General features: G+C 45.2%; 6 protein-coding genes and 1 long non-coding RNA gene across 12 annotated transcripts in view; 4 read left to right on the forward strand and 3 right to left on the reverse strand.

Moving 5' to 3' along the window:
- Positions 1-10768: 10768 nt before the first annotated feature.
- On the reverse strand, positions 10769-19064 carry mlycd (malonyl-CoA decarboxylase). The gene is made up of 5 exons (XM_029153755.3): positions 18428-19064; positions 14966-15078; positions 14638-14794; positions 14302-14454; positions 10769-12063 (listed from the first exon to the last, which is right to left on the reverse strand). The coding sequence occupies exons 1-5, from the start codon at positions 18971-18973 to the stop codon at positions 11518-11520; spliced, it is 1515 nt and encodes a 504-aa protein (XP_029009588.1). The 5' UTR covers positions 18974-19064; the 3' UTR covers positions 10769-11517.
- Positions 17267-47403, forward strand: zgc:173742 (DNA topoisomerase I, mitochondrial). Of its 2 annotated transcripts, none has more exons than XM_029153754.3 (20): positions 17267-17285; positions 22026-22154; positions 23425-23473; positions 24075-24121; positions 26800-26913; positions 27061-27148; positions 27284-27411; positions 27582-27697; positions 29157-29278; positions 30968-31090; positions 31193-31380; positions 31708-31852; positions 32844-32987; positions 33482-33667; positions 40231-40299; positions 44492-44606; positions 45312-45439; positions 45547-45644; positions 46099-46248; positions 47022-47403. In XM_029153754.3, the coding sequence occupies exons 2-20, from the start codon at positions 22039-22041 to the stop codon at positions 47122-47124; spliced, it is 2229 nt and encodes a 742-aa protein (XP_029009587.1). In that variant the 5' UTR covers positions 17267-17285; positions 22026-22038; the 3' UTR covers positions 47125-47403. The 2 variants fall into 2 exon arrangements, with proteins under 2 accessions (XP_029009587.1, XP_029009585.1); XM_029153752.3 differs by lacking the exon at positions 17267-17285 and adding an exon at positions 21618-21773.
- A 102-nt stretch (positions 47404-47505) lies between these two features.
- hsbp1b (heat shock factor binding protein 1b) lies at positions 47506-49649 on the reverse strand. The gene is made up of 4 exons (XM_029153756.3): positions 49456-49649; positions 48499-48565; positions 48207-48333; positions 47506-48098 (listed from the first exon to the last, which is right to left on the reverse strand). Exons 1-3 carry the CDS (start codon positions 49498-49500, stop codon positions 48212-48214), a joined length of 234 nt encoding a protein of 77 aa, XP_029009589.1. The 5' UTR covers positions 49501-49649; the 3' UTR covers positions 47506-48098; positions 48207-48211.
- Positions 49650-49848: 199 nt separating this feature from the next.
- si:dkey-246g23.2 (solute carrier family 66 member 2) lies at positions 49849-91429 on the forward strand. Its single transcript, XM_029154429.3, has 5 exons — positions 49849-50043; positions 52091-52344; positions 52467-52600; positions 74759-74975; positions 88872-91429. Exons 2-5 carry the CDS (start codon positions 52136-52138, stop codon positions 89044-89046), a joined length of 735 nt encoding a protein of 244 aa, XP_029010262.1. The 5' UTR covers positions 49849-50043; positions 52091-52135; the 3' UTR covers positions 89047-91429.
- A 17127-nt stretch (positions 91430-108556) lies between these two features.
- kcng4a (potassium voltage-gated channel, subfamily G, member 4a) lies at positions 108557-122342 on the forward strand. Its single transcript, XM_029153619.3, has 4 exons — positions 108557-109071; positions 110306-110731; positions 110815-111456; positions 120700-122342. The coding sequence occupies exons 2-4, from the start codon at positions 110624-110626 to the stop codon at positions 121579-121581; spliced, it is 1632 nt and encodes a 543-aa protein (XP_029009452.1). The 5' UTR covers positions 108557-109071; positions 110306-110623; the 3' UTR covers positions 121582-122342.
- Positions 122343-135983: 13641 nt separating this feature from the next.
- Positions 135984-142790, forward strand: si:dkey-246g23.4 (uncharacterized protein LOC559426 homolog). The gene is made up of 6 exons (XM_029153613.3): positions 135984-136409; positions 138947-139203; positions 139353-139496; positions 139572-140236; positions 140316-140556; positions 142361-142790. Exons 1-6 carry the CDS (start codon positions 136198-136200, stop codon positions 142537-142539), a joined length of 1698 nt encoding a protein of 565 aa, XP_029009446.1. The 5' UTR covers positions 135984-136197; the 3' UTR covers positions 142540-142790.
- Positions 138751-143500, reverse strand: part of LOC114857275 (uncharacterized) — a 5479-nt gene continuing 729 nt past the window's right edge. Inside the window, exons 1-6 of one of the 5 annotated variants that reach the window (XR_008694939.1) lie at positions 141480-141642; positions 141325-141377; positions 140760-141085; positions 140336-140579; positions 139684-139882; positions 138751-139102 (exon numbers count right to left, since the gene is read on the reverse strand). This is a non-coding gene — a long non-coding RNA (uncharacterized LOC114857275). Of the gene's footprint in view, positions 139103-139683; positions 139883-140335; positions 140580-140759; positions 141086-141324; positions 141643-143500 lie in introns of those variants that run through there. The other 4 variants (XR_008694940.1, XR_008694938.1, XR_003786191.3 and 1 more) reach the window with 4 other exon arrangements.

Consider the following 143500-nt stretch of genomic DNA (forward strand, 5'->3'; position numbering starts at 1 on the left):
AGCGCCAAGAACGAAGAAATAAAAGCAGGTGTATGTAAATAAGAGACCGCATAGACCAGTGAAGGGAGCATCTTACAGCCTAAAACAGATGCCAAAACCGGAGAACAAAGGCTGTAAACGAGACCATTTTAGCATCAAACGCGCTCAGAAGGAAGAGGAGGTTTGAGACAAATTGAGATCGGCTTCCTTTGGGAAGCTCTTCTTGCTCGGTAGGAGATAAACGACCGGCTCAGAGCCGCCTGGGAAGAGGACAGCAGCAAGATCAGGAAAAAAAGAAACTGTGATCACAGGCCAGTCGAGGGAAGCGGCGTCTGCGAGAGCGAAGCGGCAGAACGAAGAGGCAGAAAAACGGGAGGAGACGACTGCTTCTGGGAGGAGGAGGATGCGATGGAAACTCCTTGAGGAGGGGGCGTCTCCAGACTGTGGCCCGAAGGGGCGGAGCCACAGCGACCGTAGACCAACTAAGGCTCGAGCTAATGTACTGAGACACTTTCCTCGTTGGCAAAGTTATCATGCGGAAGCAAAAACACGGTTTCAAGTCAAAATCCAAAATAAAATGAATTATAATTTGCTGTCACACGTGGAGGTCGTATTAACATTGATACTTAATTTGTTCACGCAGCTTCAGTACGTTGACTCTTCCTGCCAGTCTGAGCCCGCGCGTGCTTCTTCTTTAGCGCGCTTGCTAAAAGCAGCGGGCGCCGCACGCGCGCACGGAGCTCCGCGGGCCTGCTGTTGTCACGGTGGATGAACTTTGATCGGGCATCTGTTGTCTGAGAAAGATATGACGCTAAAAAAACATCACTGTGTGTCAACGCAAAAGAAAATATTGTAAGAAATCTCCTTAATTAAACCGGGTTAGCTACGCAATAAACCCGCTAATTGAGGCGGGTTTTTCATTTCGGTGGTCTGACGGAACCATTTGCGGCGTCTTTATTTCCGCCTGGCCCCTCCCTCACACGTGCGCTGCTCACTAACGAGCAGAAAGGAGAGGAGCTCGAGATCGCTCACCAAACCACAAAATATGCCAATATTAGCAGCTTATCAAGCAGCTGTTGAACAAACAGAGCGCGACCACGTCTCGTTTTCATCCGGTGTCTGGATATTTGAGGTTTGTCAGCACATCCTGGAGCTTTTGACGGGAGACAGGCTGCAAACAGCAACAATCTATATTATAAGGACAAGTCTGAATATCATGTATGAGAATGAACTGAAACGATGACATCACCCTCGGTTCATTTAAACATGCTGCACATATTGCACTTGCTTAGTCATTTAAATGAGTATTAGATATCAAATGCATTGGCGTCCCCCGCTCCCTAGATACCGGCGCATCGTTTTGGCAGAAAGATGGATGAACTGTCTCATTTTCATTTTAATGAAAACAGATGGAAGGAATCAGTACCAGCATAAACATTGTTTCCAGAGCCTGATTTGAATCCATTTCCGTTATGAATTTGTCATTTTGTAAGTCACTCCACGGTTTGCTAATGTTTCTGCCAGCGTAGTGTATGGGGGGGGGGGGTGTTCTGTCTTCCTCCTCTAATCCCCACATGTAGACATACAGGACACATCCTCTCCTTGCTTTCAGCTCAAGGGCAGCTCAGCACTAGCGTGATTTACTATGCTAATACAGGATGTCATGCGTGGCCATTATAATGAATCATTTAGCGCCTGACTTCCTTTATTTTCATTGACACTACTTGTACATTCAGGGGACAAGGTTTTTCCTTGTCTCCTCTTCCTCGTCGTATACGGGTTCATCACCGGGTAACTGGATCTGTGACACACCTCAGACGCGGCGCGCGCTCAGTGATTGCCTCTCGGTACTCGTCCTCATCGGAGCAGGCTCTGTTTCAGCCCGAGTTCCACTCGTGGATGGAGTCGCGTGTCGGAGCAGAGCGACTGGCTGATTGCACGCACCATTTGCTTTCCATCAAGTTCCCTTTCAACGCAGGAAGGAGGATATTTCACAAACATCGAATCCATGCAGCGTCACAACAGCGTCTCTTCCCAGAGGCATTGCACTGATTATTTAAACCAAACTCACTCTGGACATGTTTTTTTTATTATTATTGGTTATACACAGTGCAAATTTGACATTGCTGTGGTTATGAAATCAAAAAGTAACAAAGAAACAGGATGGGTTAAAGATATGGTAGATCAATTTACTGTCTATTATTAGGTAAATGCATGTAAGGAAATAAATAGTTCTAACTTGTGTGCATGTGTGTTCAACTTTAATACAAATGACTGGTCTTTAACTAACCAACTTTGAGTTTGCACTTTAAACTTAAGTTAATTTAAGTTAACTGTAAGTTAATTTACTCAACAATAATAAGACAAACATAGTCACTTCTGACAATGACTACAGATGTACTGATGCTCATAGGGAATTACTAAACTATAATGTACTAAATGTCGTTCAATTCTGCTGCATTTACGTTCAAACAGTAATGTGTTATTACTGCAGATATTCAGTAACATGAGTTCAGCACGCCTCAATGTGAAAATGACACAGAGGTGGTTTTGTAGATCTGTGCTTTTTTAGTGAACAAGGAAGAGAAGCGGATGACGCCTCCTGAGGCCTGTGAGAGATATCTGTCAAACGTGTAACGCAGATGTAATCTACATCTAATAAAAGCGGCTTCTTGGGTAAGTACACTGGGCATGAAGGCGGAGGGGAGCCCAGGGTCCCTGTGTGATGTAAGGCAGGTGAAACGTGGAGCGGGAAACAAAGGGACGTGAGGCGAGGTCTGGTTACGACTCCGGAGCATCAGCCTGAGCTGTGACTGATGTCACATCCAAGGTGGGAGCGCGTGGAGGTTACACTGTGCAGCGGCGTTCCTAATGAGACCCAGACGAGCCCAGAGCCGTTCAACAGCCGAATGCTGCAGCCTCGACGGCGCTGACGGGCGCGGCAGCCATGTCCAGCTCCAAGGTCCCGCCTCCCGGAGCCTGAGACAGCGTGGGACCGGGAGCTCAGCCTGGACCGGAGGGACTCAGCACGACAACCTCAGCGTTCTCCGTTCCTGAGCTGGACGTTCCTCCTCCCATCCCCGCTCCTCTCCTCCTCTCCTCATCTCCTCCTGCCGCCTGCTTTACTCCTCCGCTCTCCCGTAGATTGGTTAAGCTGTCCGCGGCGGAGCAGCAACAAGGTTGTTTGTGATGTCGCTATGGTTGGAGGGAGGACGGCGTGAGACTTGATGGATCCATTAATGTTCCTTTGGTCTTCCATTTCAAGGCTGCACAAACACACTAATGTGTGTGTGTGTGTGTGTGTGTGTGTGTGTGTGTGTGTGTGTGTGTGTGTGTGTGTGTTTGGCCATGAAGCTACTGTAATAGCATGACTGCGCGCGCGTCAGAGTTTGTGTGTGACGTCTTTGTAATATGGGAAAAATTCATTAAAATTCAGGTGTAAAAGCATCTGTCCAGACAACAGGTTTTTATCTGCTGTTTCAAACCAGCGATGAAGGTGGCCACAGATGTTTTACGCCACATCAAAGTGAAAACTCCCGTAATTTGAAAACCACATGTGGCCCCGCGTGCGAGTGGAATAAATATTGAGTATCAAATAATACCATCTGCACCACAGTCCGGATAACAGGAACTTCGTTACGGTGCGTTCACAGAATGAAAACAAGTCAGAAAATGTGGCTTTTTATGTAAGAAGTTCCTCACGTCCTGTGAGGAAATGTATGTTGTCCTCATAACGTCACGGCAGCAGGTTCACCATTCATTTCCACTTATGTGACAGTCAAACCTATTACATTATTACACATTTTTAGTGGCCATGAACCAAATCTGTGATCTTTGCACAAGAAGAGAAACATTTTTAAGCCTTATGTGACTAAAGTGTTGTTGCGCGGCAGAAAGAAACACTGAAGAGTAATTCCTAATGTTTTAGTAGCAAAGCTACAGACTTAAATTGAAATATCAGAGGCAATTCCACTGGGCTACTATTTATCATTAATGCTACACTTTAATCCCCTCTTGTCCCCACAGACAGAGAACTTCCAGTGAATTAGTCACTGAGGACGTTTGCTAAAGTTCAATGATGGACTGAAGCCCCGCCTCCGTCCGTCCGTTCTTCTCTGTGCCTCCTCCCACTCGTCAACGGGCTCCTCCTGGCGCTCCACGTCTCCTCGCTCCCCCGGCTCCGGCGGCCCCCCGCTGAGCGCGCTGACGGGCTCCGCTGCAGGCGTGTTCCCGTCGAGGCTCCTCCGGTTAATGTGCCGTTTAATCCTGTGATACATTCATCACACAAACAGATCTGACTTTTAACCATCCATCACGGCGCAGAGGCGAGTCACACCTGACTCACCAGGCGTCACCTTTAAGCTGTCGGGACACGAGTAGCGCCTCAAACGAGTCGCACCCCCTCGTAAGTGGGGCTGGTGCTCATTATTGCCCATGCGTGTCATATTTCCCACACACTGTACACGTCCGCTGACTGAGCTCCTTTTCTCCTGCCTCAAAGGGTCTGGAGAAGCCGCCACTCCTCGCTCCCTGCGTTGCGTATTAGCGCCCGTCAGGCGACAGCTGCTGGAGGGAAGCGAAGGCCTCCTGCTCCGTCCTTGTTCAGACGGCATTTTTCCTTCAAACTTTGAAATTTAGATGCGTCGCTCCCCGGCGAGCGGCGACGTGTGAATGGGTGTTACAGTAGCTGCATGCGGTGGACAGTGGGAAAAAGGGGGCTGTTCAACAAATCCCTGGTGGAGGAGATCTGTCTCCTCATGTCATATTTGTCTAGAGTTAATTGAGTTGTGTGGGTCCAGTGCAGACAGTTTTGTCAAATGTTGTGTTTATATTTTAATCCTTCATATTCATATTTCATTGCTTTGTGTGCTAGTCAGATTGCATCGTTTACTTAGAACTGCTGTTCAATAAGTGTCCAATGTGATTAATGGCACTGGGCAACTTGTGCACGTGTACGCGTAGATGCCCAGACGTGCACTCACATCGCTGCCAGATATGTATCTGTTTGTTGATGCAGGAGATAAACCTCAACGTTTAGAACGCGGTTAATTAAAATCCTCCTATGAAAGAGCTTTTAAAATCTCCCACCGTCTAAGTTTAAGCACACTGAGAGGCGAAGCGAGAGGAGGGCCAGGAGTCCTGAAGAACAGCAGATGCTTGGCTGCGAATAAGCGTCAGTGTGGAGTAAAACATGCTCTGCTGAATCCATCCATCTGCCCGAATCTCATTCTCTCCACTCGTATTGATTTGATCAAGGTCCCAACTTCCAAATGTGTGTGTGTGTGTGTGTGTGTGTGTGTGTGTGTGTGTGTGTGTGTGTGTGTGTGTGTGTGTGTGTGTGTGTGTGTGTGTGTGTGTGTGTGTGTGTGTGTGTGTGTGTGTGTTTGCCTGTTGGTGGTTCTCCAGATACTTTGCATGTGCGGACTGAGCAAAGAAGGATTTCATTAAGTGTAAAAGGCTGAGCTTATAGTGATCAATGGCTCTCCTCATCGGTCACCTGGAGTGGCCTAACTGGCCGCAGCATGGAGATGGATGAAGGGACTCGGATGGAGAAGGGAGGGAGTGGCTGAGATGGAGTGGAAATAGAGAGGAAGGCGGTATTTGTGCTGATGAAAGTGAGGATAAGAGGAGAGGAAGCGCGTGAGGGAGATAAATGAGGAGTAATGGATCACGCTGACCTCCTGACCCTGTTTCTACACACCGCGACCAATGAGATATGAGGGAAATAACACAGAAATACTGCTGTTATTGTTTTTACGGGCGGTTTAGTTACTCTCCTGTTGAAATGCAATGATCAAACATGTACCTGCAGTGTCGCTGCGTGGATGGATTGTGTGTCCATCCACTGTGTACACAGGCCGCAGTGCTCACAGCTACAGTAACTACGGCTGCTGAGGCGTGTTCCCCACAAGGTGCCTTTCACAGACACGTCTGCAACGCTATTAATTACCTGGAGTCATTCTGTGTGTGTTTTGTGCTCCAGACCTGAACAACAACCTATGGTAATGTTAAAAGTGCACTTCACATAGAGCAGGTACAGTAGAACATCTCTATATACAGATATATGGATCCAGCAAAGAGCCATGAACATGTGGAACCAGCAGAAGCGCTGGGACTGGATTCAGGCTACGTTCCTCTACTGACTTAAACTCAGCAGAGTTGAGTTATGCACTGCAATAATACGATGAGAAAAATCTGCAATGTGTGATAACATTATACAAGGTTGTGATGATCTTGTAACAAATTGAGAGGTGTGCGTTTTGGCCTAACTTCTTATTTATCGCCTTCATGGTGCATATCACCATGGCAATAACAATAGGATGCATCAATTAGCACTAAAGATGTGATGGGTAATGGTTTGATGGAATAGAAATTAACAGGTTTCTTCCTGTATGTTTAGTTTACATGCGACAACGTAAATATGTGAAAAACCACACGTGTAGTTTATATAAACGCGCGACACGAGTTTAATCCGTTTCACTGAATGAGAATGAACTTGTAGAGACTCAGAGTGAGCTTGAAACAGGCAATCCATCACGGCGAATGTGTCACCTCCTCCATTTTTCCCCCAGCTTACGTTATCATGCTCCAGAAATGCAAATCCCCGTCGCGGAGCCATTCAGCGTCGGAGCGCGACCCCCGAGTAATTGAATAGTATGAAAGGTGTCGGTGGTAGGGTGAAATCTTCCACGTGAAGAGTCTGTACTTTATCTGCACGGCGCCGAGATAAAGAGGACTCGCAGTGGGGAAGATTTCAGATTGTGTGGAAACAGCGGAGGGTAAGCAGGTGGGCATCCGGGGAAAATTGGGAAAATTGTCATCCCCCTCTCACCACTGGCATCGTCCCATCCAACCTGCTAAAGACACAGCAAGGCCAATTAACCTTCCTCATTTCCATTGCTATAGGCCTTCCGCTCCGAAGGATGCCAGGAGATGGGAAACAGGATGGAGGAGTGGCTGAGGACTGTTGATGGAGGGTGCTGGGTGCCGATGGGTGGCGGTTCAGTCGAGGGAAGGAATAAATCAGCGGAATGAAAAATAAGAAAACGCAATTTGTCACACCATTGTCGGCTTCCGCTCTCTCTACCCGTTGCACAAGGAGCACGGCTTCGCCGGGCGAGACCCGCGCGTCGGCCCAGCTGCCGCAGCTATTTAGATGAGGCTCCGCGGCTCCATGGAGTGAGACCACGTCACCTCCCGATGCGCAGCCCCGCAACTGCCGGACGCGGGGGAGGGGGAGGGGGAGGGGGAGGGGGAGGTTGAGACACAGGAGCTTCCGTTGGACTGAAAATGACAACACTGTGGGATTTGATTAGTAATAAATGATCCTAAATTCATATATTTCAAATATTAATTCAATAAAAGGGAAGCTTCACCAACATGACAATGGACTTGTCAAATAGGACCTATTATATGTAATCGATTGCGTAATGTCCTCTGTTGCTGCCCGGATGATGTCACCAGGAGACCCCCCCCCCCTTCTTCTTCCTGCTATTGATTTTAGCTGTTATTTTCTGCTTCATAATGCGTCGGGCCACAGCTGACAGGTCGGGGCCCTCTTGCTTGTTTTGGGGGCTTTTACCTGCGGCACCGTGCTGTTGGAGCGGTCGGACATGTCTTGCTGACGTGGCGACATATGCTGGTCTGAATTAATATTCCCTCCGCTGATGTGGAACCTGCCTCGTCCACAGTAACCACGGCCCCTGTGTGGGGAAATCTGGGCCAAGCGAACGGGGTCACATCAGCGATTACATTACATCTTATCATATGGAAATGATTTGTCACTTAAGAACTAACAACTCCAGTTGAGTTGAAAACTTGCCGTTCTAAAAGTTTTTGCACTGAGCGTTGGCTCTGCCACTGTATAACTTTGCAGGTACACACGATGTGCGTCTGAACATCTGGCTTGCTGTGATTCTCTAACAGAAAGGTGTTGCCAGCGCTCTCCAGGTGGACTCGGACGATAAAAGATGAAGAGGGGTGGATTTTTTTAGAATGTGTTTATCTTATTGATCGTTTCCCAGTGATGCCAGAAGAAATGGACCTGTCTGTCAGCTGTAGCTCTGCCACCGTTACCTCCCTTTCATTCTCTACGCAGGACACCCGGTGAACGGAGGTGGAAAACGGCATCAGCAAAGCCCAATGAGTTTTATTACAGCCTATATCCAGATGTGGCAAGTCTGGTCGTTTCCTGCTCACACCACAACTGGGCCAGAGAGAGAAGAAAGAGAGAAAGCAAGAGGTTGTGGGAAATTGGAGGAACGCTTGGCTCCTGGCGCAACTCTGCTGCCCCCTGAAGGCGGCAGCTGCCACAGCGCCGGCAGACTACAAAGACAGGTCGTACGGCGTCGCTGCGCGTGTGGACACTGGTGCATGTGTGTGTTCGGATCGCCTGTAGAACCGTGACGCTCTTTGAAGACGGGCCGAGGGATTGGCTGGGCCGCGGGTGCAGGGTCGGGTTACCGGGGTGTGGAGGAGGAGGAGGAGGAGGAGGAGGACGGCGATGATGCGAGATGAGAGGCACGGAGGAGGGCCGGCAGGAGCGGGCGGAGAGAATGGATTAACACACTCCAATGAAGCCTCGCCGCACACACGCGCACACGGGGGAGTCACAGGCCTCCAGGTAAAACCAGCTTTGGGGAGATTTCTCCCTTTTTCCTCCTCTCCTGCTCAGTATCAAGCCCAAATCCCCACATCACGACTTCACCTGCAAACACTGCGAACGGACCACACAATGACATTTAGAGCGCGCACTCAGAAGTCCTCGCCGTAAAAAGACACGGCTCAGGCTGAGGAGTGGCGTGCATTGATTTACCCCAAATGTCACAAGTAAGTGTTACAATAAAATACCACACAATATATAATTCCACAGCACTCGTCCTTCAAAATGAGCTGATGCCTGAAACACACACACACACACACACACACACACACACACACACACACACACACACACACACACACACACACACACACACACACACACACACACACACACACACACACACAGTTCACTGACTTTATATATTACTACTGTAGTACAGTGGCTCATTAGGGACAAGAAAAAAGGAAAATGCAAAAGGTCAGAGGTCACTGTGTACTGCCTGAGATGACATCAGAGAAGATGCAGCCAAAGCTCTCAGCATATTTTTCTTAGAAGACATCACTACTGAACCGAGGCACTCTGCAATTTGGACCCGATACAGTGGAAACAGGCTTATTTGGTGCTTGTGCCAGTTGTTTATGCCTCCTACCTTTAAGTATAATAAAGCACTTTGAGGAAATAAAATGAAATTGCGGCGAAGAGTGTTGTTAGACGCCATTTGAAAGTCGGTGAGGAAGTTTAAGAGCTAATATATTATTGGCGACATGACATTCTGAGGCTATTAAAACTATTTACACGTTAAATGACATGACAGCCAACGGGATTTTGATTCATTATTTAAGGGATTAAATGTCACCGTTTTCGGCGGTTGGCTCTTTTTTAAACGAACGGTGCAACGGTGTATTTTAAAGTGCAGCGTATCAGATGTTGGTGACACTGTGCCGCCTTTCAAACTCCTCGCACCAATGAAGACAAAAGACTGCTCCATCGCAGACTTTATCAGAATAAATTAGAACATGAAAATGCCATGGCTACCACTCGGTGACTTTTCTGGCCACTGTGATCTGTAAAAAATGGATTAGCTTCATTTCTAAGGTAATTTTCTCTGAACAAGGGACATGAAATGAAATACAGCGCCGACGCGCGCACACACACGCTGCACACCTTAAAAAAAACAAAAGAATCGCCTGAATTACTGAATTATTTTTAGATGAGGCATGAATTTCCACTGCAGACAGTTTCTAATCAATTGTAATTGGGTCTTCGTCTGCTTTTTAGAAAGTATCGGCTCGAAGACGTGTCAAGACAACGAGAGAGTCCCATATTGAACCCGGCTGCGAATCCATTACCAACATGTGCCGGGCCGGGAAGGTGCAATCTGATAAGATCCAAATCAAGCCTGCTCTCGCACACACACTGTGGAACCCACAGAACTGGCAGCTTTATTTACCCCTGCCGTCATGCGGTCGAGGTGGTTTGCGTCAAACACCGTCTTTATTTACTACCAAGTTATATTACTGCTAATCACATGTTCAGATACAATTCAAATGAGCTCCTTTTAACACAGGAAGCGTAGACTGGATTAGCGCTTTCTCATCAGCACCTTTAAAACAATTAAAAGCTCTCCCGTCAGTTACTGTAGGTGCACAGCAGGGACCCACACATCATCTGAGAAGCAGCATTTCATTTAGTGTCCATAAATCAGCTTTTAGTGCTCTAACTGCTCCGAGTGCGAGCCATTCGTCTCTCTAGACCTCTGGGCGAAGCTCCACGGTCTCCTTTAAAGGAAGCCCGCATAACTTCACGCCATAATACCGGAGTTTAAAGTCACCGGGCCCGGGTTTAAAGTGGTCCGGCAGCACCGCAGCCGCCACCGCTGGCTGTTCCCGGGCAAAGGTGACTCAAAATAAGCCCTAGCTGAAAGAATCAGGTGTGCAACGTGTCATTGTAGTTTCCATGGCAACCCGGCGTACATCCCTCTTCCCCCGCCGGATCGTGTGACAGTGTCGCTCCTTCCCGCGTCCCCCACGCACCCCGGTGAACAGTGAAGTATGGGTCTCTTATTGCCTCCAATTCCTCCGGAGACACTCGCGCCGTCTCTCAAGGGCATCCTTTAAACAACGGCCCTTTTTATGCCGCTTTATTCTCCGCCCCCCCCTTCTTCACAACTGAACACCATCAATCTAGCCATTTATTTTAACTTTATTTCTCACTTCATTAGTTTCTAGGACACAGAGCAGCACGGGAAGAGAAAGGGAGGGGGGCAGAGAGATAGAGAGTTTGAAAAAAAAATAAATAAAAAGAAAGTTTGGCTCCTTGGAGAGATAAAATGTAATTTCACAGTCAACTTGCTGTGATATATTATTTCACAACAATGGGGTGTAGGCTGATATGAGCCCTGCTTGGCACCTGTACAGAGCACTTAGAACATCAGCGATGGCTCTCTGGGGAAGCTGGTCAAATTATATATGGAAAAAAAAATGGCTAATGGAGGTAAGGAGAGGGTCAGGAGCAGACAAACAGGTTTTAGCCCAAGTCTTAAATAAAAATGGCTTATTATCTGCGCAGCATATAGTCTTGTACGGCTTTGGTGGGAGGAAGCAGGTTAACGGCACCGTGAGCTTGACGGCTCAGTCAGACGGGAGAATACAATCGTGCCTCACTCTGGTAACGCTACTGATAGATTAGCTTTGTGCTTCATTAGGCGCCGTCCTTCCATCTGGGAATCGCTTCCACACAGCAAACGGCTTCAGCCAGAAACCCATCGAGGCAAATCCTAACCTATACACTACTGTATGTACAGGGAACGGGAAGACACACGTCTTTTCTTAAGTTATCAGCTGAGTTTTCTATGAAATAGTCGAGTCAATTCAAACTGAATAATCACTCAATATATTATTATTATGTGCAGACTCTTGTTGAGTGTCTCTGCCTCACAGTTTGCTGTTTTTCTGAAACTGGGACACCAGTCCCAGCACCTGCTCCGATGCCGTAATGGCCTTACTCTGCAGGTAAAGAGCGCCGTTCTTGGACGTGTCCTTCAGGAAGTAGCGATAATTCACCATGATGCCGCAGGAGTTGGCCACGCCCCGGGGGCTGCTGTCGCCCAGCCAGTTGAGCCGCCACATGGTGGCGCCGTTCTGCAGGTGGAAGTTGGCCACCGGGTTGAGGGCGTAGCCCCGCCTCTTCTCGCCGTAGAGGTACCAGGCGCAGAGGCGCATCAGGGCGGGCTCCAGGACGCGGCACAGGCGCTCCGAGTGCATCCACTCGCTGGTGCCGATCAGCTTGCGCAGGGCGTCGACGGCCGCGGTCCCCGGGGAGGAGTCCGTGGCCTGTTCCACCTCCTTCCACTCGTGCCCGGAGAGGAGGTCGGCGCTGCGGCCCTCCTTCCTGCACTGGCTGAGGAGGCCTTGGAGCCAGGAGGAGAAGCCCGGGATGGGAGACAGGCTGGAAAACTGGGTCATGTGGGGGAATTCACTCTGGAAAACACGAGCAGAGGCACAAGGACAGGAACGGTTGAGAAAGGCACGTTCCACCTGGAGCACGTCGCCAGAGACTCAGATTATTCATATTGATTAAGGCAGTTGTGTGCGGAATCGCCTCAACCAGCCGGAGGAGCAGTAAACAAAACAAGGAAGACAGATGAGAAGCAGTGGGGGTTTGGCCTCTGTAATGCAGAGGGCACCGCTTTGGCAGCGGCGGAAACGAGGCAGCTCCCAAACTGCTGCAAACACTGCTGAGCTCAGGCTGCAGCTCGGGCCTCGAGCAGGAAGAGCATCACAAATCATCGCTACTGCTTCACACCTGCCCAGCTGATGGAGATGGATGATCCCAGTCTCCCCCCCTCCCTCCCTCCCCCGCTATCCTGCCGTCTCCCTCCGTCCCTTGCACTCTCACCTTTAATACCTGTCCTCTTCCGTCGACCACACACACAGACACACACACACACACACACACACACACACACACACACACACACACACACACACACACACACACACACGCTCACCTCATGGACCCCCCCCACACCCCCCATCGCCGCACTCCAGTGTCTGGGTTGATAAGTGACTGAGCGATGTGGCAGGCAGAGGAGAGAAGCGCTGCAGATGAAAGTGGAAGTGTCAGACAACCCCCGGAGGGCGATGATTCTGTCTCTGTCTCGCTCTCCAACATTGTTTTCTTTTATTCCTCCTTGATTTTACCCTCCCTTTACTTCACAAAGCCCCCCCCTTCTCACTTCCCCTGTCCTGCTCGCTCGACCCGCTCGCTCGCTCTTTGTGATTCTTCTCACTCTGCTGCATCATGATCTCGCCTTCCCCGCTCCGTCGACTTTTAAGTGCTGGCTGCTCGCATTTTGAGACTTGGCAGAGGAGAGGAGGTGGCAGAAATAAGCACAGAGTCTGTGGGAAAGGTTAAAAAGAAAGGACAAGCAGAAAAACGAGCAGTGGTCCCAGAACTGTGCTCCAGGGTCCAATCTACAAAGACAAGCAAGACCTCCTCTCTTCACCTTAAATCATGACTGTGACCTTTTCTTCTCCGCTCTATCATCTATCCATCATCATAGTGGTCCCTCTGTGGCTGCACAGGTCCTGGTCTCACCTTATATAAAGTAAAGCCCCTCCACAAAGCCAAGGCCTCTGCAGGATACACGTCTGAGCTGTGTTTGCCTAGTCTTGAGGATAGAGCACCATTGTCAGGGATTTAATTCCCACTATGGACATAAAAAAATGTATGCACTCATGAGGTGCGCTGATTAAGTGTCCAGAAAAGCTCTCACAGAAGGGCTTGTTGAATGTCATTGTCTTCCCCACAATCTGACAACCTGGCACCTCTTATATTACATGAAATATTCTAAAACCACACCAGGCGTGTGAGAAGTGCATGGAGATTTAAATTCTAACAAGGACCTGTAGCGGCAGATGTTGACATGCAGAGCTACCAGGCTTCTGGATGAGGACAACAAGTAGAGTAGAGGCTCTCACTGAGATAACCTACTTCCCAACCTCTGACACAAACAGCCCTAATGGTGCTGCAGGAAACGAAGACAATGCCCGAAAATGCCAATAAGTGAAAGCTTGCAGCAATCGAAGCAGTCCTGGTGTATGAATAACTACAGTGGGATCAGCTCAAAGTCCGGGAACCTGATTTTTAATGGAGGATTCACTATAAAAAGCTATTTCCCATGTGTTGGGTAGAGTGGCTTTTGATGTTGCATTCAGTGTTCCAATCATTTAACAAGTGCTTGGTGGAGTGGCCTGATGTGAAGGGCTCTTGCACTTATTGAGGGGGACGGATGCGGTTTCATTACTGTCTGGCGACTAACACTCTGTTTGTGTGTGTGTATGCATTCATGCATGTTTGAGAGAGTCTCTAAAAGAAGTCAGGGGCGCACTGTAAGATTCAGCACCGAGACGTGAATATGAAGAAAAAAAAAAGGAATCGAACAAAAATCTTGGCTGTCACAGCTTCTCGGTGGAATAAATCAGCATGTGAGCAGCGCAGGGTGAAACATGAGGCTCCTGGGGTGGATACAAGCAGCGCGTTTTGATACTACACCACATGGGAGGAGCTGAGCGGCTCTGCTGGAGTTTCACTGCCGTATCACCGAGAGGCGTACACTGTTCATGATTAGACTTTATTATTGAGTTATTGGAAATAAAGACAGTTTAAAAACATCACTGGGAACATCGGAGGCGGAAACAATCACCCTCACCCACCTGCAGCTCTCTCACCACCCTCTTGATGAGGTAGTTGCCCAGCTCCACCCCCTGAAGGCCAGCCTGGGTGGAGGAGATGGAGTAGAAGACGGCCGCGTTCACCTTATTCACGTCCTCCTCCGAGTCGAGGGTGGCAAATTCACGGACGATGCCCTAAGGGAACAGGGCAAATCCGGCATCAGTCACTTATACGCGGTCGGCATGAAGCTTATACCTGCTTCATGCCGTCAAACTGCTTTTGTCAAAACTGAACAGATGTCGGCAGAGGACAGGTCCCTCCCCGACGGAGAAGCAGTAAAGGTCTTGGTATCGTTTCTCCAACAGCAATAATCTCACCTGGATGTTATCAGAGATGTCTTCCGTGAGGGCCACGTGTAGGACCACCAGAGGCTCTCCAGGCATGGCGGCGTGGGTGAAGGCGTAGCAGCGGCGGTAGGGCCCCACTCTGCGCTTCAGGTCGGTCCAGTTCCTGATGGGGTGCACCGCCTCGTACCTGCAGAGAGCTGATGGTTAGCCTTTCTGAGCGTCCTGGATGCAGAGACGGAGGGACTGTGGGACCAGCCTGCTGGGCATAACTGCAGCCGACTTCACAGGCAGCCGATCAGAGGACAGACGCATGGAAGGGAGCGGGAGGATAAAAGGAGAAACAGTGGTGGTTTCTTACTGGCTGATCTTCTGCAGAACCTCGCAGGGCGACTGCCAGGTGATCCTCTCCAGTCGGAGCAGGCCTACGGAGAACCACTCCGACAGCAGGCTCTTCAGCGTGCCGCTCAGGTCCTGGGAGGCGAAAGGGTGAGCATTTAGCATGGTCCCAGCTCATGATCAGCCATCAGCTCAGTAGCAGAAATGCAAGCACAGTCTGACCGGTGAATGCCACCTTTAATGCATTTTATATGAATCAAATAAATCTTGTATTCAGTACGGTTGATCGTGTCATCTATGCATGTATCTGAGCACCATAATGGAAACCTCAAAACTGCAAAGTTCCTGCTTTTAAAAGACTATTTAAAAAACAGAGAAATGTGCAATCTTTAAATCCTCACGACCTTTGACAGCTCTAACGTTGTATCTTTTTGAATGATAGCGAAGTTGCTGAAGTTTGTCTGTGGGCTATTACAGGCTGTGCGGGGTGTACGGTCCCCTGGGTGCCTGTGTGCTGTTTGAATGCTTTCACATTATGAGTAGTGATTTGTCTGAGCTTGCAATGGGTGTAGAGGAGGCACTTCAATAAACAACTTGCCATTTCAAAGCAGGTCTGTCCGCCTGCAAAGGTCAGACTTCATTTAAAGCAAATCTCCTGCAAACACACCAACAAGTGCACCGGGTGCACATACACAAGCCCACTCAAATGCATAAATACACCTTATATTGGCTGTTCCATAGGATGACTTCACATTTATTTTAATATCGCCTTGTCAGTCATAATCATGGCTGACGCAAACAAGCTCAAACACACCCGTAGCGACTGCAAAGCTAACGACACTGGAATTCCTCCGCACGCATTTGCATCAGGCCCTGCGTCGCTCGGCTCCTCGGACGAGACGGAAATCCCGCCGGGCAAAGATCAAGTCGCGAATCGAGACGAAAACTTCCCCCGAACTTTACAAACTGCCAAGCAAGTAATAATCTGTAATGGCTGATAATCTCAGGCTGGCATTTCTGTGGAAGACGCAGCGCGTCAACAACCCGCGAGAGTGCAGCGGCTGCCTTGGAGAGGCAATTCTCAGCCATACAAAAGGAAGGCCAAACAGAGATGTGTTTTCCATTGACCTAGCGGAAGATGGAGTCTTTTGAAATGGGAGAGTCGAGCATTTGAAGACTGGGGTTAGAAAAAGGACTTTTATAGAATAGGAGGAAAAGGAAAAGAAGAAAACCCTGCCTCTGCTATGAGGAGCCTCTCTACCTGAGGCTTAGTGTGATTATACAGAGAAATGGAAACTGCAGTGTCTGGAAGGCACAGTCTTGTCTATCAGAGGCCAAAGGACCACTATGTGCCAAAGTGTTTACAGGTCAGGCTCAGACTGTGCCAAAACCTTTACTCCAATGGGCTGCGAGCCATTGCATGGGGAAAAAATAGCCTCACTGATACTGTGCATGCTGAACTGACGTCTGTCTCCTATCCGCTCGCTGTGTGGACAGGTGGAGAATAAAAAAGGAGGACCTCGAGGTACAGGGAGTGAGAAGGACCATCAAAATCAATTACCCAACCACAAGAGTGTAATCTAGCACCGAATTTAAAGTGACATTCCTGAAAGAATCAGTTTTTGAAGCCTTGCACGTTCAAAACTTCTGTAATTTCAGAATTTATATTCCCCCCACCCCAAGTCAGAGCCACTCCAAGTATCTGCATTACTCCCCGTTTTCTCTATACCTGATGTGCCCATATCACCACTACAAATAGTAAAAGCTTCATTTTTACCATGACCTTTTCTCATTTTAGCTCAATCAATCTGGCAATAACAGCTAGCAGAGATTGCTGTGAACCACGAAGACCAAGGGGGTCAGCAATGAGTGCAAGTGGGTACACTGTAGGTAGCTTAAAGCCTTTTACAGGTACAAAAGCTCTCAGTGGGTCCGGGTTATTGAGATTAAATGCATCTGAACCAGCTCTCAGCAAGAATAAAATAGATATTGAACAGGAGAAAGGGGGCTATAAGTAATCTGGCGATAGGTCTAGGTCTTTTTAAAACGCATTAGGAAATAGCTTTTATCACTGGCTTTCAACTCTGTTCCAAGGCAAATAAAAACTGATCACGAAGATGAGAGAAAACCCCTTTTCACCCCAGCATCAATCAATGCAGGGCAGTTTCGCGTTGACCAGCTCGACTTTATGATCTTGATTAAAGCATCTCACTGGAAGGAGCCTGAACTGTGCATCCCTAGTGTTAGGAAAGCGGCCCCAGCATGAGAGACGCTTTGCAGCAGGCCTCCATGAAAGCCATCGATTTTACCCCCAACATGAACCCATTGCAACTTTCATGTCGGTGAGTTTTTGTAGAAATGTGCCTATCTCTACTGTACGTGAGGTGCTGTCTGTTTGTAGCTTTAACAAAAGAGCTGCCTAATAACAATTCCCCAGCAGAAAGGCTTTCATAAAGCTCTTGGTCGATAGATAGATAGATAAATGTCTGGTGTCCATAAGTGAGTGAGGGTCCAACTCAGAGATACAGTCAAAGCAAATGCAAGCTAGATGTTGAAGTTGAAGAATGTGCTGCTTTTCCTCTTTTAATTTGAGAGGCACAAGGAATTTGATGCTACGGTGTGAATTTCAGACCATTCTTCTATAGTTTACATTTCTGTTCTTCTGCAGCTCAACCTCAGACAGAAATAGATCCACTTCTATAGAGACAGCTAAAATGACTAACCAGGACAATTATCTATACGTCAGGTCTGTGATGCACCTGCCAACACAGCTAGGCAAACTTTGATGCACATTCATTTTAATCAGCAAGTTATTTACAAACTTCTGTTGCTACTTTTATTCATGTAATAACAGGTAGGTATAAATATTAAGCCACATAGAGTACAGTACCTTCTATGTACAAGCTCTGATTAGATATTCACTTAATTTCAATTTCTTTAAAAGAAAGTCAAAAATAATCTTAATCTACTTTTTTTTCTTCATTGTTATCTAATTAGTAGTCTTTTTTATTTTAAACAGCTAAGTGCCTTTTGTCTATCAGTATATAGAAAGAAAGAAAAGTTTGATCTGCAATTGTGCCAAACTAGGTTTTCTATGTTCCTCATAACTTACAACATAGTTGTTATTAGGGTTATTAGGGAAAGCTAATTCAGTCCCCGGCTTTTTAAAGGAGGCAAACTGTATCAAAGGTCATTTCCACTCAAGCTGTGATGAAATGAGAGCCATGTCACGGGGTGGTGGGGGGGGGGGGCAAAGGGGGTGTGTGGTGGGTTTATGGTGTGAGTGAAGGGGGTTAGTTGTGTAACCAGTCACACACAGCCTTCTATGAATTCTAGCACAATATAACATATGCATAGCCCGCTATAGGGGTTAATAATAGCCGTTTGTGCACAGATTATCACCCAACAGTGCAAAACGCCGAAACGCGAACTACGCCGCGTGACTCCTGCGAGCACCCGTAGAAAGTATAAACAAACGTATTACCCTCATGTGTGGGCTGTCGCTAGCTTTGGATGACAGTATTTCAAGCACATCGGCTCTGAGATCCACCAGGAACTTCACTCCGTTCTCCACCCTGCTTATGTGACCGAGTAACTGTTTATAACGGGGAGTCAAACTGTACCGAAGCCTGTCCTCGACTTGCAAAATGGTCGACAGGTCCCGCAGCTGATTGTCCAACAGCTTCCCAGCTAGCTCTGAAACACTTTTGTGTTCTACTCCGAAGTCTTGGGACAGCTTCGTGAGAAAGTCCAGTTTGTCCTCTTTGCTTAGACTTTTGTAGAAATGCATAAACTCCACGCTGTTTGACTCGGGAGGAGGGGGAGACTTGTCTCTTGTTTCGTATGTGGGTAGAGGTGCAACGACCCTTGCCAGTATCTCCTCCATGCCCGCGACGCCGACGCGAATCGTGCTAGAGAAGCAGCGCCAGCCGCTGATTTCCGTGGCTTGTAGAGCAGCTTTGAGGACAGACCGGTGTCGCCAGCACCCCACACTGGTGCGAAAGGCCCAGATAACAGGATGGGATATCATCGCCGGGAGGCAGCTCAGCTTTCGGTGGACAACCTGTAACCAGTAAACACGCAGACGTGAAGCGCTTCCGGGTCTCTTAAAGAGACAGTACAGCTGTCAGGGCCAAATGTGGAAGCTTAGACCGGCCCACAGGTCCAGTCCACCTTGATCAGGTGTGTTCAGCCAATCAGCACCTGGAAAGGCCAACTGACACACCTGGTCAAGGTAATCAGTAGGAGGTAGAGGAGGGATAGTTGAATACTGAAGGTAGGGTTTCCCACCCTGGAGGTTTCATTAAAACGATATTCAGTAAACTATTGAAACCATTATTGTAGCTCATTAAACTCATGAATAGTCTTTGTAAATTATGAGGTGAATTCAACACTGAAACTAAAAGTTTGAATATTACACATTTTGTATAAAAGTATAGCTTTAGATGAGAAAGGAAATTAGGAAAACAATATCTACAAAAAGCTTTATTCTTCCTGTTACAAATCTTTTTTATTGCATTTATTATGCTAAATCAACAACAGCAAATACTACGACTGCTACCATCACAGCAGAATGTGAAGCAGACAGAATAGGAGAAGAGTTTTCAGAAGCTGGGAAGAAAATCTGATTTTAGTGCTTTTAAATGCTGCACAAATAAGCCTTAGATAGGAATATGTACAATAGTGGTTTAACTACATGTGGATTCGATTTAAAGTCCATGTTGTTTCATCCTAGTTTAATAATATATTCACATAAGGTCAGATAAGGCATACTGGTTCAACTATGACTGTAGCACAAAACAAAGACTTAACTAGAAAAAGCGTTTCCTGAGGAGATGCCTTGTGAATGATTAAATGCTGAGCTGCACATCACAAAACTCTGGAGACACAACAAAGAACAATGGAAAGCATATTTTCAGGGTTGTGGATGTTTTTTTCTTAGATCAGTTTTGGCTAGGGCTAGGGTTGGAGTCAATAAGGGCAGATTTCAAACATATAGAACAAAATGTTGAATGTTAAAAAACATAATCACAGTCAGTAAAAGGACAAAACTGAATGTTTGCAAAGTAGGTCTTAAAACTTTGCAGAGACAGATTTCTAAAACTGAAAAGAATAAAGCACTTTTAGGATTTTAGAAATGATTTTCTGATATGGCTTTTTAGGATTTTACACAATGTATTACATAGTGTATTTTTGCAGTTATTACTGTAAAAAAACTAGTATTTTAGCAATAAATTAGGTTTATAGTCTTGTGGCCTAATATTTTGGTAAAATAGTATATTTTGACTGTGGGTTTACAATAGCTTAGTTTGAAATAAAACATATAAACTACTATAAATCACACACAGGCATCTGTATCATATTAACTGTTTTGTGATAAAGAAATTACATCTAATATTGATTAATTTAAACATATAAACCACTATATCACCAAACCAGAAAAAGGGTAGGGATTGTTTTTATGAGCCTAAGCAGTTATTAGGATGAAGAAATATACTGTAACTCTCCATTAACTTGCAATATGTTTCAAAAACAATATACAGTACTGTGCAGTAAAGGCAACATTAAGCAGGATAAAGCCCGTTACATCCTAAAATGTCTTCTGTTTAAGGGCTGGCACTAATGGCTCAGAGAGAGACAGAGAGAATGGGGAAGAGAAATATACCTATTTTTAATTCTACGCATATTCTAACAGGTTAGGTGTTTAGGTTTTGGACAAGTTTGGATCTCATCATGCACATGATCTCTGGAGAGCACCCTTATAACACCCTCGGAGTCTGTCACAAAAGAGAATAAAGAGTCCCAGACAGAGAGAACAAGTAAATAAAGTTACACCTGACATGTATAAATAGTAAGTTTCTTAACTGTGCCATTCCAAATATATGAATGTTATCAGATGATACTGAATGTTATCAATATAAATGAGCCACACAGTAGGAAAAAGAAAGGATTGTGAATCACAACAGATATTGTATCAGCAAATGAAAACAATAACACACAGTCCCTGGATTTAACCTGCAGTAGCAACAAGGCCTTAAATGCTGTAACCTGATCACCAATTAGACACCTTGTTGAGGCTCTAGTTATAGGATGTTTCAGAGGTTGGTCCAAGTACAAAATAGTACAAATAATTGATGTGTTTTTGTCTGTGGGAAGACAGATTCTGTAAAAAGAAAACAAACACTTAATTGTCTCCATTCCATGTTGGTGATCCTGTGCATTACTGTTTCTTAGTACACGCAAAACAAGCTTTTTTTTATTTTAGAATTCTTCCTGCAAAATAAAACACACCGTGTCACAGTCTTGTTTGCTAGCATCTGCTGTGCCTCCACGTGAAACTATATATTAAGTTATACTTGCAATAACTCACATTACATTTCACTTTGTTTTACCTGAAAATACAACCAATTGGGTCTATGCTGCTTTTCCTATTGTTGGATTTGGTTTTGATTAAATTCCAAGTTGCTCCATCCATCCAAGTAACAGAACAAATGTGACTTTATTTTTAATTATTGGACGGACCCATGGGCCCAAACACAAGATGCCTTTTCATACGGATCGGTTCTGTCACAGACACGGCAGGTGCGTGCAGAGCCCAACCTGGCAATGGGTAACAATATGGCGAAACACTACCCAACCTGGCAACCTAGCAGCCTGGCACCCTGGCAGCTGTCGGAGCTTTCTCAGCCAATCAGAATTCACCTGCAAATCGCCTGCTCAAGTCAGAGCTAGCAAACGTTAAATGATATTTACTCAACTGTCATCCAAGGGGACAGACCGCCTTAAAGTTTTGTATATTACTTAGAAAACCAGATATATTTGCAGGAATTGTAAGTCGTGCACAACTAAAGTAACACCTAATAATTTTAGTGGCTAGTTTTGTTTATTATTCGTTTTTTTTTCATATATCAGTAAAAGAAAGTATGTTTTCAGATGTTAGCTAACAAGTTAGCATAAACCCGCCGACGTTAGCTAGCTCATTCTCCTGACAATGAGCTGTTAACGTTTTAATGTAGTGAACTCTGCTAAGACAAATTGCAAATAAATGTGCTCCAGTTATTGTTCATCGTGTTTGTGTTAAGGTGCAAGTGAGAGATGGGAGGAGAGAAGGACGCCGAAGGAGACGGAAAGACCAAGCACAAAGCAACAAAACTGAAAAAGCTAAGTAATCATGAGAGCGCTGGTGCCGGGGGAGATACGCTCAAGAACAGGTAACTGGTGGTGTATATTCAATTGTGCATCTGTTTGTTAATGTAATATCCGAAAAGAAAGATTGAGAAGTGGTTTGATGAAAAGCCTAGCTTTGTAACCACTTACTGTTAATTAATGGCATTATTAAAAGTGCGGTGAGTTACATAAATGACCACGTGTCATTTATAGATTTAGAATAATATATGCGTGTGAACCGAGTGCAGCGCATCCAACATCTGTTCGGCGTCGATACAGACCACACATCAAAGCCGTCTTTTTGCATGGAGCCAGCAAGTCGCATTGCCTTTCATGTATTTGAAATATGGAGACAAATTAATTTGTATTAAAAATCCTCCGTGCAATGGTGATGCATGTGATGAAAGTGAGGGCCATATGGCAGGAGGTGTGCGCTACTGAAGGGCAGACACAAGAAAGTGTTACTAATGCTATGCTGGCAGAGCTGTCAAGCGAGCAGGTGCCACTGAGTACATAGATTCATTTCACTGAGTACAGTGGGTGCTCCATCTTCATATGAATAAATTAATTAACTTGATATCTGATGCGTTTATTACTATGCATATGTGAACAGACAAATGAATGTGGCGTGATCTGTCATTGAGTTGTGTAATTGATGAGAGCAGAGAGATGAATAGACAACTGTAAGCACTACTGGCAGCAGAGCAAGCAGCTTTCGGTGACAACTAGCCTCTTGGTATTTCATGGCGCTCTGACTGATTTACTGATTAAGGATCAACTTATCCTTCTCAGTTTCAAGACTCAGAACTAATTTTCCCAAGCATGAAAGTGCCTCTTGCTTTAACTCTTGTACTGCCTTACTCTGATGTTTGGGAGAATATTAATAAAAATGAACATAGCCATGGAATAATTGCAGCTCACTTTAATGATAGGTTCAGCCCTGAAGGATGTAAAGGTCAGAATGAACAGAAACACAGTCAGAGCTCTAGAGATATCCTCTGGGACACAGTTGCCTGATTGGTGGCATTTTATAACATTGTCTGACTAGAATGATACTAACCGGTCGGTGACAAGAACCTAACATTGCCTTAATATGCTCTCACCAGAAGACTACTTCTGAAAAGTGCAGCTCAAACTGTCTCTCAGGGAGCCATTCAGTCATATCACAGTACAAGGGAACACTGACTTTACCTTGCAGTTGTACTATACTGTACTATATTTCTCAGTGTTCACGTCGGTCATGCTGCATCATTAATTCGGTTTATTCTTTCTCGTTCTGCCATCCATGTCTCATCTTAATGACCTCATGAACAGTGCCAAGTCAAATAAATCTACAGAGAAAGGAGATGGAAACAGTCACAAGGTAAAATACTCAAAATAGCTCAAATAATTTCCTTCCGTCATCTCTATTTAGCTGTGCAGTGTATGGACACATTTTTGACCAATACAACACTACACTGTCCCAGATCATGTAGGTGAAAATCCTGTGTTGGGCAGGTATTGTGATTGTCATATAAAACTATTTAGGGTACTGTTTTGATGATAATGCTCAAGTAGTTTATAACAACACAATTTATCTGCAAACATGAGGCAGTTTAATAATACTGACTCACACTCCACAGTGCAACGCTATGATTAGTGGTGCAACAATGATATTAGTTGGGGATGTCTATTATGGTAAATGATTTACATTTTAGATGGATAGATTGGTTATCTTAATTATTTAATTTTGTCGTAATGGACTATGTCAAATGTAACATTGTATGATTATATACTGTAGAGCTTCTAGTAACTGTGTAATGATCGCTATTTTTTTGTGTGGTTCTGTTTATTTGTATAAGATGTATTTGCTTTGATGCATTAATTACTGTACAACAGTACCTAATGCTATGGACTAGCTGTGTCCAGCCTGTCCTATAATGCAGTAGTGAGTGTAAGCTGTGATGCATGTCCTCCCTCCTCAGGTCAAGAAATTGAAGACAGAGACTGTGGAGTCACCCAACAAGCCCAGGTAAGAAAAAAGTCATAATGCCACTAGACTGTATCTTATTAAAGGCCAAGATAATAAGCTGACAAGCTGCTCAGGAGCGATGTTGCCAGAAACTATATCTTTTTCTTTTCCCTTTGCCTCCTGTGGTGATTGAAATGAATTTGTGGGCTTTGATGTTCTCAGGCACTGGACAGAAGCTGGTTGTGTTTTATATGATGTGTTAAACTGTTTCTTAGGAAATTCCTTTTTCTCTGTGCTAAAGACAAATATATATGGCTTGTCAGGGCAGTAATAAATAAGAATGTATGGTTTGAGTAGTTGGATGCTCAGCAGGATGTTGTTGGGATATCGGACTTTGGCCGAAGGCCTGCTGTGTCAAATCTGTCTCTCAGCAGCGTTTCTATGGAGTTGTTAATGGATTGTTTCCCAGAGGTGGACTTAGCCAACCCAATACGACAAGTGACATTTCAAAGGAGATGTCAGTTGGAAAAACAATTTTGCTAAATTTTGGCTTTTAATGTTTCCCTTTAGGGTCTTTTTCTTCCAGAAGGACTCAGGTGGTCACTGTGCTAGTTCAGTGGGTTTCATGTAGGGAGGAAAGTTAAGGCCTCATGGTAGAGTTAGGAAAAAACACAAGGCTATTAGAACCACCAACCGTAAATGTCAATGGACGCAGTGACCCATCCTTCTTTTGTATAGCTTTTTATGGATTTTGCTCAGTGGTGCAGTATACTAAAATCATGACCAGTTTTACATACAATTTTTCCACCCCACGTTGAGCAGTTTTACTGAACAGCTTGGACTCAGAATACTGTTAGAGCCACAAGGAAGCTATTATACTATACTTGAACAAAGGTGTCCTGCATATTTATAAATATTGGTTATTATGAGCTTTGTCTGTCTTATGAGCTCTGCCACACACAGCCAATCCTAATTTTCTTAAATGGTCGTGACTGTGACACATCTTGACTCACACAGGCAGAAACAGGGTTTTTTGTATTTTGCTCGTAAGATTAAAACTTTTTTTTTCTTACCTGGTAGACCATCTTATATGAAAGCATCCTTTTGCCTCCACCTATGTTATATACTGTAAAAAACTACAGTTAACCTACACAGTTTCATCTGCATATTGAGACACTTTAAAAATACATGTATTTTTCAGTCATTGTCTTCCTGGAAAAATATTGTGCAAGTTGGAGCAAACTCTGAATGTTATGTAAGTGTAGTTAAAGCTGGAGTCTCTAATTATGCTGTCATGCTTTTGGGACATGCATATTCTCCTGTGACCAGTTGGTGCAAGTAAAAAGGCATACATGGCAAAGGTTACGGGTTTGTGTTTATAGTATAATTAAACGTGATTCGCTGTATACATGCAAAGGTCATAAAATAATTAAAGTGACATTGCAATGTTTGATTAAAGAAATTAGTGGTTAAAGGTCAGTAATGACATGAAGTGGTGACCTCAACAGTGGCCTTGTTTTGTTTTTTGCTCACCAACCTTGTGTGAATAAAGGACTTAAGAGTTTTTTTTGTTAAAAGGTACAGAGTAGCAGATTCTGTATTAAATTAAATGCTGACAATAGAGCTGTTCCCATAATTAATTTCCCATCACTACATAGTTTTCTTTATATTACTGTGGGCCATTTTATTTAAATATTTAAATTGTGATGTATACATAAATAATAATTTGTATGCAGTATATACTATATTTTCCTCATCTATGATACAGTTTTAATCTCAAACAAAATTAGGGAAACCAACTTTGGTTTCCCTAATTTTCATGCCACCTCACTGAAGGATTATTGTCTTCTTTTAAGTAAAACAGAATATGTTTTCTCATGATTTCTTTTGTAATGTTACAAAGTTCATGATGTATTTCCTGTAGATATAAAAGAAAGGTTGCATCTTTTTTCCATCTGAACAAAGACATACACAACATTTGCCGCAAAGACCAGATGGAGTCAGGCACCATAAAGTCTCATTACCCTCAATCAGAAGCCATCAGTTGTGCAGTGGAAGTGCAGGGAGAGAGGGCGAGAGAACGAGAGGGAGAGTGCATTATGTTTGAGAGCAGTGTGTACCAGGTAGTTACTAATACAGTGACTTGTAATTTGACATTTGACATGACGTTATGTTCTGCAGTGCTTTACATTCTCCCCACTTCACGTTTTAACTTTAACTAAATGTTCCATGAAGAAAAGAAGAATACTCGCTTTTAGCTCAGCATTGGTGGCACTGAATTTGCTGATTTAATCTGGGCCAGTTGCCTAACCACCAATTTTCCTGTCAACTGGGAACCCAAGCCTTCAATTGAAATTTTTAAAATTCTAATTGCTGTGATTATGCAGGTATTATTATTGATAATGTTCCTTAATTAACATAATTATGATTTCTTATGGTCAGAAAATTCTCTTTGCTTACGTTTCTCCTCTTTGTGTATGGTTGAGTAATTATTTCTTTATTTTAGCCAGTAGTATAGTAGACAGCAGTGACATTTTGGAGTTGTGTGGGTGTTTGTGTATATTCATGTTAAAACATTGCTTGCATCTTTCTGTAAAATGAACGTCCCACTCATCATAAATGCATAACTTTGCAATGTTGCATTTCAGACACTGGGTTGAAAAGGAGAAAAAAAATCATTAACAACCAGCACTAAGAGGACAGGCTGTACGTTAATAACTGTTATGTTTGTGGTTTAGCAAGTTTGTAAAGCAGGAGGATGACGACTTCACAGTAAAAAAGAAAGGGTTGAAAAGGAAAAGAATTAAAGATGAAAGTGCAGAAGATCTATTCGAGACCACTGCAACACCTACGTGAGTAGGACCAGGTCCCAATTTTGATATTGGAAAGTGAATAACAAAATTGTATTGTAAATATTTTACTTTGTTATAGTTACTTACTTATTAGTTTTCATGATATGTAAGTGTGATATGTTCTATTCTGTGTCTGGATGCTTGCAGCTCCAAGAATAAAAAAAAGCAGCATACGAAGGAAGACGAGAGTGACAGAGAGGCTAAAAAGAAGAAGTCAAGGGAGAAAAAAGAAAAGGTAAACATCTGTCTTCCACAGGCAAACTGTCTCTATCAATATAATGTCTCCTATACGATGTTTAGTGGAAATAAGCTTCACAGTGTTAGTATTTGAATTCACACTTCAAGTGCTGAAGTGTTTTTCTCGGCACAGACAGTAAAGAAAGAAGAAGGAGAGCATCCAGTATCGAAAAAAACTAAAAGGACAAAGGATGAAGTAGAAGAGGCAAAACAGAGGAAGATCAAAAAGAAGGAGGAGGAGGAGCAGAATCGCTGGAGATGGTTGGGAAATGATGCTCTTTTCATCTTCTGTTGACTTGGCCCCACCCCAACTTGCCACACACATGCTGAACAATCAAACACAGACTGCACGAGCAAACCAGAAAGGAGCAATTTTCACTTTCAACCAGACATACAGGTTTTTTTTCTTCATCATGTTGCTTTTCTGTCAGGTGGGAGGAAGAGAAGTATGAAGATGGGGTGAAATGGAAGTTCTTGGAACACAAAGGACCCTACTTCCCTCCTGAGTACCAGCCTCTACCTGACAATGTTCACTTCTACTACGATGGTCAGTTGAGCAGAGGTTGGCTTGTGTGAGAGTGTGATTGAAACATGGTTGAAAAGGTATTGTACAAATTGTTTTTCACACACTCCACACACTTTCTCACAGCCTAAAGTCACTTTGGTGCCAGGATACTGTTGAAATATTAGAGTTCTATATTTGCATAAAGACACATACAGTTACTGTAGTACTACTGTACATATGACCATATTTAACAAATGCTGCAAAAAAACATGTCAGAATTTATTCAGTATGAACAGTGAGTTTTGAAACCCTCTGCTACGTTCTCTTTATCTTAGTCTAAGGCAAACAGCCCCACATTAGCTGCCCCTAAATCTTGGCACAAGCTTTATCAAATAATTACAGCGTAATGTAATTAGAATGTTTTATTTTCCAAATTGCATGCTGCCTGGTGTTCTCAACATCATCAACACACTCTCCTCATCAGCACAGACTAAAGCTATGTCCTCCTGATCTTATTGCTCAGCTTCAGTTACAGCAGCAGCACTGTTTGAAGCCTGCAAGTGTTAGAAACTAATTAACAGCTTGCTAAATCACTTTCACCTGTTCTGTGTTTATGGGTTTTCTCAAGTGTCTGTTCTATATGCCTCATCAGAATGAGTCCTTTAAAGTCTTATATTGTATTTTGCAACGCATGTAAAGGGGGCGCAAACGTGCTGTCATAGTTGGAATGTTAACATTTACTGACCAGTGGCTGTGTATATCGTGTTACCCCTGACAGTTTACCAGTTTCTAACCTTGGTTTTGCTGTCCATATTACAGTAGGTAGGCTTCTTAAATGTGTACTTCTGTAATGCCTTATTTGCAGTTGTTAGGGGTTTTGTTTCCTTTTTAAACCATGTAAAAAGTTATTTCACTCCCAAGGGACAGGGTGTTGAAACTGTGGCAGGTGGCTACAAATAAATCAGTGCATAATAGACACTGCTGTGTGAAAGATACTTTAAAATTGTGCTCAAATTATTTTCTCAGAAGAGAAAATGGCTCAAGCTCTAAAATGGAGGAATAGTGGAGAAAGTTGTATCTAAAACAAGAGGTCGTTGAAGTAAATGTGCACACAAGACACGTACATGCTCAATTGCACCTTTAGGACAACAAAGGTGTATTGGGTCAAACACTGATTGATGAGTGTAATTGTTTTTGCTGTGTTAGTAGTCCAGTCGCCACGCGGCCCTATAGGGAATTAGTTTGATCGGGTAATTTCTGTGCGTGCATGTGCTTGTTTGTAGCTCGCTTGTATTGATGGACATGAATGTAGATCTTTGTCCTTGTCTCTGAACCCACCACTGTAGAGTTAGATTAGTCTGATGGGACTTGGAACGAGCTTAGGCAGGGTTTGAATTGTGCTCACACTGGAAAAGGTATAAAGGTGAAATCATTCATGTATGAGATTATACTGTCATTAAGTAAAATACTGGTATTAATTCTCTTGTGTTTATGTGTACAGGTAAAAAGGTGAAGCTGAGTTTGGCAGCTGAGGAAGTGGCGCTTTTCTTTGCCCAGATGTTGGACCATGAGTACACCACCAAGAAGGTGTTCCGGGAGAATTTCTTCAAAGACTGGAGGAAGGTAATGTCAGATTGCATATTGTATGTTGTCTTGGAAGTGAAAAGCTCTGTCAGTTCTACAACCACAGCTCAGAGTGGTGAGGTTAACCTTTCTGTGCACATGATGCATAAAGATATTTAAATTGGCATTAAAAGTAAACATCTTTGATTGTCAGTTCTGAAACTTTTTTCTACTAATGTCTAGTTTCCTACTAAAGTATAGAGTTAGCTGTGTATATTCCACCTTTTTTTGTGTTCAATGAGGTGTGTGTTGTAAACTGTACAATATTTGTGTACATAGGTTTCCTTTGAATGTAAGTGGTACATGCACGTCCGGATGTCCCCTAGATAGAGAAAACACCGTGCCAAGCCCCAAGGCATATCATGCAGAATTAATTTTGCGCTGCTTAGTGCTCAATGCACTTGAAAATATGATTTGTGTGAAGGCATTGATATGCTAATCCATACAAGTAGCTCCCCTGCATATGAACAAATCCAATTAAACAGTTTTATTATAGCCGGAAAAACTCTCCTCGCTCCACTGCCCTCAGTGCCCGCCCACCGGTGGATGTCAGTCATGCTTAGATATGCAGAGAGGCTGTGTCCTGAGTGGAGTTGAAATATGTGTGCTCACACATACACACTCACTTTTACAGTATGTGATTCTGGATGATAAGCGTAGACATTTTTATTGCTTTGTAAAAAACTTGATAGATTAGTTCTTTACTTGGCCGGTATAGTGCTTTTGTCTGCTGCATTCATTATACAGTATGATCTGTGCAGGTCTTCAACTGTATAACAGTTATTGGCCAATGTGACCTTAAAACTGGTCATCCATAGTTCTGTTGCACGCAGGCAGATCCTTCCCAAAAGGCAGCAATTGCCTCCTTGCCCACAACAGCAGGAGCCCATGTTAAAAGCCTCTTGTGTTGTCATGACATTTTGGCACCACGAGCTGCAAGGGGTCACCCCATGTGTAGTGATTGAGGAACTTCACTGTTATAGCGGGAATTGTGCTGCTCCTGCCTTCAATGCACTGCTGCGTCCAGACTGCTCTCCCAGCAGTGGCCTTGTTAGGAGATCTATACTCTGGCCTTTTCCCATGATGCCACTTCATTTTTAGGTTCCCTCTGCCTCCACAAAGTTCTGTAATTAAAAGGTCACTGATCTGTTTTGATCATGCTCGTCTCTTTTTTGGTTTCTATCACATAACGTGATCTTGGGAGAATATTTGAACTGACAAAGATACAGTACACTGCGTGAAAAGGTCCCTGTGAATTTATTAAAGCGGCGCCGTATGCAGCTCTTTGTTGTTTTTTCTTCAGCTTAAGCTTTTTGACTCATCACAGACATTATCACTGGTCTACCACTGCTGTTTTAAATTGTTATGTAGAGCTTCTTAGTGTCATTACTTCTGTGTGTGTATGAAATGTGGGTTTTATGTATGAAATTAAAATTGAGGGATAATCGTGGATTCTCTTAAGGCTGCAATAAACAGTTTTCATGACCGTTTATTAAATGTGATCGTAAATGTCTAATAATAATGCAAATCCCAGTACAGCTTCCCATAGGTACTCTTTGACTCAAATTATTGACTAGAAGTTGGTTATTAATCTTGTGATCTGTGGTTTGTCACTAACTATATGTTATTTTTCATGTTATGCCAATTTAAATGTGACGTGATAATGAATGTGTAACTTTTTTTCTTTAGGAAATGACCCAAGAAGAGAGAGTGCTGATTAAAGACCTTGACAAATGTGACTTTGGAGAGTTGCATGCCATGCATAAAGCCAAGGTGGAAGCCAAGAAAAGCATGACCAAGGATGAAAAACAGGTAGCGTGAATCCTTCTTCATTTCTCTTTATGAATGAACAGTACTATTGCTTTGACACCTCAGGGACAGTGTCCAAAGATTAGTCTTTACATTTTTTATTAGGCATTGAAAGAGGCCAACGAGAAGATCGTTGAAGAGTTTGGTTACTGTCTGTTGGACCATCACAGAGAACGCATTGGCAACTTTAAAATTGAGCCTCCTGGGCTGTTCAGGGGTAGAGGGGAGCACCCCAAACAGGGGATGCTGAAGAAAAGAATCCAGCCAGAGGACATCATCATCAACTGCGGCAAGTGAGTGTTTTAATTCTTAATTAATATTTAATTTAATTCTTTTAAAAGAATTATGACGTTATCATATTCAATGGATTGAAATTGGTGGAAGGGGCTCATTGCTATGTGAAAGAGAAATGGCCTAGTTTCAGACAAGCGTGTAAAGTTATGTCATTGGCAGCGGGACCTTTTACTGCATTTACATGTCATAGGCATTTTACTTGTACGCACATGCAGGACTATACTGTAATACTGAATGCTAGTTTCCATTAAGGCTGTGCCGTACATCAGTGACAAATGCAGAAGAGCTCTTTGGTTAATCTTTTAGTTCATTACTTTTTCTGACAGAGAGTCCAAAGTCCCTGTTGCACCTGCTGGTCACAGCTGGAAAGAAGTTCGACATGACAACACCGTGACATGGCTGGCCAGCTGGACGGAGAACATCCAGGGCCTCATTAAATACATCATGCTCAATGCCAACTCAAAACTCAAGGTAGCCTGTCAGTCTGATTGAGTGGCTTTTTAATTCTGCAAAGGCACACGACAAAAAGTTCCCACTGATTTGGGAATAATTTGCAATTTTTTTTTAATTTAACCAGCTTTTTGATAAATGAGTTTTATATCTGGGACAGGTGGGAACAGTGTGTCTGCTGTTACATGACTGAAATGTGATTCGTGTAAGTTGACCATTCTAGATGAAGTTTCTTACTAGATTAATACAATTTCAAAAATTACATTCCTACAACACATGAAGTCCCCTCTAGTCAAGTGTGTAGAATGTCATGTCATGTTAGTACCCAGAGTGGATTGTTTAGCTCAAGGAAATTGAGCTCAAGGATTTAGTGTTGCCTTCCATCAGCTCTTAACAATTTAGGTCTTAGATTACTGTAAATGAAGGGATAGTACATGTTTTCTTTAGTGATTAGTCACTGATCAATGCATTACTACGTCACTACATCACTGCGTCACTATTAGTTCATATATACAAGATCGCTAGACTTCCTATTCCTTATTACTCATTAGTCTTATAACTGGCTCAAATATGTAGCATGTAAATCTATAGCAATACATTATCTGCTGAAATTATTAAAATAAATCAGAGCTCAAAAATTTGACCCCTGATGTAAAAGCTGTGTTGTATAATTACCAGCACGTAATGTGTTTCCTTATCATTAGTCAGTCAGTATGCCATGATAGCTGTGATTTGTTTGTGTTTGGAGTTTGCATTCAAATACCCCAATGCTTTTCATTTGATTCTGCATTATTAAAATTCCATAATGGCTTTGTTGAACAGTGAATGGCAAAAAAGACTTGTGTGCAGCATCCCTATTTGCTCACTCCTCCTTTTTCCATCTTTCATATGTAAAGGTTGTTATTCCACTGTTAGTCTCTAACTTGTCCTTAGCCTTTTTCTTCTGTTATGTTTAATATTCTTCCTTTTCCTTACTTGCTCTCTTATCTTTTCCTCTTTTTCTATTGTACAGGGAGAAAAGGACTGGGAGAAATATGAGGTTGCTCGGAAACTAAAGTCACATGTGGACGACATCCGTAATCAGTACCTCTCTGATCTCAAGTCTAAAGAGATGGGTGTTCGCCAAAGAGCTGTGGCCCTCTACTTCATAGACAAGGTCAGGCTCTGAGTAATCTCTCCAATTAAAGGTTCAGAAATTATGATACCTAATGTAATGTTTAAACAACTGCACTAGAAATAATCTGCTGTCAATGAGTGAAATCTTTTCAGTGCACCGATCTGCTCCCAGGAACCATGTAAGAACGTTTGAAATCAATACAGTTTGCCTTTTTTTTCTTGGGGTGGAAAACAGTCAAAATGGATGATATGTAGACATGTGATTCTATGCTTATTATTGGATTCTGCAGTAAAATGTTTGTGTTTATTGCTTTCAACTTATGTCAACATTATTTTGATTGTGGTTTGGCTTTGTTTACTATGCAGTTGTTGTTTTGTACCTATTCCCCAGTCATCATTGTGGATGTGTATACTATTTATAGTAATTTAATTGGCGTGTTTGCTCTGTGGATGAAAGGAATGGTGGTGAAGGGTGCTGGGTGTGCATGTTTGGAATTGATATGTATTTGCTTTTGTGTCTTTTGACCCGTAAAGCTGGCGCTGAGAGCTGGTAACGAGAAGGAGGAGGGAGAGACTGCAGACACGGTGGGCTGTTGCTCGCTACGTGTCGAGCACATCACTCTACACGAGCAACTGGATGGCAGTGAGTGTGTGGTGGAGTTCGACTTCCTGGGAAAAGACTCCATTCGCTATTACAACAAGGTCCCCGTCATTAAAAAGGTGAAGGAACAAATAAATGCACAGTTTTATTGATCCTAAATATCTGAGCCATACTGTACATACAAGGTCTCCTAAATACAGAAGCTGAAAGTTAAACTTGAGTGGTCAGAGATGTAGCAACACTAAGAGAGAGATAAGAGTTTGTCATTGCACAATCGTACTTGTTTATTTCATCTTGCACCAAAGTTCAATTTTGTTGTATGTTTGTACACAAGTAATTTCTATCCTGGTAAACGATCATATATACATATGTGTTTACACACACACACACACACACCAGTTATATATAGTCACATAAAAGATCCGCTGTTCCACACATCCACTGATCCACACATGACTACAGTGGCAGCGGTTCAAAGTGACTAGGGTTTTTACTGCAGTACCGCCGCGTCGCCACGGTGCAGCGAGTGCGTCGCTGACTAAAGATTTTTAATCCTGCAGCCGGCTGGAAAAAATCAGGACGCTAGTCTCGTTTTAACCACCAGGTGGCGCAGCGTTGATTAGAAGCCTCCAAAGCACTACAGCGTAACTGAGGTCCGACTGTTCATTTCTACCTGTAACACACATATATTACACCAGACCTATTTTACTATTAAGTATCTGTTGTGTGCTCAAACATGGGGAGTGTGAAGGGCAACAACTTGTTGATGGCTTAGCTGTTTTCTGTTCACTGCGAAGTTATAATTGTTCTGTGTGGTTTAAAACAGGCAGCGCCACAGCAGCAACACATTCTTGTTTTCATTCTCCTCAGCTTTTTCGTGTCTTTAAATAGAAGGCGTCTCTTAAAAATATGTACACACCCACCGCTCTAACATCTGATACAACATATTGGCTTCACATAATACCATGATTATGCGTCGCGGTTTAATTAATATAATTGAATGCGCAAGTAAAGACGTAGAGCGCAGTCCATCTGCGACTACAGCCGCTTATTTAGGTTTTAAACTTCCACAACTTGTTAATGAATGTTTTCCAATAGTCGTAGATTTTACGTAAATAACCGTAATAATCATAGGAATTTGTTTTACAGCAGTTGTCGGTCGTAATTTTGACAGGACGCCAGAAATCAGCAGATCTACAGCGACGCATTACAGCAACACGTTTGTTCCTACGCGTTTACTCTGTGTCTGCAGAACTGCAGTTTGACTTGTTTTGACTGTGCGTGTCATTGTAACTGAGTGGCTGAGAGACTTATTCGACCCGTGTACGTTTCAACATTTTCATTTCCCATCCGTCCATCCAGCCACTTTCACCGGCGTTTTCGTTTCTCTTTCGATGAGCGGCAAACGGATTTTAATCAAAGCACCGCCTTACAAACCAATAAAACAGGCAAAAATATTTGTTTTTTACAAAAAGACACGGAATTGGAGTTAATATGTTTTTATTGTTTAGAGACAAACGGAAAACAAAAAGTCGTTCTCTCGTTACCTCTGCATATAATTTGGTGGAGACATCAATCTCTTACACAAACACGTGACGTGTTTCGGAGTCGTGTGTCCAGACAGAGAGTGACCAATACACAAATGTATGGATGTGCAAATGCAAGCTACGAGAGGAACGGGGCAGTGGTGCACGAGATGTAGCGAGAATTTGTTTTGACTGTGCGTGTCATTGTAACTGAATGAGTGGCTGATGTGACTTATTCGCCCGTGTACGTTTCAAAACTTTGATTTCCCATCCGTCTATCTATCCTGAATAAAAGCACCGCATTACAAACCAATAAACTGAACAAAAATATTTTTTAACAAAAACACACGGACTTGAATTTTAAGCTGTTTTTTTCGTTTAGAGAAAAACGAAAAACAAAAAACCTCTGCTTTTAATTTTTAATCGAAGCTCATCCGTGGATGAGTCGTAGCAGAGAGCTCCCGACTGCCGCTCGAATGAAACACGAGATCGAATGAAATGTGATGTGTTTCGTACTCAGATGACTTGGATCTGAGTTCGACCAAGCTTTTGCTTGTCTCATGTTTGCTCACAGTCGCAAAGGAAATCTACACACCCCTCCCCCTCCCCGTAGAGGCGCATAGACATGCTAATGTGTTGCTACTACTCGATCAGCAGGTGAGAAATACCTCAGCTCCAGACAAAGCTCCGTGGGAGACTGGGCAGCATCGGGCGGCGTGATCAGCTGCAGGTCTAAGACTCATTAATGCAGCAAGTAGTTTGTTCTACATACGTTTACTCTGCAAAAATAAACGTATGTATTTATCGTAGCGTAGTCTAAGTTATTTGTAGCACTTCGACATTCGTTTAAAATATGCAGTGCTTTTTAAAATGAAAATACTAATATTATTATTTATTACCTTTATTGTAAACACAGTATTAATTGCACAATTTGGACTGGCGAAGATTTGCGCTTCTTTCATAATAATCATGGATAATCAAGGAAGAAACTGCAGTTCATATTTGTTATTCAGGGACGGTTTAATAAAGATTCAGTATGGTTTTTGACTGAACTGTCAGCCAAGGTACGTGCATTATCAAATGAATGCGCCTGTCAGCGGGGAAGACATCAACTCTATTCAGTCGCTCTTCAGTCGCTGCTGCCGTCTCCTCCCCAGTTCACACACCTTAACACTAGGACTACTGGGTTTTCTAAATATACCAGTTCCTACTACAAGGTGTTCCTACGAAGTTAACCAGCTGTTTATTTCGTTATTACTCCTTTCACCTGTACCACATAAAGTCATTGCAGAGCTACAGCCATGTTCCCACGAAGTTAACCAGCTGTTTATTTCGTTATTCCCTCTTTCATGTCCGTCTGTTGAATGAAAGTGGGCGTGGCCATCCACGTCCCAGAGCGGTGACACTGGGGGATGGGAAACGCTCATCAACACGCAGGACAAAGATCTGCGTTTCTCTGCTGCTACAGCCTCGGCTGCGTTGTGTTGTTAGTCTCCCTTTCACCTGTACCATATGAAATGTGTTCCTACGAAGTTGCTCAGCCGCTTTCAGAATTCCCCATGCAGGTTTGAACAGGGCAAACATTATTTTTATTTACAAAAAAAAATTAATACGTTTACAGATTGACCGGTGATGCCGCACAGGTTGCTCTCAGTTACAGCAGCTGTTTGAAGCAGGGAAAAGCGAGTTAGCTGTCCTTGTCGATGCCTTGACAATGTTTTAGCATCGGTTAGATCTCTGAGCCCCGACTTTTATGTCTTCTTTGGATTAAAAAACAAATGTTGAATGTTCTCAAATAATATAATATTGCCGCCCTCCGCGGCTCCCAGTGTTTGTTTTTTTCATTTAAAACGTGGGTGTTACCGGTGGCAGACCTCTGGTCTAGATCATCCTTATTCACTTTTTTAAATTGTAGTAGTGTAACCTTAGTTAGTATTCCTTTTTATTTTTTTTTATTTTATGTTTGGGAAACGTGACATTTCAGCTACTGTGATTTTATTTGTCATCAACATTAGTTCCTACCTGTCCTTGTTGACGGGGGACAAGAAAATGTGACGCGCGTTGGGTGAGAGCGGCGTAAAGAAAAAAGTGTACATGTGCCGTACTGTCTTGCCGTGTGGTGCATTAAAGAAGCATTCCACGTAAAGAAAATTGCCCGTACCAACAGCAAGAAATCAGGGTTACAGTAGCTTGTCTGCCATAAATCGAACGCTGCACGCGGGAGGGCGCACCGTTCAGCTTCCTATTTTCGGTTTTAAACTGCCATAATTTGCCATAATTTACTTACGTTCATAACTTCATACTATAACGCGACCAGCGGTTCATGGTCTTGGCGATTCATGCACTAAGTAATACAACGTTGTCATCTCGTGATCACATGATAATGATGAGACGCTGTTTTTCCAATAATTAAAATAAAAAAACTTCCACTCTTCCACTCAGACTCGAACCCCGGACAAAAAAAAAACGTTGTGGCCATGCACGTTAACCACTAGGCCACCAAAGACCTGATCATTGGTTGTTCTACAAGAGCCTATATGACGTAAGCAACTACGATGTTTCAGGACCAAAAGTGGGAGTCAATCGCCACCTACAGGCCAGAAGGACGTAACACACTCCTCCTGCAGTACAAACCCGCCACTGACGCGGCAGATTTGAAACCCAAACACGGTGGGGGTAGACACTTTTACCGGCTGCCTCTGTAGATCATGTTCATGAGGGCTTTTGTCCTGTTGTAAGAACTGCCTCTGAGTCTGAGTCTGTGAGTCTCTGAGTCTTTTGCCAGAGGAGTTCCTAGACCACTGGATTCTTTGTCAGTCAGGCATCCTCATTGACTTAATCGTTAATGAAGTCCTGCTTAACTTTTAATATGCAAAGGAATTTCACTGTTACAGGCTGACTAGCACATATCCTGCCAAGTGAACAAACATAATCGACAAAGGAAACTGCAGCACATTAGCATCATACAGTAGGTAGCTTTAGTGTCCTACTGTACACGTGACTAAACTGCAACCATTAGCAACATAAGAAAACGCTTATGTGTATATATACGCAGTTGAGAATGACGTGTTTTACATCATCATTGGCTGCCCTGGCGACTTTATGCAGAGTATTAGATAGATATTTTGGAGGAATCTGAGTGTCCCTTCATTCTTAAATACTACTCGACATGTTTTTGGTCAACCCCCATTGAAAATTGGTGAAGTATTTCTTTAAGTATATGTAGATTGAGTAAAATGCAGCTATATTGTTCTGTTAAATGCATAAGATGCAAGCGATTGTTACACTTGAACTGTAAATGCACGCGTATATTATTTTTTAAAGCACTTCAAAAGTTTTCCCAGTTGCAGTAGTGCGTTGTGTTGCCAAGGTTCTTTGCTACTTTCTGTGGTTATGTGCCTCTTAGCTCTCTGAGTAGGACAGACAGAATAATCACACAAGAGGACCTATAGAATACTGCTGCAATAAGCCCACTTCATTTAAAGTGGAAAATTACTAATATGGCACAAACTGTGCGACTGATTTTATTCTTTCCCCACTTAACCGTGCATATGTCAGCCTCAGACAATTGAAAACATTCACGCCTAATAACTTTTAAAACCATGAGTTTATGCAGTGTGTTTTAAGTTGCTTTTTTGTAAGGTTTTTTATGGGAGCTGTGTGCACAGATTATACTAATACCAGCCAGAGAGTTAGTATTGCAGCAACTCCTGTTGGATGTCCGTATAGGTAGTGCAGTAAGTGGCGAATCACACTGTGATGAGCAGGTTATCTAGTGCCAAAAACAGAAGGAAACAAAATGTGTCTGGAAGTGGTTTTAATCTTGTTTAGTTGTCTGCAATCTGTCAAACAGCTGTCACATTTTTGTGTGTATGTATGCATATGTAAATTTAGAACCCCTCCTCTGGTGTCAGCCTATGCTATCTTCTATTCCAGAGATTGAAAAAGAAATGTTAGCACCTGACAGCCAAAGTGCTTTGTTTCTTGGCAGAACATAAAATTATTCAAATGAGTGCATTCAAAAGCAACACATTAGCTAGAATTAATTAGTCCCTTGCATATTTTAGCATCAACAATTCCCAGGGAAACCTGTGAGATTGCTACTAAATGTCACTTGGAATAAAATTGGACAAGGATAGAAAGATGGATTTCCATTTTTTTTTAACTCTAGAACCATTGAATGTAATACTGTTATTTGTTTGGTTTATATACACTGTAAATGCTATCAGCTGTTGTCTATACACACAAAATAGAGTGTAGTCAGCTGGGAAAGTAATTCCATTCAAAGTGCTGTGACTTGTCATGTCCTGTGTGTAATTCAAAGGCAGCTGTGTTTTTAGTGATCTGCCAAGATCTCTATTTGCTTTATTTTTGCTTTTCACAGTCGTGTTCATCTGTGTGCCATTGTGTTTGTTTATAGTTAAAAAACAACAACACGGCACCTAGTTATTACTTAATTTGAAAACCGGTTGAATTTCTGAATGACTTTTTAAAAGGAGCTTAGAGTGCGAGGACACCTGCAGCTGTGCAAACACATTGTGCCAGGTACTCACACTCTGATGAGCATTCATTTCTTTGTTTTAAAGTGATTATTTCTATTCACAACACACATGCATATCCAAATTAAGCAAGATCACTTCTGTTTCTCTGGGACTTTAAACAGATACTGATTTACATTTCCATCCCAAAAGCACTTGCACTTTTTTCAGCTTACTTGCCAAGGGGAAGCACAGTTGCGGCAATTATCAGACTGTGGATATGTCATTGTTTTATGAAGTAGCACATCTGTTGCTATTAATTGTGTATGTCACGTGTTTTACAAGTTTGTTTGGGGAACAATGTGTTTATGGAACCCAAAATGTCGCTAAAAATGTTGACGTAATTGCTTAGACAATTAGACAAGCTAAACTGTCTAACATTTTTGTCATGTACTGTTGTATAATAAAATAATAATCTAAAATGGCCCAAATAGCCATCAGTGTGGTGATGGCTGATGTATTTTGACACATTTCTTCTTTGCTGTTCACAAGTTTTTATTTACACATACAAGTTCTCCACTGAAACATAAACTTCAGAATTATGACTCAACAATGATTTTGAAGTACAAGAAATAATTTGCCTCAGCGTTTAAAGGGAATGTTCTTGTGTGTTTTCAGGTTTTTAAGAATCTTAAACTGTTCCTGGAGAGGAAGCAACCTGGAGATGAACTCTTTGACCGACTTAATGTGAGTGTCTTGTGAAATATTCTCAAGTAAAAAATGGCTTGGAAATGGGTAAGTGTTGTATATAATTGCTAGCTTTTGCGTATACGTGAGGTTTTTGTCAGTTGCGTTTCAAGTGAGTAATATTTCAATAAAATGCAGAAAAATATTGGAAAATGAAAATAGAATGACATTTTTGTTGTTTGCTGTGGACAGAAGACTGCCATAAAGGACGCATGGGCTAAATTGGAAGGTGTATAAGATGAGATTGAATGAGGATGAGCCCTTGGTGTGGCAAGATGAAAGGGGTAAAATGAGGAGAAGGGGGAAGAATATTGGAAACGAAGAGAGTAAAAGCAGAAAAGGAGTTTCAAAAGAGAGAGGGGATGGACTCTGGCAGATATAAATGAAACTGCACAGTTGTTGCACAAAGTTGAGAGTGAGCCTGCTGAGCGGATGAATTTCCACACATAAAGATCTAGTGTCGTCTCAATCTCTTTCTGTAGCTGCAGGCAGCAAGGCCACATAGAACACTGCGGTTGAACACGTGCTTAGTTCATTGTAGGAAAATGCTGGGCTTCAAACCAGACTGACCACATCATTTGTCTATTTGCCTGTCCCAGGCCAAGAGTTTGTGTTTGTCTGGAAAAATGTTCAGAATCCCTCAGTATACAGGTTTGTAGTAGTGGAAACCAGGCTGCTGCCACAGCAGATCACAGACTGTTGACCTTGGGTTAAGTACTCTTATTGCATAGAAATACTTTGTCTTGCGAAGCACTAGAGAGAGATAGAGTTGTTTGTAGTATTGTACTTATGTATTAGATTAATGGCCAGACTGAACAGGTTTAGCAAAACAAAGGAAAATAAACTAGGAGGAAGGTCTGAGAGGTGGCATCTGTGTTGGTACTAAATGATTGACAGGTAGGAATAAGAAGATGGAGGAAAAGACAAGAGTGGAGGATGAGATTGAGAAAAGAGCAGTTGAAGGCGGGAGTGCTCAGCCTCTGCTCTTTGCCCTCTGGTGTGTCAGGAAATGTCAGGGTGTGTTGGAGGTGGAATGGTAATGGGTGCTGTGGGCAGGTCTGATTGACACCCGGAAAGGCCAGGCCACCGAGAGGGGAGCACACAGTGTGGGGATGTGGCTGTAGGAGTGCATAAAACGATAGGAAATGACTTCTGCAAGTAGGTTGGGATGGAGAAGGTGGATGATGGAAAAAGGCATGAAATGGAAGAGAGAGATAAAAGATGGAGAATGGGAGAATGCAAAGAGGCAGAGTCGGGCTACAATGACGACGAAAGGCGAGTGATGTGTGGCATTGGGCTTTGACCTGTGGAAATGGAAAGAGAATGGAAGGCTAGTGGTGGAACTGTCAAGTGTGCTGCTATTCTCAGGCATTTCAAAAAAGCTTCTAAAGAATGAGAAAAATGAAATCTGCAACTAAAAAGTGGACGAAGGACAAGAGTTAAGTGACTCAGAGCCGCATGCTTTTAATAACCTCTCTGACATTTGGCATTAAACTAACTTAGCTGCTGAGCTTGGTCTTAATTGCTGCTGTTCTCCTCACATGTGTGAACATGTAATCATTGAGGAGGTTTGTGTAATAAGACCTCCTGCTTTAGCTGAATTACATGCTTTCGATGCTGCGTTTGTTCAGAAGAGACATATACACTGCAGAAAGAAGTTTGTTCTGTTAAAAGGTCCATTGTATCGAAAACAAACCATTTGCAAAAATATTAAATAATAAACAATTTTTTGTTATCAAAGGTTCTCATAATAGGTACAGTATAGAGTAAATCATGTTTGTTTTAGACAGTTAAGGGTAGCAACTCATCGTCAAACTTGGCCTGGTGCCCACTTTAGAGGTGCAAAGCTTGTGCCAAATTAATATCCATATCCATTAATGTTGGGTATTATAACAAATATGTATTATTTATGTTTTCTATTTATTTTTGAACTACACTACTGCACTTCTCAAATGTGTTCTGGAAACGTCTCACTGCAACACTTAAGATACGCATTTCCGACGGACGCTGCAACTAATACGCTTCTGGAAAAGATAAACCCACCTATCAACTAATGTCTTAGTCATTATATTCCCGTCTGTAGCCTTGCAACTGGCAGAAAGGCTCTGATTGTGAATATATAGAGAGATAGAAAGTAACTGAGGGTGAATTTGCTGCTAATGTGTAGCCATAAATCTTTGATCCATGTTCTTTTAGATTAATTGGCTGTAGACTTTGTAGGCTACAGCAAAGTGGAATGTAACAATCCTCTATACATAACAAATGAAACCACAAAACAGGCCAGCAACACACACAGAGCCATAGTTTCATCCTGTTCATAGCAACTGTTTTGACAAACCCTGCAAGATTTTTTCCACTGTTCCTTTCTGGTACCTACTGGTCATAGTTTGGCCCTAAGGAGGTGGAGGTGTTTTTTTTGGGCCTCAAAGAGTAGAAAAAGACACTTGAAAGCAATATAACCTTGCATCATTGTAAATATAATGCTTACATGAAGCACAATACAGACACTTTAAGCCGTGTACCATTTGGGTTTAACAGCCTGGGTCTGGCACAAGCCCTATTGTGTTGAGTCCTCTCTGTCCTGTCTCTGGCTACCTTTACAAAATACTAAACGAAAATGCTGAAATCGGTTACAATGTACAATAGAGTGCACAATCCTTCAATGAGGCTCAGGCTTTCAAATATCTGCAGGCATTTTTGTTGCAAGTAATTCACTATACTGAATGGCATTTCAGAGCAGGAGAGTCGGGAGGGAAAATGGTGCTCATCTATATCGGATTGCAAAATGCTCAGCCAGTAGCTGTGCTTTGCTAAATGCCTGCACACACACACAAATGTAAAGTGTGTAATGTAATCGAAGCTCAGACTGTAGGTGTTTGTCAGACTTTTCTGGGTGCCTTCTCTTTTGAGTCCACATCATTAGAGCCACAGTTGAGATTCTGTCTGCAGTTGTAGGTTCGCTGTAGCCTCAGTGGGATTTAAATTTTAACCACAGCTTAGTGAAATAAATGAAGTTACTTCCAGCAGCATGGCATAGTCCCAGTCAGCTGCTCAATTTGGGCACATTTCATTATTTCTCTAATCTTTTTCAAACAGAACTAAAGCAAAGGACATACAAATTGGGGCCGGTCATCATAAATGATTGAGACTGCAGCAGTCAGTACTTCCTCCTGCCATTAGTTAGTATTGCTTCAAATTGGCTAGCAGTGTGCTGATGGTAAAGTCTCCCACTATATTATGGACAGGAAATTAGAGCTGGAGTAATGACAACAATGCCCCAGGAGATGACATGGATGACACACACAAACACGCACTTCTGCACACAGACGGCAACACACCATGCCAGGGGAGTCGGGGTGTGTGAGCTATCATACTTGCCCCTCATCTCGCAGACACCGTCATTAGCATTGCAAGGGCAGAGCTGGGTCGCTCATTAGCAAGGCAGGCAAAGCAGCAGATGCCACTGTACGCACATGTGTGTGCCTGAGCGCTCGCCACACGTGTGGAGATGAAAACGCTCCCTCGTGGCGTTCCTAGTAGGGTCCTGCAAGTATTGACACAAGTCTGTGGCCCCAGACAGCCGGGTCCTGACCTCGCTCTGATTAAACCAACCACATCATTACTGTAAACCTCATCAGAATAATTAATTTTTTGCCGGGGCTGTGAGCTCACCAGAAGATCACAGTGTTTCACGTTTGAGTGTCTTTTCATCTGCAAAGCGGTCCCACACGTTTGCGCCTGATCGTTATGCGAGCAGTTGGGGTGCGTGTTTGTTTTGTCACACTTGTGTGTTTGTGTCTTTACACTCTTGACTCCTTCTCATCGCTTTGCTGTTCTTTTCAAGCTGCAGCTAATGGCTATCTAAACACAGGCTATGACAGATCTAACTTGTTATAATACCTACAGAAATGTCAGAGGGGAAATAGTTCTGTGATCTTTTAAATCTCCATGCTCTAATGGATGATGGTGACAATGGAGGTAGAGATGGGATTTTGTGTGTTTTTATTTGTTACGGTATGTTGTAGATGTTAAACGCTCTGCAGTGAAACAATCCCACAGTGCCATCTAGTGGTAGAGAAGACTGGCTTCAGCTGGATCAGTAGTTTAGTGATGAATTGTACTTACAGTATCTGGTGCACTGTTTACCACAGTGATGTATCTTTGACTCTGTCCTTTCCATTTCTCACGGCAGACAAGCATGCTGAACAAGCATCTGAGTTCTCTGATGCCGGGCTTGACTGCGAAGGTCTTCAGGACATACAACGCCTCCATCACCCTGCAGCAGCAGCTCAAAGAGCTCACCAACCGTAAATCTCCAACACACTACGATATAAAGCAGTCTGATGTTACATAAATTACTTTATAACATACTTGAGCTTTTAAGTCACTGGCTCATATTCCACAGCTGCTGGACAGTTACCAGCAGCTTGATACTTTATCGGTTTCGGCTCTTCTTTCTCTTGTTACCTGGCTGCTTGTGTCATGTACTACCATGATAAAACTGCCATGCTTCAGATTTATTTTTATTTTTAGCTTGCTTGATTCTAGAATCTAGATAGCCTCATGTCAGTAAGCCTGGCCAGTCGTGGTAGAAGTGCATTATCACTGACTGTAGCCAGTGGAATGCGTCTGCCTCACTCTTATCAGGGCCCCATTGGCTGCCTCTTGCACAGGTTCTCGTTTACAGATAGAAGTGTCACACTTTCTTCTCATTTCGGGATTGCCGCTGAGAGCCAATCTGTGGACTGGCATGTGGTTGCAGTGCTTATTGTGTGGACCCCAGGAAGAATAGATGAAGCTAATGGAGATCTGAATACCTGAAATGAGATGGCAGCAACCTGTGGTTGTGTGTGTCTCTGTTTCTGCATGTGCAGATGGTGGTTGGGCGTCCTAACATTGGGCATGTCAGAGCGATTTTATCTTTTACATTTCGTTGCATAATTCTCTTCAGATGTGTACTCTCTTGGATTTACCTGCTTAAATACAAATTTTTGTTCTGTCGTCCTCCAAAGAGTCTGAAAGTGTGGCAGAGAAACTGCTGTCCTACAACAGGGCTAACCGAGCAGTTGCTGTCCTCTGTAACCACCAGCGGGCGCCGCCAAAAACCTTTGAGCAGTCTATGGCTAACCTACAGGCCAAGGTAAGAATGGCTTTCTCGTGTTACACTAAATTTTATCGTAGTGATTCCAGAGAAAATTTGCAGAGACAACAATTTTTAAAATGTGCTGTTTTAATGTCTACCCTTAGATCGATGCTAGGAAAGAACAGCTGGCTCTGGCTAAGACTGAGCTGAAACAGGCCAAGAAGGAGGCCAAGGCCAAAGGTTCTGACCACAAGCTGCAGACGTAAGTGTCACAGTCATGCAGATTAAAAAAAATAAAATAAAGGCTTATGTACCTTCAGTCAACATACTGTAGTTTTTCACCTTGAATTGGTTTTCCCCCTCAAATGGTTGTTGGTTAGTTTTATTTGCATTATGTTGTGTTCAGCACGGAATAAGAAATGAAGATTTTCAATAACAATTGTTTTGTTAAACGATACCTTTTTTCAGAATGTCCTTGTTTGCTGCTTTTAGCCCTAAGATCATTTTTAATAGCTTTAATAACTTTGGAAGTTTTATTTTTTTGTAAATACATTAGTTTTATGCAAGTTTATTGTTGTGTGTCTACACTTGTACAGCATCCACTGAAGTCTTTCAGGCACTTAAAAACCGTTTGCTTCTCCACGTCAGAAATCCTCTTTTAACTCCAGTTAACTGTGTGAGTCTATTGCACTTGCCTTTTTCAATATTTCGGCCAGGCTGGTGGAGCGGAAGAAGGCAGCCGTGCGGCGCTGTGAGGAGCAGCTGCTGAAGATGGAGGTGCAGGCAACTGACAGAGAGGAGAACAAACAGATTGCCCTGGGTACCTCAAAGCTAAACTATCTGGACCCACGCATTAGCGTGGCTTGGTGAGTTAATACAAACAGACACACCTAAACAACCTGGATAAACAAAGTGCTTTAAAAAATGTTACCCAAACTCATCTGCATATTACCCCTACACATGTGCACCATTACTATAATGCAAAATTTTCAAAATTGTACAAACATATTAAAAACACATTCCAACAAAATTATTTTTTGATTAACGTCCATGGTCACTACAGCTATATTTATAGTATATTGTATAAGTATATTGTGTATTAAATGCAACCTGAAACATGTACATGACAGCACAAACTCAAATTTTAAATACAATTATGTGGCACAAGTTGACCTAAAGGTAAAACTCTTATCAGATGCCTCATTTTTGGCCTTTATATGGATTTACACTGTCATGAATTTGCATGCATCACTATAGTAACCTGTGGTGCACAGCTACACTGGTCAAGTAGGATTAGCTCAGTGGGTTAGCTCAACAAGCAACAGCAACTCCATCTACTGATTAATCTGCTTCCTTAAACCTACTCATCAGTTCTTCAACCAAATAGGACAGAAGTGCTGCTGTTGCCATGTAGTAGATAAACTTTGTTTGTGCCGAATCGAGACCCACTTTGCTTTTGGTAACATTTTTTTGCAATATGAACAAACTGCATGTGTGGTGTTTCATTATAATAATATTAACTTGCTAGTATTCCTACCAGTGGGTTGTTTTTTAATAAAAAAAAAAAACAACTTAAAGAACTGGCTATTATGTAGATGAGTCTTGACCACAGTACATCCTTACTGTATTTCTGTTACAGGTGTAAGAATATGGGGGTACCTATTGAGAAGATCTACAATAAGACCCAAAGGGACAAGTTTGCCTGGGCCATTGACATGACAGAGGCAGACTTTGAGTTCTAGCTTGAGTTCTCTCTCTGTGGTGCTATACATTATGATATTACAATGCAATCAAGGAACCATTCACTTTACATAACCTACAATCATAGAATGTTGCATTTTTAATATGTTCATAGAATGCTGATGTACTAATTTGTGACAACTCCCACCATGTATTGTATTGTTTACCTCAGTTTATTTTTGTTTGGCACTTAAGGTATTTTATTTTGAGGATCTCTGTTGGTTAGTTGTTGTGTGCATTTTGTGTTTACAAAGATTTCAATAAAAGGTTCCTATGATGCAGGGAAAGTGTGGTTAACTGTTTGTGTAAATGATGATGATGATGATCATGATTGCACATCTAGAGCAAAAGCAGCATAGAAGAAAAACAATTAGACACTTGAGCACCTCAGAGTTAATTTATTTCTAAAAATTCACTCAGCACCTGGCCAAACATTTATGTAATACATGACAAACAGTATTGTATTAAATAGCGTTCATAGAAGAAATGAAGAAGAATTGGAATGCATCCCACACCTAGCATCAGTGCCATTTGTATTACACTGCAAACGTGAAAATGTTCACCGTCTCCCAGGTTGGTAGGGATGGAGGTTCTACTGGCCTGTTACCTGTGGGATCTGCTCAGCACAGACTGGGGTAAAACTGGCCCCATCAGCCAGAACCTCAATGGGTCTAAATTAATTATATGCGATGGCAGCTAAACAACCTCCAGGACTGTGTCCTAACTCCACAAGTCACGTTCCTGCAGATGAGCATTTTAAGTTCTGAATGGTGCTTAACACTATTCTAGCTTACAAGTAACGTTCAACTTTTCAAGTCATTACATAACTGTTAACCATTTACCACAATACTATATATATATATAAAAAAGCATTTCACACAATGACACATCAAATCAATAGAAGTCATTTTTAGAATGGGGAAAAGTCTGCTGCTCCTGAAATTAGGACTGACTTCATGTCTTGTTACTTAGGAACCTGTGAGACCGAAAAAAAGAAAAATGTCTTATGATATTGAAATCTGGAATTTAAAATTATTCACAACTAAATTAATAAAGACTAATGGAAACCAAGATGGCCTCTTACCTTCATTAGGAGCCTTGACCCTCTTTAGCCTTTTCGGGTGATGCTTCGATCTCTTCAACACCAGCCTGGGTCATTAGGTCTGCAATGTTTTTTTCCAAGTCATCGATGCGTGTGCTCATCTCATCAAGTGGACAAATGGTTAAGACACATAACAAATGTAAACATCAGTTAACACATAAGAGATGAAATCTAATCTGAGCGCTATAAAAACTGGAAAGAGATAGCTGCAAGAACATTATTAATGCCAGTAAAGGGACAATGATGTGAAATTAAAATAATGTGTTAAGGATATTCCTCCCAATAATCTGGTCTGACATGGTCTGGAATTTATCCTGCATCTGTTGCAGCAGAGTCTGGACCTGTGTAAAAAAATAAAGATAAGCAAAAACTGTGAGTGACACTTGTAAGATGACAGCAATTCTTCACACTTGAGTACAAACAATGCTTTTTAATGAATAGCAGCAGTTATCTTACTCTGATGCTGCATGCCTGTTTTCTATGAATGACTAAAGCAGGATTACATTGATAACACAGGCAACTTGTTTCCTTGACAAAAGTGCGGTTGGTAACGACAAGTCGTTTCTTAAATTCACTGACCAGTGTTCATTCAATAAACACTGAAAGCACCATGCATGTATTTTATTTCCCGTGTTTGCATTTTATATAGTAACGTACTGCATATTAATAAAAATGACAAAGACATCAAAAGGAGGTGCGGAAATGTTACAGGTTTGGGAGAATGACTGTTCACCATGACAACACCTACACATTACGTCAGCTATTTATCATATGAAAACTTCAACGAGTAACCGTTTCATTTTACCACTTCACTTTTCTTAGACTGGATGGTGTGCGATTTAATACGAGTAGCCAATGTTAAAATAACTAACGTCGGCTAATCTGCACGAAGATTGACGCTATAAATTAAAATAACTGTTGCAGCTTCTGCTCGTGTGTCGTTCGGTTGTGATTTATTGCTAATGATGCAATTTAGTAGAGCTACTGACCATTAGCGTTACATAACCCTAACATGATGAAGCTAAACAAAAGTCAGGACAGTTGGCTTTATTAATCGCGTTAAAATGATTCCAACAACCCACCCTAATGCGAAATTATATAAAATTAGCCGAATGCTACAGATGTGGTAGACTGGCTAGCCTTTGCTTGGCAACTACCTAGGTCGCACTAGTTAGCTAAGGAAGCTATGCTACTATAGCTAAGGCTAGCTATAAAAACGATCACGACTCACCACATTGGTCAGGTCCTGCACAGACTTGGGATCCGTCTCAGCCATGTTATGGTGTAAACGATTATCAGTGCCTAAACAGTAGTATGATTCACAAAGCTGCCTACAGATTATTGTGCTATCAGGTTTGAAACAGTTTAAACAGATAATAGTCGTTAGTACCACCCACTACACAGTCAGCTGTCAACAACACGCGGAGTCTCGCGAGAGTTCAGTGGGGACGCTAAGAGATATGGAACATTGAGTTTTACAGTGGGACTATATACAGTAACTTTACTCTGTAGTTAAGCCAGAGCAACACCGGGGGAAAATCATAACTGTATTTATTTTCTGCATTTGTTCAACTCAAATACAACCATTACATTCATCAGCATGAATTACGAATTGATGTAAAACTGAAATATTGTAATACATAAAGCGACTATTAATATGTATGTGTGCGCGTTGCTGGCGCGTGCGTGTTTCTTCCCCTCCTCTCGTGGGACCGGATTGGGATTTGAATGTTGGTGCCGCTTGAGAAACCGGTGTCTCTTACCACCGAACAACTGTGCGGGCTGGAGTTTGAAGAAAGGGGACAAGGAGAGGTGCCTGGTAGGTTGAAGTTACAAATAGTTTATTAATAAAATGCTGGACTTTATATTCTGCCGCTCGGTGGAACCCCACCGGGAGCGCGAGCGCTGTGAGACCACTTGGCGTTGTGCATATTGCGTTCTTTGACTTACTATACATTTATTTTTACAAAACGTGGCGTTTGAGTGATGATTTAGAAGTAAAACACACTTTAAGTAGACGAATTAAACATTAGACACGTTAAAAGCAGAGTCCTGGCTGTGTGAAGTACTTCCTGGCGTCCAGTTTCTTTTCCCCAGTAGCCAGAGTTGATGCGTGAAGTTGAGGCACGTTCGCCCAACCCCGTGAAGCTATGCCTAGCTTACGTAACGTACGCCGCTCGTCCTGCCGCACGCGCAGGCTTCGACCCCCTTCACACTGATGGTTCACTCGGGACGTCACTGGACACGCCCTACACTTCCGAATTCCTGCCTAATGTTTTATTTGTGTTTTGTGTGTTGACTTGAATTTCAACGTTTACTGTGAGGAATGTGTAACTATATTCCAATAAACTGACTCCACTGTGTCAGACTGGACCAGATTCCCTGTAGAATGGAAGTGTGATCAGCATCTGTAGTCCTCACTTTATACACCTGATGTCTGTGCACTTGTCAGTCTTGAAGTTGTAGAGCAGGTCATTTGTCAACTGACTGGCTGCTACTGTATGCGTGGGTTCATGGGAGACAGGAGGACTGGTACTATACAGAAGACACGCCACAACAACATCCAGTACTCACACTCTGTTGGTCATGGTTTGGTGTAAACATGTTCAATTTCCATTCAACTGTTTATTATACTGTATACTGTATAAGACAAAAGTGCCTGAACTGTAAAAGCCTGTTCTGCAGGAGAAGGAGGAAGTCAATAACCTTGTTCTTTTAGTCACGCATGTCATTATCCCCTCAGAAATGCCTGCTTAGCATAACACTTGGCTCTATGTCAGGAATTAAATCAGCTGAGCTTGTTTGTAATGCAGACAGAACTGCTTGGTTGTGTACTTTCAGTAAGAGGAGACACAGACCTGCATGTTTGCGTGTTGTTTCCTCAGTGTGGTAGTTAATGCAGACCTCTCACCCCAGACCCCTCTGCCTTGGCCCCTGTACTGACCTGTCCTCTCTTTCCCCCCTTCGTTTCACCAGAAACTGGCTCTTTAATTTTACCTAGACTCTATTCTCTGTGGGACAGATCTTTAATTTTACGACTGTGCTCTCTATCCAGCTGCTACGAATTCATAAAAAACTGTGAAACGATGCCTCGCTGACAAATGTGTTTAATTTTTATTGTAGAATTGATGCTCTTTTATGACCTACAACACCTTGTACAGCATTTGTTGCAGGGTCTATGCTGAATACATCGTTTATGCATCTTGGCTACCACAAGATATAGCTTTTCATTTTATTAAATTACTTAGTCATGTGCACCCCAAAATAAATTTATAATCTAAGTAATCAAAGCAAGGTGATTGTAGAGGTTTTGAGCTTTAATTGACAGGCATAATACAACAATTAATAATCAAATTCTTCAGCGTAATAAACAATAATTGTCCTGTTAATGACTTTTTTTATTGGATTAGCTGAAAGCTGGTATAGGCAGGCTAAACACATTAACACAGGTATCTTAAAACAGTTGCAAATGCAAATGTCTGGAAAATGTGGAAATGTTTGTAATCCAAAGAAACCATCCTTTTTCAGAGAAGATGTTCTACCTTGTAATAGCTTTAGAAGTATAGATGCTACTAATAATAACAATGGCTCGATTCTATTCCAGAGCCATACATAACAAGTATTGTACAAGTCAGCACTGTTTTCTATATAATACCTAAACATTTTTCTATGTCTACTATACATGTAATATAATTTCCCATGTATTATATGATCATTATGATGATTTTAGCCACTGTGTGTCATCTTGTTGCTTTAGGTTAACTTTCTGGTTAGGTAAAATTATTGTACATTGAGGATACTGTATGTAGTAACATAAAATGTTGTCTCACTTTTCAATAATAGTCTTGTTTCCTTTTGTTTCCAAGGTGTAGCCTTTATACCTCCTGGACCGGCCTCAGTTTCTCTGAGTGATGGACGGAGAGGTGGTTCTGCAGGAGGAGGACCCAGATGGGTCTTGGACTCTCCTGTCCTGGCTGGCATCCTGCCTCATGGTATTTGGAGGGGCCCTGCCTTACCTGCCACAGTACCAGGAGATCCAGATGAGCAGCAACACTGAAGGCTTTTCAACAAGAGTGTGTTTGGTGCTGCTAATAGCCAACATCCTGCGCATCTTCTTCTGGTGAGGATCAATTATATTGATTACATAATTCGAAGCACATATGGCTCTCTTGTCCTCCTTCAAGTGCTAGTTACCTGTATGTAAACTATGTATCACATATCGTTATGTTTGTGCCCTTTAAGGATAGGGAAGCAGTTTGAGTTGACCCTTCTGCTCCAGAGCATAGTGATGATTCTCACCATGTTTGCCATGCTCCACCTCTGCTGCATGGTTCAGAACGCCAACCGAGTGAGCACCAAGCAGCATCGACTTTTAGGTAAAACGATTCCTTTCTCAAACTAACACAAAATCATATCTGACATAACTGGCAAACAACACAATAACTTTGTATGCATATATGAGCAAAGGAGCATATCCAGCACAAAATATCTGCCGGCAGATGCCAAGTGCTTTAACTCCTGCTTCTTGCCAAAAGAGGGTGCCATTGGAATAGCTTAAATAGCAGTCCTGCTTTCATGCCATACCTCTGATGGACACTTTTATCTGATTTTCACTTGATCTCCCTTAATCATTATTGAACAGGCACTTGAACATGCTTGCGTGTGCATGCTGGCAAACACACGCTGTGCAGTTCTAATAGCCTGCAAGGTATTTAAAACAAATTCCATCATTGGCTCTGCCTTGCAACAAACTGCAAAGCAAAGCAGAAAGGATCATGTGTACTGTGAATGTGAAATCAGTCCATTCTGAGATTGTAAAGATTCTGTGTCCATATGTACATGCAGACTCTGGTAAAAGTCAGAAAGTGGATGAAAAGGGCTGATATTAAGTAGACGACTATCCATGTGTTGTTTGTTTGTGTGTGTGTGTGTGTGTGTGTGTGTGTGTGTGTGTGTGTGTGTGTGTGTGTGTGTGTGTGTGTGTGTGTGTGTGTGTGACGGAGGGAGCCGATCCAATATAATTTTCAGGGTCACTCTTTATAGTGTACAGTCTTTTATGGGTAATTGTGTTTTTTCTACACATGCTGGAGTTGATTGCTTTTGCAAATGGGCTGACAGAAATTCAATCTAAGTGCTGTTTTTTTATTAGATAACAGCCTGCAAAGTAAAATAGAATGATGGGAATCGTGTAATACTTTGATCATGCCGAGCAGAATTTGTTATTAAAGACATAAATTACGATAAGCACTTGATTTGGTGGCGATTGTTGTCTCACTGTCAGTGTCAGATGTTTTAAATTAAGATTTGATTAAGAAACTCATGCGTGTGTGTGTGTGTGTGTATGTGGACATGAGAGTAATGATCATCTTTATATTAGGCATCTGTGCTTGTCTCAGCACAGCGATGCTGTATTACTCACCGTGGTTTTTTTTTTCTTTTTAAAGCCCACGCTTGAACTTTTTGATGGCGAATAAAATGAAAATATTATATGACGACTGGTGGTGGATTGTCTGTTTTCTCTGAGGGCGGATGATTTTCATAGACTTTATACCCATCTGTGCTCAGTATTTGCACATTCGCAGTGTTTCAGGAAACAGAGAGATGATTAATTAAACAAGATGTAACGTGGGTTCAGAGCTTCATTACTGAGTTTGTGTCCTGAAACCCCGGCTACTAAAACTCCATGACCGCCGTCTTCCATCAAGCCCCTCTCTCCAAAGGGCGAGCCTGAGGTCCAGTTACACAGACTGGGAGTGTGATGGGGGATGGTAGGTCCAGGACAAGAATAGATCAGAACAGCTTTTCGGCCCAACTGTCCACTCCTCCCAGCATCCCACCATCGCCAAGTCTTTCCAACAGATCAGGGTCACATCTATGTAAAATAGTGTCCTCTCTTGGCATGATTGCCAAATGCGTGATTATTTCTGAGACTCTTTCATCTTGAACTCTTTTTCTTCTTATTTGGTGTTTGTATAAACCTACTGTTTGTCTCTCACTTTCTGTCCTGTCCTTCTGTTGCTATTTCATCTGCTCTGTCCCCCAACCTCTCCATGTGCATGAGCTATGTCAGAATGCCAGTGTCCATGTGAGCCATACCAGAGTTATTTCTGCTTCCTCCTAAGAAACCTGTCAGTTGTGTGTTACTGGTTATGCTGCTGATTCCCACCAGCGATACAAGCTGATTGTGCTAATCTTACGCAGTCGCTACTGGTTTGGTTTCCATCTTATCTTATTTATGAAGTCATCTCACGTGATGTAGTCTATTTTTAAATCATAAACAATATGTCTGCTGAGTTCTGCAAATCGCCTAAAGACTTTCATTGTGCTGCTGCAGAAAACTGTCTTTGATTCACAGGGGTTCCAGCTGGCTTCCAGCAAAACGCAGCCTACTGTGCATTGTTGCGGTGATCCTGAATGCCTTGATGGAAGTTAAAAGCCGCTAAAAGACTATTATTTGGGGGCTTTTTCAAAATGTGCTTGTTTAAGTTCCAAAACGATTTGGATTCCCCCTCCTCTTCCAAACCTCCTGGCCTGTGTTCATACCTGTGTAGAGCTGTTTCCATCCATGGTTCCGTGGCTTAATACTGTCCTCAACGTTGTGTAGGCGTGTACTATTATGCCAGAAAAAAATGCAGGCTCCCTTTGTGACACATTTTTGGAAAATGGGCAGCTTGAGTCATGTTAGCGGGACTGTAACCATTGTGTACATACCCCCCCCCCTCCGCAGTCCCTCTTGGAAACACATCCAGGAAATGCGTTAAGTTTGGATTGAAAATCATTGCGCTCATGTATCAAATTATTAAATCTCTACTCTGCTACAGTGCTAGTATTGATGACGTTAGTATGAACGTATATAGTTTAGGTTTCTCCACCAACAGTGGTGGAACTGTAGAAAGACAGATCACAGATCAGCAAAAGCATTAGTTGTTTTGCATAAATTATCTAACCCTTCACAGTGTTGTGGCATATTGGTGAATTTAATATTAAAGATGCATTTAAAATAAATTACTTCATTTGTGAAATTTCATTAGGACTCATTGATTGGTGTGTTCAGTTTAGTGGCTTTCAAACTGAAATGCTTCTATAAGCTAAGAGTTTTTCAAGTGGTCCCTATATTGAGCTGACTCAGAGTTATGACTTTGCAGTAAGTTCCAGTGACTACCCCAGGGTGCCATATTCACAGTCCTGGCCTTATGATGAAGGGGTTGGGAGACTGATGGCAGGGTGAAGGCAGAGTCTGTGTTCAAAGGCAAATGTGACCTCAGGCTTGGTGCAGTAAAAACAGGGAGGTACTTTGGACGATTGAAAATATCAAATGTGAGCTCTGGAAATACAAACAAACATGGACATTTTGTATATCTTAACTGTTTTGTTCATTTAAACTGCACAACTGAAAGAGGACTTGAAATTTAAAATACAACAGCCTCCTCTACTGGTTAGACTGGACATTTAAACTGCAGATATACATGTGATGTGAGCTTTTTTATTTGTAATTTGTGAAGTAAATGTTCTACCAACGCTCATCGCTCTCGCCTACAACACCACTTTGTGAGTCACCCTGTGAAAGGCCACAAAAGCTATTTAATGTCCTGTATGTGGGAGCCAGACCATACACAACGAAAAAAAGATGGGACTCCTGAAAGCTGATGTTGACCCTAAGGTCACTCTTAAAACAGTTAGGACTTGAGAGGTGAAAGCCATTTCGATTTGCTCCAGATCCCCTGGTTGGGAAAGGTTAGACAGAGCAGACAATGGAAGTATCATAGATACTGTGGGCTCAGACAGCGGCTAATTGATTGTCTGTCCTTTTGTAAAATGAACAGGAACAATTGCGTTTTCTGGCAACTTATTACCTCATAAATTCTGACCACAGTTGTTGAATACAGCTACATTCCTCTGCAGTCACGCACTGAATAGAGGCAACTAATTCAGACTATTAAGTCGTCTTAGACGACCAAGGTACTGTAATTGATTTGGACTCTTTTAAATAAATGACTGATGGATCAATAGTCACATGCACTTATGCTGGAGTGACCTAGTTTTTCACTAGATTTGATGGTAAAAAAAGCTTGAGTAATTGATATTTCTGTCTTGGTAACAGTAAAATTCATTTTATTATATTGTTTTAGGTTTACAGTATAATGAAATGGCACTGAAGTTCATGTTTTGTCTCTTGTTATGGCAGATTCCATGGTGCAATTTGTAACTGGTTGTCACTAAAGCAGAAACCTTCTTCTGCACATGTCAGACTTTTCTCTTAGGTCATCTAGACTTCAACAACGACAAAGTAGTTAAAATAATACAGGATTCTGGACGATTGCTGCCTTCATGTGGACTTGTGCAAACTGACAGTCAGGAATGAACAGTTGGTTTTATTGTGGAAGGCTGTGACGACACAAGCAGTTATTCGCTTTTAAAAGACAAAGAAATGACTTTTTAGATCAAATGTAACTTTTTCCCCCTTCTGTTCTGTCTTTGTTTACCTGGTTGTTTTTCTCTCCCCTGGCGCTTAGGATCCAGTGAATCTAGGCCAACTTCAGCACGCACTCTGGATTCACTCATATCTTCCATGCGTAATAAGAATTTAGGCAGGACAGTAGGAAACACATAGCGAAGCAACCCGTACACCTCAAACTTCATGCACATGTTTTTGTCTTACGCTGCTGTTAATTCAGGCCAAGATAAAACTTACAGTACTGTACCATCTGCACAGCCAGCTGCATTTAAGCTTCTTAGCGAAAAATGCCGTTGAAACGAGGCACGTGTTCCTCAACAGCCTGTGGATCCCCGTCACTCTCACATATTAAGGCCTCTGTTTGTGCGCACAGATGCAGGAACTGCTCAAGTGCGATTGTGCAGCAGTTTTCAAATGATGTTCCAAATTACATGATTCTAAAATAGAGCACATTTTCTGGGCTGGACTATTTGGAGTTGTTTTTTCTGAGTGATGCATCCTGTCCTGTTTCTTTCTGTATCTGGACTTTTTTCCTTTCTTTCTTTCTCTCCCACATTTCATACCATTCATTGTGTGTGGTGGTTTGCTGTTTATTTCAATAATTTGACATGACACTCTCATCTAGTGGCTGTTTGACCTGGTGACCTGTGGAGGCAATAATAACAACCATGTGCTTTCCCCAAGTGGCGGTGGAGTGTCCTTGTCATTTAACTTGATGGCTTTATGGCTTTAAGGCCTGCATGTTAAACTGATGCAGATTCAGCTGTAATAGTCTGTGCGCCCCTTTGAAATTGAATGGTAAAATACAGACTTGTTTTTGTCTGTGTACAGTACCCACAGTATGTACATGTACACGTGTGATGTGTTTGTTTCTGACTCTGACCCATGCTGTCATAGAAGTGTAATCACTAAATGGTGCAGTGCAGAGCAAGATGAGTCTGCCGCTCACCCTTATCTGCAGTGCTCAGGCAGCACTGCGGTGGGAGGAATCAGGTGTAACGGGCAAACGCACGCTGGAAAAACGCTAATGGACGCGGACAGAGTGACAGACGCCGCGTAGCACGAGTTACCGCATTTACATACTGCATCGTACCCGCAAAAAAGGCCTTATTTTCAGCCTCAAGTGCGTTTAATTAAGCCCCTGATAACAGCAGAGTTTAATGAGTTTAATTAGCAATTCAAATGGAGTCAGGTAGGTGAGAGGTGCTATGTTAGCATTCAAGCATATTGGATTACTTGGGGAGAATTGTTAGAAATGGAAATGAAATAACCGGCCTCACAGGGACTATTTTTTTGCTCTATGCTCAACAATTAGAAGCGTGGAAACATTTTCCAAAACCAAAGATACATTTTGTAATGACATTTCGGATTGATTGTGTTGGTTTTCCTACTTTTGGCTGCTTAGACTCACATTTGCAGAATGCTGTAGTTTAATAAGTGATGATGTGTTGTGGACATAAAAAGGTAAAAGAATCCCATTTTTGACAAAGTACAGTACGTAGTTTTTTGTTTTAAATGTTTTGTTTGATCGATGTGTTCCACTCGCAGCTACGATATGCAGCTTTTATGAGCCAAGGGAGCAATACCATAAATACAACACAGGAATGCACAGCTTGCAGAACATTTAGAAATTCTCTTGAATATGAAATATTTTGATTTCTTTTAAGTTTTAAACTTCCTCTCAATTTGAATTTATTTATTTTTTATATTGTGTTTGACTGCTTGCCACAGTGGCCTCCCAGCATGAAGGTCCTGGGTTCCATTCCTGGGGTGGTCCAGGTCACCTTTCTGTGTGGAGTTTTCATGGTCTTGCCTTGTCCTTGAGGTTTTCCTCTGGGTGCTCTGGTGTCCTGTCATCGTCTAAAGACTTGAGTGAAGGCTGTAAATTGCCCATAGGTGTGAGTGATTGTCAATGTGATAGACTGGCGACCTGTCCAGGGTGAACCCCACCTCTGGCCTGGCAGACAGCTGGGATGGGCCCTAGCATGTGAGTGAGTGAGTGACAGACTCTTCCCTCCTCTTAGTTGATGTGCTATCTGATTGGAGGAGACACCCTTTCACCCAGCTTCATCCTTGGTTTGAGCTCTAAATACTACATACAGTACAGTACGTCAGAACACCTGGATGATTAATGAAAAGCTTCAAGTGTCTAAATGTCTGCCTGGTAGGTAGATTTAAATCTTTCATTCATTTACAGTATATGTATGACCTAGTGTTCCGCTTTCCAGAACGTGACACGTTATCAGGTTAGATATTAGTGACTGAAACATGTAATAACACTGGTGACCTTTACGTTTTTAATGACTCCATTTAACTGGATGAATTCTAATTTAAAAGATTAATCTCTTGATCAGGTCGACCTGTCCAGGTTCTACCCTATCATGACAGATTTGATTTGTTCCAACAAGCCTTAACAGAAAAAGCTATTAGTATAATGGATGGCTGGATTTCCTGATTAGTCTATCTCATTGTGCAAATATAATTTTCCTGTTTTAGAGGAGTGTTTAATGAGGTTACCTTTCATCAGGCATTTCATAGGACAAGCGTGGATTCCATTTTTTTTTGGTTCACACACCTGGTCTGGAAAAGGTCACGTCAAACAGAATGAGAACTCCCTCTTAGCTTTCAAATGTCGATCTTAATATTGAGCAAATTTGTCATTCTCTCTCTCTGAGGGTCTGCCCCAAAGCCTTGTGTTTATTTATGGATGTGGGTTAGTAATTTATGAACTTGTCTTTGACCTGGTTGAACTGATTGTGTCAGTCAGGACAGTGTGTCACCTCATTAAACGAGCACTAGAGAGAAGACCTGACAGACAGCATCTATCCATCCCTGCCACACTGACTTTATGTGTCTGTTATACACTTACTTACCACTTTATTCTACTGTTGTGCTCACCTCATTAATGTAAATATGGGTCCAAAACATGTAAAAAATATGTGTACTTGTACTTGCATTAAAGCAGTAAGAACCAAAAACACATTTTCCTACCAAAATGAGGACATTTTGACAAAGCGAGGACAGATGCGATTTTAAGGCCGGCACGGTGGTGCGGTGGGTAGCACTGTCGCCTCACAGCAAGAAGGTTCTGGGTTCAATTCCCGGAGGTGGCCCTGGTGCCTTCCTGTGTGTGTGTGATTGTTGTCAATACCTTCTCATTGCCACTTCACTTGATGAGAAATCAGCTTTAGCTTGTTCAATACTGTATACAGTAACTTATTGTATATTTGATACTGATACTTCTCATACTGTAAGTAATGAGGTTCTGCTCAGAATGCAATATTTTAAGCTGTGACATAATCAATAACCTTTACATAAGTTTGGAAAATAAAAGTTAAAATCATTATTTATTTATCATTTTTTGAAAGTAAAGTAACAATTCTGTTTTTGTGAGCTAAATATAATATAACAAGAGGTTAAGGGCTGTTTTAGCCGTTGTTGAGTCTGGTAGATGGTGAGATTTAATTTTAGTCTTTTTTGTTTGTTTGTCACATAACTGTTCAGATTAATCAGTAATAAAAATGAATCATTAGCTGTAACTGGTCGACCTACTGAGCAGTCAGACAATTACCCAGGTTGATTTTTGACATTTCTAATTAATTGACTGATGTGACGCTGATGCAGGCCAATTAATAACAAAGCGTCTGCAGACACATCTGGTGTGTTTAAGATACATTTCCATTTAAAAATTACAGCACTGAATGTGAAATATTATTTGGATTTCCTAGTGTAAAAGATGCACAAATTTTATTATTATTCGAAGAGAGCAGTGAGTTACATTAGTAAGTGTGAAAATACAGTTCCTGCATGATGTTTATGTTGCAGCCGCTCTGACTCCTCTGTGGGACACACGGAGCATGAGAACAGAGGGAGCCCAGGTGAGCTGAGACTAGTGGAGCAAACGACAGTATGTCAGTACACCTGGTTTATTACTCTGCATTCAATAAGAGCTGTAAAAATAGTAGAAGCACAAACTGTCAGTGGCTGCTCCCTGATGACTGCAAATACACAAGACATCACAGATTAGAAATGATTTCCTCTCTTCTTGTTACACAGGGGTACACTGTAAGAGACTATTCCTCACAGCATTGGTTTTGGTGAGGCATTCAGCGACAGTGCGGAGTGCAGGTCAAAGCAATAACAGGTCATTACATACATCAGGCATCTAGCTCCCAGGTTGTTACAGCTAAGCATCACCCACTGAAGTAGGAAGATACAGGGATGGGACCAGCAGGTACAAACAAGCCTGAAACAAACCAAAAAATATTAATTTTGTATATTCATTCTTAGATAACAGGTCTCTCGACGGCCTTTACAATCACTTTACAAGTGCGTGAGAAGTGCCAGAGACATTCTCCTCTTGAGAGCTGAGCTCCCCCGTAAACTCAATCAGACAGCTCAAATTTCTCAGACTTTGACTTTTCACAGCTTTGTTATTATTCCCTATATTGTACTTTGTGTCTAATAACTGAGAGGGTTTCCAGAGCTAACATAAAACTCTGACTTGTGTGATTCCTTTAAGTGTAAGTATTCTGAACTGGAGTTGAACCTGCTGTTATTTAGTTTGAATCCAGTTTTACAATAGATTATTAGATGATTTCATTAACAATGTTTGACCTGCTGTATCGGCAGTTTTCTCTCACGAAGGTTAAAGTAAATTTAGAACCAGAATAAACAAGTATATCCATCTGTACTTTCTCCATCACATACTGTAAATTATGATTGTGGTTTCATTAGCAGGCATGTGGCCAACAGTAGGTTATTTCACGTGACAGAAAGTATCATACACATTCTTATTAAAAATATCATAATACATTAAAAATTAAACATAAATACGTAAATTCTCAAGGACATTAAGAAGCAAACCTTGCAAAACCTGGGTAATATAGTGGAATAGCTATAGAATTTATTAAAGGATTTCTTATTCTTATTCAAATTTTGGAATCCTTTCAATGATGCAGGCAAAGTAAGGTTAATTACCTGAAGGTACATTTTGTCACTCCACAATGTCAATCTGGTGGGATAATGAAACTCTGAAGCTCATTATTCCATTGTTGAGTTGAACAGAAATGTGCTCGTCCTCCTACAGCCCCCACAGCTTTATTCCTCAGCGTGTTGTGCTCCGATCAGACCAGATCAGAAGGAATGTCACAGTCAAGCAAATCAAACAAAACAAACCTTCTGTTTGAAAGTCAAGCAAACACACAGCACAAGGACAATGTGAGTGCTATTATATAAGTAATAATATACTATTTCTATAACTATGTTAATATTAGTAGGCTGTTAGAAAACATACATGCTGACTAATTCTGTGTCACTTAGCGTCTGTGTCTCATTTGAGTTTGAGACTCACAGCGGGACCCAAATCAAAACTTAAAACTGCATTAACAAAATTTACCCAGAAAGTTGCCAAAGCCTCAAACTTTCAAACAAAATCTTCAGGGATGATCCATTCTGTATAGGAGGAACTGTGTGTATAGCAGAGGATGTGGCAGGGTGTCTGCTTTCCTACTGTCCTAATTGGAGTGGTGACACTGTGCCCTGGGCACTGTGCCATCCATGAGACAGTTGACTTGCGCAGACTTGTCTCCAGCATGTCACACTGAGAGCATCAGCGCCTGCAGGACTGTCCTCGAACCCAAACACACACACACCAGTAAAGGCAGACCTTGACCAACATCCAGAACTGGCCAGACACGGTTTTTCGCTGCTCTCATGCAGTCTGTGGTGTCTGCTGAATGTGGATGAATAAATTCTGTAACTCTTCCTCAGGTGCTCTCACCGTCTCTGCAGATCAGATGGTTTCACTAAAGCAGGAAAACATTCAGCTCAGATAATAATACAGGATAATATATGTATCGGACAGTAACCAATATGTTTTTTATTTTGAGTCAACCCTGTCTCACTTTGGATCCTCGGAGGAGGGAGCGGGTATTTCTACACCATGGTAATTCTGAATGTTTTTTTTAAATTCAAATCACTCTTGATTTGTCTTCCCATGCGACTGTTAGTGCATGTGACCACTGATGCAACCTCACAGCAATGAGACTTGTTGACAGTCAGAGCCTCTTCCTTGTTCACAGGTGTTCCCAATTGGACCTGAGGACCGGTAGCTCATAACTAGTGCCATAAATGTGTTGTACATTTAGGATTTAAGTTATTAAATATTTATTTTTCTGTGTAAAACAGCCACTTACCCAGCATTATGACTACAGGTATGTACAGTCTCACTACACTTCAAGGAACATTATCTGAGGGTCATAACGCACACAGTGAGGGAGAAGAGAACAAAGGAGGAAGGTCAATGGACATTCTATCTAAATAATGACTTTTAATGAGCTGCTGCTGTGCTAATTACTGTGGACTCAGACTGGGTGATGAGGTAATTGTACCCTCAGGAAGAAGACGGAGAAGAGTTCGCGGATGTGCGTGCACGTGCGCACACACGGAACGCCAAACATGTGCATGTATGACAAATCCTGAGAGACTGGACCACAACGGAGATCGAAATTCTATGATAAATGATTACTTTTACACGGCACTCCTATTTTTGTTGAAAATGGAATCCTATAATGAGTTTAAAATTTGCACTTACAATGTTCATTTATGAATGATTTATTACTACTACATAATAAATTACATATAAACCAGTTATGTGAGGGCTGTCAGATGATGGTGAAGTGATGAATTTAAGAAGAATAATGCATTTCTAGTGACATTTTTCACCTGGTTCTAGTTTTAACTAATGCAGAAGCTGTGCTATAGCAATGATTATCTAACTAATGCTCTAAAGCTTGCAATTCATTTAGCAAATAGTAAATACGATAGCACATGATAATGTGCACTTGTAAAGCAGTAACACTGTCAGAGGTGATACATTCTGTGACTAAGGAGAAGGCTGACAACGTTTTCAGTCAAGGGAGCCACATAAAGTGTAATTCATACAAATTTGCAGAAAGTTTTTGTTCTGCTGATGCTTTTTTATATTGTCTCATATATTACACTTTCTGTTTCTGTGGACGTTTGGGGCTTTTTCATCTACTGTAAACATGTCATATAGTATTTATGAATGCACTCATTCAGACTGTGGAGTCTGTGTGGTGCGTGTTACTGTGGGACGGTTCAGGGATCTAAGTGATGTGGCCGAAGGGAAATTTATGAAGACTACAAATTATGTACCCGAGAGCGTGTTGTATTCGTAACATTAAGAAATGTCAGCATGTGTCCTAATGTGCCCAATAGTTACGTAATGTTATTTACAGAAGCCCAGGGCATGAATTGCCTTATAATGCTTCTAATAAACTGCAATCAAGCTGCATGAGAGTCTATTCAGTTGGGCATTCAGTTGTAAATGAATGTCAGCGTATTTATTGACACTATTGAAGCCACACAGAAAATGTCTCCTTTTAGTCAAGGACATGCCACATCACAGACTAGTTCTATGGTGAAGGTCACATTGTTTGATCGAAAAAGCTTTTGACGTATTTAGTGTAATTGTCCAGCTAATAAGAGCTGCACAGCTCCCATCGACTTTGTTTTCCCACCTGACCTATCTTTGATTTACACCTGCTTATCTCAATTGCAAGCCCCCCTATTGGTATTGTTTACGGCCTAGTAGACCCTAATTAGTAGTTTGGGTCCCCCATGTTGCCGTGTCCTTATCTGAACCTCCCAATTCTTCCATTTGGTCAGCAGCTGATTGTTATCAGAGTAGATCACCTTCACACGCAGCTGCTTAGAATCTGACCGTGTGTTAAACACACAGACACAGAGAATCACACTGTGTGTGACGCGTTGGCATTTACCCCACTTCACTGACATGTGTTGTGAGGAAGTGAATTAAGAGAGTGAAAGTGGTGCTAATTCGATCTTCCTCATGCTCTGTTAGCGCTTGTAAGGAAAGATGAAGTGCTTGAGCAATGCTTCACTTCCTTAATTCCATGCTCCAAGGTCACCGCAGCCCAGCATTCTGGCCTCACCGTCTTCATGCAGATAGCATCTATGAGAAACCCAGCTCCATGGGTCACTACACCAGCACTCTTGACTCTTTTATGTCTGAATAAATCACAGTCGCCACAGAAAGTAATAAGCTAATATATGGCTTGCTTATGAAGTGGACATTAGAAGGAGGCATGGATAAAATTTTTTATGGTTAAGGGCATAAAAACCTATTGTCACGCAGCCAAACCTGTTTTCAAAGTACAGGACTGTACAGCAACAGATGGGGATGCAACCATTGAACACTTTTAAAGCTGCCAGCTCCGCTCTCATTTCGGTTCCTATCCAGTTTGCTGAAGTACAGCCACAACAGTACGAAGCCTGTCGGTGCTTATACAATATGCTCGGCAACTGTATCGTACAGTAAGCAGTTGCAATTACAGGCACAAGAGCAGTCTGAAACACAGACAGTCCTGCTTCCTGTCAGCTCACTGTCGGCTCTGGGCGTCTGTTTATCTTCTATCACACTAACATTCGCAGCCCTTGAGTGCTGTGCAGTGTCACAGCATGAGCTGCTCTGAAAAACAGGATATTTACAGGCACTTGGCCGATACAAACGGTTATGTGGCTGGTGGAAATCATAATTTAGGATCAGCCAAACCCCCTGATAAGAAAACATATTGTTTAGGAACCCTCTGAAAGACATGGACTGGAGAGGCAGCACTTCTCAGTAAATCATCACGTTGTGATTCTGCTTGAGACAACGCATTCCAAGCGAGCGCTGAACTTCAAAGAGAGAGAAAACTGACATTTCTTGAGGACAAACCAAAAGTATTTAAAAATTCTGTGTGCCAGGAAAGATAGAGGCTCATGAAGGCGCTATCAGGACAACTAAAGGACGATGCCCATGCAGGGCCTCTTTATCTCCAGTTTACTCTGCTTAATGGAACCAATAGTAGAGTGTGTGTGTGTGTGTGTGTGGGGGGGGGGGGTATTAGGAGGATAGCAGGAGAAGGAAGCTCATCTGTCTATATACTGAGATTTTTTTTTAATTTATTACAATACCATGGATAGATGAGGTTGGAGCCCCCTCTCATTTATCTCTGAGCTGCAGGTGCTGGCTGGTGACTTTTAGTGACGGAAGTGGACAGAGGCGCTGGAGCGTATATGAATGTTAAAAGGCAGGCTGGACTATGGTGATGGATATGACAGTGTGCCAGAATAGTTAGTGGACCTGAAGCTGAAACAAACGTTGTTGGAGTGTGGAGGCGTCATGTTCCGACTGTACCGACTAATATATGGGGTTCTGTCAGGATTCACACAATCAAGCATGAGGGCGGGCCATCCGTCTTCCTGCCACGGCGCCGTCACATGTTCACTTACACAATACTGTTCGTCCCCCGTCTGTCGCACCATCACGCAATACACACGCACAAGTGGCTCATCGGTGCCGCGTGTACTGTAGAATGTGAAGGTAGTTCGGGCCCGGCCCTGCTGCTGCTGTTTTACGAAATGCCTGCGAATGTGGGAGCCGTTATTAGATAACGAAAGCCAAGCGGTCACAGAATTGTTGTTGCGGAGTGTGAATGCCAACAGAGCTTATTAGTTTAAGCCTCATCTGGGTCAAGAGGCTAAAGAAGGAACACAAACACCCAGTTAGGAAGCAATCAGTGGTGGAAAAACACAAGATTCATGGTCACGGATCAGTAGCGAGGTCAAAGCTGCCACTGTCAGAGGGGACACTGAGGTAAACATTATTGGCTACAGACCCATAAAATGTGTTCTTACAGTACATAGCCACTAAGTTTAGGCTTAACCCACTCATTTGTCAGTGCTTGTACATGCATTATAGATTATGAAGATAATCATATTAGAAATAGGATTCATTAAATTTAATTAAACAGCTCCTGCTGGTGGGACGAAAAATAATAGGCTTAGAAAACTTAGAAAACTCTGTTTAGTCCTGGTTAAGGTCTTTGGAGTCAACTCAGAATCAGTGTTTAAGCTATTTATATATATATATATATATATATATATATATATATATATATGGTATATATGGTGTGTCGCAGAATGTGACACACCAACCTGTGCACAGCCTGGATCGACTACAAGAAAGCCTATGACTCAATGCCACACACATGGATCACTGAATGCTTGGAGCTGTACAACATCAACAGAACTCTAAGGGCCTTCATTGCAAACTCGATGAGGTTGTGGAAAACCACCCTTGAAGCCAATGGGAAGCCACTTGCCCAAGTATCCATCAAATGTGGCATATACCAAGGAGATGCACTGTCCCCACTGCTGTTCTGCATAGGTCTGAACCCCCTCAGCCAAATAATAAACAAGACTGGCTATGGATACCGACTCCGGAACGGGGCCACCATAAGTCACCTCCTCTACATGGATGACATCAAGCTGTACGCCAAGAGTGAGCGAGACATCGACTCACTGATCCACACTACCAGGATCTACAGCTCGGACATCGGGATGTCATTCGGGCTCGAGAAATGTGGGAGGATGGTGACAAAGAGAGGCAAGGTAATTCACACAGAAGGGGTCTCACTCCCAGAAGTAACAATAGCAGACATTGAGGACAGTTACAAGTACCTTTGAATACCACAGGCAAACAGCAACCTTGAACAGGCAACAAGGAATGCGGCAACAGCCAAATACCTCCAACGAGTAAGGCAAGTCCTAAGAAGCCAGCTCAATGGCAAGAACAAATCCCAGGCAATAAACAGCTACGCCCTGCCAGTGATCAGATACCCTGCGGGAATAATAAGGTGGCCAAAGGAAGAGATACAGACCACAGATGTTAAGACACGAAAGCTCCTCACCATGCATGGAGGGTTCCACCCCAAATCCAGCACCCTGAGACTGTACGCTAGCCGCAAGGAAGGAGGCCGAGGACTAGTGAGCGTGAGAGCCACTATCCAGGATGAAACATCCAAGATCCATAAGTACATCAAGGAGAAGGCCCCGACAGATGACATGCGAAGTGAATGTCTCAGGCAGTGGAGAACAGAGGATGAGATGCTGGAAGAGGGACCATCATGGGAGGACAAGCCCTTACACGGGATGTACCACCGGAACATAACTGAAGTGGCTGATCTCAACAAATCCTACCAATGGCTTGAAAGGGCTGGGCTGAAGGACAGCACAGAGGCACTCATCCTGGCCGCACAGGAGCAGGCCCTGAGCACCAGAGCCATAGAGGCCCAGATCTACCACACCAGACAAGACCCAAGGTGTAGACTGTGCAAAGAGGCCCCTGAGACGGTCCAGCACATAACTGCAGGGTGTAAGATGCTGGCAGGGAAAGCATACATGGAACGCCATAACCAAGTGGCTGGCATAGTATACAGGAACATCTGTGCAGAGTATGGACTGGAAACCCTACGGTCAAAGTGGGAAACACCTCCCAAGGTGGTAGAGAACGAGCGAGCCAAGATCCTGTGGGACTTCCAGATACAGACAGACAGAATGGTAATGGCGAACCAACCAGACATTGTGGTGGTGGACAAAGAACAGAGGAAAGCCGTAGTTGTGGATGTGGCAATACCAAGCGATGGCAACATCAGGAAAAAGGAACATGAGAAACTAGAGAAATACCAAGGGCTCAGAGAAGAACTGGAGAAGGCTTGGAAGGTGAAGGCCACAGTGGTGCCTGTGGTGATTGGAGCACTGGGGGCAGTGACCCCCAAATTGGAGGAATGGCTACAACAGATCCCTGGAATAACATCCGACATCTCAGTCCAGAAAAGTGCAGTCCTAGGAACAGCAAGGATACTGCGCAGAACCCTCAAGCTTCCTGGCCTCTGGTAGAGGACCCGAGCTTGGAAAGTGGATGAGACCACCCGCGTGGGGTGAGAAGGGAGTTTAGTTTTTATATATATATATAGGGTCATGTATCCATAGGTAGGTATTGAATATTCACTTTAATCATTGTTTACCGAAAATGTTGCAAGTTGCCATTATAATCACGCTGTTGTGTGTTTAAAGCTGTTTAACAACTGTTATTATTGGTATTTTTTAATTTAACTCTATTGTTATAGTTTGTTTTGTAGTACAGTAGGTGATTAAAAAGCAGACTGACTAATAAAAGGGCAGTTGTGTCAGTCTAATTCACTGACTGTGGCTGATGAAGTGCTGATTTCTGCAGCGCATCACATGAATCCACCTCTAAGCAGTGATTGTATTTATTTACAGGATACATTTGTTTTGGTAATTGGTGAATGTATTAGCACTGAACAACGAACAACGTTTTTTCTGCTGAAATCATTCAAATCCATTCTCTGCTTTAGGTGCAAGTGATTGGTGAGTCAGGATCACGGCACATACAGTAATTAGCAAAAATAAAAAAACGAGCAAATAATTATAGAAGAGGTATATTTATCTTTTGGCGAGTAGTTGATATGGATCTCATGAATCTAGCCAGTAATTGTGCTGTCATCGCATCATCATTAATTTTTCCCCTCAGCCGTTCGGCATTGGGCAGCTGTACAGCTGCGAGTAGCAAACCTCTATTAAAATGCACACAAAGCCTCCCCATTAGGTATTCAAGCGAACAACTGCGAACTGTTGGCTTCTGAATATACTTTCTGCATGACTTACTTTTGTAATACACAAAATATTATGCAAATGTGTGTGCCCGTTGTCCCTGCGAATAGATAAGCATTAGAGGATGCAGACGGGCTTCTGTTTTTTTCGTTTTGGCAGATGTGACTAAAGAGAGCTGGAAGTGCAGAGACAGTGGCACTCAGTTACAACTTCATTTACGTGTTGTTAATTTACTGCGAAGATAGAGGATGCACTTAGAACCAATTGTGCAGTGAAGCAACAAATGCAAAAATTGGATTAAACAAATAAGCTGAAAACACAGACTAAACATAGAGGATGTATCCCTGGAAGGACGCCCAGGCGTTGAACCCTGGCGTTCCTGTGTGTTCACCTTCATCTTTACTGGTCGTTGCATCTGTATTCATGTTCATGCTCATGTTTCATGGCATCGGACGAACCCATTAACGGACCCATCCTTGTACTGTACGACTGGAGACGTACAGAAGCTGCCCACTGAGTTCAGTTACTGAAATCCTAGGATAATGATATGTAAATGAACTGTTTTAAGCTACACAGTGTGTTTCAGTGGAAATAATAATTCATGTCACCAGCCTTGTTAACTTATGGTTGAACCTAAGCTGCTTGTTCTCCACACGGTCCTGGTGTCAGCTTTCCAAAGTCTCCAAAGTGTAGTAATAGCAGTGTAGAGCTTGTATTTTTATTAATAAATTAACGGAGAGATGGCAGCGGTTCTTATGATGTTCCCCTGTTAAAAATGAACTAGTTCAAGAGAGTAAACCCACAGGGAAGGCTGACCAAAGTGCTGTACATAGTGAGACAATATTGAAAACAAGCAATTAAAACAATACGTAACTCAATAAATAAAAAACAACAATAAATACGAAAGAATAAAACAGTGGTGCAAAACAGAACCAGAAACTCGTGCAGAGTCCAAAAGCCAGAGAATAAAAATGGCGCCGCAATGGCAAAAGCTCTGTCCTCTGGTACTGGTACTGGTCCTAGTACTGTCAGGAGAAGCTGGTCAGAGAGACCGGAGGGCGCGCACGGGATACGCAGCTCAGCAAGATAGGATGGGGCAAGACCGTTTAATGATTCAAACAAATGAAAGCATTTTAAAATGAACTCAAATGCACAGGCAGCCAGTGGAGAGACGCCAAAATGGGAGTTAGGTGCTCACCTTTTCGTGTTCCAACCATAAAATGAGCAGCAGCATTTTGGACCAGTTGGAGATGTGCAAGGGAGGACTGGTTTCTGGTTCCAAAACACAGGGCATTACAGTAATCCATCCGGAGATGTAATAAAGGCATGGATCACTGTTTCAAAGTGCTGCAGTATAACGAAAGTCCTTACTTTAGCCAGACAATTTAAAATCACCGTCCATTTTAAAACCCAGGTTTGAGACTGTCTGCTTCTCGAACTGAGCCAAAGGGCCTTTACTTTAAAAGACTTAAAAAAAACTAAGGGTCTATCCAATCCTTAATGTCATCAAGGCATGACAGAAGTAATTTAATACAAAAAGCATCACTTTTCTTCAGTGGTGTATAGATTTGACTGTCGGCAGCATAACAATGTAATGAAATGCCATGCTTCCTCAGAATAGAGCCCAGGGGAAGTAGATAAAGGGGAAAAAGGTGAGGCCCTAAGACTGACCCCTGGGGAAGAAGAATCAGAACCAGCACGGTTCACACTTATAGTTCTGTCAGCTAAATAGGACCTAATCCACTCCAGGGCTGTATGGATGCCCACCAGACGCTGCAGCCCAGATAATAAAATACTATGGTTCACAGTGTCAAAAGGACCAGTCACATCTAGTAAAACAAGGACCATAGCATCACCAGCATCAGTTGCTATGAGGATATCATTAAAAACCCTTAGTAGTACTGACTCTGACCAGGCTGAAAGAAACATTTCGCTCATCTAAAAAGATTTCAACTGCATATAAACAGAACAGCTGACACAGAAAGCATTGGACACTTTGATGTGTCTTCGTTCAGGCCTGTTCTGTTCATGAACCGAGTGAGGTTGTGCTGCAGAAACAGCCCTTTTTTTTCTTTGGTTGAGTGACTTTCTGTCCATCAAAACGACCGCAGAGCACCTGTAGAGTCCCTATTAATGCCTACTATCTGTACTGGAAGTAGTGGCCTTGGCAAGAATGCCGCTCACTTGCATCGTCAGTTCGAACCAAAAACTGAATTTATGTTACGCCGAACAGACTTTACGATAGTAAAAGAATCCCATCCGCCCCTAGAGGTGCCACGCCTACCCTTTGGTTAGAGCCGTGCAAAGAACAGACAGTCTACAAGACATGTCAAACAGCTGCTTTAGCACAACAAGCAGGCTCCACAGAGCTGATTAGTTCACACACGCAGTCGGCGCTGAGTCAGCACATCTCAAAGCTCTATAGCTGTCAGTGTCGATCCTCGTCTCTGCCTCCTCTACTTTCATACTCTGCTCGGCCTGCTGGGAAACGCGGGTGAGTTCGGCCTCCGTGTATCTACTCGACTGACTCAAAGCCACTCTCTCCTCTGTCTTTCTGACTCTCCGTCGCTCAATCCCTCTGTCCATTTGTAATCAGGTTCTCTGCTGCTTCTGTGCAGTCCCGCATGGTCTCCCCCAGCACAGAAACAAGGCGTCCACGCTGCTGCATCTGCTCAGACTCACGCCTCCAGGCTTAAACCTGAGCCGTGACACACACACACACAAATTGATTGACTTATCCTGCTTGAGAAGCTCAAATCATCCCACAGTCACTTCATACACAGGTATCGACATGCTCGGGGCTACCTCCTCGCCGTTTTTGTAATTGAATTGTTTGATCTGGAATGGGCTTTGTGTAAACAAAGAGTCAGTGTGAAGGAAGGGAGCGCCTCTCTGCCTCCCAGCTCTCCGCAGTCTCTGGGGGCCTTTGAAGTGCAGCCCTGGCCTCGATGCATACCAGACACCATGATGCTGTTTGGAAAAGGCCAGGCCACCTGTCTTGTCCTGAGGTGACAGGAAAGCAGCCACAAAAGGAGGTGGTGTTGTGTGTGTGGGGGGGGGGTGGGGGGGGGGGGGGTGTGTGTGAAGTGAGGTGAGGACACTTTTTTTTTAGTCGCGGAGTGGAGAAGGGACTGAACCTGCGATAGGTGAGAAGTGGTCAGGGAAAGGCACGCTGAGAGAGAGAGGACCACTAGAGAGGACTTCATCAACGATGCATCAGCTAGTTCCTGTCTTTCAGGCAATTGAATGATGCAGATCAACATAGGAGGCTGCTTTTAGTGAGACATGAAGGCGCTCTCCTCTGTCGCTTATGCTGCGGAATAGACTGGGTTGCTTTGTGAAAGGCATGACGTGCTGTTGGTGTTGGAACGTGGATGTGAATGCGCTGCAGACGAAGCCTGAATTAAAAACCGAACGGGTGAACGCGAGCGGCTCGGTGGGAGGCTGTAAACGCTGGGGAGCCGACAGCAGGCTTGAAACGCTGCTTCTCTGCTTGTTGCTGTTGTCAGCACGTTTATTCTTCGCTGCCGCGGCTCCGCTTAAAAAGCTAATGAAAGGGGTTTCATGCTGCTGATAAAGGTACAGTAAGGCCTCCGAGCCGCTCCACTGTATCGTTGTGGTAAAGAGGCACCAGACGTGTGAATACGAGCTGACGTGCCAGTTGTGTCGCTCCTCGGGTTCCGTCACCGTCGTCCACTGCGAGGACAGACATAAGTCACTCTCCCACAGCATTTCTCATGTCATATGTGCGCAAGGGAGCCCGGCCTGTCCTCTCTCCCACCCGACGTGTCTGTTCGTCAGCTGTGGGCGACGTCTCCCTTTTGCGGCGGTAATAAAGCCATTAATCATGTCGGCGACAAACGCGCTGCTGCATTCGCCGTGTGGCGTCTCGCAAGATGTCTCACTCCTGTCTGTCCCGCGACGCTGCGGCAGATGCAGCTCACCGGAGTGCGATGGGACACATCCCGGTTTTCAGGCTGGCGTGTTACAGGATATTTGGTGCGACAACGTTTGCATTGTGTTTGCTGATACAGTTGGATAACCAGCTGGTTAGAATAGAGGGAGAAAATAAAAAATTTTAATTCTAGTGAGTCAGAAAAGCTAAATTATACCACAATGAACAAGGAGTAGGCAGCACTTGTGTCCATATAGTCACTTGACTTCATGTGTCGGTACAATTGTGCACAATAGCTTATTAGAATATTGTTGACCTTGAAAATAATAGATACATAAACAGAACTTTAGTAAAGGATATTTATTAACATTAAAAATGAAAACTACAGTATTTTTATGGAAATGCTTATTCCAGTTTGTCATTATGCAAATGTATGCAATTAAAGACACAGCAATAAATAGGTTTTTAAATTATTGTGTTTGTTTGTTTAAGGGGGTGCAAAGGAGCATTTCTACATTTTAATTGCTTCACCTGGTTTTAGGCCGATAACTGATAGATACCTGGACCCTGCAGCTGATCTGAAACCGCTTCCCGACAACAAACAGCAGTTTCACACTAATAAAACCCAGCTAGAGACACACTTAACATTTGTATTCAGCTCGGTCATGTGGACGGTGGATCTCTCGGTCTCATTGGCAAAGATCTGAGGAGCAGAAACACCAAAGTGTGTCAGGACACAGCGAGGGGCTCCGCTGACTGCTGCGTCAGCACTGACCCAGTCCGTTTAGCTGGCGTGAGCTGGTTTGCACAGCTAATGGGAGCTCGTCAGTCATCTTCATAGACCGTGGAGGCCGTGGCTAATGGTGACGGGATTGTTGATGTAGTCGACCTACTGTAATGTTTCTCTTTGCAGGCTTTCCTGGCAGCTCAAGCTCCCTCTACCCCGTTAAATCAGTTCTGCTGAGACTTAAAGGACTGGAATTATTTTTGACCACTGTGACTAAATAATTCTACACTTTTATCTTGGCTTCACACACTGATTTTGTCCTCACTCGTGAGTCGGGTAGGAGTCCTTTAGGCTTTGGACCCCGTAAAGTGCTGCTCTTCAATGATGGAATTGTTGGATTGTGAACGTCTTGAATGACAAACAGGATGGTGTCAGTGAAACAACTGCTTGAAACCAAAGGTAATAAACCTTCTAAATATTGGTTCTGGCTGCACCAAAGGTGATTCTGAAGTAAAAGAAACATAAGGGCTTTTGAGGATCTGGTTTGACTTTGTTCAGTTAACATGCCTGTGCACGGTATTGATTTAGTGCTGTCTATGCAGACTTTTCATGGCCACGCTCTCATTCCTCCTCGCTTGTTTTCCTGCAATATCAGCCTCTGTGTTTTCAGTCTCCCTCTGCATTGGTCCTCCTTTCACCCCACTGCACCACAGCCACACATGCTCTTCTGTAAGTGAAGCGACCCCTCGCTCTGAATGGGGGATGTGGGTACTGTAACTCAGCAGGGACCAGCTCCATGGGAGGCCCTAACACAATGACGCAGTGATGAGAGGGAAAAAGAATTGGCTGTGGTCCAAATTTTCCTGCAGTGTGATGTCATCAAGGAAGAATCTGTATAGTTCTCTGATATATCTGCTGTCGTGACATGTTTTCTTATTGCCTCCCTTCTCCAGACTTGGATCTCCAGTACTTTTGGAAATGGACTGTATTCGAGGACTACCTGCTCTTCTGCTTCGGCTTCACCGTGCTGTGTGCAGTGGTCACGCTGCTGTTTCTGGACTCTGCTGTGTTTGTGGAGATGCTGGGCTCCCTGGCCTTGTGTTTCGAGGCCATGCTAGGACTCCCGCAGCTGCTGCGGAACATCCAGAACCGCTCAACCAAAGGCATGAGGTACCGCACTTTCTCAGGTCGTGACTTGGAACGTGACTCTTTCCCAATTTAGGAGTGTTCACAAACACCAAAATGCCACCCTTAACTTTAATATCTATGAAGTTCTACTCTATCACATTCTTGTAAAGAATGATAAGCCACACATTTCTTTCAAGAAATGTTCTGAACTAAATCATTACATTTAAATTGTTACATTTTAGAAGAATATTTCAGATTTATCCAAGTTAAACCCAAGGTCACCTTGAATAGAATAAGGCAGACAGTGGAGAGGCAGCACTAGGAGGTAGAAGGGTGCATTAAAGAAATGGTTTAGTCTGCAATATAGGACTGCAGGATCATGACACTGCTAATAGCAGACGACCTCATCATCATGCAATTTTATACAGTATCCTCAGTATGTTTCTGTCTGTGTGTTTGGGATCCATGCAAAAAAAATGTCATCTGAAAATATTCAGTAAAAACAAAACAAAACATTTTACTTTTCACAAGGCCCAATAAACGCCCCTTGTTTTCAGCAGATGTTCAGGAACTACAGAGAACCTAAAATAACATGCGTACAAGGGGACTGTGATAAGAACGACTAAAATTAGGATTAATTATTTGCATTGACGTCGGTTGGAGTTTGCAACTCTCTGGGGTGGAAAGTGCTTTTGTTTATCTTGACTTGCAAATCCTTCTGACCCAAATGCATGCCGCATTACTGCATCATAAAGCGTGGAGCTAATAATTAATTACTGATTAATCTGACCTGGTCTCGACCCATGACAGTGCTGGTCACATTTTTATCTTGACGGACATTTGTTCTTTAAGAGCATGTATGTTTTAACTGGCACACAGGAACACGTGCAGAGGAAGAGTCAGCCTTTATTATACAATTTCTGAAACACTTTATTTATATAAGTAGTAAGTATGAGTAAAGCAGTACATGCAGTGTAGTCATGAAGTGGCTGTACAGCTGATTTATTGTCCGAATGGCAGAATGTTGCCTCTCAGTAATTTGACCCATTTTACAAAAGTGTCCCTGGGGTGAATGCGCTTCCTTTGAGCACCAATTTAGCTCAGACTGAGTTTCACAATGAAGATTAAATACACAATAACACTACATTAGCTCTTTGAGATGCGTGATGAGAGAGTTACGCTCATCCATTCGCTAAACTCAGATCCATGGCATAGTCCTGATTCATTAATGCAGCAATGCATCAGTCACCAAAAAACAAACAGCAGATGTTGTATTGTATTGCAAAACCAACTCCTCCCAGTGGAAATAAAGAGTTTCTGGAAAACGCTGTGTTTCCAGCATGAGCCTGTTCTAACCTCACTATTGGCCTTAAATTGCATGAATGACCGTGTTGATTGGAACAGAGAATATCATATAACCAAACCAGAATGGCAGCAGGCTCAGTTATGATGCTACCTGCTGCATGATGCTGCTTCTAGGTGTAAAACAGTCCTCAGCGTCGATGCCGTCGCCTGCTTCGCATTCGAAGCTCCCGTGACTCGGGTGGAAGTTATAATCGAACTGTAAAGTTGCAGTTTGTTTATACAAACGCGGACGCGTATGAGTGATTGCGCGGTGCTCTCTGCTCAGCTGCCTGGGGGGGCCGCCTGTTTTCCTCTTCCCTCTCATTAAACATTATCTGTTTCGCCTCCTCTCCCAGCTCTGCATCAAAGCTCCCAACCTTCGCAATGTCACTCAGTGGCAGTGGAGGCGGCACTGACAGGAGCAGTCTGTCTGTTCCCCTCACGAGGCGCATGCAGGGCTTTTCTCTAGGTATTCTCATCTTTACCGCCCTTTCCAAACTACTGACCAACTAAGCATATACTAAGCATAAGCACCACATCGCTGCATGCGTGTCCTACGTTCCTTCCCTTTGTCACTCGGCTTCTCCCACATCTTAACTAGCAGCCCATTCCTCGCTCGCCGTTATGGGCAGCGCTCTTCAAACATTAATGGTCGTCCTATTACCTTGTCTCCTCAATAGCCGCATAATGGTGGTTTCATGTTTCCCTTGAGGCAGCCATTACCTTGAGGCTATTTCAGACAAAGGGGCTGTACTTTTACTGTGTGGCCCTGGAGGATGTGATAAAGGTGCAGTGACGACTCTGTACTTTGTTAACTGTGAACTAGAGGTGTGTGTCTCAAAAGTGACCACACGTGGGAAGTGCTGCATAAACAAGGCCAGGAGATGTGGTCACTGGTGAAAAGTGAATAAAAGAATATATACTGTATGTGTTATATAGCATCTATGTATCTGTACTGTTGAACCATTGATAGTTTTGCACTCCTATTTGTTTTTCTATTCATAGAACTTACTGAACAGCTGACATTACAGTCGAAAGCTGGGCACTGAAGTGAACTAAGGATTCTCACCCACAGTACAGTATATTAGTAGAGTGGGTATAGAAATAGTAGTAATAGTAATAGTGTGTGTGGACTGGAACATCACTAGTAATGGTTGGCTATTGTAGCAGTAAAATATTGAGAGGCTGGACTTTAATGTACCTGAGCAATAGTAATGGTGTGTCTCATAATTATAAGGTGCATTGCAAGGCCGGAGTCTGCAGCTTTGCTAATAGCTCTGGGAGCATTTACTAATGTACAACATTTGCTACAGGAGAGTTAACAAGGTCAAAGCTATGATATTGCAAGTCAGTGATTGCCTCTGTGTTAAATTAGAGGCTTGTTTGTCCTGGAGAGGTTTGTGCCTTAAATGATGTAGTACAAGAAGTTGGTACTTGTACAGTATCGCTATGGATGTGTTTCTGGAGTTGCTGCTATTATTTATGAAGTGCATAAGTAAAATATGTGTTGGGACATGTCAAGGTCTTGTTGTACCTATAGCTATGTGAGAGAAACACACTGGCAGCAGTCATGCCTATTATTTTCTTTGTAAACCCACACAGTGGAGCAGCAGTGAAGGCAGCCTCTTTATTTAATTTTATTCTGAGTCTGTCCTGCTCTGCCTTGACCTCCTATCGCTGGGCTCCAGCATCTTTCTTCCTGGGGTTTGGACACAAGGGTGTGAAAACATATTCAGACCTACATGTATACAAGTTTACAAATAAAATTAAAGAGCCAGAGTTGCCGTGAAACCGCAAACAGGAGCCCCTGATGACAAAGCACCACCAGCGAATTCATTTTATACGTACAGATTCTTCCGTCGCATCCGGATTCAGTTTTAGATTCAGGCAGTAAAAGAAAATGCAACAAGCTGCTAATTTGTGGCATCCTTAATATAATTTTCCAGGAATTAATTAGTGCTGCTGTGTTAGTGTTGTTTCCAGGTTCCTAAAGTTGTTCCAAAAGAGACATGAGCTCCCTGGGGTACAGAACGGAGCGCATCATCCACACCAGGGAGTATCCTTGTTATTTAAGGAAACTGTCAGGTAATTGGATCATGCTGATAACTATAGAACAGGTAGTTGTTGTTTTCCTTAGTGTATATTATATGTTGTTTACATTGAACCAGTTTTGTAAATGTTTTTTTAGTGAGTAGACTGAGTATCCTCACTAAAGAGTTATATATAGAGCCTGTCTGAATGGTCCCTCTCAGGAATTACAGTAGGCAGCTCCCACAATTGAGTGGATTTCATTTCCCTTGCATCAAAATACCTGTGAGGAACTGTACATGTACAGTTCATATCCACCTTTACTGTTAACTAGTCACACACTGTTGAAATGACATAAGCTTATAGATGTGGCTATTGCTAACAGGCTAGATTCTTTATTTTAAAAGGCATCTTAACTTCCCTTTGCTGGGCTCTGTGTGATACCCCCCCACCGATACTACCCCGTCATTTCATTTTGTGAAGTAGAATCTATCTTTTTCTGGCAGGTTTGGGAACTTTTTCTGTGTTTGCCTGTGTGCGATCGATCAACATGCATAATTCATAGTTAGTGGGTTGAGAGCAGCTCGGCTTCTCTCTGGCTCAGTCCTTTGATTTTCATCTCTCTATCTGCCCCCCTTAGGGAGAGTAACAGCCCCACTGCTGTAACACCACACACACACGCACACACACGCACACACACGCACACACACGCACACACACGCACACACACACACACACACACACACACACACACACACACACACGCACACACACACACACACCTCCATGTGTGGGCACACACATGGACGGCAAGCTTGGACAAACGCATGGAGCCAATGCAGTCGTGCATGGTCGAAGATGGAACAGGTGATTGAAGCTGTTTGAAGCTTTAAACATCAGCTGCTGCTTCTCGGTGAGCTTTGTATTAGTTTTATCAAGCAATTACGAGGACTGTTTAACCCCCCTCTGGAGATTCTCTAAGTCTCACATATTAAGTGTGATTTTCCACTGAAGGCTCAAAGCCTGCCCGATGTTTGATTTGTGATTAGCTGCCTACTTATCTCCACAACAGGAGTGTAAAATGGGCTGTCTGCTGAGATAGATGGGGACACTTTTTGTTTCTTTATCTGGAAATTCATAAAACACAGAAGTTACAGAATTAGTGACGGTGTTATTGCAAAAATACAGCTGGAACATGATAGTAATCTGTGTGTTGCACTTTCAGCATAGTAAGACAGCTCAGTTCATTTGTCTGTCTGTCAAGAGAAACAGACACCTTTACAGAGGCATAGAGCTCAGTGTGAGATCACTAATAAGTAAACAAAGAACATATATCATATTTCTTATAAGACAAATATTTAAATTTGACGTGTCTAGTCACTTCATCTTCGGTTTTTCATGGATATAGCTTTTCAGAGCTATTCTGTAGGTGTTGCCTTTTTAGAGACATACAAAGACACATATAGAGACACATAAAGGCTCCAGGTGCGATTGATAATATGGGGATTTAGACACATGGTGTATTTCAGGTTGTATCAGGCAGCCAACTCTGCACTTGTCCTTTTAAGTCTCTCTCCCTGTATCTAAATGTCACTCAGCCCCGTTTCCTGCAGTAGTGTTCCACATTGTCCACTCCAGTCACTCCAACGAGCTAATAGCTGCTCTGACAGCACCGGTTCAATACACAGCACAATTACTGCCTGGCCCACATATGGCGCCGCCGCCACACGAGGCAATCAGACCCCCCCCTCTCGCTTTCTACATCACTCAACCCTGTCTGGCTAAGCTCCAGCTATCACGGCCACTTCGTTTCTCACCTCTCCCCAGATTCATTGGTCCCCTGCTTCGCTACATCGTTATCCGTCTCTCATCGTTTCCCTTTTACCTCCGTATCGCCGTATCCGTCTCTCAGTGCTCCTCCTTCCCCTCTTCTTTCTGGATGCCCAGTTCACCACGTCACACATCTCTTGCCACTTATCTCAGCTGAAGGTGTCAGGTCAGTGATCAATGGGAGACGTGTCCAGGCTGAACTAGACTGAGCCAGCACAAGTGCATGATGTGTGCATGTTTGTATGTTGGTGTGTTTTCATCTATACATGCTGGTCCATGTACGTGTACTGTATACAGTATACGGTAGATGCTCAGTAAGCTTCAGTAATCAGTAATATAATCACGGCTGATTCCTCAGAGGACTCTTAAAGTGTCACTCATGACCAGGTTCTATTGTTTCTCCTGTGTGTCTTTCCTCACCCGTCAACTTTTATTGCTGCCACATGGGGATGTCTGAGACGAGCGCGTGCGTGTGTGTGGATTTGTGCCTGCCGGAGATAGATGACCTCAGACTAATGTTTTGTCTCCATTCCTCTGCTCGATAGAGACGGGTTTGGTTCTGATGACCCTCCCCCTTTAATTACATTGTCATTGACGCTTCCTCGTTAATGATGTTGAACTACTGAACGAAGAAATTAGCCAAAGGGGGAGCACGGCGTTTGGAGGGGTGAGGTAAGGGAGAGAAGTTTAGACGGAGGCAGAGAGGAGGGTACTGTAGGGTATAAATGAAGACCAGGGAGGACAGAGGAGACATTCATTAGTAGTAAATCAAGATAACGGTAAACATTTCTAACACAACATTTGTAAAGATTATTTCCACCCTCTCATTTACTAGAGTAAACTAGCAGAAGTCTTTTTTTACGCTGCCTTTTAAGATGTCTGTGAAGATTATCAATCATCCAGGTTAAAGACACTTCCACCAGTTCCAGAACTGATCAGACCTTAACTCTAAGCAGCACCCATGCTTAGATTCCTTCATTTGCATGCGTGATTTAAGCAAGACACACTGAATAAACGTATAATTGTGACTATTTTTTATAATTATTCTGTGCAGGGTACTAGTGGCTCTTAGGTTATTGGGGTGAACACTGCATATTCCCAAACTACCGGTAGTTAAAGTTTCCCTTAGGCTTGTACTGTAATTGAGCTCTCCAGTTACTGCGCCATTTTGTGTCATGTTGATGCCTTCAGCAAGGCTCACTACTTGTTCCAGTTCAGAAAGATGGCTGCACGCTTTCCTGATGCAACACAACACAAGCTGATACATTCCCTTTATAGAAAAAGGAGGAGGGGAGTGAATGCAATGACAGTGGAAATGAAAGAGAAGATGGCAGTAGAGCAGGACATGGGACAAAAGGAGCAATCGGTACAGGGAGACGATGAGGAGAACTCTGTGTCAGGGACTCGGGCAGACGGCGGACCCACATGCACAGCACGGAGACGATATTATAATCAACAAAAGGTTTATTCCTCAAGGCACGGTCAGACGGTCCAGGTCAACACAAAAAGGCTCGGCAAAAGTACAGGCAGGGAACAGGCAAAAACTCACGGTAAGTAGATAATCCAGGGTCGGGCAGGATACACGATGCGAACAGGAACAAAACACGAGAAACACGAACACTCAGGGAACACAGGAAACTAGGGACGCTCAACTCATTCTCAACTCAACAATCTGGCAAATGACTACGGGAACAGGAGGTGACTAAATACACGGGTGAGTGATTAACTGATTCAGTGCAGGTGAGGATAACGATCAGGTGGAGCAGGAAGCAGCTGTGACAAAAACCCGGAAGTAAAACTAAAGCAGGAACAGAAACCAGGAGACTATCAAAATAAAACAGGAAGTAGTGTTACGCAGGACATGGCGTGAAACATGACAAGCAGGACATGACGTGAAACAGGGAACAACTAGAAACAAAGACACAGATCATGACAGTACCCCCCCCCCCTATGGCGCCGTCCACGGCGCCCACGGAAGCCCCCCCCCCCCCAAACCAGGGCGGGCGGAGGGAGGTCCCAGGTGGAGGGACCGAATCCCTACCCCTCAAGGTACATGAGCAGGGTGGGTGGAGGGAGGACCGGAGGAGGGCCAAAACAAGAGTCCACATAACACTACAAAAGTCCATGACCAGGAAAAACATGAAGTTCAGGGATTCCCTCACGGAGGGTGATGGCGTGGCGAGACCCTGCCCAGCAGCCGCTGAGCCAGGGTGGCACTCTTAGTGCCCTTGGGCTGGACCGATGTCCCCGGGACCCACCCCGAACGGCAACGTCCTCCAGGCGGACGCTGATCCGATGGGCTGAGGAGTCGAGGCGGGCGTCGCCGCAGGAGGCAGCGCCATCCGGGCAGCAGGAGGCGCCGAGGGCAAGGCCACCAGTCCGGCGGCCAAGACAAGGACGAGGCAGGGACCAGCGGCGTCCTCCTTGGACGACCGCGACGAGAGGCAGGAGCCAGCGGCGTCCTCCTTGGACCACCGCGACGAGAGACGGGAACCGAAGCAGATGCGGTCAGCGCCGGACCACCAGGAATCGAAGCAGATGCGGTCAGCGCCGGACCGCAAGGAACCGATGCAGGTGCGGCGGGAGCTGCGACGGGAACGACCCCCTCCTGGGGGTCGACAGGAACTACGACGGGAACGACCCCCTCCTGGAGGTCCGCCGGGACTGCGGCGGGCGCGACCCCCTCCTGGAGGTCCGCCGGGACTGCGACGGGCGCGACCCCCTCCTGGAGGTCCGCCGGGACTGCGACGGGCGCGACCCCCTCCTGGAGGTCCGCCGGGACTGCGACGGGCGCGACCCCCTCCTGGAGGTCCGCCGGGACTGCGGCTGGCGCGACCCCCTCCTGGAGGTCCGCCGGGACTGCGGCTGGCGCGACCCCCTCCTGGAGGTCCGCCGGGACTGCGACGGGCGCGACCCCCTCCTGGAGGTCCGCAGGAACTGCAACTGGCGCGACCCCCTCCTGGAGGTCCGCAGGAACTGCAACTGGCGCGACCTCCTCCTGGAGGTGCGCAGGAACTGCAACTGGCGCGACCTCCTCCTGGAGGTCCGCAGGAACTGCAACTGGCGCGACCTCCTCCTGGAGGTGCGCAGGAACTGCAACTGGCGCGACCTCCTCCTGGAGGTGCGCAGGAACTGCAACTGGCGCGACCTCCTCCTGGAGGTGCGCAGGAACTGCGGCTAGCGCGACCTCCTCCTGGAGGTGCGCAGGAACTGCGACTGGCGCGACCTCCTCCTGGAGGTGCTCAGGAACTGCGGCTGGCGCGACCTCCTCCTGGAGGTGCTCAGGAACTGCGGCTGGCGCCGCCTCCTCCTGGAGGTGCTCAGGAACTGCGGCTGGCGCCGCCTCCTCCTGGAGGTGCGCAGGAACTGCGGCTGGCGCCGCCTCCTCCTGGAGGTGCGCAGGAACTGCGGCTGGCGCAGCCTCCTCCTGGAGGTGCGCAGGAACTGCGACTGGCGCGACCTCCTCCTGGAGGTGCGCAGGAACTGCGGCTAGCGCGACCTCCTCCTGGGGGCCGGCGGGCGCTGCGGCTCCAAGGGTGACGGGGACTGGAACGACCGCTACAGGGCCGACAGGAACGGGGACTGGAACGACCGCTACAGGGCCGACAGGAACGGGATCAGAGACAGGGGTGACCTCTACTTGGCCTACGGGAACGCCCTCAACTTGGCCTACGGGAACGCCCTCAACTTGGCCCACGGGAACGCCCTCAACTTGGCCCACGGGAACGCCCTCAACTTGGCCCACGGGAACGCCCTCAACTTGGCCTACGGGAACGCCCTCAACTTGGCCGACAGGGACAGGAACTGGAACGACCTCAACTGGGCCGACAGGGACAGGAACTGGAACGACCTCAACTTGGCCGACAGGGACAGGAACGACCTCAACTTGGTCGACAGAGACAGGAACTGGAACGACCTCAACTGGGCCGACAGGGACAGGAACTGGAACGACCTCAACTTGGCCGACAGGGACTGGAACGACCTCAACATGGCCGACAGGGACTGGAACGACCTCAACATGGCCGACAGGGACTGGAACGACCTCAACATGGCCGACAGGGACTGGAACGACCTCAACATGGCCGACAGGGACTGGAACGACCTCAACATGGCCGACAGGGACTGGAACGGCCTCAACATGGCCGACAGGGACTGGAACGGCCTCAACATGGCCGACAGGGACTGGAACGGCCTCAACATGGCCGACAGGGACTGGAACGGCCTCAACATGGCCGACAGGGACTGGAACGGCGTCAACTCCGGAGCTGGCATGACAGCTTACAGCTGCCGAGCTCGACGGGGAAGACGTCGGGCCTGACTGGGTTGGACTACCAGTCGTCAGACGGACGGTGCCCTCTGACTGGGACAAGGACTGAGCGTGACTGGGCTGAACTGGGATCTGGACTGGGCTCGACTGGACTGGGGCCTGGAGACGACAGGACTGCACCGGGGCATGAGCATGGCGAGGTTGAACTGACTGAGAGGTGGGGCATGAAGCGGCCGCTGGCTGCAGGCCCGGGAGTTGCAGGGCCTCACGCAGGACAGGCTCCCTCAGGACGAGAGCGGCTGCTTCCTTGAACAGTTGTTCTCTCGCGCCCTGGTCTGCTGCCGAATCGGCGGTGTTCATGAGGTGGGCGAAGAGAAACGCAACTGGAGGAGAGCAGAGAAGGTGGACCCGTCGGGCGACGCTGTCTGGGATGCCTGATATCTGAGGGACACAGTCAGTCAGAGAATCAAGGGACTCCTCTGTCGGAGAAGGAGACGGCTCGGTCCCCATGACCGAGACCGCGGGATCCGGAATCCTGGAACCGCGCCGCCGCCGTCGCCGTCCGGAGCAGCTGCGACTGTCCGTCGTTTGAGGCGCTGGGAGCGGTGTGGACCGGACCTCTGTATCGGGACCCGCATGGTGAAACGGGACCGCGGCGTCTGGAGCTTGGGCTGGAGACTGGGGAAAACACGACTGAACTGGGGTCTGGGCAACACACGGCTGAACTGGGGTCTGGGCAACACACGGCCGAACTGGAGTCTGAGCAGCGCGCGGCTGAACTGGAGTCTGAGCAGCGCGCGGCTGAACTGGAGTCTGAGCAGCGCGCGGCTGAACTGGAGACTGAGCAGCGCGCGGCTGAACTGGAGACTGAGCAGCGCGCGGCTGAACTGGAGACTGAGCAGCGCGCGGCTGAACTGGAGACTGAGCAGCGCGCGGCTGAACTGGAGACTGAGCAGCGCGCGGCTGAACTGGAGACTGAGCAGCGCGCGGCTGAACTGGAGACTGAGCAGCGCGCGGCTGAACTGGAGACTGGGGGCCGCGTGAGAGCAGGAAATCCTCCCAGGGAAACAACCAGGGAGCTGGGCCGGTTGGTGCAGGCACGACGATCCGACGGGGCGGAGAGGAGGAAACCGAAACCATACTTCCGCGGGAGAGTTATATTTGCCGTAAAAAACAACAAGAGGAAAAAACAGTCACTGACCTGACCGGAGGCTAAGTGCTGGCTGGGTCCAAGTTTGGCCAGATTGTTCTGTCAGGGACTCGGGCAGACGGCGGACCCACATGCACAGCACGGAGACGATATTATAATCAACAAAAGGTTTATTCCTCAAGGCACGGTCAGACGGTCCAGGTCAACACAAAAAGGCTCGGCAAAAGTACAGGCAGGGAACAGGCAAAAACTCACGGTAAGTAGATAATCCAGGGTCGGGCAGGATACACGATGCGAACAGGAACAAAACACGAGAAACACGAACACTCAGGGAACACAGGAAACTAGGGACGCTCAACTCATTCTCAACTCAACAATCTGGCAAATGACTACGGGAACAGGAGGTGACTAAATACACGGGTGAGTGATTAACTGATTCAGTGCAGGTGAGGATAACGATCAGGTGGAGCAGGAAGCAGCTGTGACAAAAACCCGGAAGTAAAACTAAAGCAGGAACAGAAACCAGGAGACTATCAAAATAAAACAGGAAGTAGTGTTACGCAGGACATGGCGTGAAACATGACAAGCAGGACATGACGTGAAACAGGGAACAACTAGAAACAAAGACACAGATCATGACACTCTGAAGTTCAACAGAGGGTGTCTTCTGAGGGGAAAAACTTTAGAAAACTGGCAACTTACAGCAGAGAAAGAAAATTAAAATTGATGAAAATCACGATGCAGAGACAATTAAGAATTCAAGGTTTCCCCAGATCAGAAAAAAACCAAAGGTTAGTGGAGTGTTCCACATCGATTCAGCTAAGGCTCCACAGGCACACAAGTTTCATAAAGAGAATTTTGTGTGATAAGAATTGGGGAAGATTTGGGTTTTGTGAAAGATAAAAGGTTTGAATGAATGGGCATCCTGAACAGGCTGTATTTAAACTCAAAGGAAAAAACAAGCGATCGCGTGGCTCCAAAAGATGCTGCAGCCTTATTGAAACCTCACATTTAGCCTGAACTGCATCTGTTGAGCTTGTTTCTTTCTTAAAAGTGAGCTGAACAAGCAGAGCTGAATAAATATGTGGTGACTGTGTGTGCATGTTCATTTTCTCCTGTAGATCATGTTTTTTTTTCAAACAGTTCTGTTCAGTGGCATCTGAGACCACCTGAGTGTGAACCACTGAACCCATCTGGGTCGTGGTGAAAGCTGCTCTGTGAGTGGGGGACAGACTGTGCTTCAGGCCTCCTCCTCATTGACAGCGGGGTCTTCCTCCTTCAGGCAGACGGCCTCCCTGACCCTTCACTTAAACCAGTTGTCGTTCCTATTCAGGAAACGAGGCTCTGACTCCTCACAGGAGGGACCCTTCTGCCTCAGACGTTTCTGAGTGCGTGTGGTGTGTGTGCGGCTGTAGCTGGGTTTCTGTTCGTGACTTTTTCCTGTGTGCATTAGAAAATGAGTAGCATATTCTCATTTTGAGAGGTGGTGACCAAGTCTCACACTTGGGCCACAAACACAACACAAAACAACAAGACGATGATGTACGAAAACCGCAGAGATCAACAGATCCAGAGCTTGAAATGGCTTTACATCTGTTACACTGACTCTCACCCCTCTATTGTTACTGAATTTATGAATGTACCAGTGTTAATATGATCAGATTTTTGTGTGCAGATATTCAATGTGTTTTTGTCCAACTCGCATCATCACCCTGCCTTGTTTATCGCTTTCATACCAAGCACCGCGTCTACAGTAGGTCTGCTGTACTGTACTGCTAATGCTCTGACTTCCACGCCAGGCCGGGATTGTTTGCTACTGGTGTGTTGGTTGCGCTTTGGCGCCTGAAGGGACCCCGTGGGAGAGAAGGAGTCTGACGCGGCTCTGCAAGGAGAGCTCAAGGATAGTTCAGGACAGCCGTCCCTATAGTCATTAGGCCGACTCAACCGCCATCCATAACTGTTCCACAGAGGTCTCCTCCCCGTTCAAAGAGGCCTCTCTCGTTGTCTCTGGTGGTTTTGGTGGCGCAGCCTCGCCTCTCGCGCTGGCTGCCACGTAATTGCTGTTCTCTGCAGGCGCTCTCTCCATCTCGCCCGTCTGACTCTTACTGTGGGCCACTGATGACTGATTGTCCTGCTTTGTCCCCAGGCCAAGTCACCCCCAATACAATAATAAGCTCACATTACATTCATACCTGTGGGACTTCGCTGTCCATAGAGCAGGAATGGGAGGAGTGAGCAGAGGGTGGATGGACCAGGCAGAAGGTGGAGAGAAAAGCAGAGAGGGGAGAATAGCATGGGGAAAGTCAAGAAGAAGGATTAAGACTTAATGTCGAGCACTGACACAAGGGAAGGCTTATAGTTTCTGTAAGGTTTCAGTATTTCGGCGCATTGTGTAGCAGATGGCTGCTGTCCCCTTTAAAGACTATTTTATTCCCTGTCTCTTGTGTTAACTTTTTTTCTAACAGAATGTGATCAATCCACAGTTTAGGCCTTTTTTTGCTGATTGATTTTTCCACTTCTACCCTCATATTTCTATTGGAGTGGGAGCTAGGGGGAAAAAATAGCAAGATTCACTGAAAGGTTCCCAGATGAATACGGAAATGAATACTGTAAGTTTAATATTCTGGCAAACACTGACACCAGGTCACGGCTGCAGGCCTCAGACGGTGGACAGCGACAAGAAGGCTTCCTTTGTTCGTCGCTGTTTGCTGAACAATGTGGAGACGTGGAGGGAACGAGTAGGTGCGCCTGCTTATAGGATAAGGCCAGTCATGTTCTGTATTAATAGGATTCTAAACAAAAGCCAAACAGAGGCTGACGTGAACAATGCCCTGCCTTTCTGCTGCAGTCCAGCAGTAGATTAGCTTATAGTATTATCTGTGCTGTAGTGATCCACTGTGGTCTGAAACTGATTAAATGTCCATCAACAAAGCACAAACAATGAGCAGACGTGTCTCTTTATTCACTTGTGTTCATTGTATAAAAATATTATGCACAATATTGATAGTGAGAAAAATATTCATACATAAAATGAGCAGCCCTAACATAACCAAGAAGGCAAGAAATCAGCTGTACTAGTAAACAATGACCTTTGACCTTCTGGCCTACAGTAGGTGACCTTTTTTTGTCTTGCCGTGGAGAATCAAACATCCTCTTACTCGACTCTGACAACAAGATGAAGCATGTTCCAACACAATGGTTGTTAATACACTCCAAGGCCACGCACATTCTATCCACGGACTCCTTGAGTCCTTTCGCTATATTTACTGGAGCAGGTGAGCTGATGAAATGATCTCTTTCTCACGCCTTCCTTCTCCAGTGTGAAGATGGTGCTGCTGTGGACGGCCGGCGATGTCTTCAAGACCACCTATTTCCTGCTCAACGAAAGCCCGGCTCAGTTCTGGGTGTGCGGGTCGGCCCAGATCCTGATCGACGCGGTCATCCTGCTCCAGGTCCTGCTGTACAGCCCGGACACGCGAGCCAAGTTGGGCTGAATCCTGATGCTTGAACTCATCGTTTACCTCAGAGTGTCAAACATCCAATTCATTAGTTGTTAACAAACTTATCTAGCATCTTCAATTATGCACTTACATATAACAGGTCATGCATTTTTATACTATTTATTAACTCTTGGTGGTGCATTACACCTTTGCTCCCTATGCTCCCACTGACATCACAGTAACAGCAGATCTGTGCTTGTAAACCTGGAACCTGCAGCCTGAATGGTGCTTCTACCACTTCACTACTCACTGGGCTGCTCTCATGATGCTGTGTGCGTGTGTGTGTGTGTGTGTGTGTGCGTGCGTGCGTGCGTGCGTGTGTGTGTGAGCATGCATCCTCTCATGCTCGCTGGTGTGTCTCTGAAGCCAAAATCGATTTTTGCCGTTGGCGTCCAGAGCCAAGTCAAGGCCAGTAACTACGCAGGCCATCAATCTGTGTGATATGACTCTGCTTTGTGGTTTGATGGGGAAACATGCAGGTCATTAACACTTACAACAATGAAAAGATTCACTCGTGCCACAATGATCTGCCCTCTACCTTAGTTGTTAAAAGTTACCCAAAGCCACATGAGATTTTAGAAAGAAATAACTTTTTTTATTCTTAGTGTTCGTCAGTTGTATTTGTCACATTAGTTGCTTTTAGAGTCCCTTTAGTTTTGGTTGTTGTGTCTTTTACAAGCGGCACTTTGGTTTATAAACTTTGCCACTAAAACATTGACATTGAAGCACCAAAGGGAAGTGATGTATGTTCATATTTTATTACATTTTTGTAATAATTGCATTAGGAATATACAGTAAATATGTCAAAGACAAGCCTGACACATATTGAGCCAAACTGAGCCGCAGTGCACTTACTCACCCAGAAACCTCCCATTAGACACAGGACAGTTTATGTAATGCGCGGATGGCACGCTAATACTCAGTGTTAGTTCCTTCACGCTCCTGCATGTATGAGCTTTCTTGTTCCAGGGAGAATAAGGCTCTGTGGCGTAACGATGGCGCCAGCAGGGTTTGTGCTCAGACCACCTTGTTCCTGTATCTCCCCTCCCTCCTCACTGTCCTGCCTGCATGCATGTGCTCAGTGAAGCCCACTATTGCTGATCCTACAGGTGGCCAATCCCCCGCCTTTAGGGAGAACGGAGGCGTCACTGAAACGGTGTTCATGCATTAACGCCTCCTCAAAATGCAAAGAAATACTATTTACAAAGTCAGCTTTTAAATGAAACACTAATTTAGCCACGCAGCCTTTTACTTGTTTCACGCTAGTTCCTTGTAAGGAGAGAGCTGCAGAACAAAATACATCAGCAGCAGCTGATCAGTAGTCAGAGCAGGTTTCCTTTTACTTTCCCTTCGGCAAGATTTAATTAAGTAATAAAGGTTCCAGCTTATTATTTCTCTCTGTCACGTTTTTGTCTCACCAGCCTTTGTCCATCCGTTGCTTAAACTTTACCTGCCTGTGTTTGATTTCTGCCAAAGATCATGTGTAAATGACACATTGCCCTAAATATAATTAGCACGAATGCTTGTAGTTAGTATCAGTGTGTCAGTCACATGATTACGCACAGTATGTTGAGATGAATGTGTGATGATGAGTGGACAATTCATTTTCACAGATCAGGTCAACGTCTGCAAAGTCTTCCTCAAGTCGGTTTGTCACATAACTGAGATCAACAGCCAAACCGAAGGTCTAATTCATGGCTAGATCTACTGTATGAGTGAGAAAACAACAAAGCTTGTTCACAGCATTCTTGACTGTGGGCTTTTGGATCTCACTGTAGCACACGGGAGTCTGGGCATCCATTACTCTGGTTATACATAATCATACATTTGAATATTTATAGCCTCACTTTGTGTGGGTGTGTACACTGTATGTGTTAAGGCCCTGTTTGTTTAAATGCTTTATCTTGCCGTCCATAGTTAGCCGTGTTGCAGGCTGCGTGTGTCTCATCTCCGCTCTGCCACAGTTGAGTTGCCTTATATCTATAAGCTCTCTGCTCTTATCACCAGATATGTGTGTGTATTGTTTTTCTATTTAGTGGAGGCTCAGCATTGTGCACAAACTGGATTTAGTGTTTAACATTTGGGCTCCCTGCGGAGCCAAGGACAGGAGAACAGATAAGCACACGCACAGTGCCTGGCTATGACGATCCCTCACCCCACACTTCTATTAAATGGGTGCTTTGTCATTTCTGAGCCGGGTCAGCTCTGGATTATTACTTTAGACGTGTGCAGTATTTTGTATAGGGGGCATAGAAATATCATTTGACTTTAAAGTGTTGTAATGAAAACGCCTGTACTGTGTCTGCGGCACCAGAGAGGCTGTGGGCTTGTTTCACCTTCTGGTATTTTTTGTCCAAAATAAACTATTTATATTCCAGCCCGTGGCCCCGTGTTGTCCGTGTTGAACTACCTGAATGTTGATGATGGGGAAAAGGTTTTGACATTGTACTGTACAGTGAAAATACAAATCTGGGCTCAGCAGGCTGCTGCTGGAACGTACGGCTGGATTTAGTCCAGATTTCTACACATCATCACCCGAATCCTCATTTAAAGCTTATTGGAGCCAGCCCAACCAGGAATATCAGCACAGAATCACATATGGATAAAAATATACCTGCATATAAATCCTTCCTACTGCACACACACACACACACACACACACACACACACACACACACACACACACACACACACACACACACACACACACACTGCCCCCATATCATACAGTCACAGTGTCCATGTCTGATTGAGAAGACTCAGAGATATGTCCAAGTAAAATTTAAAAAAGATGGAGGCAGAGCTCGGATCTTCTGCTTCTGGACAACATAATGGGGAAATCAATAAGTTGACCTCAAATAAGACTATATCTTCACCAGGCACACGCGTGTCCTGCATGACTAGGTACAGTAGGATCACAGGCTGTACAGTATGTACGGTGGAGTCCAGACTGAGGAGCGTGGTAAAATATTAAAGTGGATACAGTAGATAATGGGCAGCTCTCTATGTTTAATAGATGAGTTAGACGAGGACAGTCTGCTTCGGCGACTGTACTCATTTCCTGACCTGGCTTGGACATGCATTAATAATAAACTGACTACAAGTCAGCGTGGGGCTTCTGTATATGCTCGATGGTAATACGTCCCACCTATACATATTTCATGCAGGCTGATAGATTCTTATCGCTTTGCTACTCAGCTAACAGAGGTCCACTGCTTTTTGTATTTTAAAGTATTTGATCGTGTATCTGGTTCTGGAGGGTCCGGTCTTGCCCGGCCTCCCCGTCTTCCTGTCCAGCCATCCATCAGCTGTCCGTCTGCGCAGTGGCTCCTTTTAAAGATGGATGAGGTGGCCTGAAATAGCCCACCTGCACTCTGCGTCCACGACGAGCCATTTATTAATGATAGCGCGTCGCGTTGCTAGCGAGGACAGTAATGGGCACTTCTCGAACTCTAATTCATAATCACGAGGATTAGAGTCGTCTGCAGCTCTAACGCCAGCAATGCTCCCCTGAAAAACCTATTCAGCAGAAAAGAGCAGGGTCAGTGCTGCTGTTTTTACCCAGTGTCGTCCTGGATGAACTTCTCACTGTGAGGAAGCGCGTCGGGCAGCAGGTGAACATGCTCACAAGGTTGTGTGGGAGTGTGCGTTGAAGTGTGCAGGGCTCAGCTGGAAAACGATGATGTCACACTCTAAAGTGTGCACCTCTCGGGATTCAGCGATGCTTTTAAACACACGGGCGACTCTTGACCTTCTAATTAATAATAATTCAGTACGATCTCGTTGCAGGACTTCACCTTCCTCTCATTAGCTGGGTCCCTAATAAGTTGTGTTACATTTACTGTAGATTGTAAAGCTCATACGCCCAGAAACAAAAAAAAAACAACGTTGTATCGTGTGTATTTACAAGCCAAACTTGCTTTGACAACTTATCAAGGACAAACCCCACAGTTATAAACACGCCAAGGGCTGTGCAGCTTGTGATCCAATGGAACCTTCCCCAGGACACGCGTTCCACGCTTCATCACAGCACTCAGGCCACTTCCTCCAGCGACGCCAACGCCGTGATTTAAAACAGCTTCGCTACCATTTTAAACACTTTGCTTCCAAACTGACACCAACAGCTGTGCTTTATGGCATCTTTCCAAAACTAACTCACCCGTATTTATATAACCCTGTACAAACAACACCATCCAGATGTGTATGTTTTGACCAACTGTGTCACATCGATTCATCCTAATCCCCGCACGGCCAAGCTGGAACATGGACATCATTCATCTCCCACTCCACAAACTTCAGACTGGCAGTTATCAAAGCAAATACGGGCTAATCCATTTTCCCCCTTTAGCAAAAGTACAACAACGAATGATAAAAGACAAAATAAGGGCAGGGGGGAGTGATAGACAGACATATCCAACGCATTTCATTTCAGGAGCCCTGCCTGCAGCGGGCAGATGGTCTTATAGTAATGGGCGCAGGTAGGCAACAGAGCTGCTCTAAAAGCTCTCCAGCTGGAAAATGTGTGACAAATTGCTCCCTTATCTCGTCATCAAGTCTAATAAAAACATTCGCCGCTCATCTCTAGTAGGACCTGCGACTGACATTAACCTTTCGCTGGGAAAAAGTGGACGAAATGGCTCCGAGAACGAGGACGAGAGGGCTGTCGCGTGGACAGATGGGCGAGGAAAAAAAAAAAAACGATCTTAGTGGTTTGTGATTTTGACAAACAGATGGTCTTAAAGTGCACCGGCTGTCAGTAACACTGCAGGTAGAAGAGGGAGCCGTACAATGCGGAAGAGGAGACGGACGGGAGGAGACAAAGTAGAAAGGATGCGCTGTTTACGTGATTATAGAATGTCAGCGTGAGAGACGGGGCGAGACCAAGCGTGTGCCATAGGGAAACGCTGCGGAGCCAGATGGCTGTGGGCTTAAAGGCGTCTCCTGGCCTCACAGGCCCCCAGGCATGTAAAGACCAGCCGGGCACCGTGGGACAGGATCAAATGCTCAAGATGGATGAGTTTTTACAGAGGTCACATGGAGCCCAGGGAGGGGGCAGCAGAAGGACAGTAGGAATACAGAACCTCTGGAAGGGGTTTTAAAAATGGAATTAGAGGGCAACGAGGCCGCGCTTTTAATTTGACCACCACTTGGAAATCTCTTTGATGCCTAATTGGATTTGTACGAGAGCCGGAGTGAGAATTAACACAGTGTCTGAACTTTAGCCGTCTCTTTAGATTTTAAGGGGACGTCAACAAATTTTTACATTGTTTTGCATTGCAGCACCTCAAGTTATTTTACACTTGACTCCTCTGTATGCACTGCGGAGCTCATGACTCTGAGATGAGGGACTGAATAGGGAACAGGGAACAAGGGCGTTAGCTGTTAAAAGACTCAAGCCAGAATTATTCAACGTGCCTCTGCAGAATAATCCGGCCTTTGGAACGTCGTAACTTTCCCCGCGCCCCACAAAGATGAGGCAGCGATATCACAGCGTGACAAGAGAGATTCAAGGCTTTATTCTCAGGATCGGTTTCAAAGCTGCACTAATCAGCAGCAGCGTTATGAGAAAGTCTGATCAGGCGTTAGTGTGGTTTCACCGCTATAAAGGGGACGGGACCCTTCGATGGCGGTGTTTGCAGGCAGACGGTGCAGACGCCCAGTGTAGCTTAAGACGAGGGGATGACCCGCAGGCTGAACCTCTGACAGAGGGTCTCATCTGGTCAGAACCGCAGCAGAGACGAGACGCGGGACGTATATTACAGCACAGATGAAACGCAAAGGACGCATTCAGCAGCAGCTGAGACGCTCTATAAATAAATCAGCTGACCTCCGTGTGAGTTATCGGTCCACTCAAGGCCCCTGTGGATGCTGGAGCTGAAGTGACGGCAACTTTTCCTTCCCCTTGATGATAAACAAGCTTAAAGCTGCCCTCACTTCTCCAACTGCTCCCCTGTGAGTCGTGTGTCCCCCTCTGCTTTTACTGCCATTTCTCCATCTGATGATCAGCCCCACAGATGGCCGAGCGCCTCTTTCTCACATCCTCTATCCTGGTATTAGAGTTCCTGCCAGTTTTTTTTCTTGCCCCGTATGGTGTTTGAAGCCCACGTGTGTGTGTGTGTGTGTGTGTGTGTGTGTGTGTGTGTGTGTGTGTGTGTGTGTGTGTGTGTGTGTGTGTGTGTGTGTGTGTGTGTGTGTGTTCATGTCTGTCATGACAGAGAGCGCGGCGGGTGAAGTGTCACGTTACGTGGACCGGGACATTAGACGCTGTTGTTCCAGTGGAGCCAGACGACGCAGCGTCCAGCCAGTAAACAGATAAGCAACGACGGAGGTTCCGCTCCGGGAAAAGGCACCGCGACAGGAGTGTGCGCCCGCCGGTGCCGTGGCTGCAGATAACATCGGAGGGAGAAGCAGAGAAAATGTGCAATCTGAAGTTTTAAAACGCTTCCCCTCAGGGAGACAGTTTGATTCTTACAGTGCTGGAAATCTTCACACATCCCACAAAACAGTGAGTCAGGCATCTTAACAAAGCTGCGACGGCACAAGAAGTCAAAACAAAAGGCACCGGACTAAATGTTCTGAGAGCGACGAACAAAAGAACAGGGTTGAAGACGAAAATGATTTATCTGTGGAAGTGTTGTTGGAAGCTGCAGCCACTGCAGCCATGATACAAACACACTTTATTAACCCAAACCAAGCTGTTGCTGTTTGAGGATATTGTGCAAAACAAAGATGCTTCAGTGCTGGATGTATAAACACTGAGTCTGGAACAAGATCCTGAGAATAAACCAATAATGTCATTGTGTGCTGATGTGTAACCATGTGGAGCGAAAAGCTAGAGTTGTTTTAAATAATGCTGGAAGAAAATCCATAATCAATTACAGTGATTTATAATAATGGCTGATCATTTGTGGTCTCAGTTATTGTAGCACCAGGGCATTTGTGGGAAAACTGCGACGTGACGTGAGTCAGCGTCAGATGAAAGTGAAACGCTGCTGACGATCAAAAGCGACGTGTGTCCGGACTCACGTTCTAATTGAGTTATGGGGACATTTTGGAGCAACCTCCCTCAGGATTCCTGAGCTGCTGAGTTCTTGTGAATGAAGCGGAACGTCCGGAGCTACAAACGTCTCTGATGCAGAGCCAGGGATGCTCTGCGTGAACCCAGAGACCCAGGGCTGCGTCAGTAGCTGCTAGCAAACTGTGAAACGGCCAACATGTCACTGAAGAGCGTGTGGGAAGTGTAGTAGGAGTCAAGTCGATACGAGTAGTTACTGTCTGCAAAGCCGACAGCACGGAGGCTGTATTTAGTGTCTGACATCCATTTTATCATTGACAGGAAATGCAGATTTTCAAAATAAGTCTATATTTGATAACACAAGGCCACTGCTCGTCTTGATGACTGCTATGAAACTATCCATTTAAAAATGAAATCACGTTAAGGACCAAAACAAAAAGCCTCTTTATTACATTCTTTCGAAAACAATTAAATGCTGAAATAATTGCTGAGCTCAACTGAACTTTAAAAACTTTTTAAAATTGAAGTGCAACTGCGTCGACTTCTTCTGCAAAGTATTCAGCTGTGGTGAAACAGCTCCTATTTCTCCTCACATACATTCTGCTACACTTTAAATGTATCAGCTACTTTCAGCTGTACTTTAAATTTTTCAGCAACTTCAGCAATTATTCAGGAATAAATTCAGCATTACAGCCGTCGCAGTGCATTTTCTTCAGGAGACGCTTCATCTGGTTCATGCTCCATCTCGCCTCCTTCCACTTCTCCTCAGCAGCGCCGGACGCCTCCATAGGTTAGTTTAAAACACCAGGCCACAGTCGGCCCTCACTTCCAAACATCACAGCCTGCATGTTGTGCTGTTTGCTCATGTGTTGCCTGGCTCGGAGTGTGTGTGAGTGTGTGAGGGTTCGGGGTCCGCAGCCCCTGTTGCGTTTGATTGCTGCAGCTGACTTCGCTCCTCTATTCACTTCCTGTGTTCACACCCAGTGCATAGACAGCCACTGACTGAGGTACAGGAGGATCAGGGCTCGTGCACACACTCCCTTCCCCAAACAATTAGCTCAGTGTCAGATTGAGGTCGGCAACTTTCGCTCCATCGCAATTCCAATTTGTTCGCCGTTTTAATCAATTCCAATTCCTTTCCCAGAACATGTTTATTTCTCACGTAGCTTCCACTGGCTTTAATTTCAACCACCTCTAATCTTGCACTAAAACTCAACACTGGGGCTGTATTGATGCTTCTCAAGCTATTGGTTCTGTGGAGGAAATTATTTTCTGCTTTCAGGTGCAGTAATTATAATTTCTTTTAATGCTGAGAGACGTTTATGCACCATCAGCAGCGCACTGACTGTATGGGGGTTCAAGCAGCTGATAGTGAGAAAGAGGCAGACAAAGATAAATATGAGCATGATGAAGATGACATGGGTCATAACCCTTATTGCCATTAGCACCGAACCAGTGTCTGCCTTCAGTCTCCACAAGCACAGAGCTACATCTGCAGCGTTTCACAGTCGATGGGGTTCACGCGCCATTACCAAGTGCCACTGGCTGCTGCTATGCGAAGGGCTCATTTGCATGTTATGGCACTGCATTAGCATGATGATCTCAGGCTTTGCAGCACATCTCAGGCCTCGAGGCTGATGGGGATTTAATCCGAGGTCAGTTATGTGATGTGCGAGCCGGGGGAGCCTCAACCTGAGCAGCACTTCATGAGGTCATTAGGTCCGAGGTCCTCGACATCAGGGTCAGAGTGAAGATCAAAGTAGTTTTCACGACTAAGCTTGGACTAAGAGCGTCTGACCGGGAACGAGTAGATGGCTATCGAGACGCTCGTGAACGGCAGAATTTGAAATATCAAATCCTTGGACAAGTGTCAGCGTGGTTTAAATGCTTGGCTGCTAACAACCTATGACATTGCTTCCAAAATAAATGAAATTAATAAGTCTTGAATGAATGAATAAGTTTAAGCTAATGGGTTTAACACACAATAATCACTGCATTCATGGGGAAAATAACTTTAATTCAGCCAGTGTGTCCTTAATTATGAGCTAATGATTTAGAGAACGTTAAGGACCATTAATGATCCATCTCGCATACATGTGTGTTTGGCACACAGTGATTCTGTTTTCATCCATCATCAACTAACCCTGTACTAACTCACACACTGTTGTTTTCTTTCACAGGTTGTGTTTTTTTATACTGTATTTCAAGTGGAAATGTTTCTCGCACCACTCACTTTCTACAGCCTTGTCCTTGTGAGGGTCGTGCTCCCGCCGGAGCCTCCGCCAGCAGTCAATCAGGCGGGGTTCACCCTGGACAGGTCGCCAGTCCATCACAGGGCCACGTAGAGACAGACAATCACTCACTCTCACACTCACACCTACACGCAATTTATGTCCAATCAACCTAACTTCATGTCTTTGGACGGTGGGAGGAAACCAGAGGACCATGAAAGGCAGACACACAACAAGACACAAGGAAAGAGTTGCGAAGAAGCTTATTTAGTAGCAGCTAGATTGGAATTAATATTTAAAGAAAGCTATGGTATAAATTTAACATTAAATGTTACATTTAATAAGCATGATATGATGAAGAATTATTGACTTTTAAACATTTTCATAGATGTGTGATGGCTGTTTTAAAGATTCCTAATATTATGCTTAAAACCTTGTCTTTGATGCCCATTTTGTTCAGAGCAAACACTTGAGTGGGTAGTTTAGAATTTCCCAATCATAATTATTTTAGTTTCATCTCATGAAGCCAACCTGACCATAAAGGTCCACCATGTAAGTCCTGCATCTCAAATATAATATTTTTATTAATAATCTATAATTACTGTGAAACGTAAGATTCAGTTTTTCATAGTTTGTGTTGTTGGGTTGAGTTTTTATTTAGTTAGAGTTTCAGTTTTCTCTTAATTGACATGATTATTGGTCCTGATTCAGTTCTACAGGCTTGTGCCGAAACCTCCAAATTCAAATCAAGACCTAACTCGTGCAAACCTTCACATGTTTTTCTATGTTTATAATGTGCACTGTGAATTATGGGCTGTGTCGGGTTTCCCTGTAGGACGGTTAAAATCCAAGGGCAGCGGAACCTCCCCATCCTCACCCTGAGGGCGGTGCTGTAACTGGCGACTGGAAGGGGAGAGGACAAGAAAGAGATGAGGGGGGAGGAGGAAGAGTCGATGATGAGGGAGGATGAATGAATAAAAGTCCTGTTTAAGGACAGACACCGTGAAAAGTTTGGTGGGATGGAACAACGCAGGGCGGAAAAGGCTCCGGGCAGGAGCGTTTAGTATGCGTGTTCCAGCTGCCTCCGTGTAAATGTCTGCCTTCTCATTACTTCTCACTGGGAGTTGTAGCGAGAAAAAAAAGATGATGAAAGTCTGCTGATGATAAGGCCTGACTGACTCCGAATAAATGTTGAGTCTGGTGAAGTGAGGCTAGAATACCAAACGCCTCGTGTGCCGCAGTGGGACGGCTCCGAAGACAAATGTTGCCTGCTTGTTATTATTTATATTTCTGGAATAAAATGTGTCCTAATCAGCATTTTTTCAAATTAACAAGCCCCCGTGACTTCACTTAGCTAGCGCTAACTAACGAGCCAGCTGGGCCGAACAGTACCTGAGCAGATGTGGGAAGCTAGTTCAGAATACAGATGAACAGAATTAGTGTCCACGTTTTGCTGACAGTGCTGTTGTTCGCAGACCTTGCACATGTGGACGCTCCATTCCTCACCTCCTGTGAGCGATGGTCCATCTGTCTAATCAGCCTTTCCGTCGTCAGTCTGAGCCACAGTAACTTAAGCCACTGTATGAATGCTGTGTTGTGAAGTGTGTGGGCTATTGTGTGGAGGGGCCCCTTGTGAAATTTTGCCCAGGGTCCCTGGAAAATTTAGAACCACCACTAGATATGTACATAATTAATGAATCAATTTCACATATTACATTAATATAATACCAACATTACCCTCTATACTATTTACGTTACCGTGAATGCAGCAGGTATTGTGCTGTAGATCTGTTCAAATGATAGCATTCCTAGTAGGGTTTTTTGTATCCCCAGCCATTTACAGTAGAAGTCATTGTATTATTCTGCATAAATGCACATTAGATGATGGAAAATGAAGTCCTCTCCAACCCCGGCTCACAAAATCACACGGATTCCACAGGGGATGCCCGCTGCATCTCCTTTCTACTGGTAAACAAGTCCTCGACCTTTTTTCCACTCTCGCATCCTCTGGGTGACTTATCTGCCCACATAGACAGCTTGTGTGGTTGCATCACACACACACACACACACACACACACACACACACACACACACACACACACACACACACACACACACACACACACACACACACACAGGTTTTTTTTTTCTATGTTTCGTCTTATTCCCTCACTGCTTCTGTTGCTTTTAAAAGTATGGCACAGGGAACGAGAGAGAGGGTGACTGAGCCAGAGAGAGAGAGAGAGAGAGAGAGAGAGAGAGAGAGAGAGAGAGTAGACTTCTCTCCTCCCACACACCTAGCTTTTCTAAAACAGGCTCCGCTTCTCTGTGGTATCATTGCGAGCCTTTATGAACCTCTTGTTCCCAGAGTGAATTATTAACTAACGCTCTACAAGCCCAGACAAGCCGGTGGAAAAGACAGCATCTCTGAAACGCTCAGCTTTAAAGAGGAGAAGGCCACTTCTGTGTTTTGTTTTGTGTTTTGTGTTGTTTTTTTTAGCAGCCAGCCATGCAAACATTGGTGTAAATCTGTGGGTTTGTGAGTGTTAAAGTGGACCTCATCAGCCCCACTGAAGTACGTAGTGTGGGTGAAACCCGATTCCAGGTGATGGAAGGAGCTAAAATCAATATGAATCACACCAGGTGTGTGTGTGTGTGTGTGTGTGTGTGTGTGTGTGTGTGTGTGTGTGTGTGTGTGGCCCTGTGCGTGTTTGTGCAGTCGTTGGGATAATCCAGTTACTGTTGCATTTCTTTAAAGCGTCGAGCTCTGATTTCATTACTTCTCTGCGGCTGCAGAGTGTCGGCATGCTGAGGATTAGCTTGAATGGCTTTGTGATCTTCTCCACCGCCGTCTTTCAGACTTGGTAAAAAAAAAAGTCCCAGCGCTCACTAGTGAGTAACCCCAGCGAATGGTGCTGGGACGTCGCTGCAGAGCTGCCGTCATGCTAACGACAGCATGCAGGTAGAGCCAGCGAGACAAGAAGTCACACTAATGAAGTTGTCCACATGTTTTACACGCAGCGATGCACAGATCTGTGCATCTCTTAACGAATGTATGTGTCTAGAGCCACGCAACCACATCACACACACTGGAAGCGTGAGTGCGTGCAGCAGCTTCAGCACACACCGGTTCATGTACAGCACAGCTCCACACAGGCTCCACGGAGAAACTCTGAACCGACAGCGTGTACATTCTGCACTGGCTTTATATCAAAGAAGCCCTCACATACAGTAGATCCCCAGTTTCTGTGAGGAGTGTGTGATGTGGGCTGATGAATCATCAACTACAGGGACCAGATAGAGTCATATGTCATTTACAAGATGGATAAATTAGTAGTTTAACTGTTAATAAACCTCAGCAATCTGCTTTCCATTAATTACGGACATTGACATTAGGATACAAAAGCGTCATCATTGAAAAGGTGAAACGTGTTCAGCTACTTCACCGTCCTGTTTCTGATGCTGTGCATAGAGACGCACAGTGAACGCAGCCTAAACGTACACTTCTGTGAGGCTCCTGTGACGTCGGCGCCGTTTAATGCAGAGCTGATTAAACATGTAGGAGACACGAGTCGCTCCGAGGGGATTTGAGCTCCTCTTTCTCTGTGCTTTTCGTTTGTTTCTGCCGGTCGGCTCCTTCTGCCTCAGGCTAGCAGCTTATTTCAGGCAGTCAGCTCATCACGATGAGTGACAAACGGTGGGGCAGAAGCTGGACCATCTGAAGAGGAGGAGGCCAGGGATAAATATATTTGCTTGCTCGAAGTGAAAAGTTGCAAATCGCACGTTGACGGGAAGTTCACTGGCAGCTTGTTTACGATTTGTGATATATCTTTAAAAATAACAGCTGAGGAAGAAAAAGAGGAGAGAGAAGACTGCAGATTTAGCTAGAACTTATTAACTTGCTTTTGCATCTTTTGGCTGTTTTTTGGCAGGTACTTGATTCTAAAGGGATCACACATCAACAAACCACGATATCACAAATATCATAAATGTAAACCAGGCCCTTCCAAATGAGGCAGTTGCTGTTTGCAGGTTTTAATCAGGTTTGGAGGAGAAACAAGTGCTAATTGATTTCATGAAAAAGTTTAATAAAATAGAAAAGAAAGGTGATAAAAATGGATTCATTAAGATGATTTTCTTTAGTATTTCACTGTCGAACATCTATATGTTATGGAACCGTGTGGCATCAGTGTCATTTTGAGGTTACACCAATAACAGAAATCAAAGAGGCGTGGGCTCAGAAAGGACTGAAAGTCTTAATCCCATTAGTTCTTCTCACCTGTCATTTCTTTTAGGCAGAAGAAAAACATATATTATTCAGATGTTTCATCACGGCCCTCTCTCACGCACGCACACGCATGATTCCTCCCTGTCGATCAGCCCCGAAGTTAGGAAGCTCACTTAAGACGGGGGAGGAAGAGACAAAAACATTTGCATCCCCTGCTGTGATCGATAGCACTCTCCTGTCCGTATGATAAATGTGTAGCTGGAGCCAGAGGATCTGAGGTAAACGTCAGCTGGCAGCAGATGCAGCTCAACCCCAACACGAAGATCAGACGTCTGTAAATAAAGAAATTCATTCATTACACGACTTTCTTTAAACCTACCGTCAGTGTAGATTTGTATGTAAATGCATGTGTGGGGAACAGCCCGCTGGTGTGAGCAGGTTCTGTACGTACAGGCCAGCAGGGGACACGTGGATCAAACGCTTCCAATTTCCTGCTCCTTGTTTCCATTAGTCTGCGTCTTATGAGAAGCGAAGCTGCAGATGCAGCGAGGATGGTAAATTATTGATAATCAGCTCAGAACGCGTTGCTGTCCTGCCTACGGTGCAGTAACGCGTAGTGCTTCTCCGTGCTGGGGTCCGGAGCTGATCTGACTCTGCCCAGAGGTCGTCGGGGTCACGGGGGCGAGCAGGGCCCTCGTTCTCCCCCCCTTCGCCCGCTTCTCTCATTATTCCTTATGTTGCTGAACGTAAGGGGAGAATTTCCTCACTCTCCTCCCTCTGTTCAATCTCTGCCTTGTTTGAGCCAGCTGAGGTTCTAATACCACATCCCGCCGGCCGTCATCAGACTATTTGTTTTCTGTGTAATAATTGGAGCTAAATCTATCGAGCGCATTTTTCCACCACCAATCAAAAGTCTACTTTGATGATCAGACGCTGATTAATGTCTTTCCGGGCTTCTTCTCCTTCAATTTCCTCTCACCCCACCGCTCCAGAGGCTCAACTTGTTTATGTTGTCACCCAAGCACCTGTGCCTCGAGCTAACAAGCCGCGAACAGTCCGGGCTGAGTCCAAATGAGCAGGGTGTGTGCACGAGCGTGCACGAACGTGCATGAGTGCCAGAATACAAGCGGAGCCGGTTCTGAGGCGCCGCTGGGAACACGTTCCCTCCGCCCATTCCTCCAATTAAGTCATTTCACCATCTCGCTTTCAAGAAAAAAGACACAAGCAGCAATTAGAGGCCGCTCGACTGCACACACACTCACACACACTCTGACTGAGAGGGCGAAGCAGGGATGTCACAGTGACTAACCCGTTCCAGGTGTGACTGAAGCATCATGTACAGTATGTTCCGTCCGGTGCTGATGGGCCAGAGTCCAAAGCGTTCCCTCTTTGCTTCTTTGCTTCTGCCTCTGTCACAGAGACTGATCGTCTGCAGCCGCTACAAGCCAGGGGCAGTTTGAGTAAAAAAAATGGCCGCTGACATGTGTTATGATGTGTTTGTATGTTTAGAAGGAACGCTCTGATTAACAGTCGCACGCCGACGCCTGTGGCTCCGCGTAGAATGATGCAACACCAGCATTTCAATAAAATATGTGTTTATGGCTCAGAACAGAACGACGGCACGGGCTTCGTTTCTTTCTGGATTTTCTTTGTGGACTTTGTGTTTCCGCTTGCTTAATAAGCGCAAAAGCCTTTCGATTAACCGTGCGCTGCCGTATTTTTAAAGCGTGTGTTTCTTCTCCTGTGCCGCCGCTTGACTTGAATTCTGCTACTTCCAGGCGATATTTGTGCGTCCGCTGGGTGCAGAGGCAGATTGTGTGAAGTGTCTCAGGGCGTCTCTCCGGGCTACGCGCCCGTCTATTTCTGACAGAAACCACCTCTGGTTTGCTTCTGAGACGAAAAAATGATAATAATAAGCTCGAGCCAGCTCCCCGCGCATCCTCCTGAGTGGGAGGAGAAACGCAGGGTTAACCTCCTGAAGGCGCATTCAAATAAACAGTCACAGTCAGAGCAATTAATTACAGATGAAACTGCGGCTGGATGGGATTGCGATGAATCGGCTCCAAGCAGCACTACATCACACACACACGCCGTGTAGGAATTCACGCGCGCGTTCAACGGGAGCCTCCACGTGCTGCCCTGCAGATCAGTGGCCTCCAGAAGCACGCACGTCCCTCCGGAGGATCAATACCTTCATTTAAGGTACCGCTGACGAATATGTGACCGCAGATGATCAGCTGACTGGATTAGGCTCCTCCCACCGGTGGCGTTATCGCTAAGAGCTGCACCGAGAGCGCTCTGTTTTCTGGAACAAGTCGAAGAAGGAGAACTTGAGAGCGTAATGAGATTCGGCATGAATCATGTTTCCAGCTACCCGGCTAATGTTCCCTCTGCTGGGTTACAGAGAGGAAAGGGTCCAGGACTGAAACAGGAGGAGTAAATAAAAAAGACTCTTCTAACCTCTGACCGAGAAACAGCCTGGCCTGGAAAAGCACCATCAGAACCCTCATGTCTGTGGGATTTTAGATACGGGGCTTTAGAGTCGGAGGGTTTGGAGCACTGCTGATCAGATTTCACTCTGTGTGATATATATGCACTATGGTTCTATATAATAGTAGTATAGAGAGTAGAATATATTCAATAGAATCCTTCATTTCATTTGGAGACGAGCATGTTTTCCCACGTTTCCTCTATCGGGTAATGGCACTTCTTTTTACTCCAGCGCGAGTGAGGAGCTCTTCACGTCCTCGGGCTTGTGTAAAATGCAGCAGCAGAGCTTTGGGCTAAAAGCAGTGTTGAGTATATTTCCAGCGGTTGCTTGATCGTTTCGGATCAGTGGTCCTAAAGTTACCTGGTCTGTGAGAGGGAGGGCGTTGCTCGCTTACTGGAAGTTGTTGCAGATTTAAGCAGCCTGTGAGGTTGAATCTGAATAGCGTATGAAGCGCGTCTTTGTGGTTCTGCAGCCAACAAACAATGGGCACAATCTTAAAAAGAACCGGATCCGATCAGGATGAAAAGAACATTTTTTATTAATGACAGCGATGGACACGCAGAGGAGACGGAGGCAGCAGCCAGCGCGGTCCACCTGCTGTATAGGATTCCCTTTCATGCTGAAAGGGATTGTGGAGTCAGTGGGGAGCTTTGTTGATAAGCTGTGAACCTGCTCTGAATATTAATTACTTCACCCGTAGCAACGCGGGCTAATGCAGACTTTTTCCCACCCATCAGAACACGCGCAAGTCCAGTACTTCCAGGTGAAGTTCTTGCATTCGGGTTCTGTGAATGTCCACGGACTCGTAGCGTGTTCAGTTCAAATGAAAGCAAAGATCGGCCCACAGTCTGGAATTAATAGTGAGGAAAAAATGTGGCTCAGTCCTTGTATACATCTTCATTAAACCTAATTGTTTTATTAATTAAAAACAGGAATGACATAGTGTCTTAATAATATGCACATGTGCAGTTCTGAGATTTGCTCAATTAAACAATGTATCCTGTTGAACTAAGTGACTGTTTTGGCTCAATTAACTGATCCTGATTGACCGGATGCAGCGAGCGGTTCATTTATGATTCATATTATTGATTGACGATTGTCCTGTTTTCCTAACGTTCCCTCATGAAGCATCATAACAAAGCCACAGTCCCTCCACCAAACTGTGACGGTGCCGTCCCCTGCTGTGATTCAGCTGCAGACGCCGTTCAGTAACAAAAAGGAAAGGGTTTCAGTTCCAGTAAGACGTGGAGCCAGCGTTAATCAGTTTGTTTATCCATTACAGCGGATCTCCCTGCATCTACCACTTACTGTTTGTGTCAAGGTCACAGGGGTTAAACTGCGTTTGAAGATCTGCCGCTGCCTCCGCGGCTGTAAATCCTGCAGCTTTCTTCATCCTCCCTCTCCTCTGCAGCAGCAGAGAGCGCGGACGGCTTTTCACGTCGATGGCTTGTTTAGAACGTCTCCGTGACAGCGTTTGGATGTTTAATTCATGCGAGAAGGAAACAATGTTTTCTCAGGGTCGCGGGGCCTGCGTTGTCAGAGACGCTAATTAAAGCGGACCTGATGTAGACGCTGTCCTGCTGCATCAGCCTCGCGCTTCATCATCCTGTCCTCTCCTTTTAATTCCACTCCCGCGTTCCCTCTAATCTCAAACCATCGCGTTTCCTTCATGCCTCCAAAAGATGTTTTTCCACCCATCAACCGTTTACTTGCTGCTCGTCATCTTCCACTCTCTCAGCCCACTCTCTTTTACCCCGTCCCGCGCGGCGCCTTAATCGGCCCATTCGCGCCGTCCACTGAGAGAGCAATTAACCCCGTGGAGCCTGGTTACGTGTGGCTCAGAGATCGGACAAACAGCTGGAAGCCAACGGAGACGAGGAGCATCGTTGTCCCTCGCATTCGGAGTTACACGCGTTTTAATGGAGCCGAGTGACTCACTGCTCCTCTCCTCACACACACCTCGCACACAACTGCTCATCAGACCCCACGCGCGCCTCGATTCTCATCTCGGCCCCCTCTCGCCTGTGAGGGATTAAATTCTTAATCCGCCAGACTGAGGCTTGCTATTAGTAGTGACAGGGCCGCCGCTATCTTTGTGTTTGTGTTGTTGTTGCTTGTCTAGCCGCTGGTGTATTGCTCCGGTGTGTGTGTGAGATGGACGGTAGACAGCGACAGGGCGACTCATATAGGCCCATATGCAGAGGGCGGTGGGAGGGGCAGCATGTGAACGTGTTAGAGAGCGTGGCTCCGTATACAGCGTGTGCAGCAGCGACGCAATACGGGAAAGCGACACGGCAAATTAGAGAGCCATATTGCGTCGCGGTGCCACTGAGGCGGCGTCCACGCAAACATCACCTCAGCGGCGGAAACAGCTGCCCGAGAAATTACAGGCCGATCGGTGTAATGTTGCATATGTTAAACAGCCCCGGGCACAAGCTGCACCGTGGGTTAAAATGAAAAGTGATGCAGGGATGAGCTCTCACACACACACACACGCACGCACACACACACACACACACACGGATGCACACACACACACACACGGATGCACACACACAGACACACACACACACGGATGCACACACACACACACACACACACACACACACACACACACACACACACACACGGATGCACACACGGATGCACACACACACACGGATGCACAGACACACACACACACACACAGATGCACACACGGATGCACACACACACACACGGATGCACAGATGCACAGACAGACACACACACACACACACACACACACACACACACACACACACACGGATGCACACACACACACACACACACACACACACACACACACACACACACACACACACACACACACACACACACACACTTTCCATCTCCCGCTAATGTGTTGTCTGGTCCGTTAGCGGACGTAAGGGCCCGGACAGCGTGTTTGCTTGGTTTAGCAGCTCCCTCAGGTGCACGCGGCCTAATGAGCTGCCTCTCAAGGACGGAGCGCGTGTGGGCGAGGCAGACGGATCGGTGGGCGTAATGACTTATACTCTTCCCGAAGCTGCAGCAAAGTGGGCATCGGAGGCTGCGGAGGGCGGCGCCCTGGCGCGTGCGTTGATCTCAAACAGTCGGGGTTGTTCAAAGTCGGCGCTGAGGTCTGCTTGATTATTCCACAGCCTGAGGTTCAGCACAGCTGTTTGCTGTGACCTGTGCTGTTATCACTGCCTTTTTAGCCTCAGCTGTGAGTCATCACCATGTGACTAACTTGGTCATGAACTGGAAAATTAACTTCACACTAACAATAAGTTGACTAAAATCTAGCCTGATTTATATACAATCCTAAAGCTCCAAGTAATTAATATCAACCATCAAACATCCAAACTCAATATCAGTGTCTGCTTCTTAGCGTTGTGAGTCTGATACTTTTCTATTGTTCGTTGGCGTCATCATAGTCTAATCTACGCTTTAGCGTCACTGCAGATCCCTAACAAACTTTAGGTGGGGGTCATTTAGGAGGGAATCGCGCCCCCTGTTGCGCGCAAACGTTCGGGTTGGGAAACATGGACGGAGGCGCCTCGTCAGTGTCCTTGAATGTCTCACTATCAGCCAAGAAACGCGGGGCGCGTGAGAGCCACGGTCCTCGCATTGTTCGGTCACAATGCGCCTGCTCGCGCGTCGACGGCTGCGCGTCGCGCCCCTTTGCGCCTCCACCTTTGCGCAAACTTGAGCCCAGGTGCTCGGAGCGTCGTCCGTTACGCACCGCGTCTCCGTCCGCCCCCCAGCCCCCCCCCCCCTCCGCTCCTCCTCCTGCAGCACCGCCAGCCGAGCTCTAACGGGACACTTTGGGCGCACCAGACCTCCGCTCGCTCCCGTCCAGCGCTGGTGCGTTTACGCGGACTTGGATGATGCGGATGCGGGAGTCCCAGTGCTTCGTTTGCAACGAGGTGGCGACTGGAAACGGTCGCTGACTCCCTGATTTGGCGCTGAATGAACGGGGGGACTGCGAACCGACAGGGACTTCACACCGAGCGGATTTTGATGCGCAGAGACGAGCGCTGGGCTCCGGAGGGTAAGATGCGTAACTTGTACCGATGTCTGCGGGGGTCGGAGACGTTGCTACTCGTTTGTCTGAAGTTGCGCTGCCATTTAAGTCATTTGAAGTCATTGAACGGGTGCATTCACCGCACGGCATCTTGCAGCAGAACGGGAGCATGTCTTCAACTAGTTTGTTTTAAAGTGTATGAAGGAAAAACATCAGTTACTTTGGATTAAATTGCAAGATGATTGATGTTTTATTAAAGGCTCCTAAAGCAACATGTCCGTCTTCAGACGTCCTGCGTTGGAATTATTCTCATTAAATGTTACGTGGGCTTCGTGAAATATACGCAATTGAGCTCCATTGAATGTCTGATCCCGATGTGGGCGCAACATCGTCCCGCCTGTGGATGTGCGTGTGCGTGCACTTTTGCGAAGAATGGGGACAGCGAGAGAGAGAGAGAGAGAGAGAGAGAGGGACGATTTCCTAAAGCACTGAAGCTCCCAGAGCCATTCAGATCCACCAGCTCCATCTGCATAACTTTAAATAAACTTAGTCTTCGTCCAGCTCGCAGGTGTTTAAAATCAATCACCATGTGATGCTTCACGCAAACATTGGGACTTACTTTCCAGATGAGCTGACCAGAACCAGAGGAGCTGAAAACACCACCCAAGACTCCGCCAACGTCTCCTCTCATTAGTTTCCCACCACATTCACCAGGAATCACTATCGACTGATATATAGTTAATTATGCTCCACGCTGTGTATGAGGTGGAAATGAAACGGCAGCATTGTGATTGAGGAGATGCATTCGTTCCTTCAGCAGGATCCTGTTATCGTCCATGGCTCACGTTGTGTGTTTATTGTACAGTGGCTTCACGTTAGTCGTCTTTAACTTTTATGCGTCTCTCCTTCTGTGGACATAATTATTCTCACCTACGGCTTCAACAAATCAACTTTTGTCTGTGAAGGTTAGGCCCCATTTAAATGGGCAAAGGAAAGTCTGCTGAGCTTAAAAAGGAGTATATAAATATATCCACAGTAAATAACTGGAACAGAATCTGACCATGAGACAAAAAGACTGCCCAGACACACAATACTTTGATACCTAACGAAGCATTCTGGGTGATTGTAACGCCTACGGGCGCCAGTAAGTTTCAGGTGAATCTGAATGCCAAGAAACCCATTTGGACCCGGCTCATTCTCTGCAGCTATCGTCCGCTGGTCCACTCTAACCCGCTGTTTCTATTTGGGCTTCTTTTTCCAGACTCTCTCTCCAGACTGGGATTACCCACTGAGCTCATGTTGAATCCTGATACCCCACCAGAGTGCAGCGGAGCCCCGACGGCAGCACCGAGACCGACCCACGGTCCGACGCGTCAGCTGGATCCCCGTGCGCTCCTCTGCTTCCTGGGCTTTTGATCTGGCGTCTGGAAGCTGTGTTATGAGGGTCGGTGGTGGGTTTACACAGGTCTTTGAAGGCTTCAGCAGAGCACACCGAAGCGCTGGCCGAGCCGTGATCCGAAGGCTTCTCCCCTCGCCGTGACCTCATCCGAGCTGCCCGGCGCGGCCTCCAGATGCTGCCATGCCCATCATCAGCAACGCCAACCATGACTTCAGCAACCTCTCCGTCAGTGACGACAGCAGCCTCGACCGCATCTTCACCGAGATCCCGGAGACCGAAACCATCAAGGTGACGCCCGGGACCCCCCCCCGTCCAGTCAATAATGACATCACAGTCACTGTTGTGGTCACGCTGCTCTCTGTGCTCCTCAGGGTGTGTACTACCAGAGGGCCCAGTTCATCCGCCGCCCCGAGGACCTGCTGTCCGTCGACCACGGCGTGCTAGCCGTCATCAACGTGGGCGGGAACCGCTACACCTTCCCCTGGAGCACGCTGGAGCAGTTCCCCCTCACGCGCCTGGGCCGGCTCTGCGGCTGCCGCTCGCCCGAGGACATCGCTAGCGTGTGCGACGACTACGACGAGGCCCGCAGGGAGTTCTTCTTCGACCGCTCGCCCTCCGCCTTCAGGGTCATCCTCAACTTCCTGGCGGCCGGGAAGCTGCGCCTGCTGCGGGAGATGTGCGTGCTGGGCCTGCACGACGAGCTGGCCTACTGGGGCGTGGAGATGGCCTACATGGAGCGCTGCTGCAAGAGGAAGATGTACACGCGCATGGAGGAGGTGCACGAGCAGGAGCGCCGCGAGGAGGAGCGCCGGCAGCGGAACGCCATGCAGTGGGTGCCGGTGGAGGAGACCCGGTACCGGAGGGCCATCAACTGGCTGAGGGACATGGTGGAGAACCCGCACTCGGGCCTGCCGGGGAAGATCTTCGCCTGCATGTCGGTCATCATGGTGGCGGTGACGGTGATCAGCCTGTGCATCAGCACCATGCCGGACCTCCGAGAGGAGGAGAACAGGGTGAGTGCCACAGCACCAGAGCCTGGACCGCATGTAACGCTCCGCTCGTGTTTAAACGGGCCAATGAGTTAGAATGAAGGGATGTGGTTGATGACTCACTGAAGGTCATGCTCCACGCCGTCATCAGTGCGTGTCTGAGTTTATGAGTTAAACAGCGAATCGTCCCACAGTCAGACTCAGGCCTTTTAAGTGCCCCTGCGGGATTCTGCCGCCGCGCATGCCTGTGATCTCACGGCAGCGCGGGATAATGAAGCCGGAGCGGTGCCAAGGCCCGTCCAGGATCTGTCAGCGAACGCTGGGGGAGAAGAAATGGGGCCGTTCAGGACCACGGCACGCCAGCGACCGCGCTCCGGCAGAGAGAGCGGCACAAATTGGCCCTGGCATAAACACGCGTACGCGCCGGGAATCACAGGCCTGCACGCACACAGAGACACACACACGCACGCACGCACACAGAGACACACAGAGACACACACGCACGCACACAGAGACACACACACGCACGCAGGCACACAGAGACACACAGAGACACACACGCACACAGAGACACACAGAGACACACACGCAGACACACAGAGACACACACACACACACACACACACACACACACACACACACACACACACACACACACACACACACAAATGCACAGACACACACGCACGCACACACACACACACACACACGGGGTCACATACACATACAATAGTAATGAACTCATCCCCTGTAACTGATACTGCTCCCCCTCTTAATTTTGCACACATTCACTCTCCAGCCTTCTGTTTCCCCCTGAACAAAACTCCACTGCAGCGCATCCACCGCTCAGATGTGATTGTTTTACTCGAAATTACACACACACAACCTCTCTCGCAGGGCAACAGTGGACTTTATGTGTCTCCGCTCCATTTTGTCCATATTGCCTTTGCCTTATCTACACGTGTAGGTCCTCTGCTCTTCCGGGCGCTGAGCGCTCAACACAGGCTCATTGAGAAGTCGTCCAAAGCGCGTCGGCCCCCGTGTATTGATTCAAAGCGAGCAGTCACAGAACAGAAGTATCGAGCACAGAGGGTGCGATGCTGGAGGATTCAGGGAGGCGTGCGCCAGCGCTGGCTCCAGAATGCTTGATGAGCGCTGAGCCGCCAGGAGGAGTCCCATAGTCAGAGGCCACGGGGACACATGGAACCCGGGCTGGACCGAGCTCCTGGGTCCATTCTACACCTGCCTCGGATACAGGCCTTTCCCAGAATCTCATAGGACGAATCACAAAAAGTATCAGACATACGGCGAGATTTATGAGATTGTGTCATGTGCATTGACTTGGTCGTACGTGTCTTTGATAAATCCTCCATCGGATTCTGTGGGAGTCGTCCGGCTGTGTGGACTCTGCACATATTAACCCTTGAAGTGAGGACGTGTGTGCTGCTCATGTTTGTGTCCAAACGGCAGCATCGGCCACTTGTTTTTTTCTCGTTGCTCACTTTTTGAATCTTCTTTTGTTCAGAATATTCTTTTGTTCGGCTGCTGAACATCCGGTGAGTCCGTCCGTGCAGCGTCATCTTTAATTCACGCGGCCCCGTTGTTTGTCTGCGTCTCGGCTCTGCTCCGCGTGGAAACGGGCCCCTCGTCCCCCTCGTCCCCCCTGCTTCTCCCCTCTTTGGGTTCGAGGCACGGGAGGACGGGTGGCGCGAGTGGAAGGGTGCAGGACGAGGAGGATAAATAGAGAAAAGAGGTCTGGGAGGAGGAGTGAGTGAGAGATGGAAGGAAAGAAAATATGCTCTTGAGGGAGAATTAAAAAGAGATGAGGGTGAGATTCTGGTGGAAAGAACGTGTGAGATAAACACCGCTTCAATTTTCCCTCCTGCTCCTGCTCCTCTCTCTGCTCTGTGCCTCCGCATGTCCTCAGCTGATCCCGCCTTCAAACTACTGTATGCATCACTATGAGCTAAACGCTCTGGGAGGGGCCTTTGTCTTGCAGCTCCGTGTTAAGCCAGCTGATAATAAGCTCCCCATCATTTCTCCGTCTCCTGCATGAGCGTGTGAAAAGTCCAAGGTCGCAGTGGAGGCGATAGTTAGAGTCGAGGCCTGACGTGTGCACAAAAGCCAACACAAAGACAACCGGGACCGGCTTCTTTACCCTGATGTGACTCATAATATGCAGATTGTGAATGTGAGTAGAATATTCACAACAGGCATAAAAATTCAGAGATAGAGTAACGTCACCACTCTGAAGTATTCACGTCATGGTCATTGTTCACATCCAGGTTGCGTCTCACGTAATAAAACCCGCCACTTCCGCATCATTGGACGACTTCACACTCACTCTTTCGTGAGATCCGCAGTGTCTGCTGCCCTGACCCGGCGCTGACTCCCTCGCTGTAATGGTTGGCAGGTTGCGGCGCACGCCCAGGCCTCCTCGTGTCTACAGCTCGCTCTTCAAATGTCAAACTTCAAGCGAAGTCGCAGACTCGTCTTCGCGCGCATCTCCGGGTAAAACTTCGCAGCGAGGCGGCGGCAGCTGCTCTTGTATTAATTTTCATATATTTACCACATACCACCACATACATCAAAGCGTTGTATTCTCAGCATGTGTCTCTCAGATGCATGCCTTTAATATTCTTGCTGGGTGATGGAGTATTTTCTGAAAGCCTCATCAGTTGCTCGCCTCCTAATTCACTCATGTTTTGGCCTGAGGAAGCGGTCGGAGTCCTAATGGATGGAGATGGAGTTCAATATTTACATCCCAGGGCCTCACAAAGGAGGGGCGTCGAGCCTCCGTTCAGACTCAGTGTGATGACACGACATCCTACAGAAGGATAACATATTTCTATAAGTATTGGAGGGAGTGAAGTGTGAGGGAGACGTAGAGAGGAGGATGCTAACACTAAAGTAGACACAAGGCGTACGCTACATTTCCCCATTGACATTTGTAATATGTGAGTATGGATAGTGATTAAATGTACTTCTACAAATCTACAATGTCAAGTGTGAATGAATTTCCCTGCAGGTTAGAGAGTGAAGACAGTCATTTGTGCATGTGATCGCCTTTAGGATGATGCTCCTCAGATGAAACATATGTTGTAACAAGACCTGAGAAGCAGTGAGAGCCGGTCTAATCGGGCTGCGAGTGCGTGTTTCCCCCAGTCGGCCTCTCGCTCCCGACGCCACGGGGACGAGGCCCGGCCACCGGTCACGTCCAAGCGTGACACAAAATGAGAAATTCACTCTCCGTGCGTAGCATTTTATCGTCTCCTCCTGCTCCTAATTCCAGCCTCCGGTGAATTACAGCGCGGGGAGCATAAATACGTGTCCATGCGTGTAAACTTAGTTGTCTCAGCAGGATAAGACTCAGGCTGGCAGTCGGTCGGAGCAACTATAATTCAAGGAGGGCGAATATGACTGTGGGCAGGCTGGTGGCTGGAGAGAGAGAGAGAGAGAGAGAGAGAGAGAGAGGAGAGAGAGAGAGAGAGGGGAGAGAGAGAGAGAGAGAGAGGGAGAGAGGGGGAGAGAGAGAGAGAGAGAGAGAGAGAGAGAGAGAGAGAGGGACAGAGAGAGAGAGAGGGACAGAGAGAGAGAGGGAGAGAGAGAGAGGGAGAGAGAGAGAGAGGAAGGACAGAGGTGCTCAACGCATGGGATGCTACTAGTCTCAGTGTGTCGTAGGACCGTATATGCGTGAAGTACAGTCCTGTATCAGATCCCACGCCTGTTACGGCCGTTCTGCTTATGAGCTGCGTTCCCTCCGTCTGAGGGGCCGCACGGCTGCCAAGTGGGATTATGGGAGAGGACGGCGGAGTCAGAGGTGTTTATCCACTTCACGCCAGGACGGGATAGCGCAGCACAGACGAGCGCCATGCAGCAGAGTCCAGCTGAATGTGTTTGCAGTTGTTTCAGTCTCCATCCAACAAATGAGTCTCGATGTGGGTTTTTATTGTACGTTCTCTTTCACTGTGCATTTTTAATCCTTATCAGACATGTGACGTCCTTAAGGCTCCAAATTTCAACCTCATAATTTAAAGCCATTTTGTCCAAATGTGGACATATTACATATTTATAACTCAATTTCACAGCCCAATGATCACGTTCCATCTTAGTTAGAGCAGCTCCACAGTAAGGTGACCTCTCGTTTGAATGTTTGAACAATACTTTAAACTGTCTTTAAACAAGACAGGGGAAAGACTGGAGATTACACTTTTCATTGTTACGTCATGAAAAGGATGTACAGACAACATGTACAACATGTTGTAGACAACATGCACCGATGGGCAGGCTGAAGCAGACACACACACACACACACACACACACACACACACACACACACACACACACACACACACACACACACACACACACATAATTTGTCCATGTGGGAAAAATTAGTAATTAAAACACCAAACAGCTCATGCGTGATTTTTACGCTACAGCTTGATTTCCTCTCCTGTTGAATCACTCAGAGGCTTCACCGTAGGTTATATGTGGATTATATATATATATATATAGACTACTGCACCTTGACCTGCACCTATGTGAGCATTTACTTGTGTGCTAGTGTTGGCTTGTGCTTGTGCAGCTGCAACAGGAGTAGCGTTTCTATGCACATCTCTCTATTTTACATCACGCAGCCACTTTCTTGCTCGCTGTTGATCAAAGAATCATCCAGACTACGGGGTCTCATTCTCAGTTTGTGCATGTCCTGCAGCACGGCGACAGATGGAGAACAGAGGCTTACGGGGCGTTAAGGAATCCCAGTGCTTCAGATGTCACCTCTCCTCTCACTCGTCTCCCCTTCCCGTCTCTCCGCTCTCTATCTGTTCTCCCGACCTTCGCCCTTTCATTTTTTCCCCATTAGTGCGTCGGCACGTCGGCGGGCTGTTGGTCTTTGATAGCGGCGCGTCGCCCGGCGGCCTCGAGGGCCCCCTCTTAGGGAGATTAAACTGTTGTGCTTTGTTTTCACGTGTTGCCTGTGTCACGGCTCCCAGTGACTGGGTGTAGTGTGTCGCGGGTGCCTGTTTGTAGCACTTTCATCATAGCGCATGCAAATTACTGGGTACAAACAAATCTCTCTGCATGCCTGAAGCCTGTGTTCACATAATGTGAGATTACAGGGATACAGCATGATGATGGATCTTTCCATCACTTAATACGAGCCTTTTAATAACCCATGACTATTGAGCACAGGGCTGGATGTGAGGTTCAGGTCAGGAGGGTGGCGTCGGCCCACGTCCCTTCACCGTTCGTCTCTCTCCTCCTTTCCGCTCTTCTTTGATGGAGGAGCTTTAAAAGTGAGCGCAAGGTCAGCACAGCGGGGAGGAGGAAAAGTGTTCAGTTCTTCAAAATGTATTCAAGGTCTGCCGCAAGGTTAAGCTGATTGATGGGTTGAATCTTTTCCTGCTCTTTTGTTACCCTTTCTGCGGAAACCTCTGGATCAGGTGGGGAAGCAGAATCATCATAGAGTCAGACTTCCAGGCGAGAGAGAGGGAGAGAGAGAGAGACAGAGAGAGAGAGAGAGGAGACAGCTGTAGATTTAGCGGATTGGGGGAAGTCTTGCATAGAATGAAATTAAAAGTTAGAACAGTCGTTAGCATTAAAGGCAGATGCTGGTTTATGTTTGTCTGTGGGGGGTTCATTCTAATTGCCATGATCTCTCTCTGATCCCTACTAGAAAAGTAATGCACCAGCGTGCTCCTGTCTAATGGTAAATAATGGTAAATACTGGCACGAAGGCTGATGTTGACGTCGTCCCGCTACGTTGTGATGGGTCACAGGCAGAGGGCGGATGGGACGCTGTCAACAGGAATGTGAAGCCTGACCCAAACATCAACAACTCAGCTGTGTTCTAACCTCTCTCTCCCTCATCAGTGCAGCGTCGCACATCAAATATCATCATAATTACTCAATAAATGCCAGATGTTTAATCAGAGATTTCGCCGGCTACGCTGCAGAGTCTGAGTCAAAGTCGCATTCGCTCCGTATGAAGTGCATGTTGGCAAACTGTTCAAATATTAGACATTTACGTTTGAAACATGTTGTCGTATTTGATCCCTATACCGTGTTGATGCCATTTGACCACAGGTTCAGTTCAAACACTTTCTACAATCACTCACTGCTCTGTCTTAATTTTGACTTAATTTGATTTGAGATGTGTTAATATGGACAGGAAATCCCCATGTGAGACAGCTGCCGTGTTGAACAGTGTACTGTACAACATGAGCGGTCAGTGACATCAGCTCCAGTGAAAGTCACCCAGAGGAGATAAGGTCAACGTGTGTGTGTGTGTGCGTGCGTGCGTGCGTGCGTGCGTGCGTGCGTGCGTGCGTGCGTGCGTGCGTGCGTGCGTGCGTCAGGAACTCTTTTTTAGTTGCTGCTGCGTCAGAGGCTCGACTCACATCAAATGATCGTGAGTCGTGTTTTTGACGTGCTCTTAAGCAAAACACCCCCGTGTCGTCCGTGTGAGGGTGCTTCCCTTGTTGTGGCTTTAGATATAAGTGGCAAGATGCAAATCTGCTCTGATCTGTATTTTTATAATGAGACGCAAATGAAATGAGTAATGCGAAGTGTGAAATGTGTCACTCGTGGTAATGAATCCACACAGAATTGTCGTCATCTGACGTCGTAGTTTAGCTCAGATGTACAGTAGTGTACACACTGTACTGTAGCTCATGTGTCCAGGACATTTATCAGGAGCAGGTGGAGGACACAACCTTTACAGACGCTGGACAGCAATGGATGCTGTGTGCTAGATGCTGTAATAAGTCTCTGTAGTTTCACCAAGAAGCTGGGTTCACAACTACAGTAGCGTTTACCAAAGCTAGTGGTGCTCAGTGATTTCAAGCCAATGTCAAGATACTCGCCCTGCAATAGAGAACAGGGCGTCACTGTACAGTGTGTGTGATAAAATACACAAATGAGATTGAATTTTGTGCTTTCATCAAATTTGAACACTCGCTTCCAGTGATAACTGGATAACTGATAACTGGTTCAGACACTTTTATCAGCACCTTCTACCCGCTCCTTATCTCAGCTGGAGACATTTTAGTCCGTGCCCCTTGCTTCTGTTTAGTTTGGCTTCAGAAAGGAACACTAGACTGTGCATGTCCTAAACTGACTGGCACAAGACTATCGAATGAGTGTGGACGCGAGGGATGCGTCAGGAGGGGGAACCGGACAAGGTGTTTGACCCGAGTGAGGCCGCAGAACAGAACAGGATGAAGAATGAGAGGGAGGGAGTCCAGAGAGAGTGATGGAGGAGGAAGCAGGATGAATGATGCGAAGGTGCACGGAGAAAGACGCGGGAACCGATAGGAAAGGGCAGCGGGGAAGCGAACGGAAGGGTGAGGAGGGAGGGAAATAGATGAGACGGCGGGAGCAGGGAGATTAATGTAGAGGGTGAACAATGGGGAAAATGTAGAACCTGCAGGGAAAATAATGAGAGAAGAGACCGAGCACATAAATACGCTTCAATGCACGACGGCTCATGTTCAGCTTCATGTGAACATGAACATGCTTTTGAATGAATAAAGAATTCACCTTTTAATTTGGTGAATGGAGGAAACAAGCAAAAACACAGATGCATTCTTCTCAAACTGATCGCTTGCTTCAGGGACGTTTTGCGGGTTTGAATGTGTTTCCAGCTCCAGTAGCTGCAGGCGACATATCTGAAGCTGGACAACAGTATGTGCCCTGAGGAGAGCGCCTTCCCAAGAAAAATGACAGCATTAGCTGTTCCACTAAATGTCCGCTAATGAAATACGTTGACTTTTAGCGGGCTAAGCCCTGTAGCAGCTTTAGGAATTATGGCTCCTCTCCAGCACCAGCAAAGTAGGAAGTGACATAAGGCATTAGGAAGACGCAAAGCATGGTCGTAGACGGGGTCCACTCATTCAGGAGACCTACAGTTCGATTGCTGCTAATGGGGCATAATTAATTTTATAATCGTGATTATCATTGCTCATTAGTTTTACATTAGTTTTAACCCATAATTTGGCTGATCTTTATAGAAGTTACGCTAGTTTGCATTTGTCAAAGTCATCAAACCTCTCGTCATGAATGAATGGACAAGATCCTGGATCCAAATAATCCCAAATATGAAATGAGTTTTCTTATGCAACCTTAGACATGAGCTTAAGAACTCTCCATTATTTGGAGAACTGGGGCTGGCTGGCTGGCTGGCTGGCTGGCTGGCTGGCTGGCTGGCTGGCTGGCTGGCTGGCTGGCTGGCTGGATGGATGGATGGATGGATGGATGAATGGATGGTTATATTGGGCAGTTAAGCATCATTTGTTGTTCTTCTCTGCTCTTATATGTTGCGTCAACTCACAGTTCACCATGTTGTGCATGAACAAAAGCAGTCAGTCAGAAAACCAGCTATTCCTGGTACCTTTGCTTGGATGAGGCTCTCAGAAGGACAGAAAGGAAGCAAAACAACCCAGCATGTCAAACGCTGCTGCCGGCGGCTGAAACACAGGCTGATCGGAGCCTAAACTTGCTCAACATTTTTCAAGTGGTTGTCAGATTATTCAAAGTTTTCCCTAAACCCCATCATCCCGCTGTAACTTTCTGATACTGGATCTTTTTCTAGCACGTGTCAGTTGTCTGCCGTGTTGAAGATGTGAGCGCGTTTGAAGAATTCCAACATCTCCACTGGTTTTCTTTTGCTTCACACTGCTTTGTTTAAAGATGCAATAGGGAAATCTAACTTCCCAGCGTAACATACAAAAGAATCAATCCATGTGTCACAACCTGTTGTGGACGCTTGTGGTGCCTGTATGCTTTTAATTCGCGATAACTTCTACTTCAAGGTTGCAAAGAGCGGAGAGGTGGCAGCAAGCGTACGAGCCAGTTAACGAGGGGCCGTGCGATGACAAAGCTTTTAATAAACGCACTCGGTTGAGGCATTAGCGCATTTATCCCACTCTCGCTTTGCTCTTTCTCCAGTCTGCGCTCGGAGGACGCGCAGGCCTCATTGCTTTGCCAGAGCTGCATTAATCTGTTGGAATCCGTCAAAACCAAACCGCTGATTGATGGTGTCAATGTATTATCTATCAGTGCTGCCTCAGCAGCCGTAGCATGCTCTGCGAATGTAGCTCATGATTTATTAATGACTACCAAGGGTGATTATCTGACCTCAGGGTTTTTGTCCTCTCCCCTCTCACCATTCTCTTCTCCCCATCCGTCTTGCTCGCTGTCACCCCCCATCCTTATCCCCCTGTCACTCCCGCAACCTCTTTCCCTCCTCTCTCTCCACCCCAGGGTGAATGTTCCTCCAAGTGCTACAACATGTTCATCATAGAGACCGTCTGCGTGGCCTGGTTCTCCCTGGAGTTCATCCTGAGGTTCATTCAGGCGCGCAGCAAGCTGGACTTCCTCCGCGGCCCGCTCAACATCATCGACGCCATGGCCATCCTGCCCTACTACGTCTCCTTGGTGGTGACGGAGGAGGACCCCAGCCAGGAGCACGAGAGGCCGGGGGGAGGTAAGGGCTACCTGGACAAGCTGGGCTTGGTGCTGAGGATCCTGCGGGCGCTGAGGATCCTCTACGTGATGCGGCTGGCTCGCCACTCACTCGGCCTGCAGACGCTTGGCCTGACGGTCAGACGCAGCACCCGGGAGTTCGGCCTCCTGCTGCTCTTCCTCTGCGTGGCCGTCACCCTCTTCTCGCCGCTGGTCCACCTGGCCGAGAGCGAGCTCACGGGCACCCATGACTTCAGCAGCATCCCCGCTTCCTACTGGTGGGCCATTATCTCCATGACGACCGTGGGCTACGGCGACATGGTGCCCAGGTCCATTCCGGGACAGGTCGTAGCGCTGAGCAGCATCCTCAGTGGGATTCTCATCATGGCCTTTCCCGCTACCTCCATCTTCCACATGTTCTCGCGCTCCTACCAGGAGCTCAAGATGGAGCACGACCGGTTGTTCAAGGAGGAGTGCGCGGCCGCCGCCGCCGCCGCTGCCGCCTCGGGGGAGCTGCAGGAGGGCGGGGGCGAGGGAGCGGCGGAGGACTCAGCTCCAGCTGGACTGGGAAAGTGTGTGGAGAAAGATAGTGTTCATTCGCTGGAGTCTCTGGCTTTGCTGGGAAAAGGTGGCCAGGCTGCAGGAAATAACAATCACAGCCTTCCGGCAGCGGCGTTTTGAGGTCCTGACGCCTATTTCTTGAAAGGCCACATCCCCCACGCGGTTGTGAAGGCATCTGTGAAGGACAATAAACAAATAGCTTTCCTTTTGCTCCGAGTGCAAACGGTCTCACTGTGGACTCCACAGAAACTGACTTGACAAAGACTTGAACCCTTTAAATTGGATGGTGCAGACTGTGTCTGACCACGAAGCCTCCGCAGCAATATTATTAACTGGCTGCTTCCATAAACATGCAATATGCAATCCAAAGTTGCTTTTCCTTCCACTGTGAAAACACTGATAAGATCAACAGCAACCTTTAGTTTTACTCTTACTACGGTTCAATATGTTGCCTACGGTATGATCTCAGTATGCGTCTCATACCATATCATCTACTTTTCTGCCATGAAAAGCATCATAAGTGCTCCTCTCTTAGTTTACTTTTAAGAAGCTTGAAGCCATGTTATGAGAAAACATATTAACAAATGGTAGGTTTGGCTCGTATAAGATGTATATTAATTAGTTCCTCATGTATGTTTGCATAGTTGGACTCTAAGGCGTTGGGTTCGTTATGAACTGTTTGACGATGCTGCGGTTATGGTTGTGTTCCAGTTCCAATTTTTTTAATCAACTGATGAGAAAATGAAGGAAGGAGAGATCAAGAGTGTTTGAGGCTGTCTGTGCGAGCGAGAGAAAATGAACGCTAACAACCATGAAATGTACTTAAATGTACTTTGCAACGCTGCAAATAAAAGCTCTTCCAGTAATCTGGGAGAAATCCATTTTCTGGCTGCAGTTTCTTTTTTTTGTGGTTTTGTTCTGAGTATGACAGTCTAATCTCTTTAGGCTGCTCAGCCAGAGTCCCACGGCTGAGCATTTCTGAGAAAAGACGAAACAGAAACAAACGTGTGAGCCCGACTCGCAGAGATAAGTATTCTGTGAACAACAATTATGGGACAATCCTCGTCTTACATCGGCCCGTGGTGAGACCGCGGCGCTCTGCAGAATCTGCAGCTTGTACATTAGCAGCTCCGTGCGAAAACATCACCTCTGGGTCCGACCAATCCTCTCGGACTCCGTGAAATCCTGGGGTGGCCTCCGAAGCGGGCGGGGCCGTCCTTTTTCTGAGAAGAACGCATGATGGGTCCCAAAAATGATGTGGAGGCAAGCGGGGATGTGCCAGATGTGGACGTAATCTAGATTAAAGATGGGATTAGAAGACCCACAGGCAAACGGGTTGCTGCCTGCAACTCAACATCATCTCGGTGATTTAATTTTGATTTAGCTGGTTATACTTTTGTTTTTCTGCCCCAGAATCCCAGCGTGTCCCCTGCAATCGCATTAGGTGTAATTATGGCATCTGATATACTTTCTCACCATCTATGAGATTTACAGCTGGAGTGGAATTTGTAATTGGATATGTAGCTGTAACATATGGTTGCGTTAGTGTATAGGTCTGAGTGATGCAGGCCTTCATATCGGTTCCACTTTATTACCCATCTGTGTACTTGAAGTGCACTCATACTATAACCAGTAACCAGATACTATAGCCAACAGTATGGGCACTATTTCACAGTCATTTATCTGGATGATAATTCTAAAACTAGTTATGGAGATACAGTAATGTGCCTTCACATAAACAACAAAGCTTAGAGCTGTTCAGACAATTGGATTTGGTGTCATAGAGCACCTATTGATAAACCTCACACTAGAGAAAACTGTTCACACTAACAGGAGCGAAAACATCTCATATGCCTTTTTTATGTATTTAAATAAAGAGCGATTATGAGGAAACAGTCGTGTGGTTAAACATACGAAATATGAGGCTATTGAATTGGGAAGAATTGACTATGGCTCTAAACCACAAGAAATACACCAACAAACATATTTACATAGTGTAGATGATTATATAGAGGCCGGGTGAACATTAATGATATAATCATTTCAACCTCATATTATATTTACACAAATGAATCACTTACTGATTTGAACTGACTATTACTGGACGGCAGCCACTGAAATACTAAACACAAACAAATGGAGGTTCTATTATGAGGTTATTAAGCTTCATTACTGCATTTAATTAGCAAAACACTGCAACCGTTTTCAAATTACAAAACACTTGATGACCATCGGGGTAAATGGTTTGTGCATGTAAATCAAACTACTAATCGTACATGCCGTGAAGATTTATCATTGGTTCATATATCAGATGAAACATTGTTCATGTGGCCTGAATCCTCTTCTTTCTCTTTCTCTTTTATTTTTTTATTCGCTCACCTGGAACCACAACCAGGTTATTATTCAGGAAGTGCAACGTTTTATATTAACAGCCCATCCATATTAAATGTGGCGATGCCCGGTTTCTTCCTAAAAAGTCAGCAGAGGCGTGCCTTGCATCTGTCTCTATCTGTTTCCCGTGGCTGCAAACAAACGCTCTGCGTCTCACGCCTACTCGTATCGGACGCCGAGGTTTAGGTGGGAGTTTTCTTGCTCATTGAGAGTCCAAGGGCTAAAGCGGTCACTGCGTGCGCTCCTTGTTCCCGTGGTGTGGGCGTCGGGAAGCCCTTTGAGGCTGCAGCTGTGATGGTGAGGAGCGCACAAACGCGCCTAACTACAGAGCATGCGGTTCTAACTACGCCCTGTGAGGCTGTGATGGAGTGAGACTCACCAGCCCAAAAAGCAGATGTTCGCCTGCATCTTATCACTGTAATGTTCTAGAAACACCTCACGGCATTCTTTAATCATCATCATCTCACTCTCTCCCTCCAGCATTATGATTGAACAGCCAGTAATTTGGTTACTCAGTGACTTATAGAATCGTTTTATTGCTGATGAAAAAGTCGACTTCAAGGAGTTTGACAAGGACGTGAATCAGAGACAGATTGAGTCACAGATTGTTGCACAGGCACATCTAACGGAAGCTGGAGACACAAATCTATATCTCTTCTCAAGACTAGTCTCGTATCCCTTTGTCCTCCTTTGTCCGAGTGTTTCTGATCTTCTGTCATCACTGTGGATGCGCTTGGACATTAAAGATCACCCACTCATTGGCCCTCGCTGCTAAACGTCTCTGAGTTCTGACCCTGAGCTTTGTCTCGTCTGTCTGTGGAAGTCTCTGTTGCCTCTGGACCTTTGAAACCTGTTGCTGTGCTCCGTGGATAAATCATTTTGTGCTCTGCCTGTGCACTTGTGAGGTGTGTTTGTGTGACCCTCATTAGCACAGCTACACTCACTACTCCTCAGCCATGTGCACATAATCTTCCCTAAACCATGCAGGGAATATTGCCACCATGTTGCTCTCTCACGCCACTGGACACTCGACTCCTCACTGGACTCAATCGCCCATCAGCCCTTTTTCCTTTTCATCTAGAGCAAGTCCAGTATCAGTTCCTCTCAATCCATACTCACGTGCACATGAAATCCATAAGTGACCTCTCTATGCTGGGCTGCTACTGGCTTGGCTTCCACATTATCCTTAAGTTGGTCCTGGAGGTGCACTGGATATCGTGGGCAGGTGTAGGCTAATACATGAACAAGGAGGGACACCACTGATGGTACTGGTCTATCAGCCAGAATGGCAGCTGAAGCAGAAGCTAGAGTCCCCTGTTTGGTTGAGAAGTCTATTAGGAAGGTTCTGAAATAACCTGGAACCCTGTTCAGAGTCTGACCCCTCTCACATGCTTTGACTCTCTGTCCTTCATCCTCAGAAGTGTCTCAGGGTTTCAGGATCTATTTGAACGCCTCCACTCATCACTGTCAGCCATCTTCTATTACCTGACATGAAGATAAATAGTTCAAATGTTTTTGGTCAGAGCTGAATGCCTCCTTAGGTCATTTACATGGTCTTTACATTTACACACACTGTCATCTAAATATGGCAACCAACTTTTAACACTGGGACCATTCTGCATGGGGGAAAAAGTATTTTCAGTTGATTTTAGCTCTAACCAATCACATTAGAGTGCATCAGTCATGCAACACAAGTCAACACTTGCTTGATCAGGAATGAAATCATTAAATTCCTTTTTCCAAAATGTCACACTTGGAAACTACAAAAGGTAGTTGGGGCCAGGAGCTGGTTACCTTGGATTAGCATAAAAAGTGAAAACAACCAGCCTGGTCTCAGCCAAAGGTAAACAATATCTGAGAGCAATATCACATTAATTATTGAGCTTTAGGGCTTCTGGTAGACGGCTGGAATAACTCACGGCAGAAAAAGAAAAACAAAAGGCAAATGAGCATATTTCTCCCAAATGTCAAACAGTCCCTTTTGAAATTCCATGTGTGTAGCTCATACTGGAGCCCACAGTGTGAACCGAAGGATCCGGTTGAGCCTGGTCGGATGTTGAACCCCCTCCCCCAAACAACTTTGGAAGCCGCGGGAAGGGAGTTTAAGCTGTTTAATATTCATAACAAGCTTTACTTTCATTCTACATATATATACTGACGCCGCATCAGCAGCTGCAGCTAAACAGGAGCTAAGTGTTCTTCCCCCCAGATTGATGAAGGTTTAATAAAGCACAGGCCGTGTGTTTGTGCAGAGACAGGTGGCAGTAGAAGTGGGAGGGACAGGTCTTTCACTGCAACTGCACCTGTAGTGACAATATTGTTATTAAACAGTTAATTGAGGTTAGAGAAGATTACAGAAAAAGGCTTCTTCATGTCCTGTGAAGGTCAAACTAACCACCATTTAGGGATTCTTTGAGTTCTTTGTGAGATATCATCAGTCTCTTTGTTCTCTCTGCTGTGCATCAGGGAGGATGCACATCGCAAGATCCGTGATAAGACGTGAATCCCATTAAAGCACATGGACAAAGGGTTTCAGAATGGCAGCCCCTATGGAGGCTGTATCGCACCATCTAGACTGGAAGAGCGTGGCTCTGACTGCCAATGCAGAACCTAATCAGTGAACAAGTCTTCAAGGAGTCGTGGAGCGTTGCTTCTCACTAATTTAAAGGAATGGAACAGAAAGAAAGAAAGAACGAACGAAAGAAAGAAAGAAAGAAAATCCGTGGTGCAATCTGCCAACACACACTGTAGGGACATGGGAATCAATTAAGTGGGTCGTATGACCTGTGTGTGTGTGTGTGTGTGTGTGTGTGTGTGTGTGTGTGTGTGTGTGTGTGTGTGTGTGTGTGTCAATGAAAAGAGGAGGAGACGCCGCTTTGTTGGGCTACTTTCCTGATGTGTCTTATGAAAGCTAAGTACGGAGGGGAAATTAAAAGTGGTGTGGGGGGTTGACAGAGCTGTAAATCAGGAGGAAAACAGATGACAGACACGAGGAGAGCTGCAGAAACAGCCATGGGTAAGATATCGGCGAGGATGCCACTGTTTTTCTGGCCCCTTATCTGAAGCCGTGCACATTTTTCAACCTCATAATGAGCCAAACTGTGCTTGGACTTGGAATAAGTCCTTGAGTTCTTGTCCGCTTCATGTCAATGAGCCAAGTCGCTGAAACCAAACGCCACATGAACACATAGGAGGTGAACACACACGTGGAGGAAGCGCCTGGGAAAAGCTCAGCGGAGCCGGAGAAAGGCCTTTGAAGGCTACGCTGGATACAGGAGTCTTCCCTGCAGGTGGATTCTCATCCTGAATCATTATTCTGGAGTCGTGCACCACAAGGTTATTGTTCAGAACAATGGCGGCGAAGAGCAGCTCAGCGGGAGAAATTACACAATTAGAAACAAGAGACTCGCAAACGTTACTGGATGTGAATTAAAATTTGTCTGCAGTGGCAGCGCTATACTTGTGTACATCATTTGCATTTAAAGCATTTCTATGTGTGTGTATGCAAAATCTGTCGAAGTTGCTCTGAAGCTCTGGGTTCAGAGTGACGTCACACAGCTGAGGCACGTAAGCCATCACTCTTGATAGGTTTCTACCCTAATGGTCACAAAATGGCCAAAATTGCCCTCTCTGTCCGACTGCCTCCGCCGTCACTTTGCTTTTCTCTTGCTGCTCTGAAAGCGGAGAATTTCAGGATATTATTCTGGGTGCTTATAAGCATTTTCTGTGATAGTTCAGAGGTAAAGTGCTTCATTATTTCAGTCGTAAAGCTCTTCCTGAAACCCTTTAAATATCCTAGACAAACAACAGTTTGGCTTGTCTTGATGATGATGATGATGATGATGATTACACAATGGCCAGGTTTCATCGACAAACGGAAAAACATCTACAACTAAGATGAAGACAGCAAAACAACCTCTTTTTAGCAGCATTAGCATTTCGCTGACAGAGCCTGAAGCCTCAGGTGAGTAAATGATCAGGTAGCTGCAAGAATAATGACGGGTCAGCCCACACAGTCCCTCATTATATGCTGTTATTGCATCAATACATTAACTTACGGAGCCAAGGACACCCAGAGGTGGCACACGGAGAGAGTTTAATGACGGAAGGGAAAAAGCACAAAAGACATTCCTTTAAACAACATTTAAAGACCAGGAGCCAGGACCTAAGAAAGCATGGCTACTGTACAAGCAGGGCAATCATTTATCATTTAAATTAATAAATAGAATACATGTGTTGTTGTTATGCAGTTTTTATACACACATACTGTAACATAACATCCTACACTGGTTATGTTGCCTTTTTCCAACATAACCTCTGTTTAGCCATTAGACAGCAGGGATGATCCCAGCAGAGGAAGGCCTCCCCTCGTGTAATCGTGCAGCATCCAATCCCAGCCACTGGCTCCCAGCTATGCCTCCCTCCTGTATCTACCTGTAAAAACGTGTGCACTTCCTGGTATCCTCCCTCTGTTACACCTCGCTCCTGGAGGCTCAGTGTCAACAGGTGAGACGAAGCCTTTTTTTTTACCCCATTGCGTTCAACCCGTTGAATGTTTAATGTAGGTTTCGTATCCGGTGGGGATTGTTGTGTTTTTACATTTCAACTTTTGGAAAACACTAGGCTGCTTTTTCCCGGTGCTGTTCAGTTGACTGTGGTGTTGACAGGTTGATGCTGAACCGGTTCATAAGCTAGTCATGCGGAAACAAATCAAAAGTAGTTACTTTTATTTAGATTTTTTTTATCATAGATTCATCATTACAACCAATATATTAATCTGTACAATCGCCACACATCAACACAAACCCTCATTCCCAGTCCCCCTGTAGCTAGATTTAGAAAAGGTCTGCCGGTGCCGGTGGACGACCCGTGTGCAGCGAGCGAGCTGGCCGTCTCCTCCGTCAACAACAACACCGCCATCTGGGCACGCCCACACACACACCTGTGCTTTCTGGGAGCGTGCCACAGAGAGGCGAGTTAAGGCTGAAGCGCCGAAGCAGAGGTGGAGGGCAGGAGGGGGGGGGGGGGGGGGGATGCTGGGATGGGAAGGGAAGGATCGCCAGAGTGTGGAAAATAAAGCAGGCCGTGCTGTCACTGCTTAGAAGGGGAACATAGACACACCGTGTTACACATGTGTGTGTGTGTGTGTGTGTGTGTGTGTGTGTGTGTGTTTGTGTGTTTGTGTGTGTGTGGGTGTGGAGGGGGTCATTATCAACACACCTGTCCCTGCTCAGGCACAGAACTGCCTGATTCGTGGATTAAAGGTTATCCATATTAAAAAGGTTAAATCTATTTCCACTCGGGGCATTACCAAGCGTGCGCCCGTGCGTGTGTCTGCAGATTTTCTCGCAGCGCTGTCTGTCTCTGCTTGAAGCGAGCGCTCCTCCCCTCCCTCGCTCCCGCTCCCGACTTCTTGGTGAGAAGTCGCACTCAGCTAAAACAAGGCCGACTGAACGTCGTTGGGAGGACGTCTGCGAGCAGATGTGGGGGGCGCTGCGGCAGCGCTGCAGCTGCAGCGTGCGTGGGCTGCTGTTGCTACATGAGTGGGGTTTAAAGCAGGGCTGAATGTTAAAAGCCCATTGAGCCGCAGTTCTAGAAGAAGGGTGCGGACGGCGTCGAGGGCCAGTTTTACAGGACTCGACGAGGCTGAAAGACGACTACCCAGAAACATCACTGAACTCTCTTTGGCCCGGGAAGCAGCTGTTCTGTTCAGCTTCAAAGTTCGCCTAATGAAATCATCAGGGACCAAAAGAGCTCCGTCAGGAAGCAACATTAAGGAGTTTTAGACCTTCCCACATTTCTGCATTTCTATTTTTACATTGTATTGACGATTTGAAAAAGAGGTGGAGAAAAAGAAAGATCACTCAAATCACCATCCTACTTATTCATGAAGGGTGTGAGTGTGAGTGCGTGTGTGTGCATGCTTGTGTGTCCGTGGCAAACCTCCAACAGGAATCAGAAAAGAACAAATCTGAGATGAGACAGACACACAGAGATGAGCTGTAACTAATCAGAGAGCGACGGGTTCCAGGCTGTGAGAAACACCAACACACCACATCTTTTGAACATAACCTTGTCTGATTGCGTCACACGCACACACGCACATACACACGCACATACACACACGCACGCACAGGCTTGTTAGCTTTGGTGCCAATTACTGTGGTTCATGTGTAAGTGGCCGTTGGACGCGTTCGTGGCGCATCGGTATTCAGGGTCTCGCCCAACGGTGCCGTCGCTCCCTGCCGGCTGCGCTTACGGATCTGCCTTCATTATGAATGCGCAGCTAGAGGGCAGCGCTTCTTCAGTTCACCGAGCAGCCAAGGCTCCAATGACCCGTGGTTACGCTGCGGTCGCAGCCGTGTGATGCAAAGAGTATCTATTTGTTATATGTCAGCTAAAGGCTGGACAGAGACTCTAGTAGTGTTAGATGTAGCAGCTGCGGTTGAGAACTCTGCGGTTCAGTTCTGCGCTACATGAAGGCGTCAGATTAGTTTTTATGGGTGAAACTAGGCGGCTTGTTGTACACGGCCTCCATTGCAGCCCTACCCCCCCCCCCCACCACCACCACCACCACCACCACCACCACCTAGAGAAACCCAAGAGTTCTCATTTCAGTCTGAGGTACAACAAGAAAAGCCTCTACAGCTACTGTTCATACCACTGCACCTTGAACTGTTCTGCCTTGAATTAGCTGAGTCGACACAAACCTGCTGCATAACCAGTTAGAGATGGAGAAATCCAGGTCACTGAATTCTCAGTTCAACTCTTTACAGAAGCTATTTTACAAACCCTGGGAGTGATTCCAGGGTCTGCCTCCACATTCATACATCACCTGGATTTAATTTGTTCAAAGAGCTTTAGTCCATCCAACTCACTAGCTGTGAATGTCAGCTTTGTCTACATACTACATACATACTAACAACTAGCATGTCTGCAACACAAGTGGTTCCCACTGGAGACACCACGGAGCGCCAGAGAGCGCAATCGCCCAGTTTTCTTCTCACACAAGGACCTACTGTATTTCACAGTTATTGCATCACTAACTTGTTGTGCTGTTTAAAACACTGAACCACGAGCACTAAAAACAACAAAGGTTTAGTCAGCAAAGTTCTTCTCCCAACCAGGATGCTGAAATTCCCAGAAAGACACCTTTAATTTATCCAGTTCAGCTTCACATAAACACTGACTGAAGGCAATGCTCTCCGTTTGCCTGCGACAAGCTGGAATAAAAGTTTTATGATCTAATAGTTTAATATTTAAGGTAATGCAACACCACTGTAGGACTGTGAGTGGGCATGAATAAATTAGAGGAAGGAAATAAACGACATTATTTCCTCTGTTTGTTTAGCGTCGTGCATCAGCGCGGACAAAACGAGCCCCCGCTGCAGTAACAGACCTGAGGTCAGGTACCAGGAAACCTGAGGAGTCTGGACTCTGTCAGGCCTCACCAGCACACATTCATTATTCAGGAGGTGTTGCTGTCCACCTATGCTACCAGTCCACCCTCGCAGTCATCCCCGTCATAGATTTATAATTTAGCGCCCCTGCCCATGAATCTTTAATTGTTATTCGAACACCCGTGAGGAATCTATAATGCACTGATCTGAACACCAAATGCAAACTTTAATCCTGAAAGCAAATTTACCTTTTGAAATAAGCCCAGAGACATAAGCTATCCAGAATGTTTAGCTCTGTCTAAAACGGTAACGCCAGACGTCAGAAAAAGATCTTCAGTCTTTAGTTCCAAGCTCAAGCAGAGGAAAAAGGAGAGTTTAAAGAACACACACCTCAACTTGATGCTTTAACATTTATTTATTTTTTAACTGGCCAATTTTATTTGATGGTTCTGTATTCTTAGGTTGTGTTGTTTACACTTTGTTTGTATTCATTTAGTTTATGCACTTATTAATTTGAGGCATTCGAGTTCTCTGGGAAGCATTTCATGAACAAACACAGCTGATCTGCCTGTGATGACGGAGGTCTTATTATTTTTATTATTATTATTTGTTGCCCTTTAAAAACGTCTTTCTGCAGACTCAGGACTCATAGTCCACACACCATGAACTTGGCTTTGTAAGTCAGTCGCACTTCGGCACCGTTAGCGGTCTGTTCACCATAAAAGTGGCACTTCAAAAGCCAAATTAATATTTTCCAAAAGTTTATTGGCAGCTTGTGCGACAAAAACTCTGTTAAAGACCATTCATCAAGCACTCGCTGAGCCGTTTGTGGGATAATGGAGCCATCTGACTGTAAAATGTCCTGTCGTATTTTGGATAATGTTCATCCTTCGCTGTTTGCTAATGAGGAAGTGAATGTTACACTGCAGTGAAATAGTGATAGTTCTCGAGCATGTAAACATGCATTGTTTTTATTTCTTCCTTATTACCAGTTTGTCCTTGCTGTAATATTCTGTGCACTTGTAATAATTAAGACTACGAAATGTGTTTTATTACAGGGTTAAAAATAGAATAGAATAGAAAAATAGTGTTTGTTTCTTTGACTCAGATTCATAGTTTAGTAAGTATTAAAAAGCTGTCTGAGCTTCATCCCCTCAAACAAACCTGCAGCATCTCCTTGTGTCAGATTCTGACACAATAACTGTCAAAGATTCCATCAGACGCATCCAAGGGCCCGCGATCACCCACCACCCACAAAGCTTATTGCTTCGTGAGCGTCTCGCTGTGCTGGCTGGCAGAAGGTTGTCTCAGGTGTCAGCTTGATCATAGAATTAGTTTTTGTTAGAAACAAATATAGTTATGTCATTAGTGTTTTGGTTAAGACACACAATCTACACAACACTACACAAACCTCACAGATGAACCTGCCTAATACTATGATTCTCTACAACACAGGTATGTGCGTCTGAGCTCGGATGGAGCTTCTGGGTGTGGACAGGACCTCAGCGTGGTGCCCTCCTGACCGTCGTCGTCACTTCTAGACTAAACAAAGGTGGTAGTGGTGCTGACATTAACATCCACAGCGTGGCTGGTGCCCAATAACCCCACAGCATTGGGTTATTTACAAAAGCTGAGTCACAAAAACTTCCCTCCTGTGCAAAAGGCACCATGAGCATACGGCCACTTTCCTCTGAGTGAGAGTTGAAACTCCTTAGATGCAAATATTGTGGAAGGACTGTTTATCGGCGTCGCACTGAGTCGCCACCTTCCTGGCTCTTTCATTATCCTGTGCTGTTTTGCTAATTACCCATGTACTGTAGTACACGTGTCTATCAGTCTACTCCTCTTCCACCTCAGCCAGACTTTGCTGTGTGTTCCTTAGATTCCCTGATGTATGATTGATTCCTGCCTGAATTCTTGGACGTTGTCTTTGAACTTTGACTGTTCGCCTGCTGCCAACTCTGCCTCTGTCCGGAGAATGATCCTGCCTTGCATGAAAAGAAAGCTGTCATCCGCTAAGTCATGTGTTTGAGCACAGAATTAGAGCTGCGACAGTGTGTTGAGGATTTATCCCCATTTCTAAATACATAGTGGAAGCGAACACATAGTGTCAAACACAAGATAAGATTACGCTCCTGCACTTTTGACTCATAATCACACACGCACACACGATCCTAGAAAGCAGATGATGAAACTGAACCTAGACTTGAATGTCCTCACTAAGCTTTTACTCAACAAGCTGTTATCTGTCTTAGGTTCCTGCTCACTCTGTCACATATTGTCTGAGTGTGGCCGTTGAACCCTTGAGCATGACACCAGTTTTTTTTCTGAACAGTGCTTCTCAGGCATGCGACTCCTTTGCCCACGTGCGTCACACGACCACCGTTAGGCCACATTCTCATGTGACAAAAAACAGCCCTCAAAGTGTTTGAAACCCCACCAAGCAGGAGAGCTGACCTACAGGTATGGCTGGAAATCCTTTGTAAATAGAATCTATAAAGCTTGATTATTATTGTGTGTTTTGCATGCCATGCATGATAACTCTTACTCTTACTTTGGGAATTCTTGCCTATTTATTGTTCAACTTTTTATGGATTCCTTCCTGTTGAGCATACCAGTTAACAGTCTTTTGGAATGAACTTCATTTTCTTGTTAATAAATAACTAAAAACGTACTTTTATGAATTAACACTAGAAAAACAGTAGCTCTACTAGATTGTCTGTTTAGTATTCTACAGTCGCTGGATGATGTAAATGAATCATCAATTGTGACTGGACTGTGAACCTGGACATACGTTCGTTAAATGAATAAAGTAAAAGTGTCATAATCTGGGGTTTTCATGTGTATTTCCAGTTTTATTGTCATAATATGAATACATAACATAAAATAGAAATCAATATCTGTACACTGATCTGTGTTATAAATGTATTTCCTTTTTCCTTTTCATTTTTTAAAATTTATTAACATTACAGTAAAATTGCTGAATATGCACATTTCCGGCCCTAATATGGGGAGAAACGCGAGAAGAGGCATCAACGAGCCGAGCCTTAGCCCAGGGCTCCCGCTCCCATTCTCGAGCCGTCATTCTATGGGTTAATACGTGGAGCGATCGCTTCCTGTTTGACAGCTTGTCACCAACAAAATGCAGAATTTTTTCTTTACCGTCACTTTCTACAAGGCCATTAATGCATTTATCGATGTCTGTTTGACTTAATTACTTCCTTGATCGCGCAAAAACGGGCAAAGAAAACTCGAAATAAGGCAAGACTGGAAGTAGCCTCTACGGAAGCCGACAGGTGTTTGGCTGCTGCTGTCAGGCGATTCTGTTTTGTTTGTTTTTTTGTCAGACGCCTCTTCGCGCCAGTGACGTTGGCGCTGCTCCAGTGAGTTAGCAAATAAACGCAGTTAGCTTCTTTCCCAACTTTCAAGATGGAGGAGGATTATACAAGTCGTCTTAAGACATTTTCAAAACAAAAGCTCATAACTGATGGAAGACCAACGCCGGAGTTTAAAGGTTTTCTTCAAACTACGGGACCGAAGACAACTCGCTCCTTTCAAACGGACTGGTGCACCCGAAAACACTGTACTTGTGATAACGTCTAGACTAACACGGGATATTGTATAAAATATATAAAACTAAGACCACAAGTTTTTTAAAAGATAACTGATGACACCAGCTTAGATTTCTAAGTCAAGTAAAGTCAAAGTTATGTGTTGATTCGCAGTCCTGTGTTAACTGAAAGTACGAGTGCTGTGTTAACTAAATAAGGCAGTGTTAAGAGAAAGCAAAGTCTCATGTCATTGTCCATTGTACAATACGTGTGTTAGGTCCTGTGGTATTTTTTTAAGTCAACGTTCTGTTTTAAGTGAGTAAAACCAGTATCACTGTTTGATCCCCTCTGTTCCTTTGTTATAATTAAAGTAATTGTGTTTGCCCATAGTGAACATAAAGATACTCATTTAAGCTCTTTTACTGTAAGTCTGACTCTGGAGAAGTCAGTGCCTCATCAGCCATGAACCTCGGCGCACGCCACTGGTTTTGTATTAAAACGCCCTTTTACCTGATTGTCTCCTGAGCTGTGCATGTGGGTCCGCCGTCTCACGCACCAGCACGACCGTGACAGTGCGATCTGGCCAAACACGGGCCCAGCCAGCTTTGAGCTTATGCGAACCACCTTCCTGGCCCACGAACCACCGCCGCAGCGCTAGATCTTGCCCGCGGCGCTGCGCGCCAGGAGCAGGTGTGGACGGAGCTCACTCACCTGGCGCGCCCCAGAACACCGGAAGATCCCGGGGAGGATCCACCGATTGAGCATCCCGCACCGACGACTAGCTAGGCGGCGGAACCAGCCGGCGCCGTTGTGGTGCCCACCGAACCCATTCCGTTTGCCGCGTCTCCGGCGGGGCGACTTGGAGCACCGCAGCGCTTTTCTGGGACTTTTCAGGTGACTGTCGTGCGTTCATTACGCAATGTGAAATCCAATTCGAATTGCACGCTACAGATTTCCCCACAGAGAGAGCCAAGGTGGCGTACGCAGTCACACACCTGGCCGAGTCTTGGGCCGATCGTCCTGCATGACCACCGTCGCCGCATTGAAGCAGATTTTCCAGGAGGTGACACCCGGACGAGAGGCGGCGCAGAGGTTAGTCCGCATTGAGCAGGGGAGACGAAGCGCGGCGAGGTACGCCGTGGAATGTCGGACGTTGGCTGCGGAAGCAGGATGGGACGCGACGGCGCTTGGTTGACGTCTTCATCCAGTGTCTCCCGCGCCGAGTGAACGATTGTCTGGCGGCTCGCGATCGACCGAGGAAACGGAACGACCTAATCGCTCGCGCCATCCAGGTTAAGCCACAACGAGCGTGAGACGTTCATCGGCGGCCGACGGGAGAGGGAGACACACGCGACGGAACGTTTGTCGCCAGCCAGGTTTCCCTCCGGACCACGATGAGGCGAGAGACGCCCGCGCTCTCGCAGGCTACGCAGCGCCACACTATCCCGGCGCCCCCTGGTGCCGAGAAACCGATGCAGTTCTGTCGTGCCCGGTTTACGGGCGATGAGTGGAGAAGACGGCGGGAATTAGGCCTATGTATTTCGTGTGGCCAGATAGGCCATTTTGTTGGAAACCCAGTAAAAGGCCGGACTTCATTAAGACGGAGGTTGGTGGTGAGTCTTACTATTTGTGATAATTCCTCTGCACGTTCTTTAACCACAGTCAGGAACCAAGTCAGTTCATCCATCCATCCATCCATTTTCTTAACCGCTTACTCCCTAGTGCGGGGTCACGGGGGTGCTGGAGCCTATCCCAACTGGCTACGGGCGAGAGGCAGGGTACACCCTGGACGGGTCGCCAGTCCATCGCAGGGCAACACATAGACAGACAACCATTCACACACACACACACTCACACCTACGGGCAATGGAGAGAGGCCAATCAACCTAATGCACGTCTTTGGACTGTGGGAGGAAGCCGAAGAACCCGGAGAGAACCCACGCAAACACGGGGAGAACGTGCAAACTCCACACAGAAAGGCACGAGGTCCGCCTCCGGGAATCGAACCCAGAACCTTCTTGCTGTGAGGCGACAGTGCTACCCACCGCACCACCGTGCCGCCCCAAGTCAGTTCAACAGCCTGTATTAATTGACTTTATTGGCTGATGCCAGTTTGATGGACGCCAATCTAGCCGAATGGCTAGGTGTAGCCACCTCTCCCATTTCTCTGGCCCTGGAGACCACTGCATGAAATGGGCGCCGCCTGTGGAAGGTTACTCACCACACGGCACCGGTTTCTCTGTCGTCCCCGGACGACCACACTGAGGAGTTTCTCGTTGTCGCTGCTTGCTATCATCCCATAGTTCTCGGCCACGCCTGGTTGCGTCTGCATAATCCTTGCCTGAACTGGGGAGATCGAAGAGTGGGGCAAGGAGTGTGATCGGACCTCTCACCGAAAGCAGCCATCCCCAGACCATCAGGCTGTGACGACGGTGACCGAGGGTCTCTCTAAAGGACATCTGCTTAGATCAGGTACCTGAGTGCTATCACGACCTATGGCCTGTATTCAACAAACAGCAAGCGACTTCCCTTCCTCCTCACTGGCCGCACGACTGCGCGATCAATCTGAGGCTACCATGCTTCCAACATGGGGATGCTTCCAACATGGGGATTGATTTTATATTGTCTTATTTAGCAGTTTGTTTTTTTTATTATGACCATTTTATTCCACTGAAATGATTGCACTGTAATTTCAACTTTGTACGACATACAATGACAATAAAGATATTTGATTTAATTGATTTGATTGGGTCAGTTATCACCCAGCGAGACCCGACGGACGATGGACGGATGTCGCGTGAGCTCTCCCCAGCAGAAAGGAACTACCTTGATGACCGGGAGTTACTAGCAGTGAAGGGGGCCTTGCCAGAGGGGGCAGACCAGCCTTTTAGTGTATACAGATCATAAGAAGCGGCTAAATTCACGTCAGGCCCGCTCGTCGTTTTTCGGGCAATTTTACTTTCACCTTTCATATCGTCCAGGGTCCAGTAATGGCAAACCAGACCCTCTGTCAAAGATCATGATGCCGGGACAGTCGGCCCAGGTGACTGGAACACGTATTCCGGCTGCACGGGTTCCCAAAGGACATCGTGTCCGATCAAGGTGCACAATTTGTGTCCAGGTTCTTGAGGGAGTTCTGCTCCTTAATCAGAGCCCAGACCAGTCTCTCCTCAGGGTACCACCCGAGGACCAACGGCCAAACAGAGCAGCCCAACCAGCTGCTGGAAACCGGGCTGTGACTGTTGGCGTCCCAGAACCTGGCCACCTAGTTGCAGAAGTTGGTATGGGTAGAGTTTGCGCACAATATGCTGCCCTGTGCTTTTACTGGTCTTACCCTGTTCCAATGCGCCTGCGGGTTTCAGCCTCCTCTTTTCCCTTCCTTGGAGAGGGAGGTACAGGTACCGTATGCACACGCTTTGTTACTACGTTGTCGCCACACCTGGCTTTGGGTGCAGCGAACCATGTTACAGTCACAAGCTAGATATAAGTGGAACACCGGCATACATGGTCAAGACACTCCTCGACTACAGATGTCGGGGGCGAGGCCTTCAATACTTGGTGGACTGGGAGGGGTACGGTCCAGAGGAGTGCTCATGGGTCTCCTCGAAGAACATCCTGGACCGCAACCTTATTCTGGAGTTTCACCGGGCACATCCAGACTTTCAGGGTCCATCGAACACCTGTGCGACATCGTATGCGACCGTATCGACATGGAGGGCTCTGGGAGTGATGTATTTACCTGTACCATAGCCTCGCCTGTTCTGTCTGACCTTACTGCCTGCCTATTGACAATCCGCTTGCCTGCTCCACCTGGTTTTGACCCCTGCCTGTACCTTCACGGCGTTTTTGTATTAAAACGCCGTTTTACCTACCTGTCTGTCTCCTGAACTGTGCATGTGGGTTGGCCATCTCAGACACCAGCATGACCATGACAAAAAGTTTATAAATCAATTATGAACAATTTATTGACATTATACATATAACACAATACATAATAACTTTTGTAGTAAAATGAAATAAAAACATAGAAAGTAACTCTAAGAATACTAAAGTAGTTTAACCCACATCGTGTCATTATGTTACTGTGTTTGTTTAAAACATTTTCTTATTGCTGGTTAAACCAACTTCCTAATTTCTCCCTAGATTTTTGAAGTCAGAGATTAACATGGCATCTCGAGTGAAGCCCCAGAGGGCAGCAGTATCTGCAGCACCATCATCGGCCCCTGACAGTGGCTACGCCTGGTTTGTGTTGCTTTCCTGCTTCCTGGTCTTCGGTTTGACCTTCGGGGTCGTCAAGTCCTTTGGAGTATTTTACATTGAGATCCATCAGTACTTTGAAACCACAGCAACGGCAACATCGTGGATCACCTCTATCGCTGTAGCTACTATTCACATTGTGGGTAATGAGCACAACTGTTTTCTAGTATAAATTTAGTGAATTCTCATGACATAGCACCTACTGAACCGGACTTGCCACCGGCTGTTAATTACGTCAATAAAGCTCATTCTAACTTTTCTTTCTCTTGTCTGCTATGCTGTCTTTCTGCAGCTCCGCTTGGGTCTGCCCTCAGTGCTCGCTATGGCCATCGCTCTGTTGTGGTAACAGGTGGACTAATCTGCAGCACAGGGGTCATAACTGGGGCGTTTGCGCGTAACCTGACTGAACTTTACTTGACAGTTGGATTCCTAAACGGTAGTTGACGCTAACATGCGTATCAACAAGAGCATACTCACAAAATACAATATTCATTGGCATTTGTGTCTGTAGGTTTGGGCTACGCGTTGACTTGGACCCCTACGGTCACCATGGTGGGCTTGTACTTTGAGAAGAGGCGTCCGTTGGCTAATGCCTTGGCCAGTGCTGGAGAGTGCGTCCTTACCTTTGTCCTCACACCGCTGTTCCAGCTGTTGATTAACAGCTTCTCCTGGAGGGGGGCTTTGCTGGTCCTGGGGGGTCTGCAGCTTAACCTGTGCGTGTGTGGGGTTCTGCTGAGGCCCCTAGCAGGCGCTACTCCCGCAACTTGTGCCAGTGAGGAAAATGCAGAGCAGGGAGGCCTGGAGCAGAGAGGACCAAGCTTTCTAAGAGAGGAGGAGCAGAGCATATCTCAAGAGTCTGTTCAGTGCACGATCAATGGGACCTACAGCCTGGAAGAGCCTGAAAGGAAAACCGATAGGAGGACTGAGTTGAAAAAGAAAATATTTCATTATGTAGACTTCACCCTCACCGCTAATGCTCGGTTCATGGTCTACACAATGTTTGGGGTGTTTGCGGCGCTGGGTTTCTTTGCCCCAGCTCTGTTCCTGGTTCCCTACGCTCGCAGTAAGGGGGTTGAGGAGTACCAGGCAGCCACTCTCATGTCCATCTCTGCAGCCCTGGACCTTTTTGGGAGAGTGTTTTTTGGCTGGGTGGCAAACCTAAGGCTGATGGCGACGGTAAGTTCAGCTTAACCGTTCAAGTGGCGTCAGTGAGAATTCTTCGGGATAAAGGCACATTTCCCAAACCTGTGTTCAGGTGTGGCAGCTGACAGTTACCGTGTTCCTGCTGGGGGCCGTGCTGCTCCTCTGCCCGCTGGCCTCCACCTTCCCGGAGCTGGCCGCCTTTAGCGCGGCTTACGGCCTGGTTTTCGGCGCAACAGTCGCCGTCCACATCACCGTGCTGGCTGAGGTGGTGGGCGTCAGGAGGCTGGGGAGTGCGCTGGGCTTCTTCATGCTCATACGCAGCAGTGGAGGCCTGCTCGGACCACCCATCGCCGGTGAGCGAGAAAGATTAAGTCACCTTAACAGAAATCAAATTCCCTTTGATTCACTAACTGGCAGCCAGTGAGGATACGACAATGTGTCCCTATCAAGGCTCTATTAACACATTAATCGATGTATTTTTGGGCTTTTACATTTAGCTGGCTAAAAATTCAAGTTAATTTCATGGTTGACCATTTTTCCAAAGATTCCTTTTCACCTCTTAAATTGTGTTTCTTCCCTCCCTCGCTGAATTTCCCTCTTGTGACCTTTGCCAACATTCATGCTGTGTATATGCTGAGGAAAACAGGAACAGGCTTCAGATTGTATAAATAGCAAGCTATGGTTGATTTTAGGTCAGCTGTGGCAGCAGTAAAAAAAGTGTGCTTAGAAAGTCTGTATGGCAAAAGCAATAAAGTCAGGTTTCATTTAAGTTCCTGAACGCTCCACTAGCTTGTTAGTTACTCATCTTTTGCTGTTTGGGGGTCGGTGCTGGGCAGATATTGAACTCCGTAGAGCTTCTTCACAGAAAACAGCTGCCGGCAGCTGTTGAAAGTTGTTCAGTGAAAGAACCAAAACTTCAGCAGTTCAAAGTCAGAAAGCAAAACTGAAAGCCAAAGCTTGGAGTTGCTTAATTGCTCTGAAGACCTAAAGCAGAGCTGGTGTTTTAACAAATCCTTGTTAACACTTTCTAGACAGTAGCTATGGACAATTTATGGTTTAAAATCTGAAAAAAAAAAATGTTATTTGTTCTTCAAAATGAAACTCTGATATTCTAAACCTACCTTTTCTGTCCTCGTGTGAAACCGACATAACCTGAATCCCATCACGGTGTGTTCTACAAAACAGCGTCTTTTTTTTCACTGATTACTGAGGTTAAGACCTCTTTTCACACCCAATCCTAAACAATAACAGTAAATACAGCCTGGAAAGCATCCACCTCGACTTTTGAAACCCAATGCAGCCACGTCTGCCAGAAAAGGTCTCCGGTCTTCGAAAATTGCCTGCAGCAAGTACTTGGTGAACCTGTGAAAGTACACACTGAGCTAATTGTGGTTTGGATTCATTTGATGGTATTTCCAAGAAGGCTCTTAGTGTAGCAGCAAAAACACGGAAAGAACAATTTGAGTTGCTGGAGTGTGACAGGCTGCAATTCTTTGGCTCCACAGTCAAAGCATTCTATGAGTCAAAGGGCACTTCTTGGCATTTTGTCTGTTCAAACGTATTTTTATCTTATGTGAACTGGAGCTGATTACAAGTAGCCTGCTGTAATAATAATGTTTACAAAACAAAGAAATATTTAATTCCTTCTTCACTCACTTAAAGCTTTATTCATCACTCACCTCCTATTCATCTCCTTCCTGAAAAATGTGGAATCGAGTGACATCACATGTAAATGTTAAATTTAGGATGTTGCTAAAGGCCTGACCTCAAATAAAGTCAACTTTAGATCAAAGTTAAGTGAAAACAAAAATAGTCAGTGGTGTCCTATTTATAACTTAACATGGCCCCCTTGATACGAAGCCAGTGTCTAACTTATTTACTGTACCCTTCATTATTTTGAGCATCATCAAGCGCCAACTTGACGGATGCTGAGGATTCATCAAAGTGTTCTAATTATATTGCAGTGGCTTTAATGCATGAGGATAAAACAAATCCTCCCTAAGCTTCATTTCTTGTTCACGTACTGTATGAATGAAGACAAAATAACAGGTCAATGTGGATCTAAGTGTTTTTTGGAAAGTCTGGAAAAAGGAATCAAAATTAACTGACTGTGAAGAAGCTGAAAAGAGCTCATAATAATAGTATTTTTCTTTTTAGGATACTTCATTGACAAGATGAATAATTACGGGACCGCTTTCCTCATGGCAGGAGTGTCTCTATTTGTGTCTGCCCTGTTCCTGCTCCTCCTCCATCAGATGAATCGAAAGGAGAAGAACGTCACCACCCGAGAAACACAGTGTACAGCTGGACCAAAAGGGACCAGGTTTCAGAGCTGAAGCAAAAAAGCTCGTGACATTAACAACAGGGAATTTATTGTGAAGAATTATTTCTTATTTAAAGGTCAGATAAGGAAGAATTCACTCCTGATGAGCTGAGTTTTTAAAGTTAGTCATATTTTTGACTTTTTAAACACATAAAATCCCATTTTAGTAAAACAACAACTAGTGCCTCCGTTATTAGATGTAGTCTTGATCGTACTTGGATTGCCTGGAATGTATGTTTAAAAATAAATGTCAATGAACAATTATTTTTGACAATTTTAACTTTTGACTCTTTAAAGGTCACTCATTATCCAAAATTAACACGAATAAAGAGCCAGATGTGTACCCACTGTTTTATAGAATCCAGTCTCAGAACGGCTGAGTAAGGATTATGTCGCTGCTCCCTTTATGACATCATAAAGGGAGCAGCGACATAATCCCTCACCTGCTCTGGCTGACCACTGTCCACCACAGTACAGCATTGTTGGTAGTCCATACACAGACACCTGACAGAAGCGATCAGAAGCGTGGAGGTAGAACCTCCATACCCAGTCAGTACATATATCCAGATAGATGCAATAACAACTTCCTGTGTGATTTAAACATATCACATATAGAATAAACTTTAATTTTAAACAGTTTACAGACTGCTGTCTTTTACACAACTGAGGGGAAATGTAGGGAGTTCTTATTAAAGCAAACATATATTTTATAGCCATTGTAATAAAAGTCATTGTTTGTTATTTTTTCTTTTTCTATTAATCTCTTTTACTACTGTCCAGCTGTGCTCGGTTATATAGTGAAAATGTGCCTATGGCTCCCTCCAGTGACTGGATACAGATGTTACATTTGCATGGCATGTGAAAAGGCATGTGAAAAACACAAAACACAACTGAGAGGATTTGATTAAGGAACGTGACGCTGAAATCAATCTAAATGTTCCTTTACTGTATATTACAAATAGACTGGTGGACTT

This window comes from Betta splendens, chromosome 6 (genome assembly GCF_900634795.4).
Source record: "Betta splendens chromosome 6, fBetSpl5.4, whole genome shotgun sequence".
Taxonomy (NCBI): Eukaryota; Metazoa; Chordata; class Actinopteri; order Anabantiformes; family Osphronemidae; genus Betta; species Betta splendens.

Coding starts and splice junctions, on each gene's coding strand:
- mlycd (XM_029153755.3), bottom strand. CDS start 18,973: ATGATATCCCATCCTGTTATCTGGGCCTTTCGCACCAGTGTGGGGTGC. Junction 14,795..14,965: donor GTTCTGCAGAAGATCAGCCA/GTAAGAAACCAC, acceptor AGCTCTCTGCAG/GTACGAGGCGGTGCACCCCA. Junction 12,064..14,301: donor GGGTGGTGAGAGAGCTGCAG/GTGGGTGAGGGT, acceptor CGTGTTTTCCAG/AGTGAATTCCCCCACATGAC.
- zgc:173742 (XM_029153754.3), top strand. CDS start 22,039: ATGGGAGGAGAGAAGGACGCCGAAGGAGACGGAAAGACCAAGCACAAA. Junction 24,122..26,799: donor GAGTCACCCAACAAGCCCAG/GTAAGAAAAAAG, acceptor TTTGTGGTTTAG/CAAGTTTGTAAAGCAGGAGG. Junction 32,988..33,481: donor CCCTCTACTTCATAGACAAG/GTCAGGCTCTGA, acceptor TGACCCGTAAAG/CTGGCGCTGAGAGCTGGTAA.
- hsbp1b (XM_029153756.3), bottom strand. CDS start 49,500: ATGGCTGAGACGGATCCCAAGTCTGTGCAGGACCTGACCAATGTG. Junction 48,566..49,455: donor TGCAGGACCTGACCAATGTG/GTGAGTCGTGAT, acceptor TTTTTTACACAG/GTCCAGACTCTGCTGCAACA. Junction 48,334..48,498: donor AGACCAGATTATTGGGAGGA/ATATCCTTAACA, acceptor CCATTTGTCCAC/TTGATGAGATGAGCACACGC.
- si:dkey-246g23.2 (XM_029154429.3), top strand. CDS start 52,136: ATGGACGGAGAGGTGGTTCTGCAGGAGGAGGACCCAGATGGGTCTTGG. Junction 52,601..74,758: donor CAAGCAGCATCGACTTTTAG/GTAAAACGATTC, acceptor TCCCTTCTCCAG/ACTTGGATCTCCAGTACTTT. Junction 74,976..88,871: donor CGCTCAACCAAAGGCATGAG/GTACCGCACTTT, acceptor TTCCTTCTCCAG/TGTGAAGATGGTGCTGCTGT.
- kcng4a (XM_029153619.3), top strand. CDS start 110,624: ATGCCCATCATCAGCAACGCCAACCATGACTTCAGCAACCTCTCCGTC. Junction 110,732..110,814: donor CGGAGACCGAAACCATCAAG/GTGACGCCCGGG, acceptor TGTGCTCCTCAG/GGTGTGTACTACCAGAGGGC. Junction 111,457..120,699: donor TCCGAGAGGAGGAGAACAGG/GTGAGTGCCACA, acceptor TCTCCACCCCAG/GGTGAATGTTCCTCCAAGTG.
- si:dkey-246g23.4 (XM_029153613.3), top strand. CDS start 136,198: ATGAGGCGAGAGACGCCCGCGCTCTCGCAGGCTACGCAGCGCCACACT. Junction 136,410..138,946: donor CGGACTTCATTAAGACGGAG/GTTGGTGGTGAG, acceptor ATTTCTCCCTAG/ATTTTTGAAGTCAGAGATTA. Junction 139,204..139,352: donor AGCTACTATTCACATTGTGG/GTAATGAGCACA, acceptor GTCTTTCTGCAG/CTCCGCTTGGGTCTGCCCTC.